Source organism: Nycticebus coucang, chromosome 18, assembly GCF_027406575.1.
Source record: "Nycticebus coucang isolate mNycCou1 chromosome 18, mNycCou1.pri, whole genome shotgun sequence".
Lineage (NCBI taxonomy): Eukaryota > Metazoa > Chordata > Mammalia > Primates > Lorisidae > Nycticebus > Nycticebus coucang.
The window spans coordinates 20,145,267-20,254,948 of record NC_069797.1 but is presented as its reverse complement, the minus strand read 5'-3'; the positions used below and the strand labels follow the sequence as shown (position 1 = coordinate 20,254,948).

At 46.1% G+C, this 109,682-nt stretch overlaps 1 protein-coding gene across 1 annotated transcript; it reads right to left on the bottom strand.

The window, feature by feature from the left end:
- Positions 1-7,563: 7,563 nt before the first annotated feature.
- Positions 7,564-106,175, bottom strand: PIK3R5 (phosphoinositide-3-kinase regulatory subunit 5). Its single transcript, XM_053569474.1, has 19 exons — positions 105,554-106,175; positions 43,274-43,389; positions 41,359-41,459; positions 39,023-39,091; positions 38,141-38,279; positions 21,417-21,486; positions 18,819-18,993; positions 18,119-18,272; positions 17,291-17,374; positions 16,364-17,072; positions 16,075-16,237; positions 15,628-15,753; positions 15,012-15,140; positions 14,718-14,811; positions 14,472-14,548; positions 11,992-12,085; positions 11,833-11,915; positions 11,161-11,273; positions 7,564-11,045 (listed from the first exon to the last, which is right to left on the bottom strand). The coding sequence occupies exons 2-19, from the start codon at positions 43,374-43,376 to the stop codon at positions 10,898-10,900; spliced, it is 2,631 nt and encodes an 876-aa protein (XP_053425449.1). The 5' UTR covers positions 43,377-43,389; positions 105,554-106,175; the 3' UTR covers positions 7,564-10,897.
- Positions 106,176-109,682: the final 3,507 nt, after the last annotated feature.

Sequence of the window (109,682 nt, the reverse complement as noted above, 5' to 3'; positions counted from 1 at the left end):
CACACAGTTGAAAGCTAGCCAGGAACAAAGAAGCCTACGGGAGGAGATGGAGCCAGGCAGGGCCACAGCCCCACCCCACCCTAGTGCCCGCTCCTGCCATTACCAAGGCAGGGTGACCTGACCCTTTGCCCAACCCCAGTGAAGTCGTTCCTCTCCAGATCATGCTCTTAGGGTATGTTTAATCTGGGTTTTCCAGGCTGTAACCAACCAGGTGTCTCATCTGCCCCAGTCTCCCAGGAGTAGCCTCTCTCCTCCTTCCAACAGGTAAATGATGGGTCAACATCAAAACTTCAAGTTAGGGTTCTCTGCTTTCATTACACTAGTCCCCAGATTACCTGGTTGGCTAATGGAAGCAAACCCACCCTCCCATGATGGATGCCCAAGATGCAGAAGCAGAAGGCTCATCATGCCCATTGCTACCCACCCTCCTCTGCCAAGACAGGCTCCCCCACGCCTAGCTGGCCCATCTGGGAGGGGCTTGTTCTCCAGTTCCTCACCTCAGCCCGGTTCTTTGGAAGTCTGTTTGCCCTGGGGCTGTGAAGTTACTGATCTTTTCTTCAAAGGATCTATTGGTTCTGTTTCATCCTCATTCCTCTTTCCAAGAGAACTTCACCCCCTTCTAGGCAGAACAAACACCTCTTATCTATGTTCCTATCCATTAAAAAGCAGCTAAGAGCTTTAAGCAAAAATTAAATCCTTTTGCGACTGTGAACAAAGCGGGCATCAGAGAGCTCTGGAGGACCAGGGTATTGGAGTCCGGCAAGAATTACTGGCTTTGGATATGACAAACCCAGGATCTACTGAACCCTTGCTCCAGCTCCACCTTCTGTGAGAGCTATCTCTAGAATCACTCAGTATCAGAGGCAGAACTTGCCATCTTGGTTTTCTAAGGAATCTGCTCACATAAAATACTAATAAGAAGTGTGGATTTTCAAGACATGATTGCAAGAGGGACTTTACCTAACAATTGCAATCAGTGTAACCTGGCTTATTGTACCCTCAATGAATCTCCAACAATAAAAAAAAAAAGAAAAAAAAAAAAAAGAAGTGTGGATTTTACTGCAGGTTACACCAAGAGAATGAAAGGAGTGTACATCACAATTCTCTTAGCAAACTATTCAAAAACCTTCCATGGATAGTTCTGTTGTTCAGATGCCCCTGTCCAGGTCAGGCCATTGGACTGCGTAGCCCAGATTGGGGTAGGCATCTGTGCTTTTTCCTTTCTCTCTTCACCTCTAGTCACCCAGACTCTCTAGCACCCAGTTCCTCCCTCCCAGATATTTTCACAGACATATCCAAGTTCACTTTGAGGTGCATTCAAAGCACTTCGATTCCACCCTAATCCTTAACCCCAGTTTTGTACTCGACTTGTTAACACCATCCATAACACAGATAGCTCTCTGTTTAGTAGGATCCATTCTTGGAAAACTCTGAGCAGTAATAAACCAGAAAAGGGTTGTTATAGAAACAATTTTTATGTCATTTAAACAATCACTTCATAAATTAGGTACAATCACAGAGCTGGGTAAACCCTAGAATTTAAAGGCTCATATCCCTGGCAGAGGTGAGACTCGAACCTAGGACCCCCTCCGTCCAGGGACTTCCTATCACCCACAGGAAGACCTGCAAGGTGAGCCAGCCTGAAGCCCAAATCTCTCGACCTCAGTCAAAAGAGTAGCACCAGTGGTGCCTGATGGGCACCTTTGCAGTCCTCCAGCCCTCACACCCACGGCCTGGGGCAGGAAGGACAATATCATGCTTTAAGCCAGTGGGCCCCAAAGTGTGGTCCTTGGATGAGCAACACCACCTGGAATTTGTTATCAACTAGTACTGTCTGCTGTGGCTGCAGAAAGGGAAGACGGGTGCACACACTGGGAATTTTCCGTCCTCTACTTGGCTGTGTTGTTCTAAGCCAGAGTGTGTGCAGAATCAGAACTAATGTGCTGAAAGTTAGAGGAAGCAGATCCACGAGAGGATTACTAAATTGTGGTATATGTACACCATGAAATATTATGCAGCCTTAAAGAAAGATGGAGACTTTACCTCCTTCATGTTTACATGGACGGAGCTGGAACATATTCTTCTTAGTAAAGTATCTCAAGAATGGAAGAAAAAGTATCCAATGTACTCAGCCCTACTATGAAACTAATTTATGGCTTTTATATGAAAGCTATAACCCAGTTATAACCTAAGAACATGGGGAAGGGGGAGAGGGAGGGGAGGGAGGGGGAAAGGATGAGCGGGGGGAGGGTGATTGGTGGGATTACACCTACGGTACATCTTACAAAGGTACATGTGAAACTTAGTAAATGTAGAATATAAATGTCTTAACACAATAACTAAGAAAATGCCAGGAAGGCTATGTTAACCAGTGTGATGAAAATACGTCAAATGGTCTATAACACCAGTGTATGGCGCCCTCTGATCGCATTAATGTACATAGTACACAGCTATGATTTAATAATCAATAAAAAAAAGAAAGTTAGAGGAAGCAGATTTACATGTAATATCACTTTTTCAAGCCAGTCTTATTTGTGTGTGTGTGGGGGGGGGGACTGATTCTACATATCATCAAGGTTCTTTTTTTTTTTTTTTTTTTACATTTTAATGTTTAAAGAATGACCCAAATAATTCATAAACACTCTATGAGTATATGCAGTAAAGAGAGTCTTCCCCCTTCCCAATTTTATTTACCCTCCTCACCCACTCAGTGGTAAAAAGGTTGGGCAGTTTATACACGAGCTTATGCCATACAGACAGTATGGAGATCATAATATATCAGTACGTAGAATCAACCACATTTTTTTAAAATTTAAATGCACATTTGGGGGGGGCTAGTGAAACACTTGCTTGTTCAGAATGGGGAGGATACTGAGGAAATTGGCTCCTCCCTCTCCCAAAAGCAGCCCTTCAGGGTGGGGAAGAAAACCTGCGACCTTCTCCCTCCTCTTGAGCAGGGCAACCATCCCTGCTCCCAAACTCTGCAGTTCTAGGAGGGGGTGAGACGGCAGAGCGAACCTGGGTCTCTGCGGATGGCAGAGTTGCTCTCCTCTTACTTCCCCTGTTCTCGTGGCCACCAAGCGGAGCCTCCTTCCCCTCCCATCCCCTCGCCCCGCAGCTTCCTGGGGCCAGGCATTTGCTGGAGGAGCTGAGCTGGGGCGGGTCTGCTCACGGCCCAGGACGCGGAGGAGGTGCTAGGATACCAAGGTCGCAGTTTTCCTCTCCCAACTGAATACACACCGGAAGAGGAACAGATCAAAAAGGCCAAGGTCAACTAGAAGACCTGTGAGAAAACTCAAAGACCCTAACCCCTTATTACCTATGCAAATTGCCTGCCCTCCCCCACACCCCCCCAAATGAGGCAAGCCTCCCGGCTGGGAGCTCTCCTGTAGTGTTTTTCTCGTTCTGTGTGACCCTGCGCAGTACCCTCCCCTTCTCCGGGTCTCAGTTTCCTCCTCTTTATGCAACCTGAGGGGCTGGACAGCCTGTTTTCAAAGCCCTCCTCAGCGTTCTCAGCTCCCAAACTATCTGGCCTCAAAGACGTGTGGTCACAGTGTTGCTCCAAGAGGGCCTCTGGTCCCTGCTGGGGAGCCCTTTTCCTTGGATGGGAGGGGACGGCTCTGCTCCCCTCCCTCTATCCGCCCAGTCCCCTCCCCCAACCTCTCCAGGGACCACCTCGACCAGCTCTTGGGGCTGGAGTACACTTGCCATCCCTGAGGCTTTCCCTCCTGACTGCTCCCTCAGCGGTGGATTCAGGGACTGGCTTGGAACTCTACCAACCCACTCCAGCCCCAGCTTCCCTCTCTTGCTTTAACCCTCCCACTTCTCTACCCTCAACTCCTCTTCCTCCATTCCCCAGGGCATGTAAGACCAGGGAGCTTCCATTTTGAAACTGTCAGAGCTTCTCGGGAATTCCATTAAAATGAAGCCATCCTTCTCAGATATATGTATGAACTTGACTTTTCTGAGCCTCACTTTACCCATTGCTCCCATGAAAGGGTGGCGGGCACAGCACAGCATAGTGGATAAGAGCAGGGGCTTTGGAGCCTGACTACCCGGGCTTGAATCCCAGCTTTCCCACTTTACTGTCCCTGTGACCTTGGACCCGTTGCCTGACTTCTGTCTCAGTTTTCCCACCTGTAAAATGGGGCAGGGTAGTACCTACCTTGTGGGGCTGGGGGAGGCACAAGTTCAACATAAGCATGTAAAGCACATAGCTGGCAGAGCCTGACGTGTGCTCAGAGTGTGTTGGCAAGTGTTTGCTAATAGCTCAGTTAACTCAGGCTTGGACCCTGATGATTCCCAGCTCAGGCTGTGATGACTGAGAGGCTGAGGCTTCCAGCTCTAAATTTCTGAGATCTCCCAAATGGGTACCAGCTTTTCTCATACCCCCTGTGCAGAGAGGGCCATACATGTGTGGCTGCTGGGGCCACAGTTGCCTTCCCAGGGATCACACCACCAGAGTCTCAGGGGCTGTGGTCTGAGCTGGGACAGAGGTACTCATGAGTATGGAACAGAGAGGAACAGCCTGGCTCACCTGGGGACAGTCTGCCACCTGCCTGACTTTGGCCTCAGGGGGGGCAGGGATGGCACCCTTCCCCCAGGAGCTTCCTTCACTTCGATTTTACCAGTAGGGTTGGGGGGAAGAAAGAGAGACGTTCAGAAACTTGGGAAAGGGAGAGAGTAACTTCTCGCCCAACCAAATGGGAAAGGTCTGTTCCCAGGGAAGCTATGAACACTTCCAGTGCTGGAGTGGGTGGTGGGAGTGACAGTGGGATGAAGTGATCTGAAGGCTCCAGGGCAGGTGCCGTGCAGGCTGGGTCCACATAGCATCTCCTGTGTGCCTGGAACTGCAAATGGTGGGACTGGAGAGCCCTTTTCCCTGGTGGAGACATGACATGGATGCCAGGGACCTCAAGGAAAGCTCTGAGGATCGTGACAGACACGACCTTCTGGCCCCTAGAGGAAGCTTCAAGCTGCCTGAGGAGAGCAAACAAGTCTCAGCCATTGTTTCTGGCTACTTGGATGACAGTGTCAGCAGCACCATTCCCTGTCACATAGCTTCCTGCCACAAATCCTACCAACTCCCTGGAAAGCAGAGACTTCGTGCCTTGTTGCAGGTGAGGAACCAAGGCTTGGAGACACTGTGAGGTGGCTGGGGCTGTTCCTTGAGGGATGTTTGCTTCTCCCCAGCCCTACTGTGACCAGAGGGCTAGTCTGAGAGAGCATTATGTCCAGCAGGGGAGCAGAGGAAATGCAAAGCCATGGGGATCTGCCAGGTGCAGGAAGAAATTACAGAAAGGGGGGTGGGCGAGGGGTGAGGGAGAGCTCCTTTATACTGGCCCACACCCTGAGATCCGCACTGCACTCCTTTACTTTTGGTCCCCCGAGATCTGCCCAGCCTTCTGGGCAGAAGCAGAAACTGGTGAAGGGAGACTTATCCTTCTTTTAAAATTAGAGAGTACAGGGATGACCGATGGGGACATTGATCTAGGGCAGGAGCAACTCCACTGTGAGTAGTGTGAAGTGAGAGTCTTCAAGTTTATTGTCAGATCCTCAGCCCATGGCGAAGTAGCCATGTGAAGGAGGGTCTAACTTGGGGGAGTAAATGGGAGGGCACTGGCAAATACAGCCCCCTCTTTTCCCTTCATCTGCCAATTGGATTCTAGTCCCAGTCTCCTGTCCCAGCCTCTTTTCTCAGTATTCTGCGACCCAGATTGCAAGAGCTCATGGAGTGGATGAGACATTCCTTCCTGCTCAGAACTGCTTTAGTCTGTGATAACTTGGCCCAGAGAGTGACCCATAGATTATGGTGGTTGTAGTCAGTGTGTGCATCTGACTTATAGAGGTCACATTCTTAGGCAGCCATGATTAGGAGCCACTGAATCAAGCCAATCACCCCGGCTATCTCCATTACAAGTGTAAAAACACATTATAATTTGCTTGTCTGGTAACTAAATCTTGGTTTTGGCCTTTTTTTATTTATTTTTATTTATTTATTATTATTTTTTTTGTGGTTTTTGGCCGGGGCTGGGTTTGAACCCGCCACCTCCGGCATATAGGACCAGCACCCTACTCCTTGAGCCACAGGCGCCGCCCGGTTTTGGCCTTTATTGATTATCTTTTTCCTTGAGAATAAGTCACATTGTTTCTGGATGTTGGATAATTTTGGATTGCATTCTAAACATAGTGAATGTTATGCTGTGGAGATTCTGGATTCTGTTATATTTCTCTGAAAAATATTTGTATTTTGTTTAAGTAGGCAATTAGCTTGGTTAAACTCAAACTACAAATTCTGTCCTATCTGCCGTGGGGAGTTGGTCAAATATCAACTCATTTCATTTAATCTTAGCTGCAAGATGCTTTGAGTCTGAACCAAGCATGTGCAACTGGTTCAGGGATCACTTAAAGACATGGGAAGAGTTTATACATAGAACTATGGATGCTATTTCTCTGGTTTTCCTTCAGGATTTTCCTCTCATTTTTCAGTAGCGTCACTAGATTCCATCCTGGTTCCCTAAGTCAGAAAGATGGTGGGCTTTCTATCGGAATTCAGCTGCTTGCATCATGCTGTGCCTTGAAATAAATGTGTATTCTGCAGTTATTGGGCGAGGTAGTCTATAAACACTAAATAGGTCAAATTGTCCCCTCACCTGGGTTTATATGATGTTTTATTCTCAGAATTAGACTGGGGTTATGGAAAATATGTCAGGGGTGAAGTGGCCTTCTCAGGCGATAACGTTCTTGTCCTGTGTAAATTTGCTGAGTTTAGTAAACCTGTAGGTTGATGTTCATCAATTTTGGGCAATTGAATATTGGCAGAAGGGATACTGCTGCAGTTCCAGGCCGCATCCCTAGGAGGCATCATGTCTCCACTTGCCCTCTGTGCCTGAGAGACCCATGGAACAGATTTGCACCCATCCTACGTCTTAGAGATAAGCCACTGGGAGCCCAACCCAGATCACGTGATTCCCCAGATGCACAAGAAAGAATAAACGATCAGAGTTTTAATTCACTGAGTTCCAGGTGTGTTCATCGTTTGCAATAGCCAGCTGATGCAGGCTAAAGCATCTTTGGTTCCTCCTCCCTCTATCCTGAGTGGTTGTTCTGGGAGCCTGGTGCTCCCCTCCCCAAGTCACAGGTATCCTCCACCATCCCTTTATAGCAGTGGGTCACCTAAATACATCCTGCATATCAGACATTTACATTACGATTCGTTAACAGTAGGAAAATTAGTTATGAAGTAGCAATGAAAATAATTTTATGGTTGGGGGTCACCACAACATGAGGAGCTGTATTAAAGGGTTAGGAAGGTTGAGAACCACTGCTTTATAGCCTCTTCTCTCCCTCCCAAGTCTACAAATGGCCCCAGACCCAAAAGGCCACAACTGAGCTCTTTTCCCTTCCTCTGAGCTGCATGGCAGGTCCAAAGCCAACTGTAGTCCCCATCAGTAACGACAGCCTCAGGCCCAATCCCTCCCTGGGGATTGGGGCACAGGGAGCAGCCGGATTTATGGCTATATTATATTTCTCAATTGATGCGCCACAGCAAACTTCATTGTCCTTAAGCATAGGATTTCTTGTTCTATGAGTTAGTACGATGAGGGGTATGATGAGGCTTAAAGGGAACAGTGCTGGCGGCAAGTTTTAGCCCAAACATATTTTCTATAGAGCAAAAAATGACAAAAATGTAAGCAAAACCAAGAATCTTATTTCTCCTGTATATGAAATGATTTATGTAAACAGCCCAACTAGCAGCTAATCGTCATGCAGCAAAATAACTATTGGTCATTAAATATGAGACAAATCAAGTTTTATTTGACAATAATATTAAATTGTATTAATTCTGGGATATCTGTTGTTTATGTAGTAAGATAACCTGCTCACACAGCAGAAAGGTGTTGAAGGTATGTGGCCCCCACTCCTGGAGCCTGGAGCAAGTCCTGATGGGGAGGACAGGGAGGAAAGGTACTGAGGACGGGAAGGAGGTGAGACAGGGTAGGGGCTGCCCCTGCCCACTTCTCTCAAGTCCTGAGCATCCCATGCTGGCAGTTCATGGACTCCAGTTAGCCCAGGACCTTCTGGGAGGGATGAATCAGGAAAAGAAGAGGGGCATTGTATGGAATACAGTTTCATGCTTCCTGGTTACTTTCTCCACCTCTATCAGTTCAAATCCTGGTCCTGCCCTGCACCCTGTCACCCTAGTCCACATTAGCTTCCAACTTTTCAAAACACCCAACCTTGCAGGTCTTTTGTTTGTTTGTTGCCTTTTTAAAAAACGATTTATTTTTTAGAGACAGATCTTGTTCTATCACCCAGGCTAGAGTGCAATAGTGTGATCACAGCTCACTGAAGCCTCAAACTTCTAGGCTTAAGTAAACCCCTCCCTTAGCCTCCTGAGTAGCTGGGACCGCAAGTGTGCCACTGTGCCTGGCTAATTTTTTTATTCTTTGTAGACAGGGGTTGGGTGTGTATGTGTGTGTGAGTCTCACACTGTTACTGAGGCTGGTCTCAAATTCCTGGCCTCAAGTAATCTTCCTGCTTCAGCTTCCCAAAGTTCTGGGATTACAGTCATGAGCCACTGCACCTGGCCCACTGTACTTGTCTGCTATTTCACTTAGCACAGCAGTTCTCAACCTGTGGGTCATGACCCCCTTGTACCAATGAAAATATATCCTGCATATCAGATACTTACATTACGACTCATAACAGTAGCAAAATTACAGTTATGAAGTAGCAATGAAAATAATTTTATGGTTGGGGGTCATCACCACAACACGAGAGCTGTATTAAAGGTCGTGGCATTGGGAGGCATTAGGAAGGCTGAGAACTGCTGACTTAGTATGATGTCCTCAAAGTTCATCCATCCAAATGTAGTATGTGACATTTTTTTCTTTTATAAGGCTGAATAGTATTCCACTGTATGTATGCACCACATTTTGTTTATCCATTCTTCTGTCAATGGACATTTAGGATGCTTCCACCTCTTGCCTATAGTGAATAGTACTGCTGTGAACATGGGTGTGCAAATATCTCTTCAAGATCCTGCTTCCAGTTTTTTGGGTATAAGTGGGACTGTCATATTATAGTTCTATTTTTAACATTTTGAGAAACCAACATACTATTTTCCATAGTGATTACACCATTTTCCAATCCCACCAGCAGCATGTTCCAATTTCAAAGTGGTGCGTTTTTATCTTGCATTTGTTTCACGACTCACGATGTTGAATACTTGTTCAGATGTTTCTGGTTCATTTAGAACCCCATTTTTATAAGGTGTCTTTTCTGGTCTTTTGTCAATTCTCCTAATAGCTTGTCTGGACGGGTTCTTTATACATACTAGACGTGAGCTCTTTATTGGTCATATTTGTTCCAAGTATCTTCTACTCTGTGGTTTCCTGACTTAGGATCACCAGGCTTTCCACTGGCCATGGGGGAGGGCCCAGAAGGCTGGGTGGCCCGAGGGGATGCCCATCCCTCATCTCCAGTCTCTTCCCTCTGGGGTAATGGGGGCTGGGGCGGCAACAGTAAGTGGTGCTGACTCTGCTTCTTTCATTTTGGCAACATGGCTGCAGCAGTGGCTGCCCTGGGAAATGGAGGGCAGTAAGGAAGAGGCACGCTGGGATTCTATTTCTCAGCCTAGCCGTTCTAAATTGAGGCTCTCATACGCCGTCATTTCCCAGGCCTCAGTCCCATCTCTCCCCCATCAGGCACTAAGCGACGCGAGGCCAGTCTCTTCTTCCTGTACTCTGGGATCTTGCCCAGGTGCTGGAACGGTGCCAAAGAACTCTGCACACAATGTGGGCCAGCCCAAAGAGTGTCAATGGGAGTTGGGAGTGGAGGCACTGGGGCCAACCTGACAGAGAAGGGGGTGGAGGATGAGGCATCTGAGCAGCCCCCTCTTACCCCGACAAAGGCAGTTCCTCCTTAGGAAGGTAGAATTGATGCTTCTCACCCCCTCAGTCTGGGTTGTGCCTCAGCTGGGGGAGGTGTGAGTGAGGAGCATTCTAGAGGCTGCAAGAATATCCCAAGGACTCCAAACAGGAGGAATCAGCGTTTAGAAAATGAGGCACTAATCCTGGCAGGGGGTTAAGGCTTTGCTGACAACTTCTCAATCCTTTAAGGATTCTCCTCAATTCCCTTCCACCTGTCCCCCCTATTTCAGAGCTGAATAAATGGAAGGTTAAATTTCATTCACTTCCTCTGGTTATTTAGCTAGAAGGAAACTGAGCTACTACTGAATTGAAGCCTGTTCTGTCTCCCAAGGATCTCAGATCCAGAAAGGGAGTCAAGAGAGCATTCTGTACCAGGTCTGACCATAGGTCAGTCATTAGTGCTGTTTCCAGAAGACCACGGGACTTGAGAGAGAGATACTGTGGGCCGGTGTGCTGGTGTGCCTGCGTCGGGGGGAGGGTGGTACCGAAGGAAAGAAAAGTCTCTTCTATGTTTCTACCACATGAGCCCCAGAGTGGAGGGGACTGAACCCCAGCCACAAAGCGTTCCCCAAGTCTTTGACAAAGTAAGGGGTAGGCACAGCCAAGGGTTGGGAGAGGCCCAAACCATACCCCAGCACATCGGAGCCTCAGATCTGCCTTCTAGAAAGGATTTCAGTCCGTGCTGGTGGTCAGGACTTTCAGAGGTCAACTCACCCATCCCTCTCCTTCTCCCGTGAGGAACCTGAGAGGCTCTGGGCTCATGCCTTCATCTCCCTAATGCCTGTTTCTTCCTCAGAGACCTGAGGCCCCAGAAACCATCCTGTTTCATCCTTTGCAAGACCCACAGGGGGATGGTGAATCAGCGTAGGGCCATTCCTTCCTGCACAGACTGCAAAGGTCTGGGAGCCGGGCTCAGAGGAGGCCGCCCAGGCCTTCCTGTCCAGTCTGGCACCAAGCCCACACTAGGGCAGAGCTCCGCTGAAAGTCATGATGGGCAGGCACAGGAGGGAGCAGAGGTCGGGTGCAGCCTGGGCTGGTGGGTCTGGGGCCCTCTGGGGTGGCGGGGAGAGGCCGCTCTTCTCTGGCTTGTAGCAGGGCGAGACCTCACACCTGGGGGGCACAATAGGTTCAGGGCTAAGGGCAGGGCCCATCCCTTCAGCTCCTTCTGGGCTTTGAGTGGAGAAGCAGAAATCGGCCCTCTCCCTGTCCTCCACTCCTTTCCCACCTGACCACACTCTGCAGGATCTTTCTCTCGTCCTGGTCCAGACACACAGCAAAGGGGCAGCTGTTGGAGCCGATAATCTGCACCTTGTCCACCTTGATCTGCAACGTGCTGATCTAGAAGGAAGGCCCGGTCAGCCCTGAAGCTCTGGCCACAAAGCTGCCAGCCCTCTGTAGTTCCTTCTCCCACAACTGCCCATTGGTCTGGGAGATGGGGCAGAGTTTAGCTGGCAGTTCTCCAGGCTTAGTGGCCAGGTCAGGGGAGGGGTTCAGAGGCCCCATCAGGCCCTGCCTTGCCTGTTCCTGAGTCTGAAAGAGGCAAAGACCTCACAGGTAGAGCCCCGGGTTCCCTGACACAAAGCCTGCTTGGCCTCAGACTTAGAGCTCTCCTAGTGCCCACCCCATAGCCCTTCCACATACTCATCCTGTCATGGGCATCCCTCCCTCCCTGACACTCCCAAAACTCCACACCTGTGTACCCCCCAAACCACACCTCTCACCCTGCTTCTCTCCCACCCACAGGCCCCACTGCAGACTCCCCTCCTTTCTCTCTTTCTCACACACACACGCGTGGAACTCTGCCTCACATACACAAACACACATATGCACACATGTGCACATGCACGCTCTAGTAAGTCTCCCGAGGGTGTGGCTGGAAGGAGAGGGAAGCCCTTACCTGGTTAAAGCCCTTCTTGGATTTCGGGTTCTGCCTTTTCACCACTTCTGTCAGGTTTAGCGTCAGGGCCTCCGTGCTGGAGTCTGAAGAACAATGGGGGCTCAGCCTAGGCTCAGAGAACCTCCCTGCCCAGTCCCCAAGCCTGCCTACCCTACTCACCCAGCTCCTCCGGCTTCTGGCAGGCCTTGCTGAGGTTGACAGAGGTGCAGACTTTCTCCAGGTTGCTCCAGCGACTCCGTCCACTGATGGCCCCCTGGAAACACGGCACAGCCAGATCCTCTCAGCACAGAAGCACCCAGGCCTACCGCCTTTTCTTTGAAGACCCACCAGTGCCAGGGTGCTGCCTACAGCCAGCACATCCCCCAGGAAGCTCCCTATCATTAACCAGAGCCCCTGTACCACCCTGAATAGACCTGGGTGACTCCAGGACACTGGTGTGGTCCAGGGGTCAGCTTCTATGACCAGGGCATGAGAGCTAGGAGCACCTGAAGGGGTCGTCTTGAGGGTCTCCTGCCAGGCCCGGATTGAGGAATGGTCAGCCCATAAGCATATCATTTCTGTACCAGCTATACCGGAGCCCCCTCTTTGAGACCTTATCTGAGTGCCTCCTTCATCAGGGACCTCCAGGTTGCAAAACACAAGAACATTTCTCAGTCCTTGCTTGACGTGGCAGACCTTGCTTGATGCTGTTCATCATCCTCCCTTGCTTGAGAAATTCTCCTGGGCTTTCTCGATGGTGTACATCTGGCTTCCCCACCCCCCACCCCCAGCTGGAGCCTCTCTACTTTGCGGATCATCTGTGTCTGCACACCATTACGCGATGAAGGCCCTCCAGACTCTCTCCTAGGTCTTCTGCTCTTTGTGACCCCTACTTTCTCACCCATGCTCTTTTTCCATTACCATCTATACACCCATCTACATATTTCATCTCTGGGTCAGCCTCATTCAATCAACTGCCTATTCTGACTTTCTCCTTTTACCTCTCAAACTCAATATGTCCCAAACCAAACTCATGAGCTTTCCCCACTGAACCTGGGCCTCTTCCCATGTTCCCCACCTGAGAGGATGGTACTGCCAGTCATGGAAGACTGGGACTCAGGACTTTGGGTCTCTCCTTTTTTAATCCATCCCTAAGCTCTGCTGGTCACCTAACTCACATCTACCTTCCATTTCTTTTCTCTGCCACCATGACCCTAGTGCAGGTAGCTGCCTCATTTCCCTTCTGGACCAATCACAATAGCTGCTACGTGGCCTTCTTGTATCACCTGTCGGCCCTTCCAATCTGTGCTCCCACAGAGCTTCCAGACCTCAAATCTGATCATATCTCATGCATTCCCAGCCCCACTGCAAACTTAAGCTCCTTTAATGAATACACATTGTTCTTAGGACAAGGACAAAATTCCTCTCATTGCAGTCAAGGCCTGTGGCATGCTGGCTTCCATATTTCTTTAGTTTTACCTCATCACCATGTACCCCCTCTCCCTCTCTGCTCCAGCCCCTCTAGTCTTTTCTTGGTGCCCTTTCATGGTCACATTCTTTCCTACCACAGGGCCTTTGCACATGCCATTCCTGCTGCCTGAAGAGTGCATCCTTCTCTTCTCAGCCTCAGTAACTCCTGCAATATTAACTCACTATCCCTTCTCAAGAAGCCTTCTCTAACTCTCCTGACTGGGTTGAATATGCCACTTAGGTACAGCGCCGTGCTTCCCCCCTTCATCTGTTTGTCATAGCTGTAACTGGAAATCTTGTGGGGTCATCTAACCAATGCCTACGACACCATGTAAATAGCACCCAATCTGTCCTTTGTTCACTCTTTTGAACATTCCAGTGCCTAGAATAGTGTTGGGGCCATAGAAGATGTTTAACACCTGGTACATAGCATTTGGTGAGGGTCAGTAGTTCCCTGCCCATCTCCTTGACCACCAGATGTAAAAGAGCCCCCAACATCATTACTCATCTGCCCCTTTATTGCCTTGTTATCACTCACCTCTCTGAAATTATTTTGGCTGTTTATTTGGCTCCTTGTTTCTTGTCTCTCTCCCTCCTCTAGGTTAAAGGAGAGCTGAGCTTTCCCTGATGAACTATTTTTCCTGCCCAGTACACAGATGGCATGAGGAGGTACTAAATAAATATCTCTGGAATGGCCCAAGGAAAGAAGGAAAGAAGGAGGACTCCCACCTGTAAGGCCAAGCCTTTCTCAGCCTGTACCCTGATGGGACCTGTTCAGAACCTTATGTCTCCTGGTGTCTCCTGGACATCCTTCCTCCTTCCTACAACCCTCCACACTCCCTTCTCACACGATCCCACCTTGCATGCGCCACCCAGACCACGAGCCCCACAGACCCTCACGGGCCTCTCGGAGGCCCCCTCCCTCTCCCCTGCAGGCCCAGCAGACTCCTGCTCCTGACTCTTCAGAGAAGCTGCTGAGTGCATTCAGGTAAGAACAGAAAACACATGGAGAGGGAGACTTCGGAGGGCAAGGGGCAGAGAGATGTCCACTCCCTCCATGCCCCTCTTCTCTCAGTACCCTGGGGAGCCTTCTGAGACTTTCTAGCTTAAAGACTGGGGCCCAGAAACACATGAGTCCAGCTCTGTGGAGGCCCAAGCTCTGGTGGAGGAAAGATTAGCGTTTGGTTTACCTTGCTGTAAATTATCTGTAGTGTTAGAGGGACGGCTTCCCGGTCGCCATCTATGCCGAGTCGCTTGCTGCCTGGACCTGTGCGGCACACGCAGACCATTCACTCCCTCCCACTTCCAGTGCACAGCACAGACCCCGGAGCCCCGCCTTCCCGGAGCCCCGCCCCAGGGCCCTGCCCACTCGAGTCGCCCCGCCTCCCAGGTCGCCCCGCCTCCCCGCCAATCTCCTGGGTTCGGGTAGGACCCACCGGAAGCTTTGATGGCGCGTGTGGCCGCAGAGTGACCCAGCTCCAAGGAGTGGATGAAGATCTCTGTCGTCTTCTCCCCCGTGATGAAGGTCAGCTGGAGAGGACAGGGGCGAGTGCGTCAGTGTGAACCTCCCCTCTGGCTTCTCCAGCAGAGGGCGGCAGGCTGCCAAGTGGTGGCGGGAGTGGGGAGTTGGGGGTGCTGCGAGCCCAGCAGGGCACGGGCTGGGACGCAGCCCTGGGTCTGCAGTAGGTCCGTGGGAAAGCACAGACGTGGGCGTGGGAGGTGGGTCTTACCTCCGTCTGGTAGACCTGCAGAAGCACCGGCCTGGCAGCGAAGCGACAGTAGTACAGCAGCATGTCCGCCAGGATGGGCAGCTGCGCCGGGGAGCCATCCAGGGGCCGGGCTTCCGCCTTCAGGGACTGCTGTGGAGGGTAGGGCAGCCAAGACCGAGGGTCAGATGGGTAGAGGGCAGAGAAGAAGAAAATAGGGGAGGAGGAGAGGCAGAGATGCGCACTCGCATGCAGAGGTGGAGAGAAGATAGGGGGGCAGATGGACCAGGGAGGCACGCTGAGATGGAAGCAGGAAACTGAGGAGGGGCCACAGCTGGCCAGTACCTTCCCCACCTGACCCATGGGCCTCCGGGGAGCCTTCTGACCCCGCTAGATGAGGCCAGGAACTGAGGAAGTGGCTGAAATCTGAGATCCCTTGCACCCTTTGCAGAGCCTCCTATAACACAGAGATTCCAGCACTTGCCCCCAGTGTCCTATGTTGAAACTAAGGCCTACTTCTCACCCATCCTCTCTGCTCTTGTCCAAGTGAACCCTGGTCCTCCATGAGGGTCTCAAATTAGATTGAGGCTGGATGACTGCAGCTAGCAGGCCCTTTCTGCCGACACTAGGGGCCACTTACCTGGCACAGGACTTCAGGGGGCAGGTGCATGAGGCCCAGCACATTGCGCTCGTACCAGGGGTCGAGCATACCGAGGTAGTGGGAGATGTCATTGGTGCTTTCCTCCCATGGGGCTGTGCCCAGCTCCTGGGGAAAAGATGAGGATCATTCCCAGCCACCTAGGAGGTCTGCCCATCCTAGCTCCAAGGCCCAGGACAGCACCTGCAGCCTCAAGCTGAGGTCCTTCCTGCCCTTGGATGACAACTTTCAGCCTTTGTCATGTGGCAAAATGTCATACCCAAATGCAGGGCAGGGACCTGAGAGTGAGAACCAGGCAGGAGGAGGTGTCCTGTGAACACAGGTAATTACTTTTGATGACTTCTGTCTGACCAGCTCCCTTGGGTAGCTAGAACTTGCTCATGCCCACTCTATTTTCCCACCCCATTTTGGCCCAGGCTGAGGACATACTGCAGGGCTGAGGTGCCTCGGGGAGTCTGTGTGGAGTGGGGGTGTCTGGTTCAGAGAGGCTGGATAGGCACCAGAGCTGGTCCCATGGCCTCGCTTCACAGGCACATAGAAGAACTGAAGCTTGAAGAACCGCGTGAGGAGTGGGTGATTGTTCTCTAGCCGCCTGGGAAAAAGAAGATGGTGAGATGGGAACCCTTGGTCCCTCTCAGACCTTAAGCCTCAGGTCCAGATAACACCAGCACAACCCCACTACACAGGGCAGAGTGATGCCACCCCCCATGGCTCTTACCGAAGTTTGCTATATGCCCGAGCTACCTTCCCTGAAATGCGATCAGAGCCAAAGACCACAACACGCAGCGTGGAAGCCTTGGGGTCCTCATCCCCACTCAGGAAGGGACGCCGGCGCTGGTGGCGTGAAGCAGGGGCCAGGAGCCAACTGGAGAGCTGGGTGCTGAGCTTGGGCTGGGGCAGGGAGTGGGAGCGCTGAGCCCGGGAGCGGAGTGGCTCCAGGCCATCCAGGGGGCTGCAGAGGCTCCCTGCCCGCCGCAGGGGCAGGGCCGTATCCGAGCTGCCCTCCAGGCTCCGAGAGTCCCTCCGCAGAACCAGCTGGCTAGTGCTCTTGAAGAGTTTATAGATCCTGTTGAACTTCTGCCCGGGCCTGTGGTAGCCCCGGCGTTCCTGGCTGCCAGGCCTTCCCAGCCACTCGGGGGGGCTCTCCTCACTGTCCTCCACGTAGCCACTGTCCATGCCATCTGAGAGGCCTGACAAAAAGGAGGTCAGCAACTGGCGGGAGAGGGCTGGCCCTGAGGCCTGGGAAGAGGCAAGGGACAGGGTGGAGTCCCGGGATGCCAGAGAGCTTGTGGAAAGCAGGGAGTCCCTCTCAGCACAATGTCCGTCGGTTTCCAAGTCCTCCTCCTCTTCTTCCTCCTCTTCATCATCCCCCAGGATCCCTGGCTGGAGCAGCTCCTGTTCCTTGAGCAGAATTTCCTGCAGGATGTCTGCGGGAAGCAAGGGGCAGCGCTGTCAGGATCCCCTTCTGTGTATCTTCACAGCAGGGACAGGCTTAGGCAGACTGGTCTCCAGGCAGAGCAGAAGTGGGCTCAGGGCAGCCAGGGACTCCCAGCACTGTGCCCTGCTGTGCTTAGCCTGGGGGGAAGCGGGCAGCTGTACAGAACTAGGAAGATAGCCAGGCAGTGGGGCCCCACCCGTTCCTTACCGAAGCTGTCCTGGTTCCAGCTGTAGGTGTAGCACCTGGCCACAGGGATGGGGATGGTGTGGAGCTTCCCAGGTTTTCCTGTGTCTGTAAGAACAGGAAAGGTGAGGCAAGGGGGCTGGGGAGGAGGCCTTGGAGATCGGCCAGCACAGTCCCCTTGTGTCAGAGAAGGCTCCAGTTGGAAAAGAACTTTTCAATGATACACAGCTGGGCAGGTGGAGGCTGAGCTAGGCCTGTACGCCTGGCTTCTAGCCAGAGGGCCCTTCCTCTAAGCACATCTCAGAAATGCCATGCCCTTTACAAGTTGCATGAATGTGGCCAAGTCACAACCTCTGAGCCTCATTTTACAGTATCCAAATGGGAAAATAATAGTATTAGCCCATAAGGTTTTGTAAATAATATTGTAACAGGGACTGATGATTGCTTCTCATGATCAGTGCTTCCTTCCATAGCAACAGAGCTGTAGAGAGGACATTTCCTGGGTGCCTTTAGGACAAGATTAGGCCATGTGACCAAGGTGGCTTCAAGGGGATATATGCAAAGTGATGTGGCAGCTTTGGCATTACCTCCAACAAGAAAGCCAAGCCCTTGTGCTCAGTGAGCACTCCTTTCCTCTTCCCACAAGCCTTCAACAGTGATGGCAACCCTGATCCTACACACAGGGACCATGCCCCAGGAGATGCTGGAGCGACAAGATGCTGAAGCCCCTGGGCCCGGAATGACTGTGGAGCACAGGAGCTGGGCCCAGCTGGCCTGCACACCTGCAGAGCTACAACAGGAGATGGGGAAAGTGGGCCAAGCCCCCACCCTCCCAAGAGCCAAGAGCCTCACCCAACACCCCAGCGAAGCCAGCCTTTTCTCCCACTGCCTGCAGCTTGGTCCTGAGCCACCGCCGGGCCTCTGCAGCATCCCCGATGCCAGACGCCAGCTCCTGCACCTCGGCAGTCTCAGTGAAGATGTCCTCAAGCTCTGCCAGGGTCTTGGCCTGAAAGCCCAGGAGGAGAGAAGGTTTGCTCCTGTACTGTGGTACAGAGAAGGTTTGTTCGCTGCCTGGTGCAGTTCCTAAGGTCTTGCTAAGAGCAGCAGTGACCAGACCCCTCCTGGCCTCGTCTCCTACCTCTTCCTGCAGCTGGTCAGGGAGTCAGCCCTCCCCTTTGACCACCATTCTCAAGAAAGGATCAGGAGAGACAGGCCCAGCCCCACACAGTTGGGAGGGATTCAGAGTGCCTCACTGCCCCTCCAAAGAGGGAAAGGGCTGTCCAGGGCAACACAGCTGACCTGTCACGGAGCCAGGACTAGATGCCAGGTCTTCAGTCCAAAGCTCATTCCTGTTTCCATGGCATGTGCCATCCTCTGAGGCACCCACTGCCCAGCGGACCATCTAGCTCTGGTCAGGGTCCAGCACTCCAGAAAACCCCTTGGGAAAGGCAATCCTCCAGCCACCCCCCTGCCGTGTCCCTCAGCATGAGGAGGACCAGTGTACCCCAGCAACTGTGGCCAAGATGGAGGAGATGAGGGCCCAGGTACATACCTGCAGCCTGCATTGCAGGCCTGGGAGGTCACAGTAGGCCCCAAAGGTGGCCTGGAAGGCATGCAGGAGCAGGGTGATGTAGGTGCTGTGGGGCGAGTGCCCCGGTGCACTCAGCTTGTCGGCCACGGCGAGGAACTCACCCTGTACCTCCACAGGGTTCAGCAGCAGCACAGTGCTGGGGGCACAGAGGACAGCTGTAGCACCTGGGAGTGGCCAGCACACCAGGGTGCAGCCACACATCACGCCCGCTGGCACTCAGGTCCACTGAGGTGGGCCTTCTCTCAGCCCAGGCGGGGCCTGAGGAAGGATAGCAGGAGGCCAGGACAGAGGTGGGCAGCTCCGGGCCCCAGTCCTGGGCAAGCTTGGGGTCTAAGTACTTTTCAACTGGTGTTTTCAACAACCTTTTCAAAAGTTGAACTTAATTTTTAAAAATAAATTTTACCTTAACTTTTACATTAACATTTTTTCCTACAGAACATCTGAATGGATGCAAACTTCCTCAAGGGAGGACCATATTTTAGGTGGGATGACATGAAGCCAGGAGACCATTTTTAAGGGGTCCAGGGAGCAAGGAAGCTACATGTTCTCATGCAGTGTGGCCTGGGGTGAGTGGGGCCTAAAATTCCTCAGAGCACAGGAGCTGCAACTGCCCAGAGGAAGGGATGCCAAGTCGGGGCTGCGTCTTATTCTGCCTAGAGGGGACATCTTTTCTAATTAGTCCAACGCCATCATGCTGGCTAGCATCGGGCTGGGGTTGTGTGGCCAGCTGCTCTTCCTCCCTTCTTGATGAATGCTGGGAGTCCCTCTTGGTGCCAGTAATTAAGTCTATTATGGAAACTTTTAAACGTCCTTCAAATAGAAAGAGAACCGTGAACCCTGAGGTGCTGATGGCTCAGCTAACAGTTAATAACAGCGCATAGTCATTCTCACTTCACCCATGCCAACCCCCACCATGACATCACAGTGCACATCACTGCACTGCTCTCTCACAGCCCCAAGCTGTGTTCAAACCCAGTGAGACACAGCAGCACCACGTAGACAGCACTCCCTCTGGGCATACTGAGCCTCTCTGCCTTGCTAAGCGAGTTCACTCCTTCCATGCACAGACATGCGCTAAACATGACTGTGTGCAGGGCGAGACCAGCCAAGCCCCTGCCTTCACCAGCTTGTGTGATTTCTCTGCCCCAAAAGTCAGGCCAGCCGTGGTGGCTCATGCCTGTAATTCTAGCATTCTGGGAGACCGAGGCAGAAGGATAGCTTGAGCTCAGGAAGTTGAGAGCAGCCTGAGCAAGTGTGAGACCTCATCTCTACTAAAAGTAGAAAAATTAGCCAGTCATTGTGGTGGGCACCTGTAATCCCAGCTACTCAAGAGGCTGAGGCTGAAGATTGCTTGAGCCCAAGAGTGAGGTTGCTGTGCACTAGGCTGAGGCCAGGGCATGCTAGCCTGGGCAACCGAGTGAGACCGTCTCAAAAAGAGAACTTAGCATCTTTCCTAATGTATAGATAAGGAAAGTGAGACCCTCTCTAGACCCTTGGTTCTTCTTACTAACCTCTCTGTGCCTCAGTCACCTAATCTGAAAAATCCCTTCCTCACTGGGATAACAGGAGGATTTAAATGAGGTTACCTAAAAGGGGTTAGTGATTGCTTACCAGCCTGCCTGCCTCAGCCCTGAGTATCCCTCAGATACTTTAGTGGGTGTCTGTCTCTCACTAAACTACAACACCTTCATGCCCTTTCTGTCTCTTTCCACACCTACCCACAGGCTTGCTAGTTTTTGTCTAGAAGGAACTCTGGAAGTGAGCCCTTGAGGCTGGCCCATGAAGTCTGGAGTTCTTGGGCTCCCGATATGTCAAGGCATGACATCACTGCCAGGCTCCAAGACTTCCAGAGGGTCCCCAGAATGGGCACCTCCTCTCTAGAGCTTTATAGACTGTAGGTCAGGACCCAGGAGTAGGCAATGAAATAAATGTGAGGAGGCACAACCAGAATTTGCATCTTAAATGAAATAGAATAGGACAGGGCTCATCCTATATAGTAGGCATAAGTTTCATTCCATGAAACTTGGTTCAGGGGTGTGTGCATGCAGATGTGTGTACTAGGCTGTCATATAAAATGTATTTGTAATTGTAGGTCCTGGTCAAAAAGTGTTTGGAAACACTGTTTTAGTAACAGGCAGAAAGACACTATGGAAAGAACATGGGCTTTTGAGTAAGACCAAGGTTCAAATCCTAGCTCAGACACTTACTACCCTGTTTGCCCGAAAATAAGACATCCTCCAAAAATAAGACCTACTTACAGGAAAGATAAGACGTCCCCTGAAAATAAGACCTAGCGCACCTTTGGGAGCACACCTTAAAATAAGACACTGTCTTATTTTGGGGGAAACAGGGTAGCTGTGTGACCTTGGAGAAGTTACCTGGCCTCTCTGACTTCCACTTTCTCATCTGAAAAGTTTGGATAAAGTGAGGTAATGTGTGCCTACCACCTGGCACAATTGATGCAGGCTCCTTTAAGAATCTAATGGAAAACCTTCAGCCTAAAACAGCACCTATACCTCCCCACTCCCGTTTATCACTCCCCCCCCACCCAGCACTCACACGGTGGAACTGCGGTGACTCCGGATGGGCAGGCCCTGCTCAGCCCTCACCAGTCGCTGATAGGAGATTCCTGTGGGCCAACAACAAAAAAGAATTCATGGGCTTCTCTGTCCCTTCAGCATCATATCCTCATGCCTCGGGACGAGCCAGACACTGGGTGATCAGGTTGGAAGTTTCTTCATGAGGCTCAGAAGAACGCTGGGCAGGAGAGCTGCTATTTAAACCCTCCAAGGGATGCAGGGTTAGAGCCCAGGCTAGATGCCTGAGCTCTAGTCTGGCTCTTCTGCGTGTCCTTGGGCAGGTCACGTATCTCTGGGCCTCAGTTTCTCCCATAACGGGCAGATTAGATTGTGGCCTCCGAGGCCATTAGCAGTCTGTGATTTCCAGGCCCTGTCTCAGCTGGACTGGCCAAGTTTTGCTCTTTAGAGACTGGGAGGCAGAGCACGGTGGGAGGGGACCCCAGGACCAGGAGGCTGCCAATCTGTTGTCACTGATTGCCTCTTGGGATCCTGGGTACCTTCCCCTAGTGGCTGTGCCAGGTGCCCTCAGCCCATCCACTCAGCCTCAGATCCAATCACTGGAAAGCTTCTAATCTCCTCTAGCACCTCTGCGTCTCTGTCTGGCATCCCGCACCCACTGGGGGCCTGTGGTTTTGTCATCACTGCTCAGAGGGAACTGTACCCCCAGACCCCCTCCCAGCCTGCATCCCCTTCCTCTCTGGCCTCTCCCCCTCTATGTCTCCTCTGAATTCAAAATGCTGAGAAGAAACAAATCAGAAGTTTTCCCTTTTTTCCTGCAACCTGACACAGTTCTGTAGCTGGAAAGCAGCCCACTTACGCATTCAGGTCTAAACAAGAATTCCCACTTCTCAGGCACCAGGGCAGACACGGTTTGGTGCAGCAGGCTGCCTTCTCTTCAGAGCCCAGAAATAGTCTCTTGGGGAGCAGGGCCACTGTGGACTGGGGTGAAGCTGGGAGCTAGAAGGATGTCCCCACAGAAATGCAAGCCCAGGCTGGGAGTTTATAGATAGCTAGATACACAAAGGCTGTGGTTTTTGTTTAATAAATGGAAGAAAATTACCAGATTATGCTGCTGTAACTTCGAACCTAATTGGTTTGATTTTTAGCCTTTTGTGTGACATTTTTGATGTCACCATAACAGTTTGGAAGTTAATATCACATCTATTTTGCTAGGAAATTGCCTGAAACATTGGCTGTTACTATCAGGGCTTGGGACACCATCTGGTGGCCACTGAGAGGCATTACAGAAAAAAGAGCCCTTAGCCTCATCCACCCTGCATACTAATACTGTAGCTACCTAGAGGACACAGTGGAAACCCCAGCCTACCTAACTCCAAACACACACGTGCAAGATCTCCTGACCTTATTTCTCTTTTCTTTAGCTATTTCTTGTTTTCTAATGGGTAACCCTCACCATGCCGACTCCATTTCTTCACTGCCGTTTGGGCTCTGTTGACCCTGGACATGCAGCGGGTCACACTCCAGGAGCAGAAGGCTGTGACGTCACTGTCCCTCTGCATCAAACACTCAGCAGTGGGCTTCCAACCCCACCGGCTTCTGAAACTCTTCTCCGGAAGTTTAACCAGTGTTTTCTTCCGTCTCAAATCCCAACAGCTCAACCTTACCATCAATCTTCTTGAATTTGTGTCTTAGAGTGTTTGATACTGTTGACAACTCTCTCCTTGAAGCTCACTCATCTCCTTTAGTCTCCACACAAGGAACAGTCTCTAGCACCTACCCCTGTGTGTCTTGGGATACCCCACCTGTCCCGTTTTGGGACTGCAGTACAGTTAGAGCTAGGGGACATTTAGGAGGACATCTGTGCCTCTTGGCACACCCTGACTGAGAGGGAGCTATTTTCAGAGTTGGTTGGCCAGCACTAAACATCCAAGATACGGAGCATACAATCATCAAATAAAACTGTCCATCCCAACCCTGAAGATACCATTAAAACCCCCTCCTTGGCCTCCCTTAGTAATGGACTCCACTACTTAGCATGGGCCATGGGGTTAGGGGGTAATGGACTGATGGGCAGGGGCCTGAGCTGGGAACAAATTAGAAAAGACTGTAATATAGATGGGGCTTTGAGCCTATAATTTTTTTTTTTTTTTTTTAGATAAGAGTCTCACTCCCGGGTAAAGTGCCGTAGTGTTGTCATAGCTCACAACCTCAAATTCTTGGGCTCAAGAGATCCTCTTGTCTCAGCTCCCCAGTAGCTGGGACTACAGGCACCTGCCACAGTACCAGGCTATTTTTAGAAATGGGGTCTCACTCTTGCTCAGGCTGGTTTCAAACTCTTGAGCTCAGCCCATCCATCTGCATTGGCCTCTCAGAGTGCTAGGATTACAGGCTTGAGCAACCTAACCCTGCTATGAGCCTATAAACTTTTGTACAGATTCCTTTGAACCAGGCTTAGAAATTGTCTGTTGAGACCTATTTGCTGGTGAACACTGTGAGTCTGGAAATGTCTCCCAGTACTCTACAAGCTGATGAGCCTTAGTTTTCATTACTTTACGTGGGGGTGCCAGGGAGGCCATGACTACTAAGTAGGGTGTGGTATTAGCCCCAGCACCACCCCTGTCTCCACACTACACTCCCAGCACAGGGACGAGGCAATCAGGGAACCTTGGGTCAACAGACCCCTCTCTCCCTTTGTGTTTAGATCACACTCTTTCTTGGTCACTTTAGCAGATGGGAACTGCTTTCTAGGATTGGCTTCTTAAACCGAGACTGGTTCAGGTGCTAAAGAAAAATCTTGTTCCTGTGCCAGGTTGTAGCAAGTAGAAAACCAAGAGAAGCCACCCACACGGGGCAAAGAAAAGGTATTATTGTACTGGTGGGATGGGGTGGGGAGCAAGCGGTCACAGTGAAGGTCACACTCCTTGCCTGGGCAGTCAAGACCCTTCACAGTCGAGCCTGTGTACCTATCTAAGCTTCTGCCCTTTTAAAAAGTTGCAAATAGATGGGCGTTCTGCACAGAACAGGCTACTTGGACTGATGAAGACCAAGGACACATGAAAACCACTACTTCTGCCATCAGTTTGATACCATCAAGCTCTGGTATTGAATTAACAGCACCCTTACAGATGTGCCCACACTGAGGATGCTGTGAGGTACGAGGCAGGCAGCAACCATGTTTTGGCTCAGTTTCCTTTTACAAGGCAAACACCAAGATTCTACGGAGTCTGGGGTGAAGCAGGGCTCAGTCCTACCTGTGCTGCTATCCTAAAATGAGACGATGTGGGGTCATCGCTCTGCGCCATCTGTGGGTACTGTCAACTCACGGGAGCCGGTTTGAGTCTGAGCCATGGGATGCCCTGACGTAGACACCAGCATCACCCTCCCAGCAGCTGTTTCTCTTGTGCTTTCCTCCCCACCAGCGCTCCCACGAGCAGCCCCTTCTGCTCCCTGTCTCTGGGGAGACTTGTGTCTTCTGGGTGGGAAGGTCAATCAACAGAGGAGGAGAGGACCTACCATGAAGGCTGGGAGTCTGGGACCAGAGAGGTTGCAGGGCAAGAAGGGATGAGGTGAGCAAGGCCAGAGGGCAGTACTGCTGGGGAGGAAAGACCTCCACGCAGGCAGAGTGGATTTCCGAGTTCTTGGAATCCACAGGCCAGTGATAACAAAAGACACACCGCTCTGAACAAGTGCAGTGACCCTGCAGAAATGCCCGTGGGATGAGATCGCCAGCTTTCCAGAGCCACCCATGAGGAGACCTGCCACACCAGCCCTCTTACCACCCTACCAGGCCCAATTCATGCTTCCCAGGTCACTCTGACAAGTAAGTTATGTATGGCAGAGACTTCTAGGCATCTACCAATACCCGTCCCCACTTCTTTTTTTTAATGAAACACTGGGCAATGTAGCCCTTGATAAGTTACATTTCACAGCCTCCCTGCAGAAGGTATTGGGCATGCAGCCCTCCTCATTTCCTTCTCTTTGCTAACAACGGCCAGAGCTCCAACAGTCATCTTAGACCATGGAGCGATTTTGAGGATGCTACCTCCTGCTAAGGATGGTGGGGTAGAAAGATGGGAACACTGGGCTAGGGTGTCATGGGGCCACCACGCCAGCGATGGACTATATTCTTCCAAGGTGTGTATGTGTGTGCAACAGAAAAATAAACCCCTATAAGTTTAAGCCACTGTTTTTTTTTGGGGGGGGGAGGCTTTCTGTTACAGGCAGCCAGATCTGTCATAACTAAACACACCCTGTGATTTCCTTAACACCTGCCCTCCACTCCTTCCCCTAAATGTCTCCCTCTCTAGTCAATGTTGTTTGACATTCTTTCAGGGGTTATAAATCTTTCATTCCATAATCAGAGACAAAAACTATAAAATGAAAATGTCTGATTGATAATTTCCCAAGAGAAATCTATTGCCACTGAAGAGTATTCAGAATTCACCCACTACCAGTTGATGGACAAAACTGACCTCACCCAGGTTTGTTTCTTATTTGACAGGAGGTTGAGGGTAGGAAGGTACCAAGACTCTGAAAGGGAAAGGGGCAGGAGCAAATCCCTCCTGCGGAAAAGTGCTTACAAAAAGACAGCCAGGACAGCCCAGGGTCCCCCAATCTGCACGGTCATCTGTCAGAGCCTCCTGGTAGGAACACAGCTTTATGCAAGTATGAAAAGAAGAGAAGAATATGGTTTTTAGAATTGAATGGACCTGCGTTCAGGTGGTAAGAGCTCTTGTTAGCCATGCGATTGAGGGCAAACTACTTAACTGTCTAGCCTTCAATTTAAGCATCTGAAAAATGGGAATAATAGTAACTACCCAGAGAGATGTTCTGAGGGACAGGTGGGACCAACCCTTGGCTGTGATTAATAAAGCACAAGCACACAATGAATGCAACCCTCACGTCACTGCCATCCTCATCCTCACCAATAATCACAACCTCCTTTGACAGGGAAGCTCAGGGAACTTAAGTAACTTACCCAAGGTCATCAGCTAATAAATGACAGAGTATAAGTCTTTGTCATATTAAAGCCCGTGTTCCTTCTCTCACACTTGACTTTATATCTTGAACAAGAAACACTGAACTTAGTTTCCTCATGTATGAAATGGGAATATTATTCCTTCTCCCTCTCACCCTACAGGTGAGATGCAATCCTGGAGGTCTGTGTGCTTCGAAATTACAAAGACTCACACATAAGATGCCCACTGTGGTTCCTCAGGATTATAGATAAATTATTTGCAGGAAGGTATTGTGGTCTTCACAGCCTTGCAGGTATAGAGTAAATATTCAAAAAACATGTGGGCTGAGCCCAAGAGAGCTGTAGCAGGCAGGACCCTGTGGCACTGATGTGAGGTTTCCTGCCACCCCCAGAGTAGAGGTGGTAGGCGACCCTATGGGGGGTGGAGTCAGGAAGCAGGGAGAGGCCCCTAGCCTTGATAACAGGCCCACTTCCCCTGCCACCCAGCCACATCAAAGCAAAATGAACTGTTTTATTTGTCTCCATGGCAACAGGGTCCCTAAGATTCCATGGGTGGAGGTCCCAGCTCTCTAAGTCCTTTGTCATCTTCTCCCTGTGACCTTGCCAGGACCCATCTTCTAAATTAACATCATCCCCACATCCTGTCCCTAGCAGTGTGAAATCAATGTAAGCCAGCATTAAGCCTCACAATGCTCAGAGTAGAAGGCATTACTAGACACCCATTTTACAGATGAGGAAACTGAGGCTTAAAAGTCACATGCCCTGCTGAAGGTCCCCCAGCCAATGAATAGCAGACTCAGGATTTGTAACCACAATGGTCTGGTTCCAAGTACTGGTAACCACTAAGGTAAGCAGCCTCTGTTCCAAGGGTTCAAGTTCCTGGGCCTCCATTCCAACCCTCCTCTCACTTTATTGGGGGTGGGTGAGAGGGACTCAAGAATAAGGCAAAAAGATAACTGTATGGTTGTTAAAAATCACACTAAAGACATTTTCTGACAATTCCACTTAGGGGTCATGTAGAAGAAAGTAACTTTGTTTAACATACCATTTATTATTGATTAGGATTCAGGTTCTGTGAAATTAGAGGTTAACTTGAGGATGTGAGATAAGTTGCAAGTGATTTTGTTCAGTAGAAAAGATAACCCCTACAGGATATCAACTATTTTGTATCTAACTTTGCCTGTCATTCTACCTTCTATGAGAACCTTATACGAGTTTCTCACACCCCCCTTAAAACAGGCTCTACTATGTTGCTGATTCCCTCAGTAATGAGTTGATATATCTCTAGCACAAGCTCATTCAATATTTGCATAAGTGTTTGAAAATGATTCTGTGACACCAGGGAGAGTTGATGGTTTCCTATTTCGGTTCTGCTTTCCCTGGAAGAGTAGTTTCCAGCTTGGGCAACTTGGCCTGGGCTTCCCTCTCCAGACACCTGCCTTCTCCCTGGTCACCAGGGCATCCCAGGCTTCACCTGGCCCTCAGTAGTGAGCAATGGTTTCCAAGGCCCCGCTCTGCTCTGAGGCCACAGGGCCTTCATTCCATCTTCACCTCCAGTTGCTGTTCTGCCTGGCCTGTGTGTCCCAGGCTTAGCATCCCATCATCCCAGGGCCTGGGGCTCCCCACTGCCCGTCCCTGCACCACATCTGCTTACTGGGTAGCCCAGAACAGAACTTTGTGTGCAGCCACCTAACTATACACAAAAATATCTTGAGGCATAGTGCGCATGCAGTTGAGGAGAAACAGCTGGCTGTACTTGACATCGGGCAGTGGTCTCCCCCAGGTGATCCTTTTCCCCAACTCAGCATCTTCCTTATCCATTTCAAAATAAGAAAAGAGTCATTTAGATCTTTGGTATAAACGAAGTACCAGATCTCACTTGGTAAGAAGGCCCTGTCGTGGCATTTGCATTTTAAATCCTTTCTTCCAAAATTGTAGAAGGTAAGAAAAGCGTTGCCTCCTGGCAAAGGAGCTCCAGTCACCAGCAAGAATCCTAGCAGAGATCTAGGTCTGTTTGTTTTGGGGGGAAATGGGGAGGGGTGAGAACAAAAAGAGTTTGACCTTAAACTGGTTTGTTCATTTGGGGTGCCTTGGAAAGTTAGGCTGGCAGGCTGTCTGTTCATGGTGTGTCCAAGGCCAATACGTTCTCCTCAAGGCCTTCCTGATTTCTTAACTCTCCACCCAAGTTTCTACCAAGAAGTGAGGACCATGTTACAGGGAGACATTGGGGTTGGCCAACCCTAGCCTGTCCCCTGCTGTGCTCATTTATAATAACAGAGGTTGGGGAAGGCAGTTACGAAACTTCCAAAAGAATTCACAAACAAAGCTTCAGTCCTGGGCTTTTAGGGTCCAGGAGTTGTTGGGGAACAAGATTTGGTACTTCTATCCCTTGTGTGTTTAATGTGTATGGTGAGAATTAAATACTGTCAATACAGAACAGGGCCTGGTACTTGTATACATTTGAATTTCTTTTAAATGAAGTTATACATAGTATTTTGGGACTTGCTTTTTCTTTCTCTTTTTTTTTTTGAGACAGTTTCATTTTGTTGCCCTCAGTAGAGTCCATGGCCTTGCAGCTCACAGCAACCTCCAACTCTTGGGTTTAAGTGATTCTCTTACCTCAGCCTCCCAGTAGCTGGGACTACAGGTGCCCACTACAATGCCCAGCTATTTTTAGAGATGGGATCTTGCTCTTGCTCAGCCTGGTATTGAACTCATGAGCTCAGGCAATCCACTCTCCTCAGCCTCCCAAGTACTGGGATTATAGGCGTGAGCTGATGCACCAGGCTGGGGCTTCCTTTTTAAATCAAGTTACTCAACACCTTTTGATCTCAGTAACTCTAATCCTACAATATCATTTTTGGCAGTAGAATAGCATTCCACCAAATGACTCTGCCATGATATACTCAACAATATTCAGTATTTAGGGTTTTTGGCATTGGCTGATTATTAGAAAGACAGAGCTGATGAACATCCTTGTAGCTAAATCTTTGCACATCCTAATATTTATCAGGATAAATTTTGAGAAATGGAATTGCCAGAAAGTGTATTCTTTCTGATTCTGTAGCAAACATAGCCCCTCTTCCCCTTGCGACACTGGTATTTTTGTTCTTTTTTTTATCTTCGTCAATTTAAGAAGGAGAAAAAAGAGCCACTATTTACTTTGGAGTTTTCTTTATTACTAGTGAGGGTGAATATTTTGGGAGGCACTGCTTAGCCGTTCAGGATTCTTTCTTGTACCCGAATCACATACTTATTCCTATTTCCATGATTACGTTTACCTACTGTTAAATTGACTTAAAAGACCTCTTCATGGGTTCGTTATATTAATTTTTTGTTGCAAATATTTTTCTTAGTTGGTCATTTACCTTTCCCTGATAGTGGGTGTGCCATATACAAGCTTTAAAGTTTATGCTGTCAACTCTGTTGGTCTTTTTCTTTATGAATTTTGCAATGGGGGGTGTGTTGGGCAACTCTGGTTCATGTAACCTGTTTTTCTTCTACTAATTTTATGATCTTGTTTTTCAAATATAAACCTTTAATCTACCTGAAAATTATTTTTTTTCACTTCTGCTCAGTCTTTACTTTTTTTTTATTGTTAAATCATAGCTATGTACATTAGTGCAATCAAGGGGCACAATGTGCTGGTTTCATATACAATCTGAAATATTCTCATCAAACTGTTCAATGTAGCCTTCATGGCATTTTCTTAGTTATTGTATGTAGACATTTGTATTCTGCCTTTAGTAAGTTTCGCCTGTACCCATTCTAAGATGCACTGTAGGTGTGGCACCACCCATTACTCTCCCTCCATCCTAACCTCCCCCCTCCCTTCCTCTTCCTTGGCCCTTTCCCCATAGTCTTGTGCTATAGTTGGGTTATAGACTTCATGTGAAAGCTATAATTTAGCTTCATAATAGGGCTGAGTACATTGGATACTTTTTCTTCCATTCCTGAGATACTTTGCTAAGAAGAATATGTTCCAGCTCCATCCATGTAAACATGAAAGAGGTAAAATCTCCATCTTTCTTTAAGGCTGCATAATATTCCATGGTATACATGTACCACAATTTGCTAGTCCATTCGTGGGTCAATGGGCACTTGGCCTCCTTCCATGACTTAGCAATTATGAATTAGGCTGCAATAAACATTCTGGTACAGATGTCTTTGTTATATTGTGATTCTTGGTCTTCTGGGTATAAACCTAGTAAAGGAATTACAGGATCGAATGGCAGGTCTATTTTTAGGTCTCTAAGTATTCTCCAAACATCCTTCCAGAAGGAACGTATTCGTGTGCATTCCCACCAGCAGTGTAGAAGTGTGCCCTTTTCTCCACATCCACGCCAACATCTCTGGTTTTGGGCTACTCTTACTGGGGTTAGGTGATATCTCAAAGTAGTTTTGATTTGCATTTCTCTGATGATTAAGGATGATGAGCTTTTTTTCATATGTTTGTAGATCGTGCATCTGTCTTCTTTAGAGAAGTTTCTCTTCAAGTCCCTTGCCCGCCCTGAGATGGGATCACGTGTTCTTTTCTTGCTAATACATTTGAGTTCTCTGTGGATTCTGGTTATTAGACCTTTATCAGAGGTATAACCTGCAAATATTTTCTCCCATTCTGAGGGCTGTCTGCTTGCTTTACTTACTATTTTCTTGGTTGTGCAGAAGTTTTGAGTTTGATCAGGTCCCAGTAGTGTATTTTTGATACTGCTTCAATTGCCTGGGGAGTCCTCCTCATAAAATATTCACCCAGGCCGATTCCTTCGAGAGTTTTCCCTGCACTTTCTTCAAGTATTTTTATAGTTTCATGTCTTAAGTTTAAATCTTTTATCCAGTGAGAGTCTATCTTAGTTAATGGTGAAAGGTGTGGGTCCAGTTTCAATCTTCTATAGGTTGCCAGCCAGTTCACCCAGCACCATTTGTTAAGTAGGGAATCTTTTCCCCACTGGATGTTTTTAATTGGCTTGTCAAAGATCAAATAACGGTCAGTATCTGGATTCATCTCTTGGTTCTCTATTCTGTTCCAGACATCTACTTCTCTGTTTTTGTGCCAATACCATGCTGTTTTGATCACTATCGATTTGATAGTACAGTCTCAGGTCTGGTAGCGTGATTCCTTCAGGTCTGGTAGTGTGATTCCTCCTGCTGTGTTTTTATTGCTGATTAATGTTTTGGCTATTTGAGGTTTTTTCTGATTCCAAAGTATTATTTTTTCAAGATCTTTAAAATATGACAATGGAGCTTTAATAGGAATTGCATTAAAATTATATATTGCTTTGGGTAGTATAGACATTTTAACAATGTTGATTCTTCCCAGCCATGAGCATGGTATGTTTTCCCATTTGTTAACATCTTCAGCTATTTCTTTTCTTAAAGTTTCATAGTTCTCTTTGTAGAGATCTTTCACATCCTTTATTAGGTATACTCCCAAATATTTCATCTTCTTTGGCACCACTGTGAAAGGAATAGAGTCCTTGACTGTTTTTTCAGCTTGGTTATTGTTGGTATATATAAAGGCTACAGAATTATGGGTGTTGATTTTGTAGCCTGAGACATTGCTCTATTCCTTGATCACTTCTAAAAGTTTTGTAGTAGAATCCCTAGTGTTTTCCGGATATATGATCATGTCATCTGCGAAGAGTGAAAGTTTGATCTCTTCTGACCCTACGTGGATACCCTTGATCGCCTTTTCTTCCCCAATTGCAATGGCTAAAACTTCCATTACAATGTTAAAGAGCAATGGAGACAATGGGCAACTTTGCTTGGTTCCTGATCTAAGTGGAAATGATTTCATTTTAACTCCATTCAATACGATATTGGCTGTGGGTTTGCTGTAGGTAGCCTCTATTAGTTTAAGAAATGTCCCTTCTATACCAATTTTCTTCCGTGTTCTGATCATGCAGGGATGCTGGATATTATCAAAAGCCTTTTCTGCATCAATTGAAAGAATCATATGGTCCTTATTTTTTAGTTTGTTTATGTACTGAATTACATTTATAGATTTATTATGAACCAGCCTTGAGACCCACTTGGTCATGGTGTATAATTTTTTTGATGTGTTGTTGGATTCTGTTTGTTAGGATCTTATTGAGTATTTTAGCATCTATATTCACTAGTGATATTGGTCCATAATTTTCTTTTCTTGTTGGGGCTTTCCCTGGTTTGGGGATCAAGGTGATGTTTGCTTCATAGAATGTGTTGGGTAATATTCCTTCTTTTTCTATATTTTGGAAGAGGTTTAGTAATATAGGTACTAGTTCTTCTTTAAAGGTTTGGTAGAATTCTGATGTAAAGACTTCTGGTCCTGGGCTTTTCTTTTTAGGGAGATTTTGTATAGCTGACGCTATTTCAGAACTTGATATAGGCCTGTTCAAAATTTTCCACTTCATTCTGGCTGAGTCTTGGTAGGTGGCATACTTCCAGGTATTGGTCGATTTCTTTCAGATTTTCATATTTCTGAGAGTAGAGTTTCTTGTAGTATTCGTTAAGGATTTTTTGAATTTCTGAGGGGTCTGTTGTTATTTCATCTTTACCATTTCTGATTGATGAAATTAGAAATTTTACTCTTTTTTTCCTGGTTAGGTTGGCCAAAGGTTTATCTATTTTATTGATCTTTTAAAAAAATCAACTTTTGGATTTATTGATCTGTCATATAATTCTTTTGTTCTCAATTTCATTTAATTCTGCTTGGATTTTGGTTATTTCTCTTCTGCTGGGTTTGGGGTTGGAGTGTTCTTCCTTCTCAAGTTGTTTGAGATGTCCCATTAAGTTATTAACTTCCTCTCTTTCCGTTTTCTTGAGGAAGGCTTGCCATGCTATAAATTTCCCTCTTAGGACTGCTTTTGCAGTATACCAGAGGTTCTGGTAATTCGTGTCTTGATTGTTGTTTTGTTCCAAAAATCTGGTGATTTCCTTCTTAATCTCGTCTATAACCCTCTATCCTTCAGCATAAGGTTGTTTAGCTTCCATGTTTTGGTATGGGTATGCAGGTTCCTGTTGTTATTGAGTTCAACTTTTATTCCATGATGGTCTGAGAAGATGCAAGGAATAATTTCTATTTTTTCAAATTTGCTGAGGTTAGATTTGTGACCTAGGATGTGGTCAATTTTGGAGTATGTTCTGTGGGCTGATGAGAAGAATGTGTATTCAGTTTTGTTGGGATGAAATGTTCTGTAGATGTCTGTTAATTCCAGATGTTGAATGGTTAAGTTTATATCTAAAATTTCTTTGCTTAGCTTCTTTTTGGAGATCTATTCAGCACTACTAAAGGGGTATTAAAATCTCCAACTACTAAGGAACTGGAATAAATCAAGTTGCTCATGTCTGTTAGAGTTTCTCTTATAAAATGAGGTGCGTTCATAATATTTATGCTCCTTGGGTGCATAAATATTAATATTCGAAATCTCATCATATTGAGTATTCCCTTTAACAAATATGAAGCGTCCATCTTTATCCTTCCTTATTTTGGTTGGTTTAAAGCCTATTGTGTCTGCGAATAGGATTGCAATGTCTGTTTTTTTCTGCTTTCCATTTGCCTGGAGTATACCCTGTTTCCCCGAAAATAAGACATCCTCTGAAAATAAGACCTACTTACAGGAAAGATAAGACGTCCCCTGAAAAAAAGACCTAGCTCATCTTTGGGAACACACCTTAAAATAAGATACTGTCTTATTTTCGGAGAAACAGGGTATATGACCATCCCTTCACCTTGAGTCTATATTTGGCTTTTAATGGAAGATGCGATTCTTGTCTGCAGCAGATATCTGGCTTGAGTTTTTGTATCCAGTCCGCCAACCTGCGCCTCTTTAGAGGACAAGTTAAACCATTCACATTAATTGAGAATATTGATATACCTTTCGAGATTCCAGTGGATATTTTTAATCCTTTTGCGACTGTGGAAGTTGGAATTTGATCAAAAATTTCTGGGTGGGTTTACTTTTGTGGTGGAGGATTACACTGGTCTTTATAGACGATAGGTCTGAGAATATCCCGGAGAGGTGGTTTAGTTACAGCAAATTTCTTCAACATGTGAATGTCATTGAAGTATTTAATTTCTCCATCATAAATGAAACTCAGTTTACCTGGGTACAGGATCCTGGGTTGAAAGTTATTTTGTTTTAGGAGATCAAAAGTCGATAACCATCCTCTTCTAGCTTGAAAGGTTTCAGCAGAGAGATCTGCAGTTATTCTAATATTCTTGCCCTTATAAGTGATGGTTTTCTTTTGTCTGGCTGCTTTCAGAATTTTCTCCTTCATATTAACTTTAGTGAAATTGATTATGATGTGTCTGGGGGATGTCTTATTTGGGTTGAGTTGTGCTGGAGTTCTGAAACTGTCTGCTATCTGAATTTCAGAATCTCTTGGCATGTCTACAACGTTTTCCTTCATAATCTCATGGAGAAGAGACTCTGTGCCTTGTGAAGCCACTTCATTGCTTTTGGGGATTCTTATAAGAGGAATATTGGTGTTCTTCGAATTATCCCAGAGCTCTCTGAGAGAGTGATCTGTTTTTGCCCTCCATTTCTCATCCTCTTTGAGAGTTTGGGATTGTCAAAAGCTTTGTCTTCAATGTCAGAAATCCTTTCTTCTGCTTGCTCCATTCTGTTACTGAGGAATTCTACTGTGTTTCTCAGATCTTTGAGGGATGCAACTTCTTGTCTCAATGTGTCAAAATCTTTGGTCATTTGGTCTTTGAATTCGTTGAATTCTTGAGATATATTTTGGGTTACTGCTTGGAATTCTAATTTGATCTTATTTTCTATCCAGGTTCTGAATTCGATTTCTGACATCTCAGCTATTTGTTTTTGCATGGGATCTTGTGCCGTATCTGCCCAATCGATCCTTGGCAGAGTTGATCTACTCTGATTATTCATATTGCCAGAGTTTTTCTGTTGATTTTGCCTCATGATTGTTTTTCACTATTGCCTCTGGCCGTCCTCAGAGTTGGGGAGGTGTCTCTCCAAGATTAGTCTCCAGCGGGATCACTCTATTGTTGCCTGATCTTTGTAGGGAGTGACCCTGTGTAGCTCCTCTGGGGCTGCCGCAGCTAGGGAGTTCCGGTTGTGGAAGCAGCTGCAGAGTGTGACACACCTGGATCTAGCAACAGGGTGGGAGGTGGTGCACACGGTTCTGGGAGTGCCTGGTGCCCAGTGACCTTGGCACAGAGAGCCCAAGGCTCCAGCAATCTCTGGCCAAGAGAAGGGCTCTGTGCAGAGGCAGGGAGGGCTCTAGCACGCGGGTACCAGAGTCCCTGGCCAGACGAGCAGGCCAGTGTGGAGGCAGGGAGGGTACAGGAGGGAGGATGCAGGGTTGTGCGGCTCCCGCAGTTCCTTGACAGGGCATGTGGAGACCTGGTGGGCGCGGGTCATGGGTCAGGGGTCGCGCCGCAGCTCTTATGGAGGTCTGGGCAGCCCCAAGCGCAGAAGTTTGAGGTTGCTATGAGCTGTGAGCCACAGCACTCTACCCAGGGCAACAGACCAAGGTTCCAGTGTGTCAAAACCGGTCTCACTCTGCTCCTGAGGGTTAAGGCTGTAAGGCAGCTCAGTCCCCGCTTTTAGGCTGCTCAGTCACTAGGTTACTAGCTCCCGCCTGATCCTTGCTCTGCGACCCTGAGGGTGGAGTTTGCCGGGGCAGTTCTCCTACAAGGGCTCCCTGTGGCCCACAGCCAAACACTATTAACTCCGTCCAGCTCAGCGGCTCAGTCTGGGGCCATAGACAATGCCCAAAGTTCTCCGCACTCCTGCTCAAGCTCTCCCCAAGGCAGTTCAACTGAGTGCCAAGTCCATAAACACCGAAACAGTTTACAGGTAAGGCCTTTCTGGTTTGCAGTCTCACTGTTGCTTGTAATTACGGCTGCCAGAGGGATTAGGTTGATCGAACACATGCAACCACTTGCCAGTTTTCCACTGTTTTTGTCCTCCTCCTCCAGAAGTCCCTTGCTGACTTCCCGTATCCTCGAAGGGGTGATTATAGGCAGATCCCACCAGCCAGAGATGCTTGGAGTCTTACCTTCCCAGACTCACCGTGCCCAGTTGCACGGAAGCTGTTACTCGGCAGCCATCTTGCTTATTTTTATGTTTGAGATAGAACTCTTAATTTTTGTTTTTGAGTAGAATTCTAACTCAGTTCTTTTTATGATCTGCTAATTATTTCAATACCATCTATTAGATGACTAATTTTCTTTATCACTTGTTTGAGGCTGCCTCTTTGTTAGATAGTAAATTTTTACAAATTTTTATACTGTTTCTAGCTGTTATATTTTGTTCCATTAATCTACCTATTCTTATATCAATGGTATACTATTTAAATAACTATAATTGGTATGATGAAAATGTGTCAAACGGTCTATGAAACTAGTGTATAGTGCTCCATGATCACATTAATGTACACAGCTATGATTTAATAAAGATAAATAAATACCTATAATTGTATAGTTATTAAAAATACATAAATAAATATAAATGCATAAATAAATGCTACTGTAGAGCATTTATTCTTTCAAATAGGATATTTTGTTACTTTTAAAAATATATTGCTGATATTATATTTTGACTGCAATTACATTTCTTTTCATAACACCTGATGGTATTATAATATTGATTTGATCCAACAATATCTCTTTTCAATTACTTATTCTTCAGGAAAATTTGTTTTCTCTATATTAGTTGTTAAATGTTCTTTTATTCATTTTTTATTTTTAATTGCTATTGTAATTTTTTCACTACGTTTTCTGGCTGATTAATGCTGGTTTATGGAAAAGCTCTTAACTACCTGTTTTCTTATTTTTGACAATTCTTCATTGAAGAGATTCTCTGTCTTGACAGGTAAACAATTGTTTAAGTTCTAAATAATTAAAATTTCCTCTTCTTGAGAAGAGAAAATATTCTTTATTTTTGTCTTTTTGCACATGCAAAATACCCATAAACAAAAAGAAGATTATCGACTTTAAAAGAAATGCCTCTAGCATTTCATTTTGGGCTGTTGCCATATTAAAAACACTTGCATAGTAATAGTTTCCACATATTGAGGGGTTTTGAATATCAAAACAGGTGTTAAATTTTTATCAAGTGTTTTAGAGGCATTTATTGAGATGCTTATGTAACTTTATTCCTTTGAGTGCTAATGTGATGTACCACCTCTCAGTAAGTCATACTTGATTCTGTTTTCTCTTGCTCTGTCACAGTTTCTTTAGATCTCATTTTCATGTCTATATCAGCATCTTCAATCTGTCAAGAACTCCTATTTTTCAGATCCCACATATAAAAACTGAGTTCCAAGTCCTTGTCCACACTTTTCACAGCAGCCGCCAAACCATCCATCCATTCCTGGCACCAGCCACTTTCCCTGACCAGAACTGAATTAACCAACACGTGCAATTCCTGGGGGCAAAGAGAACAAGCAAGGCCTCTTGTCAGTATTCTGGGGTTTCTCTGACCCAGGCAGCTTTGGGGACTCCTTGGCTAAGCAGAACAGAGGTGCAGGCCAAATAGCAAGGTCTCTTTGCCCTGAACGCCTGTTCCAGCTTCCCCTAAGAACTCCTCCTTGAGCTACCTTCAGTGTTACTGCTCTCAGCTTGTGCAAATTTTACCATCATGTGCTTCACAGGGCCATGAAGAGAAGATTCCAAAGTTTTAAACCAGGGAACCGACAGAGCTGAACCAAAGGCTGCAAGGTGAGAAGGGTCACAGCCAAAGGATGGGATCAGAATAGCTAGAAGTGTGCTGATCACGTGAGCTCTGCTTCAGAGGTCAGATGCCCCCACTTACCTGGGGCCTTGAGTTCAGCATCGATGAAGGTGAGCAGTTCCTGGCAGATGCTGCAGTAAGGGACAGGCCAGGTCAGGAAGCAGTGGTAAGTGCTGGCTGCCTTCAGAAGGAGATCTGAGTCTGGTGGGAAGTGTGGCGTCTAGGATGGGAGGTGGGCAGCAAGCAGAGGGGTCTGGGTGAGAAAAAGCTCACTGATACACCTGGACAGCCTCTGCTCCCTCCCTGGAATGTCCCACAGAAAGCCCATATTTCCTGGCAGCAGTGTGTCCCAGGACAAGACCAGGAAGAAGTGGACGTTACCTGCAGGGAGTGAGTCACTGAGGGACAAGATGGTACCCTGGGGTCTCTCCTGGAAGGGCCTCATGTTACCCAACAGACCAAAGCTCAGCCACCTTAGGAGAGCCCCTCTGGGAAGCTGTCACCTTGGGGGTCGTTCTAAATGGTGCCATTGCTGCCATTTGTTTGGGGGGAATGCCTAAACCACCTTTACTTAAATAACCTCACTAGAGGCAAATGTCACTTTTTTGAGGGTGGAATGAGTCAATGCACACTTTGGGTGCCGCTGGTCTGATAAATACAGGGGGTGACACACGGGGTGAAAATTACCACCGGGGTAAAAGCTGAGGTGGACACAGGGCCTCTCTGGTGGCTTGTGAACAGAAGGTGACAATGCTCCCTTCATGGAGCCCAGAGATGCCAGGCACAATGACGGCCACAGGGAGTTACCAGAGGCCTCTCTAGATGGTCGAAACCCATCTCACATGTCATTGCTTGACCCTTTCTCGGCCAGTCTTCATCCCCAGAGGTTGGAGGGCTGTGTCCCCCAAGGGAGGTCATGCTTCCCTCTCCTCCCTCGCCTCCCAGCCTCCCCCCTGGACTCACACAGAGGACAGTGGAGTAGAACAGCAAAGCCAGTGGGGCAAGCAGGTCGTAGGTGCCCTTCTCTTGGACCTGTGAAGAGGATGGGGAAGAAGGGTGAGGCTCTTGCAGGGGTGAGCCTGGGGCAGTGCACAGCAGCACTTTCTCATTCTGTTCTTTCAAGTGAAAAGCAGTGTGTCCACAAGACCAAAATGTAGGGAACAGAATTAAATAAAAAATAAATAAATAAACACTCACCGTTTCCCCTTCCAAACCCAAGTACAGCTATTGCTTCAATGCACTTTTCCTTATACCATTCCCTCCGCCCCGTGGAGCTTCCTCCACAGAGCTATACTCACAGTGAGTTTAGTTTTACTCTTAATGTCTTTACATATGGCATTGTAATTTCAGTTTTACTATATGGTCTCTGAGACCACCTCCTCCAACCCCCATTATCCATTTACTTGTTATTTGCATTGTAAATATGGTTTTCCAGTTGGTTGTCTTTTCATTTTCTAGATATTTTTGATGTACAGAAATTTTAAGTGTCAACTTTTCCTTTATGGATTTTTGCTTTTTTCTACAAGCAGCACGTAAATGTTCACATATATTTTCTTCTATTCTTGGAAGCTTTGTTTTCTGGAATTTAAATCACTGATCCAACTAGAATTTTATTTGCTGTACGTTGTGAATCACATCCTGGGAATCTTTACTCTGTATCTTTCCAAATGTTTATTCAGTACCCCTGAACCATTTAACACATCTTACTGATGCACTTGTGTTTAAGATTAACTTTTCTTTATACCATTAAATAACATGCATTATTTTTAGCTGCATCTTCTTCTGGAAGATCTCCATAATTTATTAGTTTCACTGTGGACGTTCAAGATTATATTCTCAGTATTTAACATGAACACCATAATGCACATTTCTTCTTCTGTAACTTGGATTATTTATCTAGAATAGGGTTCAAGAAGCGTAATCAACATATCAAAGCTATAAACATACCCATGATCATTGAGACATAGTGTCAATGAAAGTACCAGCTTTACCCACGCTTCATGTATTGGTTATTGTCTTTTTTTTTTTGGCCTATTTCCTAGCCAAAGTCTGTCTCATTATGGTTTCAATTTACCTTTATTTTATTATTACTGAGGCAACATTTTTCTTTTTCTATTTGTTTACAAGTTCTATTTGCTCTTTTGTGAACTGTCTCACTGACGGAGCCCACCGCAGCCCGTATCAGTCTGTGCACAGCATGCAATTTCGAACGCTTCGGTCAACACGCTAAAGGTTTCTCAGACCATTCTGGAACTTGTAGGTTTGGAGACAGAGAGAAAGCCCCTCCATGTTTTCTGTGCTGGGTGACCTCAGTGGGCACAAATTCAGAAATCTCCTTTTTATACTGAGCCTTTAGACTTGGGTTTACTTATACATTCAGTGGTCCAGAGGTAGTCTGACTCTTCTGAACTCTGGAATGTGCCTTTCTAAAGTCAGAGTCTAGGAGAAAATGCTGGACCAACACTCAACACGACCAGGTCCCACCAAAACATGATGACGAGTTTCCTGTCCTATACATTATGAGGCATGGATCTTTCTACAAAACCCTTTCCTATTGCTGTGCGGTGACTGAGCCTTTCTATCTGGGTTGACATATACGTTTAGCACTCCAGAGGCAGTTTGACTCTTCTGAGTTGGTTTGCTTAGGATGAGGGTGTGAAAGCATCGGGTGAATGGTGTGCCAAGATTGGAATCTTGGGTGTCTTGATAAAAAACTAAGAGTTCCTTCTTACAGGGATCGCTGAGGGAGAAAGTGACAAGTTTTCCAACTTAGTGATGTATTTATAAATAATTTTTTAAAAAAACTTAAAAGATAACTCTCTATACAAGAGCCTCAATCTTCTTTTGGGACTCACAGCTGTTCTGGAGCCCAAGCTCAGAGAGGCACTAAACACATTCCTTGCCTTCGTCAGAAAAGCCCAATTATGGAACTGTCAGAAGAGGCTTCAGTTCACCTTTCCCATCAGTTTTCTTTTTCCTGTCTTTGTTTTTATGGATGATTTTGAGGAAGGGAATTTAGCAAAGTGTTCTCTTCCTTTCTAGTCAATGTCTTGACTTACAACACAGCTTAAACACAGGACCCCGACACATGTGTTACGTGTTCTTACTGACAGGCACTCACCCCTTCTTGAAGGCACAGTGCACAGGCACGGCTGAGACACTAAACTTGTGGGTTGTTAGGGCCTTTGCCAAGCCCCTCCTGGGGGAGTCCAGGACCCCCAGGACTGACGTTCCCTGGGACCTGCTTCTTAACTCTGAGGCTCACCCAGCTCTGCCCTCCAGATCCCAGGTTGCCTCACCTCCCGGGTTTTCTGCAGGATCTGCTCAAGGAGGATGAGGAAGTGGCCTGGGTCTCTGCTGACCAGCTCCTGCAGGGTCCAGCAGTTTAGACACATCCCGGCTGAAAAGGGAGAGAGGTGGATAGTCAGGCAGTGGCCATAGAGAAGGTCAGAGGAGGTCTACACTGGAACCTTCCATTGTGGGATTGCACTGGAATATTCCTTTCTAAACTAAGAGAGTCTAAGAGAAAATGCTGGAACAACACTCAACATGACCACGTCCCACCAAAACATGATGACAAGTTTCCTATCCTGCGTAGATGACAGACACAGGGATTGGAGATTCAGACTGGGATCCCCTCTAGAGGCCAGCGAACTTGCCATGACTCTGCTGCCTGCACCCCTGGAGAGCACAGTTCTCCCAAACCTCCCCTGGCACAGTTTCCTACCATGGGGACTTGTACCTATCAGATGCACAGGGAAGTTAGAACAGAGGCAGAAACTGATGAATTGATGGAAAATAAAGAGAGTAACCACAGTGAGCTCCCACCAAGACATAGGACTGAGTCTGGGACAGCCATGGGACTTCCCAGGACTGCCTGGCAATGAAGTCAGGAAGGGGAAACTAAACCATTTGTATTTTAAAAACTACAATGAGCACTTTGTCACTCAGTAACTTCCCCAGACTTTCTTATTTTGTCAGTCTGTTTCCCCAAAGTCAGCAAGGGTAAACCCCTAAAAATTAAAGGGATGGTCAAGGGGGGGGGTGCTGTGTATATGTGAAGTGGGAAGTGACGGCAGCAGGGGTGGAAGCGGGTTGAACTTGAACTTCCTGGAGCTGAAGCTCCAGGCCTCGTCACATGCATAGGCTCCCACCAAAGCCCTGCAGGCCCCTAACAGTGGTCATAGGTTTGGTAAAATTAGCAAAAATCAGATATTTTTGTATTATTTTACCCAATGATGCCCTGGTTCCCAACTCTATAAACTTAGGCTCCATCAAGATCTGGGTAGGAGGCAAGAAGGAAAACTACTGTTTATTGGCCACCTACTATGTGCCAATATGGAGCTAGGCCTCTGCATACATTATCTCCATGGAGGCTCCCATCCTCCCTTCAGGAAGGTGGTTCCTGTTATTATTCCCATTTTGTAGACAGGAAAAGTGGGGTCACGGGAGGATAAGTGGATTGCACAAGGCAGCACAGCTGAAAGGAACTAGTTTTAATCCAGATCTAAGTTCAAAGGCCAGGGAAAGTCTCTCTGAGGAGGTAACATTTGGTCTAAAACCTGGATAAGAAGGAGCCAGCTGTGTGCAGCTCCCAGAAAAGAATTCCAGACAGCAGGTGTGGAGGTCCCACGGTAGGGAGGAACCAGGCATGTTCGAGGCACAGTGGGTGTCCATCTCATGGAGTAGTTAAGAGAGCAAGTGCAATGCGGGGTATGAGAGAGCTTTACAGGCATGAGGAATTATGGCAACTAGGCCTTCAGAGATGCAACTGCCCAGGCCTGTGTCTCTCAGTCCTGGGGAGTGGAGGACATAGAGGCCTCCTGCTCTCTGAAGCTCTGCTGAGATTCTCTCCTGTTCTACAGGGAAGAGAAGGTCGGGGCTGGGGAGGGGGTTAGAAATAAGTAAACATGAGAATTCTGGGGGAAGTTGCCCACGAATTCCCAGCTCTTCTTTCAGCATCAGCAGCTATAGTTTTCTAAGCATGTTTGATACTTTCCTCAAGAATCCAGATGCAGCCCTGAGTGGGATGAGGAAGATGTCACAGGGAGAGATGCTACCCACTGAGGACTGACGTCAGGTGCTGCGCCGCGCACCTCCCAGGCGAGGCCCGGGGACTTGCATCTTCCAGCTTCCATGCCTGGTCCAGCACCCACTACAGCCCTAGAGGCTTGTGTGGGCCCTCAGGACCCTCTCCAGCCTCCTCAGACCTACCTGACCAGGAGGTAGAGCGGCGGCCCAGGCTGAGTCCGTGCAGGCAGCGCTCCAGGGCATGCTGGATGCGGTCCTCTGTGCACGTCGTGGCCCCAGGCTGCATCCTGAGTCATTGCCTGCAAGGGGGACAGATGCTGATCAGCCTATTGTGCTCCTTTTCTAGCAAGGGCCAGGTTGGGCAGTGGCAAAAGTGCAGGCGCACACAGCCCAGTGCCGTGAGCCTGGCTGCACCGGGTATGCAGCTCCAGGGGCTACAGCTGCCTCCCAGGCAGGAACACCAGAGGAGGCATCTGAGCAGCAGGACAGGGCACCCCTGCGGGAGGAGTGGGCAAAGGTGCAGGAAGTCAGCGGTCAGCGATGGGAGCAGAGAAGCTGCCTACTCCTCTGGTCAGAGGGGAGTGTTGCCAATTGCCCAGGGAGTGGCCACACCTCACTGGGCTGGGCAGGAGGACCCTGAGGGGGTAGAGCAGGGAGCCTGTTTCTGAAGAAAAGGCCCAGGCTCTCCCCCGATGTGCTGAGGGTGGCTGTCCTCACGTCTCCTCCCTCACCTTGTCATACCCACTGCCTGTGTGCCTGGGTCACAGGTACCTGTTCCTTTTCTGCCTCAGCCCCGACTTTTGCCTTTTCCTTCCCCTTCTCTGAGACACGGCAATGCTAACAGTTATCCAAAGACCTGGCCTGGCCCCCTTCCATGTCCTACTGAGGCAAGACAGAGGGTGCTTGGCTTAGCTGGAAAGTTACCGGGGAGGGGACCTGAGAAAGGGTTTTAGCAGCAGACAGGGACTTAAGAGCTTCTCCAGCAAGACCAGCCCTGGTCCTCAGTTCATGTGAGAGTTCCCCAGGACCCCTGGGAAGCCACGAGAGGCAGTTGGGCACAGCAATTAGGCCCGGCTCTGGTGTCCAACAGACTTGGACTCCAATATGGGCAAATTCTTCAGCTTTTCCAAGCCTCCGTTTATTTATCTGTAAAGTAGGGACAATGATGATGCTAAACTCATCGGCATGTGGGGAAGATGAAATGCCACGGCAGAGGACCCAGGAGGCTTCCAGTGCACGTAGCTGCTATGCCTCTGCCTGTGCCTTGCTGCCCCTGTCCTTGGGCATGTCTCTGCATTGGCCCCTTCCGGGTAGACCTCTTCACTGGCCGGACAGGCCAGTTCACAGGGAAAGCGATGGTCCAGCTCTGTGGATGAACCAGGAAACCAGAAGAGGAAGCAGAGAGCTTAGAGCTGAGCCATGCAAACGACATGCAAAGGGATGAGAAATCCTCACCCGGGTCCAGCTGCCTGGCTGGAGCACTCAGCTCACAGAGGCCCCACATAGGCAAATCCTCCTGCTTCCCCAGCCTGGGAGGAACCATCTGCCAAGTGAAAACTAAGCCTTTTGCAAACTTCCCAGCATCCTTTCACTGATGTCTCAGGTGGGTCATACATTGTGAAGCAAGGTGGTGGCAGTGGCGGGCACACAGGAGGCCACGTGCGTGCCTCCACTCCACCATGTGCCAGGCACTAGGGGACAGCAGTGAACACGCAGGCATGGTCTTTGATGGGAGACAGCGACACTGAATGATTTAATAGACCAAGAAAGAGGTAATCCCAGAAGGCAAGACACTGCTATGAAGAAAGGATGGTACTGGGAGGGGGACAATAGAGTCCCCTCCACTCTTATCCGGTGGAGGAGCCAAGGAGGCCTCTCTGCAGAAGGGACATTGAAGCTGGATGAGGAAGCCAGGAGAAATGAGGGGGAGAGCATTCCAGAAAGAGCAGGCAGCAGGTGCCATGGTCTGGGTGCAAAAATTAGCTTGGCAAGGACCTAGAGCACAGGGCCAGTGTGCTGGACTGGCCTGGGACACAGACTGACCCTCCAGGTCCCACGCCCTCTGACTGTTGAGGTGGCCGGGTGAGTTCAGAAAATCTCTTATTTGTAATTCAGGACAGAGACTTGGATGTTTCCATTAGTGGCACCTGGATATCCAAAGACATCCTCAGGCCCTTCCATGGAACATTCCCAGTGGGCTTTGGTTCTTCTGTTTGCTGCTCCTCCACAGGTAGCCCAGGGAGTGAGTCCGCCAACCTAGGGCCAGAAGGGGCAGGTTCCCAGCTTCTAGGCCCTTCCCCCACCTCGGATTGTGCGGGGGCTGGCATGGGTGGGCATCATGGGACACGCCTTCTGCCTTCAGTGACAGCCCTGACACAGGTCGCTCTCCAGTTTGGTTCTGTTCAAGCTCAGGTCTGGCAGACCCTGCTGCGAGAGCTTCATATGGATGAGTGTGGCTGGCCCAGATGTCATGAAGCCGCCCTTTGTCCTCAGAGGCTGATTTCTCCCTCATTAACCCCAAGATAGGTTCTTGAAGAGAGCTCAGAGGTCTCCCACAAGTCCTTCATTTCTCCCACAAGAAAGAACACCAGAGGGAATGAGGGGCTTATTCAAGGCAGTCAGGGGTGGGGACAGAGCTGAGAAGAATGAATACTAGTATAAACAGAAAGTGTATCAAGTAGAACTTTTTCTGTATTCCCAAAATATGGCTGAGACCCAACTGTAAGGATAAAAGGTGCTGCATTCTAAAGTTCTAGGGGCCACCGTGAGCTGTCAGGGATGGGGCCTGCAGCCCCCCTGATGGGCTCACAGGGAGGTGTCAGTGCAGAACAGGCACGGTGACCTACTCACCCCATCATTATCACATTGGGAAGAGGAAAGAGGTTTCCACCATTCTGGAAGGCTCTTCTTTCTCTCTCCAAAGCCAAAGGCAGAGGTGCTTTCAGAGGCTCCCTTACACAGACTGGGATAACTGTGATGAGGGTGCTCCCATGGCACTCCTCAGTTCACTATCTACAAAGCCAGCAAACTTGCTCACCTGCTCCTGTGCTACCTGTGAGCCATGGCAGTGCTGAGAGAAGGGGCAGGAGGGGCAGCTTGAAGGCTCATGGTTGGTCATGCACTCCCTGTCAGGATGGGGGCTGGATCCGAGGTGGATGAAAGCTAGGCTTGAGCTGTTTTCATGATACTTCCCTAAAGGGCCACCAGCAGGGTGAGGGAAACTTAGTAGTAAGAGGCTGAATGAAGGCTGGAATACCTTTGTGGGAAGCTTCGGGGGGTTAGGATGAAGAGATGGGAAATTTGTGGCACAGACACAAAAGGGTAGACAACTTGCCCGAGGTCACACAGCTAGGAGGTGGGAAAACCAGGATATGAATGCAGGGAGTCTGGGTTTCTAACCGCTATATATACACTGCCCCTCAGCATAGCCAGATGCAGTTACTGGAAGAAAAATAAAACCAGTACATGTTTCTAACCCAACAAGTGAAGACTCAATTAACAAGATTTTGCTCTAAGAGGTTCGGAGGCTCGGGTGCTGGAGATCCTGAGCATCACCACGTCAGCCCATGCCAGCTGCCCAGCACACACGTGTGTCCTCCAAAGAGAGAGGACCGGGGCTCACAGGAGTGTATGTTGGAGAGGGGACACTGCACTGCCCTTTCAGGGGCTGTGCTGGTGATGACTGGGGTGGCTCACAAGACCCAGGCATTTCTAGCCTGGAGCAGAAGCTAACTGAGTGACCTGGGTTTTAAAACACCCATCTACCAGGGTGCACGGTGGCCAAGCTGGGTATGCCATAGGCCGGCTGAGTCACCCCACTGTAATAATGGATGCAACACAAGATGCAGGTGACATCCTCAGCCCTATCCTAGAAGGGGTCAGAACACAGTGTCCTGGGGCTGCTCCTCCACGGAAGGGTGGAATATCCTCAGGGCATTGGGCAGAGTTCTGGTGGGCCAGCCTTGCTGGCTCTCTGAGGTTGTCTAAAGCTCTTAGAGGCAGGATCACCTGAGGCACTGGGCCTCGGGAGGCTAGAGGCCAGGGAGACGAAGCCCAGCCAGGGACCCTGAGCCGTGTTGTCCTGGGGTTACCCAGCACACAGCAGTGCGCGCCTGACCCCCTGGCACACTCATTTCCAGCTGGTGAGTCAGTCTCCAGCCGTTTCTTGTGACTTGTCAGCAGAACCCCATGGCTTTGGGGCAGAGGTGCCAGGGGAAGACACTGACACCCTTTCTCCCCAGGATGATGTCTTCTTTCAAAAGCTTAGCAAGCAAAGCACCCCCTTCCCCATCTTGTTAAGAGGAGCTCCCATTGTGAAATTCCAGCTGCTGCCGGGAATGCTGCCCCCACCACTAATATGGGGTAGTGTTGAAACAGCCAACAGTGCCTGCCCCCACCTCCAAGTTCCTCTTCTGAGCCAGTGAAGAGGACTCATAGTCCTTATCCGGTGCTCGCACAGGACACAGAGGACTAGAGTTGGGGATGGGTCAGTGTGACCCAAAAGGGCACAGAGGGAGGCTGCCCTGCTCCCTCCTCTCCACATGCTGCTGTGACCCCTGATGCAGGTAGGGTCATCCTCCCTAAGGCTCAGGCTGATCAGAGGAGTGGTCTCTGCCTGGGGCCTGGCAGAGGTTCCCCCCGGCACAGGGTTCCCAAGGCAACCCCCAACCCCTGTGGGGCAGGAAGGAAGGCTGCTTTTCCTTTTTTTTTTTGTAGAGACAGAGTCTCACCCCATGGCCCTCGGTAGAGTGCCGTGGCCTCACACAGCAAACAGCAACCTCCAACTCCTGGGCTTAAACGATTCTCCTGCCTCAGCCTCTTGAGTAGCTGGGACCACAGGTGCCCGCCACAACGCCCAGCCACTTTTTGGTTGCAGTTTGGCAGGGGCTGGGTTTGAACCCGCCACCCTTGGCACATGGGGCCGGCGCCCCACCGACTGAGCCACAGGCACCGCCCCCTTTTTTTTTTTTTTTAAGGTTTTTTTTTTTTATTATTAAATCATAGCTGTGTACATTAATGCGATCATGGGGCACCACACACTGGTTTTATAGACCGTTTGACACATTTTCATCACACTGGTTAACATAGCCGAAGGCTGCTTTTCTTAGGGTGCTTTTCATACTGTACTGAAGGGCGGAATGAGAAGGTATCTCATGGGGAGAGGGATGGGCCTGCTTTCTTGGTGTTCTGGAATCTTCCAGGCCCATGCTTTGAAGCCCTGGTCCCACAGGTGAGAATAAAGAGAATCACCAAGGGAGGCAGTCCTGGGCTGACCCTGAGAGCTTCCATTCTGGGTCACTCCTTCATCTTTCCTGTCCAGGGAGGTTCCATTCTCCCTTCTCTGCACCACTCCCCTCCCCTGACTGCTTAGGACAGAATCTCCATGGTGATCTAAGTACAGAGATTCCCATTTCCAATACAGGAAGGATACACCAGAAACTCAAGAGGTTGGTTACCATGGGAGGTGGAGGTGGGAAAAGGGTAGATAGGATTGAGGAATGAAACAGGGACAGGGAAGGAGCGAACCTTCCCCAGGACCTCTGTATGCACAGCTTCGGCTGTGAGAACCACAGCAGTATTTTACACACCAAGAATTAAATAAATCATTCCGATCAACCAGGATACGGGGGCAGAGAAACAAAAGTGGGAAACAATAACAAATGAACCTAACTATTATAAATGATTAACATAACCACATAGAAGGGGAGGAGGAAAGGAAGAACTGACCTAAGTAACTTTTGAAAATAGCATTTTGGCCGGATACTGTAAGACTAAAGACAAAGTATTTTAGATAGAAATACTGTTTTCTAGTAATCAAATCTGTTAGGGATATGGATTGACAATTCCGAGCATTGTTTATATGAATACTAGGACTGAACAAATAAGTAAATATAGAAAATTAGAGCCTATTGAAGAAAGCAGGAAGGGAGCAGGCTGGGATGGACCCCATGGTATTGAACTAGAGGAATCAGGATAAATTCATGGTTTTCAATGTCTATATGGATAGACACATATAGAAAATTTTAAAAAGATGTATATGTGTGTGTGCGTGTACTTGGATCAATACACACACCTATATTTTTTAGGTCTGTCTGCAGAGACAACTATGTCCCTGCAGCAACAATCACACTCCAGTGCCCAGATCTTGGTTTCTAAATACCATTTTCCCATAAAAGGAATCAGGGCTACTTAGAGAAATAGCTGGTTCTAGGACGGGGCAGGAAATACACATGATAAAACTGGTACCTCTTGCAGTGGCAAAAAATAAGTCAACACTTAAAAAGGATGAGGCATGTTGATAAGACATAGGATGGAGGAGCGTCCTATGGCCACAGCTGGGACAATTCAAACAAGAAAGCAAACAATCACTGGATTATTATTCACAGAATAAAATAAACGCTCATGAGTCTAGAGAGATTTACAGGTAATTGAATGTTATAGAAAACTGAATAAAAACATAAATGGAGGAGAAAAGAGGAATGAATTCCAATTAATAAATGTGGGTAGAATCAGAGGAAATAGAAAATTCACCCCTAGGCAGACACCGCAATAATAACTGTTGCAGGCAAGATCTACCGATGGATGCTAAAATCCGTTGGTGAAAATCTGAAGAGAAACAGGGTATATGTGTGTAGACAGTACTTCCCCCATATATTACTACTTACAAAGGGGAAAATAATTTCACAGTGGAGAAACCCAGCAGGCCCCACCTTAACCACATGATCGAGGCGGACATCACCAGCAGTGGGTGTATATGTCAGCATCACATGTCCTTGTTATGGTGCACTGGGAAGGGAAGGACGCGACATCGCTCCTGTGTAGTTCTTGCTAAAAATGCAGGACTGCAACCTAATCATGAGAAAACATCATTCAAGACCTAATTGAACCAGGCCCGGTGGCTCACGACTGCAATCCTAGCACTTTGGCAGACTGAGGTGTGAGGAGTGCTTGAGGCCAGGAGTTCACCTTAGCAACTAAGTGAGACCCCTATCTGTACAAAAAAATAGAAAAAAAGTGAGCTAGGCATGGTGGTGTGCACCTATAGTCCCAGCTCCTCAGGAGGCTGAGGCAGGAGGATCGCTTGAGCCCAGGAGTTGGAAGTTGCACTGAGCTATGATCACTCCATTGCCCTCATGCCTGGGAAACAAAGCAAGACCCTATCTCAAACAAAATAGTACAACCTAATTGATGGGCAGTTTATAAAGCAAAGGGCAGATACTCACCAAAGTATCGAGGTCCTAAAAGGTAAGGGAGGACTGAGGAACTATCACTGGAAGAGATAAAGGAGACACAAAAGCTAAATGCAGGGTGGGATCCTGGACCAGATTCTAGAACAGAAAGGGAAGATTGGGGGAGAAAAATGCAAAATTCAAATGAGGTCAGTACTAGAGTTAATAGTATTGTGCCGGTGATCATTTCCTGGTTTGGTTAACTGTACCATGTTGGTGTGGGTTTTTAATTAGGGGAAGCTGTGAGAAGGGTAGCCGAGGCTCTGAGCCCCTTTATGTATATGCATAACCTCATGTACCCTCTCAGTATTTCCATGCAGCCACCCCATGCCTCACTGCCTGGTATAAACTTCGTCGAAGTTGCTGTTTCTTGTGTAGCCACAGAGGACAAGGGCCAGGCTGGCTGCCTCAAAATCTCCTAACCTAAATTCCTAAACTGGAGCTGAGAATCTGGGGCTTTGGGAGATCTGAGGGTTCTCTCTGATAATGTTTAAACCACGTTTTCATATTAAAGTCAGTCTAGACAAAGGTTAAGGTAACATATTCTGTAACAGCTACATGACCTCCTCATGACCAAATGTTACCAGAAGTCTCTGCCCAGTTGGCATTTGTGTGCAACTCCATGTTGGCGTCACCTAAAAGGACAGGACACACTTGGTGTGTGTTTTGGTCTGTAAGAGTTCAAGGTTGAGTTAATATGTGAGAAATATTCAGAATAATTCCTGGCACATAGTAAGCATTCAATAAATGCTCTGTGTTAGCTATCAGGGGATTTTTCAACACACACTTTTCTGCTGCCCAACTCCAGATGCCTTTGCATTAAGAAATAAAGCACTCGGCGATGCCTGTGGCTCAGTGAGCAGGGCGCCGGCCCCATATACCAAGGGTGGCAGGTTCAAACCCAGCCCCAGCCAAACTGCAACCAAAAAATAGCTGGGCGTTGTGGCGGGCGCCTGTAGTCCCAGCTACTCGGGAGGCTGAGGCAAGAGAATCGCCTAAGCCCAGGAGTTGGAGGTTGCTGTGAGCTGTGTGAGGCCATGGCACTCTACCGAGGGCCATAAAGTGAGACTCTGTCTCTACAAAAAAAAAAAAAAAAAAAGAAAAGAAATAAAGCACTCCTTGGAAGATTCTGGTGCACAGTGTGGCTTGGAAAGTAATGTGATCTATTTTACAGGCACACGACATACACACGCTTGACTCTGAGACTAGAAAGGCACCTTAGGGACAATCTGGTGGAACCATCCCATTCTAAAGATAGGAAAATGGAGGCTCTGAGCAGAGAAGGAACTTACCCAGATTTGAAAATGCCAAATCTAGAAGGAGACTCTGAACATGGAAGCCCAAGACAGTCATGGAATCCTCTTGCCTGGATGAGAATCACACTAAGCTCCTCTCCTTAAGGCTATTTTTGAAATCACTTTTAAAATTTCTTACAGAGTTATGGGTCTATTCAGGTATTCAACTTCACATGTCAATTTCCTAAATTCAGGATTTCTGACAATACCATTCATTTTAACCTAGATTTTAAAATTAGCAAGGATCAAGAATTTTCATATAATTTTCATTATTACTTCTGAATCTGTAATTTTAGTCCCTCTTGATGCAAAATCACCTTTTTCCAGTACAGATTCATATTTCTATCAAGTATTTTTACACTGTATCATAGCTCTTTAAATAATTAATTTTTACATTTACATTAAATGTAATAACTATGATAACAGCAGTAATTTTGGACAGTGGCTTGAGGTTTGATTTATTTCATTGCTCACTGGTTTGCTGGGTTTTGTGCCCTATCATTCCTATTTATGAATCCTTTATTTTAATTCATTTCTTGCTTGTTGGAGTATTTTGAGTAATTTCAGAATAGGTATGTGGTTGAGGTACTTTCTGAAAGTTTAAATGTCATATGTTTCAGAAAGTCATATTAAATATTGCCTGCAAATTATATACCTTTGCTAATTATAAAATTAGCACAATTCATAATTTTTCATCCTCACAATGTTTATAGAAATCCAAGAGAATCAACTGAAAAATGGGTATAACAAAGAACAGAATTAGGTAAAGTGGGTGAGTACAACTTAATATAGAAATTAATATTAACCAACTAAACAAATAAAACAAAAATTACATTTGGGGGAAAAGCAACAAAAATAATAAAATTTTAAAACTTTTGCAAGATTTTTATAAAGAAAATTTTTGAGGGACACCAGAGAAGGCAAAAGTAAATGAGATCCACGACCTGTTGTTAGAAAGACTCAATATCATAAAGAATTAATTCAAGAGGCTCAGCGCCTGTAGCTCAGCAGCTAGGGCGCCAGTCACATACATCAGAGGTGGTGGGTTCAAACCTGGCCCAGGCCTGCCAAACAACAAAGACAACTACAACCAAAAAATAGTCGGGCCTTGTGGTAGGCACCTGTAGTCCCAGCTACTTGGGAGGCTGAGGCAAGAGAATCGCTTAAGCCCAGGAGTTTGAAGTTGCTATGAGCTGTGACACCACAGCACTCTACCAAGGGCAACACAGTGAGACTCTGTCTCAAATAAAAAAAAATTCAAGACAGAAGATCAAAGACCTAAAGGTAAAAAGCAAAAACTATAAAACCCTTAGAAGAAAAATAGGGGAAAAGCTTAATCACATTGGATTTGTCAAAAACTTCTGTAGAACAATCCAAGATGGCAGCCGAGTAACAACTTCCCTGCAACAGGGCACCGTGAGTCTGGGAAGATAAGACTCAAGGCATCTCTGGCTGGTGGGATCTGCCTATAATCATCCTTTTGAGGATACAGGGAGTCAGCAAGGACTTCTGGACCTCAAGAGGAGGACAAAAACAGTGGAAAACTGGCAAGTGTTTGCATGTGTTCAAACGACCTAATGCCGCTGGCAGCCATAGGTAAAAGCAGCAGTGAGACTGCAAACCGGAAAGGCCTTACCTGTGAACTGTTTTGGTGATTTTGGACTTGGCACTCAGTTGAACTGCCTTGGGGAGAGCTTGAGCAGAAGTGCAGAGAACTTTGGGCATTATCTAGGGCCCCAGACAGAGCCGCTGAGCCTGACAGAGCTAATAGTGTTCATCTGTGGACTGAAGGGAGCCATTGTGAGAGAACTGCCCCAGCAAACTCAGCCCTCAGGGTCGCAGAGGAAGGATGAGGTGGGAGCTAGTAACCTAGTGACTGAGCAGCCTAAAGGCAGGGACTGAGCTGCCTTACAACCTTAACCCTCAGGGGCAGAGTGAGACCGCTTTTGGCATACTGGAGCCTCGGTCTATTGCCTTGGGTAGAGTGCCGTGGTGTCACAACTCATAGCAACCTCAAACTTCTGGGCTTGGAGCAGCCCAGACCTCCATAAAAGCTGTGCTGTGACGCCCGACCAGTGACCTGCACCAGCCGGGCCTCCGCATGCCCTGACCAGGAGGCACAACCCTGCGTCCTCCCTCCTGTACACTCCCTGCCTCCACACCAGCCCGCTCGTCTGGCTAGGGACTCTGGTAGCCGAGTGCCCACCAGAGTCCTCCCTGCCTCTGCACAGAGCCCTTCTCCGGGCCAGAGACTGCTGGAGCCTTCAGCTCTCTGTCCCAAAGTCACTGGGTGCCAGGCACTCCCAGAACCGTGCGCACCACCTCCTGCCCTGTTGCTGGATCCAGGTGTGTCACACTCCGGAGCTGCTTCCACAACCAGAACTCCCTGGCTGGGGCAGCCCCTGAGGAACCACACAGGGTCACTCCCTACAAAGATCCAGCAACAATAGGGTGATCCCGCTGGGGTCTAATCTTGGAGAGACACCTCCCCAACTCTGAGGACAGCCAGAGGCAACATTGAAAAACAACCATGAGGTGAAATCAACAGAAAAATTCTGGCAATACGAATAATCAGAGTAGATCAACTCCCCCAAGGATCGATTGGGGCAGACACAGCACAAGATCCCATGCAAAAACAAATAGCTGAGATGTCAGAAATTGAATTCAGAATCTGGATAGAAAATAAGATCAAATTAGAATTCCAAGCAGTAACCCAGAAGATACCTCAAGAATTCAACGAATTCAAAGACCAAATGACCAAAGATTTTGACACATTGAGACAAGAAGTTGCAGCCCTCAAAGATCTGAGAAACATAGTAGAATCCCTCAGTAACAGAATGGAGCAAGCAGAAGAAAGGATTTCTGACATTGAAGACAAAGCTTTCAATACTTCCAAACTCTCAAAGAGGAAGACAAATGGAGGGCAAAAACAGATCACTCTCTCAGAGAGCTCTGAGATAATTCGAAGAAAATCAATAATCGTCTTATAGGGATCCCCGAAAGCAATGAAGTGGCTTCACAAGGCACAATCCATGAGATTGTGAAGGAGAACATTGTAGACATGCCAAGAGATTCTGAAATTCAGATAGAAGACAGTTTCAGAACTCCAGCATGACTCAACCCAAATAAGACATCTCCCAGACACATCATAATCAATTTCACTAAAGTTAATATGAAGGAGAAAATTCTGAAAGCAGCCAGATGAAAGAAAACCAGCACCTACAAGGGCAAGAATATTAGAATAACTGCAGATCTCTCTGCTGAAACTTTTCAAGCTAGAAGAGGATGGTCATAGACTTTTAATCTCCTAAAACAAAATAACATTCAAGCCAGGATCCTGTACACAGCTAAACTGAGTTTCATTTATGACAGAGAAGTTAAATACTTCAATGACATTCACATATTGAAGAAATTTGTCATAACTAAACTAGCTCTCCAGGATATTCTCAGACCTATCCTCCATAAATGACCAGCGTAATCCTCCACCAGAAATTAAAAAAATCCTTAACGAATACTACAAGAAACTCTACTCTCAGATATATGAAAATCTGAAAGAAATCAACCAATACCTGGAAGTACGCCACCTACCAAGACTTAGCCAGAACGAAGTGGAAATGTTGAACAGGCCTATATCAAGTTCTGAAATAGCGTCAGCTATACAAAATCTCCCTAAAAAGAAAAGCCCAGGACCAGATGGCTTTACGTCAGAATTCTACCAAACATTTAAAGAAGAACTAGTACCTATATTACTAAACCTCTTCCAAAATATAGAAAAGGAAGGAATATTACCCAACACATTCTACAAAGCAAACATCACATTGATCCCCAAACCAGGGAAAGCCCCAACAAGAAAAGAATATTATAGACCAATATCACTAATGAATATAGATGCTAAAATACTCAATAAGATCCTAACAAACAGAATCCAACAACACATCAAAAAAATTATACACCACGACCAAGTGGTATTTATCCCAGGGTCTTAAGGCTGGTTCAATATACGTAAACACATAAATGTAATTGAGCACATAAACAAAGTAAAAAATAAAGACCATATGATTCTTTCAGTTGATGCAGAAAAAGCTTTTGAAATATCCAGCATCCCTTCATGATCAGAACACTGAAGAAAATTGGTTTAGAAGGGACATTTCTTAAACTAATAGAGGCCATCTACAGCAAACCCACAGCCAATATCGTATTGAATGGAGTTAAATTGAAATCATTTCCACTTAGATCAGGAACCAGGCAAGGTTGCCCATTGTCTCCATTGCTCTTTAACATTGTAATGGAAGTTTTAGCCATTGCAATTAGGGAAGAAAAGGCGATCAAGGGTACCCACATAGGGTCAGAAGAGATCAAACTTTCACTCTTCGCATTAGATATGATCGTATATTTGGAAAACACTAGGGATTCTACTACAAAACGTTTAGAAGTGATCAAGGAATAGAGCAATGTCTCAGGCTACAAAATCAACACCCATAAATCTGTAGCCTTTATATATACCAACAATAACCAAGCCGAAAAAACAGTCAAGGACGCTATTCCTTTCACAGTAGTGCCAAAGAAGATGAAATATTTGGGAGTATACCTAACAAAGGACGTGAAAGATCTCTACAAAGAGAACTATAAAACTTTAAGAAAAGAAATAGTTGAAGATGTTAACAAATGGAAAAACATACCACGCTCATGGCTAGGAAGAATCAACATTGTTAAAATGTCTATACTACCCAAAGCAATATATAATTTTAAGGCAATTCCTATTAAAGCTCCACTGTCATATTTTAAAGATCTTGAAAAAATAATACTTCGTTTTATATGGAATCAGAAAAAACCTCAAATAGCCAAAACATTAATCAGCAATAAAAACAAAGCAGGAGGAATCACGCTACCACACCTGAGACTGTACTATAAATTGATAGTGATCAAAACAGCACGGTATTGGCACTAAAACAGAGAAGTAGATGTCTGGAACAGAATAGAGAACCAAGAGATGAATCCAGATACTGACCATTATTTGATCTTTGACAAGCCAATTAAAAACATTCAGTGGGGAAAAGATTCCCTATTTAAGAAATGGTGCTAGGTGAACTGGCTGGCAACCTATAGAAGATTGAAACTGGACCCACACCTTTCACTATTAACTAAGATAGACTCTCACTGGATAAAAGATTTAAACTTAAGACATGAAACTATAAAAACACTTGTAGAAAATGCAGGGAAAACTCTTGAAGTAATTGGCCTGTGTGAATATTTTATGCGGAGGACTCCCCAGGCAATTGAAGCAGTATCAAAAATACACTACTGGGACCTGATCAAACTAAAAAGCTTCTGCACAGTCAAGAACATAGTAAGTAAAGCAAGCAGATAGCCCTCAGAATTGGAGAAAATATTTGCAGGTTATAGCTCCAATAAAGGTCTATAACCAGAATTCACAGAGAACTCAAATGTATTAGCAAGAAAAGAACACATGATCCCATCTCAGAGTGGGCAAGGGACTTGAAGAGAACCTTCTTTAAAGAAGACAGATGCACGATCTACAAACACATGAAAAAAAGCTCATCATCCTTAATCTTCAGAGAATTGCAAATCAAAACTACTTTGAGATATCACCTAACCCCAGGAAGAGTAGCCCACATGACAAAATCCCAAAACCAGATATGTTGGCATGGATGTGGAGAAAAGGGCACACTTCTACACTGCTGGTGGGAATGCACACTAATACGTTCCGTTTGGAAGGATGTTTGGAGAATATTTGGAGACCTAAAAATAGACCTGCCATTCGATCCTATAATTCCTTTACTAGGTTTATACCCAGAAGACCAAAAATCACAATATAACAAAGACATCTGTATGAGAATGTTTATTGCAGCCCAATTCATAATTGCTAAGTCATGAAAGGAGGCCAAGTGCCCATCGACCCATGAATGGACTAGCAAATTGTGGTACATGTATACCATGGAATATTATGCAGCCTTAAAGAAAGATGGAGACTTTACCTCTTTCATGCTTGTATGGATGGAGCTGGAACATATTCTTCTTAGCAAAGTATCTCAGGAATGGAAGAAAAAGTATCCAATGTACTCAGCCCTGCTATGAAGCTAAATTATAGCTTTCACATGAAGGCTATAACCCAACTATAGCACAAGACTATGGGGAAAGGGCCAAGGAAGGGGAAGGGAGGGGGGAGGTTTTGGTGGAGGGAGGGTAATGGGTGGGGCCACATCTATGGTGCATCTTAGAATGGGTACAGGCAAAACTTACTAAAGGCAGAATACAAATGTCTACATACAATAACTAGGAAAATGCCATGAAGGCTACGTTGAACAGTTTGATGAGAATATTTCAGATTGTATACGAAACCAGCACATTGTACCCCTTGATTGCACTAATGTACACAGCTATGATTTAACAATTAAAAAAAAAAAACTTCTTGGATATCATACTAAAAGCCCAGGAAACAAAAGATAAAATAGATAAATTGGACTACATCAAAATTTAAAGCTCTGTACATAAAAGGATACAATCACCAGAATGAAAAGAGGCAAGCTATAACATGGAAGAAAAATATTTGCAAAGCATATATCTGATTAAGGGTTAATATCCAGAATATATAAAGAACTCTTACAACTCAACAACAGCATAAAACAAATAACCTAATTTGTCAATTCTCCATAAGTTTCAGCCTGGAGAATGGGAAGAAGAAAGAAAGGAAGAGAGGGAAAAAGGGAGGCAATTATTGAGTGGTCAATTATGTCAGGTACTATGCAGGCACTTTCACTTGATTATTAATTTAATATCATAATCACCCCGTGTCATAATCATACTTATTCACATTTCCTACAGCTCAGGAAGGGTAAGCCATTTATTTGCCTAAGTTCCTGTGATCACAGTTTGTATGGCCTGATCTCAAAGCCTATCTGAAGTTGGCCTGACTCCCAAAGACCTTCTTTCCTACATCATGTTCATAGGACAACATTTCCACTATTTTCTAGACACTCTGAGTATGCCGTTTCACCTCCGTGTTATAATCTGTGGTTTCCCTGGTTTCCAGGGAAGACATCTTGCACAAAAATTTCCTGAATTTCCATTGTTAACAATTCATTCTCCATGGGTAAGGGCTGCTCACTTCCTCTGTCCTCACCTATTTTTTAAGATGTGAGATCCCGAGAGGGTCATTTAGCCAGCAAATGAGTCTGTGACAGCGGTGACACTGGCTAGGGAGCAGCAGAAGTATTACGGCCTCAGGAGCAGGAGGAAATGTGAAAAGGTAGGTGGCCATGGCTGAGGGTGAGGACAGGCTGGGGGATGAAACCTAAGTGTGCAAAAAGGGAGCAGGGACAAACCTTTGTCCACTTCCCAGCTTTGTTCAGGCCCTTCTTTACCGAGGAAAGGGTGCAGGAATACTCAGGAAGACCACAGTGGTGGTTAAAGCCAAGAAGAAATGGGGAGAGGATGGAGAAGGAGAAAGAGCTACCAGGCTGACACAGGCACGGCCCCGACTGTGGGCCAGACGCTGTGCTGACAGCTTGAAGCTCACAATCTCATTTATTCTGAACAACCCTATACTGCCATAAACATACAAAGATGGGGGAGTACAGCTCCAGGTGGCTAAAGGACTTTCTCAACGACACACAACCAGCAAGTGGCATAGGGAGAATAGAACCAGGTCTATCCTACTCCCCTCTAACCATAGAATACTGAAAAAAAATAAAAAGAACAGCCTTCATGAAGTTACCTTCCTGTATAATAATTATAATAATAGCAGCTAATGCTCATTGAGAGTTTACAATGTGCCAGGCATCGTTCTGGTGCTTTCTGTGTATTCATTCATTAAATCCGTGTGAGGCAGCCACTCCTTATCCCCCATTTTACAGGAGAGCAGATTGAGGCACAGACGTTCTCCCAGCTGGTAAGTGAGGTGTGCCCTAGACAAGTCAGCCTCTCTGTGCATGTAAAGGAAACAATAATGGAGCCAGAGGGGGACCAACTGAAGTTACTGCCAAGATGAGGAACCAGAGAAAGACTATAACAATTTGCTAAGAGTAAACTCCAGGCAGTAACCCAATTCTTTGGGCCTCTGGGGTAAACCATGTGTATCTGGCAATGGAGACTATTTAATCCAGCCGTTTTCAAATGCAGAGCCTTGTTTGTTAGCAAATGCTCACAGAGGAATAAAGTGACAAATGCATATAAATGTAAAAAACTCAAGAGCGGTTGATTCCGCATGTATTGGCAACTTGTTGGTTTTTCGGGATGTGGAAGAAGACCGTGCATTTATTATAGGCTCCTCACTTTCAACAGATAGAATCACTTCTAGTTGGCAAAACAGACATGAATAGTTCCTCATTTTGGGTAGAGCAAATTTTGCTCCTTCCAGAGCACTGTGAGTTCCAGATGCTTCACCATCAGGGCAAATTTGGCACAGGCTGGTCTAATCCATTCTCTCTCCCCTTGTATAGGTCTTCTCCCTCCCCAGGTGACAAACCCTTCACCACCCCGTCTTCTCTCCTTTAATCCAACAGCAAGCAATTGCTCTCCACCATCAGCTTACCTGTGGTTCTCCAGTCTCCTGCTTTTTACTCTTTAAACCCCTGCCCAGTTATATAAGATGAACCTTCTTGCCTTTTCTCTCTCCATCCTCTTCATAAATATGGTTTATTAGTGCCAAGCAAAACCTCCCTAACAAGAAAACAAATCATCAGGGCTTGTGGACAGAACTGAAATCAGACACTCCTCCTGATACTTGGCCAGGTGTGGTTTTTACAACTTTTTTATGAAATAAACACTTGTATTTTAAGAGTCCCATCCAGCATAATCTAGAACTCTCTAGAACTCTCAGGGACCATCTTCTCTGACATGAGGGCATCAGGCACTGATATAGTCTCTCTGGACTTCATTTGATATATGTAGAACCTCCATAGTTGACCACCTCCCTAAACTGACCACCTCCTTAGGTTGACCTAATTTTCACAGACCACATACGTGTCAGTTCAGAAGACCTGGTTCCTTGTGTTGATCACCTTTGTATGTTGACAAGTTGTTATAGTCCCTCAGCAGTCAACTGACAGAGTTTCTGCTGTATATGCATTTACACACACATGTTCATAGAGTCCAAACTGAAAACCAACCCTGACATTACAACTAAATCAGCTGGAAATGGAGTGAGGAAATCCAGGCTTCAGCTCAGAGTAAAAGTTCAGCAGCAGTTGAGTGGAGCTGGAGGTGCATTGTGCTGACTAAAGTTTGGCCCCCAAGTGGGTGTGCACTTTTTTTTTTGGACACTTGATCCCCTTTTTTCTTTTCCTTTAATGCAGGTTGGTGGGTCACATTCACTGAGATGGAAAAGTCTGGAGGAGGACAGTTTGGGAGAACAAGAGCCCTGCTATGTCTGAGTTATATCACCTTCTGGACTCCAGTGGAGAAGTCCATTTGGGAGCTCACAGAGTGCAGTGGTCACTGAGGCTATAAACTGTGTGGGGACAAAAGAGCAAGGAGCCCAGGACTCAGCCCCAGGGCATCCTATGTCAGGAGGTAGCACAAGACGAATCACCAGAAGGACATGGAGAAGATGCAGCTCAGGACAGCAGGGGACAGCAGGACAGCATGGAACCCAAATCGACTGCACCTCAGGGAGGGAGTGAACTGCACTGCAGGGGCTAAGATGCCATCTGGTGATGAGGAGGGTTGGGGCGACCATGGAAGAGCCAGTGTAGGGTGAGAAGACTCAATGGACCAGGCTGAGGCAAGAAGGGGAGATGACAGAAAGGCAACACCTTTGGGAAGTTTTGCTTAGAAGAGTTGAGTTTTATGAAATGCCCCAGGATCCTCCTGTCAAGTTCCCATTTGTTTTTCTTTACCTAGCACAAGTTCACTTACGGTCATCATGACCAAAGAACCCTACGATGCTTCCAATTAAAAAACAAAACAAAACTGTATGTACCAAAGAAAAACTATCCCATATGTTTACATGTCAAAGTGTAACAGTGATTATCTCCACGAGGCAAAATGTAATATAATTTATATTTGTTCTATATACACTTTTTATAAGAATACATATTTTATGCCTTATTTTTTATCACACAAATAATAGATGTGAGGAGGTATATAAAAATTAGAAAATGTTTCAGAATGTGGAGTAGATGTACCTTTCCTTATTGTTACTGAAGTACAACTACAAGACCTGGTCCTTATATATAAAAGTAACATCACAGAAAGGTAGAGAGAAGGCACTCAGGCTAGGGATCTTGGAGACAAGGAAAGACATGGTTGCAAGTTCCCTGGGTTCTCTCTTTGCCCGATGTGCCAGACTTTGAGCAAACTAAAAAAATCAATAGGTGCAGATAAAAAGAAATACCCCAACAAGAGCCTGCCTCTCTAACCAAAGCTTGAGGGGAAAGGCAGCTTAGCTAGACACAACTTTTAGATGATTGCTGTATTCCAGCCGAACTCCACAGAGAAAACTGTGATGCCACCTCTGCCAGCAAAGAACAAGAGGGAAGCCTAGATTTCCACCCTGGCCAGGCTGTAATGAGGTTCTTCAAACCTCCCTCCATGGGCAGTGTCTGAGAAAACTAAGTAGGGTGCCAGCCCTTCCATCCACACTGGTGGTAATGAGCCCCCTTGCACCACACCCCTCCACTTCTGCCAGATGGCAAAGAGACCTCCCACCCCACCATGGGATGGTGTCAGAGGAAGCCTAGAGGGGAGTCAGGTCTTTCACCACTGCCCAGAGTAATGAGATCGGCTCCTGCCCCTGCTGTAGTTACGAGAGAGCAGAAAGGACATACTCTTACCCCTTCTAGGCTGAGAGGTATCAGCGGGAGGCCTAATAGGAAGCTGGAGCCCCCACTCCGCCCATTATAATGAGAAACCCCTCTTCAATGGAGTAGAGGCTGAGTATGGAGCCTGGACTCCCATCCCCACCTGAGAGTAATAAAGCAATGACCCCCCCTCCCCACCCCCACCGCTTCCCCTGTTAGAAAAGAGTTAGAGAAAATCAGCTAAAACATGAGTAAGGTTTAAATAAGATTTAGAGCCTCCTAACTCATAAAACCCCAAACATCCAAATTTCAATCAAAAACAACTTGTCACGCCGAGAACAGGAAGATCTCAAACTCAATGAAAAAAATGACCAATAGATGCCAACACCTAGAGGACAGATTTTTAAAATTATCTGACAAAGATTTTAAAGGTGCCATCAGTCAAAATGCTTCCATGAGCAATTATGCTCTCTCTGAACACAACTAAAAAAATTTCAGCAACGAAATAGAAGATTAAAGTCCTAACTGGAAATTTTAGAACTGAGAAATGAAACAGCTGAAGTTAAAAACTCAGTGGATGGGCTTACCGGCAGAATGGAGGGAACAGAGGAAAGAATCAATGAACTTGAATACAGAACAGTAACATTACCTAATCTGAACAGAGAAAATGAAGAAGAACGAGCAGAGTCTCATGACCTATGGGACCAAAACAAAAGGTCTAACATCTGGGTCATTGGAGTCCCAGTGGGAAAGGAGAAAGCAGTAGGGCTTAAAAAGAACTCACAGACATAATGACTGGAAACTTCATAAATTTGGCAAAATATAAAAGACTGCATTTTCGAGAAGATGTGTGAACCATAAGCAGTAGAAAGCCAGGCAGTACACACCAGGACATCTCATAGTCAAACTTCTTTTTTTTTTTTTTTTTTGGCCGGGGCTGGGTTTGAACCCGCCACCTCCGGCATATGGGACCGGCGCCCTACCCGCTGAGCCACAGGCACCACCCCATAGTCAAACATCTAAAAGCTAAAGACAAAGAAAAAACCTTGAAAGCACAAGAGAGAAAAAACATCTTACCTTAGAGGAAATATAATTTGAATGACAGTGTATTTCTCATCAGAAATCATGAAGGCTAGAATGAAGTGCAATGACATTTTTCAAGTTCTGAAGGAAAAGAACTGTCAACCCAGAATCCAATGGCCAGTAAAAAGTACCTCCAGGAAAGATGAGGAAATCCAGACATTCTCAGATGAAGGAAAACTTAGAGAATCTGTTGCTGGTATCCCTACTTTATAAAAAAATGACTAAAGGCAACTCTCTCAGCAGAATAGAGATGATGAAAGAAAAATATCTTAGAACATCAGGAAGAAAGAATAGGTAGGCAAAAAGATTGGGGCAAATACAATAGACCTTTCTTCTCCTCTTAAGTTTTCTAAATTATGTTTGGTGGCTAGAAAAAGAGATGATAAAAGAAAAAAATCTTAGAACATCAGGAAGAAAAAATAGGTAGGCAAAAAGATCTGGGTAAATACAATAGACCTTCCTTCTCCTCTTCAGTTTTCTAAATTATGTTTGGTGGCTGAACCATCAAACATAGCAACATTTTCTGTCAATAAGAAACTCATTTCAAATATAATGACATAGGTGAGTTGAAAGTAAAAGGATGGGAAAATATGTATCATACAAACATTAATAGAAATAAAGCAGCAATGGTTAGTTGTATTAATATCAGATAAAGCGGATTTCAGAGCAAATAAAATTACTAGAAACAGAGAGACTCTAAATAATGTCAAGGGTCAATTCATTAAAAAGACACAGCAATCCAAACAGAGTTGCAAAATATATGAAGCAAAACTGAAAGAATGGAAGGAAAAAAATAGACAAATTCATAATTATACTGGAGACTTAAACATTTTTCCCTCTCAGCAACTGATAGAACAAAGCTATAAAGACAATCAGCATGAAGTCAACAACACCATCAACCAATAAGATCTAATCAACATTTGCACACACAGAACCCTCCACCCAGTAACAGCAGAACACACATTCTTCTTGAGTGCCCACGCATCACTTACAAAGATAGACCATATATGGAGCTTGAAAACCAACCACAATTTAATTTCTCTTAAAATAATTGAAATCCTAAAAGTGCATTCTATGACCACAGTAGAGTCAAATTAGAAATCAATAATAGAAAAGTCTCAGCTTGGCTCCTGTAGCTCAGCTGCTAGGGTGCCAGCCACATACACCAGAGCTGGCAGGTTCGAACCCAGCCTGGGCCTGCCAAACAACAATGACAACTGCAACTAAAAAATAGCCAGGCATTGCGGTGGGCACCTGTAGTCCCAGCTACTTGGGAGGCTGAGACAAAAGAATCGCTTAAACCCAAGACTTGGAAAGTTGGAGGTTGTTGTGAGCTGTGATGCCACAGCACTCTACCGGGCAACATAGTGAAACTCTGTCTCAAAAAAAAAAAAAAAAATAGAAAAGTCTCCAAACACTTGAAAAGTAAACACTCTTCTAAATAATCCACAAAAGAGAGAGGAATTCTCAAGGGAAATCCAAAAATTCACTGAAGGAATTAAAATGAATATGCAATGTATCAAAATATGTGGGACACAGAGCAGTTTTAGGACAGAAATGTATAGCACCTAATACATACATTAAAACTACCCTACAGCCCAGAAATTGCACTCCTGAGCATTTATCTCAAAAAAATAAGAACTTATGCTTACACAAAAACCTGTATTTAAATGTTTGTAGCTGCTGTATTCACAATAACTCAAAAGTGGAAACAACCAGTTATCTTTCAGTGGGTGAAGTTTCAACAAACCATGGCACATCGAGACCATGGAATACCACTCAGCAACAAAAAGGAATCTGTAGTGGTTCATTTGAGAGGCCAACATGGGAGGATCAGTTGAGCCCAGGAGTTCAAGGCTGCAATGAGCTATGATCACATCACTGCACTCCAGCCTGGGTGACAAAGCAAGATTCTGTCACCAAAAATAAAAAAAAAAAAAAGGAAAGAATTATTGATATACACGACAACCTGGATGGACCTCTAGAAAATGATGCTTAATGGAAAATAGCCAATACTAAAAGATTGTACACTCTATTATTTCATTTATGTAAAATTTTTGCAATGGCAAAATTATAGAAATGGAACATATTGGTGGTTGCCAGGGATTGAGGAGGTTGGGGCAATAGGGGCAGAAGGGAAGCGGGTATGACCATAAAAGGGCAAAATGAGGGATCCTTGTAGTGATGTAAAGAATCTCAACATTGACCATATAAGGGTGTGGACAGTTTTGCAAGATGCTACCATTAGAGTCAACAGGTTAAAGGGTATTGGGGTCTCTATTTCATATAACTACATATAAATATAATTATCTCAAAATTTAAAAGTCTAATTAAGAAATAAAAATTACAACCTTGAGCAGATAAGCTTAAGATGTTAAAAGATAAGCTTTAAAACCACCCAGAACAACCACTGCCAATATTCTGATGTCTATCCTTCTAAAACTTTACTTTTTAAAATTACACAGATCATGCTTAAATATACCTACCTCATAAAAGAGGTGAGATTCAAGAGTCTACCCAAATGAACAGGTGCTTTCACCACTAGATGTGAAGGAATATTTGACACTGGACTTGGCCTCCTTTCACAAACAAGTATAAGGCTAGCCAAAATATATGTATGAAGCAGCTGTTTAGACATACTGGACAACAGGAAGCATAGGACTGTGGTTCCTGAGCAAATGGAAACACATTGGGTGAGCATCTGTTTCCCTGGCTTTCTGCTGGAAGGCACTTCTCAGAGTGTGGAGCACAGAGGCAGGACTCAAGCAGAGCACAAAGGTCTTTCTGAGTTGAAGAGACAGAAACTGGAGTTTGGAGCTCCTGGGATGACTGGAATTTTCAGGGTAGGGAACCAGAAAAGAAGGAAATGTAAAAAAGAAAAGCTCAAGAAGTCTGTGTAAGGGGTCTTCTTAAGACTTTGGCTGTATACTAAACTGTACATGTGCAGGGCAGGACCTTATGAAGCCCGGAAGAAACTGCTGCCAGAGAGCCTTGTCAAACAGAGGCTCTAGACATTGCACAGTGCTGGGAGACACTGAGTTTCCAGTCATCGGCCAGAGTGGAGTAACATCACTGAATACCCCACGCATTCAGCTCAAACCCCGGCAGGCAATGCTTGAGCATAACTCCAGCTCTTGAGCACTCAGACACATACTAAACTTCAAGAAATACAACAAAGGATCTACTTGTACTATTTTAACTGCCTGCCAGAATAAAATTCAACATTCTTTAAAGGAATGCAATAAAATCCAGACTCTCAACAACATAGCATCTCCAATGTCCAGAATATAAGAAAAAAAAATATTAGACAGATGAAGAAAAATACAACTAATTACTAGGAAAATAATTGAAAAGAAATAAACCCAAAGATGGAAGATGTGTTAGAATTAAGAGACAAAGACTTCAAAATATCTATTGTAAATATTTTCAAAGAGTTCAAGGGAAACAATGCATCTAAGTTAGCAGATGGAGAAATATCAGTAGAAATTGGGGGGATCCCGGGAGCAAGATAGCAGCCGAGTAACAGCTTCCCTGCAACTGGGCATGGTGAGTCTGGGGAGGTAGACTCCAGACATCTCTGGCTAGTGGTATCTGCCTATAATCATCCCTTTGAGGATACAGGGAGTCAGCAAGGGACTTCTGAACCCCAAGAGGAGGACAAAAACAGTGCAAAACTGGTAAGTGGTTGAGAGTGTTTGATCGACCTAATCCCACTGGCAGTTGTAAGTACAAGCAGCAGTGAGACTGCAAACCGGAAAGGCCTTACCTGTGAACTATTTCGGTGTTTTTGGACTTGGCACTCAGTTGAACTGCCTTGGGGAGAGCTTGAGCAGAAGTGCAGAGAATTTTGGGCATTGTCTAGGGCCCCAGACTGAGCCGCTGAGCCAGATGGAGTTAATAGTGTTCAGGTGTGGGCTGCAGGGAGCCATTGTGAGAGAACTATGCTGGCAAGCTCCTCCCTCAGGGTCGCAGAGCAAGGATTGGGTGGGAACTAGTAACCTAGTGACTGAGCAGCCTAAAGGCAGGGACTAAGCTGCCTTACAGCCTTAACACTCAGGGGCAGAGTGAGACCGGTTTTGGGACACTGGAGCCTTGGGCTGTTGCCCTGGGTAGAGTGCCGTGGCGTCACAGCTCATGGCAACCTCAAAATCCAGGGCTTGGCGCCTCCCAGAATTCCATAAGAGCTGTGCCATGACCGACAACCAGGCCTCTGCATGCCCTGACCAGGAACTGTGGGAGCCACGCAACCCTACGTCCTCCTTCCTATACCCTCCCTGTCTCCACATCGGCCCTCTTGTCTGGCCAGGAATTCTGGTAGCTGCATGCCCACCGGAGCCCTCCCTGCCTCTGCGCAGAGTCCTTCTCCTGGCCAGAGACTGCTGGAGCCTTGGGATCTCTGTGCCAAAGTCACTGGGTGCCAGGCACTCCCAGAACCGTGTGCAACACCTCCCACCCTGTTGCTGGATCTGGGTGTGTCACACTCCGGAGCTGCTTCCACAACCAGAACTCCCTGGCTGGGGCAGCCCCAGAGGAACTACACAGGGTCACTCCCTACAAAGATCCAGCAATAATAGAGTGATCCTGCTGGGGTCTAATCTTGGAGAAACACTTCCCCAACTCTGAGGACAGCCAGAGGCAATGGTGAAAAACAATCATGAGGCAAAATCAACAGAAAAACTCTGGCAATATGAATAATCAGAGTAGATAAACTCCCCCAAAGATCAATGGGGCAGACACAGCACAAGATCCCATGCAAAAACAAATAGCTGAGATGTCAGAAATTGAATTCAGAATCTGGATAGAAAATAAGATCAAATTAGAATTCCAAACAGTAACCCAAAAGATATCTCAAGAATTCAATAAATTCAAAGACCAAATGACCAAAGATTTTGACACATTGAGACAAGAAGTTGCAGCCCCCAAAGATCTGAGAAACACAGTAGAATCCCTCAGTAACAGAATGGGCAAGCAGAAGAAAGGATTTCTGACATTGAAGACAAAGCTTTCGAATGCTCCCAAACTCTCAAAGAGGAAGAGAAATGGAGGGCAAAAACAGATCACTGTCTCAGAGAGCTCTGGGATAATTCGAAGAAAACCAATATTCGTCTGATAGGGATCCCTGAAAGCGACAAAGTGGCTTCACAAGGCACAGAGTCTCTTCTCCATGAGATTATGAAGGAGAACTTTCCAGACATGCCAAGAGATTCTGAAATTCCGATAGCAGACAGTTTCAGAACTCCAGCATGACTCAACCCAAATAAGACATCCCCCAGACACATCATAATCAATTTCATTAAAGTTAATATGAAGGAGAAAATTCTGAAAGCAGCCAGACAAAAGAAAACTATCACCTACAAGGGCAAGAATATTAGAATAACTGCAGATCTCTCTGGTGAAACCTTTCAAGCTAGAGGAGGATGGTCAACGACTTTTAATCTCCTAAAACAAAATAACATTCAACCCAGGATCCCGTATCCAGCTAAACTGAGTTTCATTTATGACGGAGAAATTAAATACTCCAATGACATTCACATGTTGAAGAAATTTGCCATAACTAAACCAGCTCTCCAGGGTATTCTCAGACCTATCCTCCATAAAGACCAGTGTAATCCTCCACCACAAAACTAAACCACCCAGAAATTTTTGATCAAATTCCAACTTCCACAGTCGCAAAAGGAGATTAAAAATGTCCACTGGACTCTCAAAAGGCTTATCAATATTCTCAATTAATGTGAATGGTTTAAATTGTCCTTTAAAGAGGCACAGGTTGGTGGACTGGATACAAAAACTCAAGCCAGATATCTGCTGCACACAAGAATCACATCTTACATTAAAAGACAAATATAGACTCAAGGTGAAGGGATGGTCATCTATACTCCTGGCAAATGGAAAGCAGAAAAAAGCAGGCGTTGCAATCCTATTCACAAATGCAATAGGCTTTAAACCAACCGAAATAAGGAAGGATAAGGATGGACACTTCATATTTGTTAAAGGGAATACTCAATACGATGAGATTTCAATTATTAATATTTATGCACCCAACCAGAATGCACCTCAATTTATAAGAGAAACTCTAACAGACAAGAGCAACTTGATTTCCTCCAGTTCCATAGTAGTTGGAGATTTTACCACCCCTTTAGCACTGCGGGATAGATCCTCCAAAAAGAAGCTAAGCAAAGAAATTTTAGATTTAAACTTAACCATTCAACATCTGGAATTAATAGACATCTACAGAACATTTCATCCCAACAAAACTGAATACACATTCTTCTCATCAGCCCACAGAACATACTCCAAAATCGCCCACATCCTAGGCCACAAATCTAACGTCAGCAAATTTGAAAAAATAAAAATTATTCCTTGCATCTTCTCAGACCATCATGGAATAAAAGTTGAACTCAATAACAACAGGAATTTGCATACCCATACAAAAACATGGAAGCTAAACAACCTTATGCTGAGGGTAGATGGGTTATAGACGAGATTAAGAAGGAAATCACCAGATTTTTGGAACAAAACAATCAAGACACGAATTACCAGAACCTCTGGGATACTGCAAAGGCAGTCCTAACAGGGAAATTTATAGCATGGCAAGCCTTCCTCAAGAAAATGGAAAGAGAGGAAGTTAATAACTTAATGGGACATCTCAAACAACTGGAGAAGGAAGAACAATCTAACCCCAAACCCAGCAGAAGAAAAGAAATAACCAAAATCAGAGCAGAATTAAATGAAATTGAAAACAAAAGAATTATACAACAGATCAATAAATCCAAAAGTTGGTTTTTTTGAAAAGATCAATAAAATAGATAAACCTTTGGCCAACCTACCCAGGAAAAATAGAGTAGAATCTCTAATTTCATCAATCAGATATGGTAACGATGAAATAACAACAGACCCCTCAGAAATTCAAAAAATCCTTAACGAATACTATAAGAAACTCTACTCTCAGAAATATGAAAATATGAAAGAAATTGACCAATACCTGGAAGTATGCCACCTACCAAGACTCAGCCAGAACGAAGTGGAAATGTTGAACAGGCCTATATCAAGTTCTGAAATAGCATCAGCTATACAAAATCTCCCTAAAAAGAAAAGCACAGGACCAGATGGCTTTACGTCAGAATTCTACCAAACCTTTAAAGAAGAACTAGTACCTATATTACTAACTCTTCCAAAATATAGAAAAAGAAGGAATATTACACAACACATTCTATGAAGCAAACATCACGTTGATCCCCAAACCGGGGAAAAACCCAACAAGAAAAGAAAATTATGGACCAATATCACTAATGAATATTGATGCTAAAAGACTCAATAAGATCCTAACAAACAGAATCCAACAACACATCAAAAAAATTATACACCATGACCAAGTGGGATTTATCCCAGGGTCTCAAGGCTGGTTCAATATATGTAAATCTATAAATGTAATTCAGCACATAAACAAACTAAAAACTAAGGACCATATGATTCTTTCAATTGCTTCAGAAAAAGCTTTTGATAATATCCAGCATCCCTTCATGATCAGAACACTGAAGAAAATTGGTATAGAAGGGACATTTCTTAAACTAATAGAGGCCACCTACAGCAAACCCACAGCTAATATTGTATTGAATGGAGTTAAATTGAAATCATTTCCACTTAGATCAGGAACCAGGCAAGGTTGCCCATTGTCTCCATTGCTCTTTAACATTGTAATGGAAGTTTTAGCCATTGCAATTAGGGAAGAAAAGGCGATCAAGGGTATCCACATAGGGTCAGAAGAGATCAAACTTTCACTCTTTGCAGATGATATGATTTTTTTTTCTTTTTTTTTTTTTTTCATTGTTGGGGATTCATTGAGGGTACAATAAGCCAGTTACACTGATTGCAATTGTTAGGTAAAGTCCCTCTTGCAATCATGTCTTGCCCCCATAAAGTGTGACACACACTAAGGCCCCACCCCTCTCCCTCCATCCCTCTTTCTGCTTCCCCCCCATAACCTTAATTGTCATTAATTGTCCTCATATCAAGATTGAGTACATAGGATTCATGCTTCTCCATTCTTGTGATGCTTTACTAAGAATAATGTCTTCCACTTCCATCCAGGTTAATACGAAGGATGTAAAGTCTCCATTTTTTTTAATGGCTGAATAGTATTCCATGGTATACATATACCACAGCTTGTTAATCCATTCCTGGGTTGGTGGGCATTTAGGCTGTTTCCACATTTTGGCGATTGTAAATTGAGCTGCAATAAACAGTCTAGTACAAGTGTCCTTATGATAAAAGGATTTCTTTCCTTCTGGGTAGATGCCCAGTAATGGGATTGCAGGATCGAATGGGAGGTCTAGGTTGAGTGCTTTGAGGTTTCTCCATACTTCCTTCCAGAAAGGTTGTACTAGTTTGCAGTCCCACCAGCAGTGTAAAAGGGTCCCCTTCTCTCCACATCCACGCCAGCATCTGCAGTTTTGAGATTTTGTGATGTGGGCCATTCTCACTGGGGTTAGATGATATCTCAGGGATGTTTTGATTTGCATTTCTCTAATATATAGAGATGATGAACATTTTTTCATGTGTTTGTTAGCCATTCCTCTGTCGTCTTTAGAGAAAGTTCTATTCATGTCTCTTGCCCATTGATATACGGGATTGTTGGCTTTTTTCATGTGGATTAATTTGAGTTCTCTATAGATCCTGGTTATCAAGCTTTTGTCTGATTGAAAATATGCAAATATCCCTTCCCATTGTGTGGGTTGTCTCTTTGCTTTGGTTATTGTCTCCTTAGCTGTACAGAAGCTTTTCAGTTTAATGAAGTCCCATTTGTTTACTTTTGTTGTTGTTGCAATTGCCATGGCAGTCTTCTTCATGAAGTCTTCCCCCAGGCCAATATCTTCCAGTGTTTTTCCTATGCTTTCCTTGAGGATTTTTATTGTTTCATGCCTTAAATTTAAGTCCTTTATCCATCTTGAGTCAATTTTTGTGAGTGGAAAAAGGTGTGGGTCCAGTTTCAGTCTTTTACATGTAGACATCCAGTTCTCCCAACACCATTTATTGAATAGGGAGTCTTTCCCCCAAGGCAAGTTCTTGTTTGGTTTATCGAAGATTAGGTGGTTGTAAGATGTTAGTTTCATTTCTTGGTGTTCAATTCGATTCCAAGTGTCTATGTCTCTGTTTTTGTGCCAGTACCATGCTGTCTTGAGCACTGTGGCTTTGTAGTACAGACTAAAATCTGGTATGCTGATGCCCCCACCTTTATTTTTGTTACTAAGAACTGCCTTAGCTATACGGGGTTTTTTCCGGTTCCATACAAAACGCAGAATCATTTTTTCCAAATCTTGAAAGTACGATGTAGGTACTTTGATAGGAATGGCATTGAATAGGTAGATTGCTTTGGGAAGTATAGACATTTTAACAATGTTGATTCTTCCAATCCATGAGCATGGTATGTTCTTCCATTTGTTAATATCCTCTGCTATTTCCTTTCTGAGGAGTTCATAGTTTTCTTTATAGAGGTCCTTCACCTCCTTCGTTAGGTATATTCCTAGGTATTTCATTTTCTTTGAAACTATGGTGAAGGGAGTTGTGTCCTTAATTAGCTTCTCATCTTGACTGTTATTGGTGTATACCAAGGGTACTGACTTGTGGACATTGATTTTATATCCTGAAACATTACTGTATTTTTTGATGACTTCTAGGAGTCTTGTGGTTGAGTTTTTGGGGTTCTCTAAGTATAAGATCATGTCGTCAGCAAAGAGGGAGAGTTTGACCTCCTCTGCTCCCATTTGGATTCCCTTTATTTCCTTGTCTTGCCTAATTGTATTGGCTAGAACTTCTAGCACTATGTTGAATAGTAAAGGTGACAGAGGACAACCTTGTCTGGTTCCAGTTCTAAGAGGAAAAGCTTTCAGTTTTACTCCATTCAGTAAAATATTGGCTGTGGGTTTGTCATAGATAGCTTCAATCAGTTTTAGAAATGTGCCACCTATGCCTATACTCTTCAGTGTTCTAATTAGAAAAGGATGCTGGATTTTATCAAATGCTTTTTCTGCATCTATTGAGAGGATCATGTGATCTTTATTTTTGCCTCTGTTAATATGGTGGATAACGTTTATGGACTTGCGTATGTTAAACCAGCCTTGCATCCCTGGGATGAGATGATATGATTGTACATCTGGAAAACACTAGGGATTCTACTACAAAACTTTTAGAAGTGATCAAGGAATAGAGCAATGTCTCAGGCTACAAAATCAACACCCATAAATCTGTAGCCTTTATATATACCAACAATGAACAAGCTGAAAAAACAGTCAAGGACTCTATTCTTTTCACAGTAGTGCCAAAGAAGATGAAATATTCGGGAGTATACCTAACAAAGGACGTGAAAGATCTCTACAAAGAGAACTATGAAACTTTAAGAAAAGAAATAGCTGAAGATGTTAACAAATGGAAAAACATACCATGCTCATGGCTAGGAAGAATCAACATTGTTAAAATGTCTATACTACCCAAAGCAATATATAATTTTAATGCAATTCCTATTAAAGCTCCATTGTCATATTTTAAAGATCTTGAAAAAATAATACTTTGTTTTATATGGAATCAGAAAAAACCTCAAATAGCCAAAACATTAATCAGCAATAAAAACAAAGCAGGAGGAATCACGCTACCACACCTGAGACTGTACTATAAATTGATAGTGATCAAAACAGCACGGTATTGGCACTAAAACAGAGAAGTAGATGTCTGGAACAGAATAGAGAACCAAGAGATGAATCCAGATACTTACCATTATTTGATCTTTGACAAGCCAATTAAAAACATTCAGTGGGGAAAAGATTCCCTATTTAATAAATGGTGCTGGGTGAACTGGCTGGCAACCTATAGAAGATTGAAACTGGACCCACACCTTTCACTATTAACTAAGATAGACTCTCACTGGATAAAAGATTTAAACTTAAGACATGAAACTATAAAAATACTTGAAGAAAGTGCAGGAAAAACTCTTGAAGTAATCGGCCAGCATGAATATTTTATGAGGAGGACTCCCCAGGCAATTGAAGCAGTATCAAAAATACACTACTGGGACCTGATCAAACTAAAAAGCTTCTGCACAGTCAAGAACATAGTAAGTAAAGCAAGCAGACAGCCCTCAGAATGGGAGAAAATATTTGCAGGTTATACCTCCGATAAAGGTGTAATAACCAGAATCCACAGAGAACTCAAATGTATTAGCAAGAAAAGAACATGTGATCCCATCTCAGGGTGGGCAAGGGACTTGAAGAGAAACTTCTTTAAAGAAGACAGATGAACGATCTACAAACACATGAAAAAAAGCTCATTATCCTTAATCCTCAGAGAAATACAAATTAAAACTACTTTGAGATATCACCTAACCCCAGTAAGAGTAGCCCACATAACAAAATCCCAAAACCAGAGATGTTGGCATGGATGTGGAGGAAAGGGCACACTTCTACACTGCTGGTGGGAATGCACACTAATACGTTCCTTCTGGAAGGACGTTTGGAGAATACTTAGAGACCTAAAAATAGACCTGCCATTTGATCCTATAATTCCTTTACTAGGTTTATACCCAGAAGACCAAAAATCACAATATAACAAAGACGTCTGTACCAGAATGTTTATTGCAGCCCAATTCATAATTGCTAAGTCATGGAAGGAGGCCAAGTGCCCATCGACCCATGAATGGACTAGCAAATTGTGGTACATGTATACCATGGAATATTATGCAGCCTTAAAGAAAGATGGAGACTTTACCTCTTTCATACTTACATGGATGGAGCTGGAACATATTCTTCTTAGCAAAGTATCTCAGGAATGGAAGAAAAAGTATCCAATGTACTCAGCCCTGCTATGAAGCTAAATTATAGCTTTCACATGAAGGCTATAACCCAACTATAGCACAAGACTATGAGGAAAGGGCCAGGGAAGGGGAAGGGATGGGGGAGGATATACTGGAGGGAGGGTAATGGGTGGGGCCACACCTACGGTGCATCTTAGAATGGGTACAGGCAAAACTTAGTAAAGGCAGAATACAAATGTCTACATACAATAACTAAGAAAATGCCATGAAGGCTACGTTGAACAGTTTGATGAGAATATCTCAGATTGTATATGAATCCAGCACATTGTATCCCTTGATTGCACTAATGTACACAGCTATGATTTAACAATTAAAAAAAAAAAGAAAAAAAAGAAATTTGGAAATTATTTTCAAAAGAACGAAATAGAAACTAGAACTGGGAAACACAGTCTCTGAAAAGAGAAGTGCATTGGATTGACTCAACAAAAGACTGGATACTGCAAAACAAAATCGGTAAACTTAAAGCAATAAAATCCATTCAAACTTCAGCATAGAAAATTGAAAAAAAATTAAATATGAACAGAGCCTCAGTAATCTCTGGGGATGATCCAAAGGCCTACTAGATATGTAACTGATGTGTCAAAAAGAAAGAAGAAAGAAAATGGAACAAAAAAATGTTTAAAGAAGTAATGGGCAAGGCATGGTGGCTCTTGCCTGTAATCCCAGTACTTTGGAAGATTGAGGCAGGAGGATTGCTTGAGTGCAGGAGCTCAAAATTGGCCTGGGCAAAAAGAAAGAAAGAAAGAAAAAAAACAGCTAACCAAGTGTAGTGCCATGTTCCTGTAGTCCCAGTTACTCAAGAGGCTGAAGTGGGAGGATTGCTGGAGCCCAGCATGGGTGACAGAGCTGGACCCTGTATCTAAAAAATTAATAAAAATTAAAATAATGGGCAATGTTCCCAACTTTACTGAAAAATATCAATCCATAGATCTAAGAAACTAAAAAAACCACAAGAAAGATGAGTGCATAGAAAATCACACATAAGCATCATAGTTAAATTACTGAAAATCAAAGATAATTGGAAAAACTTAAAAGCAGTGACAGAAAAAAAACATATTGTATATAGAAAATAACAATAATTACTGACTTGTCATTACAAACAATGCAAGTTAGAATACTGTAAAGTACTTAAAAATAAAACAAAAAAGCACTTTCAACCTAAAATTCTCTATCCAGTGAAAATATTCAAAAATGAAGGTTAAGGGCTGGGGACGGTGGCTCATGCCAGTAATCCTAGCACTCTGGAAGGCCAAGACTGGTGGATCACCTGAGCTCAGGAGTTTGAGACCAGCCTGAGCAAGAGTGAGACACTGTCTCTACTAAAAATGAAAAACTGAGGCAGGACGATCACTTGAGCCCAAGAGTTTGAGGTTGCTGTGAGCTATGATGCCATGGCTTTCTACTAAGGGCGACAAAGTAAGACTCTGTCTCAAAAAAAAAAGGAAAAAAAACTTTAAAAATGAAGGTTATGGAATTTAATGGTATAATAGAAATGTTTAATATGTTATTAGAACTGTGGGGGTACATGAATATATACATTTGTCAAAATTGTGCAGCTAAATTTTTTGCATTTTAATGGTCACAAATTTTTCATGAAAGTAACTATAAAATATTCAAAGGGGGTGGGAAATAGAAAAAGTTATAGGTAAAACAATATTTTTAAATAATACAGATAAATTAAAGACATTTTGAGACAAAACGAAGTTGAGAAAATTATGACCAGCAGATGTGCACTATTAAAAATGTTGAAGAAAGTTATTTTATTCAACATTTAAGAAAGAAATAATGCCAATTTTACTCAAACTCTTTCGTAAAATAGAGGAGGAAATCCTTCCCAATTCATTTATGAAGCCAGCATAACCCTGATATTAAAACCAAATAACAACACTACCAAAAAAAGAATATTCCAGATAAATATCTCTCATTTTCATCTCAAGATGTAAAAATCCTTAATGAAATAATTGCAAAGGATGATTTGCATTACAGAATTGAATAGACACAAAATACAGACATAGCAGGTCCTTGAATAAAGTCATTTCTTATAAGGCTGATGGGGGAAAAAGTCAGTTCTCAGCTAGCACCACTGTCTGTGCGGACACTGTAAGTTCTCCCCCATTTGCGTGTGTTTTCTTGGTTCTCCAGTCTCCTCCCTCACCCCAAAGCTGTGCATGTTAGAAGAACTGGCACGTCTACAACAGATGTGATTTCCCCATCGTCCTTTCTCCATCGTCCCCATCTGAGTGACTGTGTCCTGCAAGGGGATGGCATCCTCTCCAGGGTGGATCCCCACCTTGCATTCTGAGCTGCCAGGAGAGGCTCCAGCCACCAGCAAGCCTGACCTGGACTGAGTGGGTAAATCCTGATCTTATTTGTTTTTATTAACCTTTTTTTAAAAAAGCTTTCTTGAATATGTATATAGCTTACATTTACTTCAATGTTTAATATTAGAAATGCAGGGATCTTTATTTAGCAGTTTGGTGTTATGTTTGTGACCAGAAATAAGCCATAGGAACTTAACTTTTGTTTATATCAGTTAGCCTATGGGAAACGTGGTTTCATTTATGTCATTTTGCTTAAAGTTGCAGTTTCCCAGAACCTACTGACATTAAGTGGGGACTTACTGTACTTCACAAGTGGCCAATAAACACATGAAAATATGCTCATCACTGGTCATCAGGAAAAAGCAGACTGAAGGCCACAGTGAGGTGACCTTCCACCATTTCAGTAAGGAGACGGAGCAACAATGTATCACTGGCGGAGTCATAAAACGGTATAACTTTAAAAATTAGTTCGGCAGTTTCACAAAGTTAAACAATTACTCACATTTTTGACCCGATAATTCCACTCCCTTCCCCCAAATAAATGAAACTATATGTTGACCAAGACCTGTGCCATGATGTTCATACCATTAATATTCACAAGAGCCTCAAATTGGAACCCCCCTGATCTATCCATAGGAGACTGGGAAAGAGTATTTGGTATATTCAAACAAGGGATTACTATTTAGCAATATAAAGAATATAGAAGAACAAACTACTCATACAGGTAGCAGCAGGGACGAAAACCAAAAACATGTTGTGTGAGTGACACTGGCAAAACTAATCTATGGGGACATAAATCCAAATAGTTGTTGCCTCTGGAAGGGACAGAGAGAGCTGACCAGGAATGGGCATGAGGGATTTTTCTGGGCTGTTGGAAATATTCTTTTGTTTGTTTGTTTTTGAGACAAGGTCTCACTCTGTCACCAGGTTGGCGCTCAGTGGCGTGCTCAGATCTCACTGAAACCTGGAATTCCTGGGCTCAAGTGATCCTCCCAGCCAGCCTCCTGAGTGGCTGGGACTAAAAGCACTCACCACCATGCCCCACTAATTTTTGAAGTTTTTGTAGAGATGAGTGGGAGAGGTTTTGCTTTGTTGCCCAGGCTGATCTTGAACTTCTGGCCTCAAGTAATCCTCTCACTTTGGTTTCCCAAAGTGCTAGGATTACAGGCATGAGCCATCACACCTGGCCAGAAATATTCTATATCTTGATAGGAGTATAAGTTATATAGGTGCACAATATATATTTTTTATAACTCACTAAACTGTATGATAAATCTGTGCATTTCGCTGAATATAAATCATAGCTTAATAAAAATACTTTGTAAAGAGACTTTGCAATATACATAAGTGCATAGAATAAATCTTGAAAGTTTTTCTTAGCCTTACCATCTGCCTGTACCCCTTTCCCTTCACACACACACACACTCCCCCTCAGCTCAGTCTGCTACCCTTCCAGGCCTTTTGAATGCACGCATATACAGACATGTGCACTTGGACACGGTTTTTTTTTTTTTTACATAAATAGCATATGTGTATACAGTGTTTTATGCACAGTTTTCTTTACCAAAGCAGATCTGATTATACACATATGTCATTCCCTGGAAGCCCCCTTAAATCTTTCCAATGGTTTTCCATTGCCTTGGGACAAAGCTCAACCCCCCAACACAGCTCCCAGAGTCTGGGCCCTTCCTCCCCAGCCTGTCTCTTCTTTTGCCTTCCTGCTCCATAATACCCTTCTTCCTGTATATATTCCCTCTGCTTGAAACATTTCCCCCAGCTTTTCCTGCTTCTGATCTGGATCCTAACATGCATCCTTCGTTTTCCATTTACAGGTCACTTCAAAGAAGGCCTTCGGCCCCCCAGGCTGGACTGAGTGCCCCTCCAACCCTCTCAGTTCACAGACCCTCTCTGGCTCCCTTATACCTGGGTTATAAATGCCTGTTTCCTCTATGGACTTTGGCTCTGACGACAGTGGCCCATCTACCATGCTTACCCTTCTAACTAACCCCTCCAGTGCCTAGCATAGGGTTTGGCAGATTCTCCCTGGACAGTTCTGTAAGTGTGTAAACCAGAGTTCCACCCAAGTGTGTGCCCAACATGTTATGGCCCTTATGAGCAATAGGGGATATTACCCAGGCCTCAAGGGAAAATCACATCTATTGTAACTTCCCAGTGAGTCAGTCTTCAGAGGTGTTGAACGAGTTGTTCTTGGCCACCCACGGTATGGGCAGTTGCCTGGGAGATCTACCTCCTTCTGGATTTCCTCTCCCAGGGGCCAAAGGAAGATTCGGATCAGAACCTAAGCTGCCCAGGAGCTGATCCTAAGACCACAGGGTATAAATACAGGACAATTTGTGCTGCCATTAATTTCCTTCTTTCTCTACATCATGCTCACCTCCCACTCAGTCCTCGCGCTAAAGGCAACCTCTTGGGAGAGGTTTATGGCAGGAAAGTGAACAACTCTCAGCTCCTGGACAGCTCCTGGCAGATTGGGGCTCAGAACTGATTTCAGTTGACATAAAGAGATAAATGGTTCTCTCTCTCTCTTTTTTTTTCCTTTATAGGTTTTAATTCCTAAAACAGTTTTAGGTTTACAGAAATACTAAACAGAAAGTATAGAGAGTTCCCACAGTCTCCCTCCCCCTCCCACCCACGGTTTCCCCTATTATTAACATCTTCCATTAGTGTGGTACGTTTGTCAAAAATGATGAACCAGTACTGATACAGCACTATTAACCAAAGTCCACAGTTTACAGTAGGGCTCACTCTTTGTGTCCTACAGTTCTATGGGTTTTGCCAAATATGTCAGGTATACACTGTCGCAGAATCATACAGAACATCCTCACTGCCCCCCAAAACCTCTAAACTGCATCTATTCATTCTTCTTCCTCCAACCTCTGGCAGCCACTGTTCTTTGTCTAACTGTCTTCACAATTTTTTACCTTTTCTATAATGTCACATAGTTGGAATAATTACACCGTAATTATTATCAGACTGGCTTCTTTCATTTAGCATACGGATTCAAGGTTCTTTCTAGTTTTTTTCATGCTTTGATAGCTCGTTTCTTCTTCTTACTGAGGAATATTCCATTGGATGGATGTGCCTTTCTAGTAAATCTTGAAGTCAGTAGGGTCAGTCCTCTGACTGTTTTCCTCAATATTGTATTTTCTATTCTGGGTCTTTTCCTTTCCATGTTACTGTTAGAATAAGTGTGTCAATATTCACAAAGTAACGTGGGGTTTTGATAGGGATTGCATTGAATCTGTAGCTCAAGCTGGAACGAATTGACATCTTCACAATATTGAGTCTTCCTACCCATGAACACGTAACATCCTCCCACTTACTTGGGTTTTCTTAGATTTCATTCATCAGTTTTATTGTTTTCTCACATAAATCTCCTTAGATTTATACACAAATACTTAACTGTTTGATGTTAATGTAACAGTATTGTATTTTCCATTTCAAATTCCAACTGTTCTTTGCCGGTGCGTGGGAAAGTAATTGGCTTTTGCGTATTAATCTTGTATTTTGCCACAGTTGTGAATTAGTTGATACAAATTTTGTTATTGTTGCTGCTGATTATTTGGAAATGTATACAGAGACAAACATGTCATCTATGAACAAAAATAGTTTTGTGTCTTCCTTGCCAATCTATATACCTTTTATCTCCTTTCCTTGTCTTTTTGCCTCAGCTAGGACTTCCAGTATGACATTAAATATGCATAGTAAGAAAAGAATCCTTGCTTTGCTCTAGGTCTTAAGAGGAAAGCATCTAGTTTCTCACCATATTTATGTATGATGTTAGCTATAGATTTTTTTTGTGTACACGCTTTATCAAGTTGAGGACACTCCCCTCTATGCTTCGTTTGCTGAGAATTTTGATCAGAAATGGGTGTAGGATTTTTTTCAATTTTTTCCTGCATCGATTGATATGATAACCTAACTTTTCTTCTTTAGCCAGTTCATGTAATGGACTATTAGCTGACTTTCGAATATTGAATCGAGCTTGAATACCTGGAATAAATCCCTCTTGGGCATGGTCTAAAACTCTTTGTCCTCTAATTCCACTGTTGGATTCAATTTGCTGATATTTTGTTGAAGATTTTTACATCCACAGGCATGAGAGATATTGGGCTGTAGTTTCTCTTCTATTTTCTGGAATAAACTTTAGAGAATCAGTATCACTACGTGTATAACTATCACCGCTATGTAATTCCAGAACATTTCCATCACTCCAAAAAGAAACCCTGTACCTTTGAGAGGTCATTGCCCATTCTCCCTCGCTCCGTCCTCCATCAGGTGCTAATCTACTTTGGTCCCCATGTGCTTGCTTATTTGGGGCAATTTCATATAAATGAAATGAAAAGACATTTTCAGTCTTTTGCATCTAGCTTTTTTCACTTAGCAGGTGTTTTCTAGGTTCATCCACGTTGTAGCATGTGACAATAGTTATTCCTTTTTATGAATGAGTAATACACCGTTACGTGGACGTACCAACTACTTCTTAAATACTTGAGTTTATGAACCAAGACTCATGCTGAATCCACGGAGGCAACCTGCTCCCAGCCCAAAGCAAAAGAAAAAGATAAGAGAGACTATCATCCAGGTGTGACCTATGTTTATCATCCTACATGAGGGACAATAAAAAAATGAACCTAGCCTGCAGTTTCCTCTGTAATAAAAAAGAATCCTGCTTGGGTTTCATGAGATTAAATAAGCTGCTGCTACTGCCACCGGCTACTACCCACAAAGTGTTCCCACTTGCACACAGAAAAATCCTTCAAGCTGGAAATCCTCCATCTTCATTTTTACAAACAAGGAATCTGTAGCTCTGACAGATAAAGTCACAGGGACTGCAGACGTAAGAACAAGGATGCTAACTCGGGTGTGCCTGACACCAAAGCCCTCCCCAGCTGTCAGGTAACACCCAAATTCTTTACCCAAATGCTCCAGTGGCAGGAATTCCTACTATCTTTGGTGCCCAAGGCTCATCTACCAGTCTGGAGAAACCTATAGACCCCCTCATCAGAATAATGTTTTAAATGCACAAAATGAAATGTGCAGAGTTGCAAGGGAAATTCATCACACTGAAATATGTAAACTAAAATCTAAACTCTTTTTAGATGAGCAGACTGATGAAATAGCAATATGACATATAAGTCCTTCTCATTAACACATTAAACAACAAAACCCACCCATGATCTAATCACTAGTATCACTTGAAGTAGTAAAAAACATAAATGACATTTAAGGTACCTGCAACCCCTATGAGGTGATGTGAAAACATCTGGATTTCTGTTGGTGACAAAGTCACAGGTGCTACACATATGGCTGTGGTTTGTTGCCTACGTTTACAATGGAAGGAAACACTAAACTTCAGTTAGAGTTGAGTGACAATAATGAAGCTACCTGTATGTGCCTCATCCAACTTCATGCCCCCCGCCCCCCTCCCCGGGATGAGGATCTCCGTTTCCCCAAAGCTGAGTAACCCACAGGAATGTGAATGTGGCCCTGGCCTCTCTCTGCCGTTGCCTTTTAATGTTCACATTTTCAGCAGTCGTGGTGTGAGAAGAGGTCGCTTTCCTGCCCACTCCCTTCCACGGTTCAGAATCTCTGGGACTCTCCCTAAATGCAGTGTGTTTACACGGTTCTCATGCTGGCCCCCTGTTCAGCTTAGTCTTACACACCCTCTCTCTCTCTGGACAGTTTAATTCTTTTTTAAAAAAACAACACCCGCAGAGAGATGTGGGGAGTTTCTAATCTCTCATATCAGACTTCTTGTATGACTTCAGAAGGGCAGCCCCTAAGCCTGGTTCTCCTGCGAGAGGGGGGCTCCCGGCTGAAGGTGCAGTGCTAAGGTTCTAGTAATGAATGAAAACCCAGGGGCAGGGGCAGCAGGAAGTGGGTCCCCCGGAGTGAGCAGCTTGGGCAGAACCTCTTGTGCTGCGAGCCACCACGGTCCTCCTCGTCTCATAGAGGCCTGCCTGGAGGGTGGAGAGCAATGGGACTACAGCACATAACCTCTCTGGACTTCAGTTTCTTCATCCATAAAATGGGCTTCTCCCTAGTGGCACATTATGGGGGTGGGTTGCTGCAGCCACCTCAGAGATCCTCAAGGCTCACCTCTGACAAGATGAGACCCAGGAAAACTCACCACAGGATGCCAGGAAGCAGAGACCCAATACACAAAATGACCACAGGTCCCACCTCCTGCCTGTGGCTTTTCTGAGACACTTCCAGGGAGGGGCTGGTTTGGGACAAGGCCAGAGCGTGGACCCAGACCATGTCACCCCCTTCCTGCTCTTCCTCTTCATTCAAGGTATCCAGTCTGGGGCCCTTGTCCTCCTCTTTCAGCCTCAGTGTCCCCGTGGGTCGTATGGGACCCGAGGGCCCCTCCAGCTCCAGTCTGACCCAGCAGAGATGAAGGACTTCCCATCCTGGCCGCACACTCTTGTGTGTCAGCAGCAGGGCAGTGGGGGCCTCCAGTGGATGCCACCCGGTTACACCAGATCACTTTGCTGCCTGCTTAACCACCCCGAGTGAGGGGTGGGGAGTTTGTGGGGCTGGGGGGAAAGGAAGGAGGCAGGTGCAGGGAAACCAGCCTGCACAGAAGCACAAGCCCAGAGTGACATATGTCACCATGTTTCCATGGTTCCCCAGATCTTCCCCCCACCCTACAGCAGTGATTGGGGCTGGGGGGAGAAGGCAGCAGAAGACAAGGAGAGAGAGAAAAGAGGGGAGGAATAACCCAGGTGGCTCGAGGGTCAGGGTGGGACAGAAATACCCCAGAACACCCTGAGACTGACACGCGAAAGGAGTTCAAAAACAAAAAGTCAGAATGTACACCAACAGCCCCAATGTTTCCTGTTTTTCTAACAAATCACCGAGGATTTCCAAGAAAAGCAAGCTGTGCTTGGCCCTGGGCACAGCCGCAGAATTTGCACATCTGGCCTGTGCTTCGAGAGCAGCCCTTGCAGCAGCAGGGTACAGGATGTGGCAGAGGGGCTTGCCGGGTGTGCGCTGAGCGAGGAATGTGGAATGTGGCCAGAAGCCCTGGGGGACCACCTGCACGGACATGTCTGTTGCCTATGGCCGGTGGGTATGAGCCAGCCGGTTTATCGTGGCCTCCCAAACTCCCTAATCCCCTGCATCAATGCAGATATCAATGTGCAGGAACAGAAAGATCCCCTACTCAAAGGACCCTTTGGGAGAATTTACATGTATGAGCTTCCCCACGCCTGTCTGAATTCTCTGCGAATTTCTGGTCAGAAGGGCATGGGGTCTCTAGGAAGGTCTAAAGGGTCTGGTTTCCTTGGGGACAGGGCTGACAGCTCAGGTAGAGGCGAGGTCATCCTGCTAATTTCTCACAGAGGACCATCACACTCCACCTACCCTATCTCCAGCCTCAATCTCTCTCCTTGCAAAGGATCTCACAGGGTTCTGGGATCCCCCAGAAGCTCCTTGAGGGAACATCTATAATCCCCTTGGATTACAGGGATGATCTACCACAGTAAATCCCTGTAATCCCAGCTACACAGGAGGATCACTTGAAGCCTAGGGTTCAAGGCCAGTATGGGCCACATAGCAACATAGTGGGAACCTGGCTGTTAAAAAATTTTTCAAAACAAAAAATTTAGGGCAGCACCTGTGGCTCAAAGGAGTAGGGCGCCAGCCCCATATGCTGGAGGTGGTGGGTTCAAACCCAGCCCCGGCCAAAAAAAAAAAAAAATTTAGCCAGGGCATTTAGTGCACATCTGTAGTCCCAGCTACTTGAGAGGCTAAAATGGGAGAATCACCTGAGCCCAAGGAGTTCTGGGTGGCAGTGACAGCTCCTGGAGGGAGGGCAGACCCCAGAGCTGGGGCCAAAATCAATCTCGTGACCCCCAAGACATGCACCCCTTCTCAGTTTGTCCATCTCCTTATCTCCTTAGGAAACCACACCCTGCCTCTGCCTGCCCGACCCCATCCAGACATGAGGGCTGCCTCCCACAGCCCCCTTCCTGCCCCTGCCCTGGGTCCTTTTCTTTGCTCTGGCCACACCCAAACCTCATTTCAGCTCCTCCCCTCACACCTGCCACCCCACCCACAGCCTGAGAAGAGATGGCACCTGCCTGCCTGGCGTAGCCTAGTCTGAGCAGAGGCATCCTGCAGCCTCCCCACCCCTGCCAGCTCCCAGCACCCCCACAGGGACAGGGCTCTGGGGAGTCTTGGATGGAAGAATGGAAGACAGAGGGAAGCTCAGCAGCTTCCATCTCCCTCAGCCTTGTTCTTATCTGGCTGCTGCCCCTGCTGGGCAGACCCCCCACACACAGACAAACACACATATTCAGACACACACACTCACACACACAGACACACACACTCATACACACAGACGCTCACATACACACACACACACACACACACACACACACACACACAGGCTCTGCTGAACCATTTGAAAGCAAGATGCAAGTTGTAGACATCCCGACACATCACTCCTAAACATTGAGCCATATTAAACATGAGAAGATAGTAGCAATTTCATAGGGTTCAACCTAATACTTTACAGTGCATCTCTTAAGAACAAGGACATTCTCCCACCTGACCATATCATTATCACACCTAGCACAGTAACAACCGCATGATACCTACTGTTATCCCCGAGAGAACGTACTCTGAGCATCTGTTCTGTGCCCGACTCCCCATCACCTCCACTCCCCAGGAGGCTCCTCTGTAAAGGGGACAAGCTGGATTAGTTCATGAATAAAGTCCCTTCAGATGCTAATGTTCCATGATTTTACTTTGGAATGACAAGGTTGAACTTTTCCTTCTCTTGGGAGCAGGGGGGTTAGGAACACATTCTTTGGTGCTATGGGAACATGAGACCACTCCTGGGCCCACCTTTCTTCCCAGACCTGCCTCAAGGTTTCAAAGGCACTCAGCCAGGGCAAGAACAAGGGCGACCCTCAGAGAAATATCCAGCTGGGGAGCTCCTCCTCAAGTACAATCCCCAACACCCTCTGGTATCTGCAACCTGGGCCCAGGAGCCTTGTCCTAAGAGCACCCATTTAATTATTTCCAGGGACCTAAACCTGGGCAATGGGACACATGACTAGAGAAAAAGGGTCCATACTTATCTCCTTACACATTAGTTCCACATGTTCCTGCTCTGGAGTTAACAGATGAATGTCCAGCAAGTTAACGGTAAAGGAATGAGCCTGGGAAAGGCAGGAAGTAGAAAAGCTCTTCCTCTTCAGGACCCCCAGGAAGAGTGCGGTGCCTGGGGGTCCAGGCAGCCCTGCTGAGGGGCAGCAAGTGAGCCTGCAAAGCCGTGTCACTGCCTCTAGCAACGCCTCAGTCCTTCCCAGCTGTAGGAACACTCACTCCCAGGCAGGCCCTGGCTTCCCACTCACTCAGGAGGCACAGCAAGGACCCAGGAGATTTACCAGCCACTGGGGAGGGGCATTTGAGTGGCCACTAGCTCCAAGGGACTCTTCCTTCACAAGCCGACAGGTCTTTCTTCCCCTAACCCCAGACACACATGCACTTGCACCCCTCGGGGAGTGAGAAAGCGGCCCAGAGCTGTGTTCTCTCCACCTGGCTTCCTGGGTATTCCTCGTTCATAAGAGGGACTTCACTGCTGACCCAGAAAGAGCCTAGGACAATAATGCTCGCAGAGGTGCAAAGAGGAAGGCTGGCCAGCCCAACAACCATCTTACCCTGGGAGTTTATGCTACACAGGATGCAAAATAGACGTAAAAATTCACCAGGGCAGTGCCTGTGGCTCAAGGAGCAGGGCGCCGGCCCCATATACCAGAGGTGGTGGGTTCAAACCCAGCCTGGCTAAAACCTGCAACCAAAAAAAAAAAAAAATCACCACAGCCCAGTCACAAGAGAAAATAAGAATTCCTCCCTAGGGAAACAGAAGGCACATTATAAGGTTGTATTTCCCAGAGACGGTCACGACAGTGTCTCCCACCCCATATCTTCTTTACAACACAGCCTTGCCATTTCTCCATCAAGAAGTGGAATCTCATTCCCTTCCCCTTAACTTAGGTGGATTTGTGACTGCTTCACTCAACAGATTATAATGGAAGTGACTCTGTGTGGCTTCCACAACTAGGTTGTTAAAGATAGCGCAGCTACTGTCTCGTTTGCTACAAGATTTGCACCTGGCGCTCTGAGCCATCACATTAAGAAATCTGACCACTCATCTGGAGGTTTCCATGATGAGAGGAAGCCTAAGCCACACAGATAGGCCACCTGCAGCACTCTGGCTTACAGTTCCTGCCCCAGCTGTTTATGTCCTCCCAACTAAGGCTCAGACGTGGCTGAACACAAAGAAGCCATCCTCATTGTCCCCAGCCCAACCGACCCACAGAATCCATGAGCATAACAAAAAGGTTGCAATCTTACACCACTACATTTGGGGGTAGCTTGTTACACAACAGTAGTATCTGGAACATATGCATCTCGTGTAGGCCCCACACCCTGACCGAGACCAGGCCACATGCCCAGAAGCCACGGGGTTAGATGCTCAGAAAAGCCCCCAGGAAAAAGCTAGAGGCACTAGGAAGAAAACTACTCCACCAGCACTAATATAGTCACAGCAATTTAAAGATCAAAGGGCCCTTTAGACACTGTCCAATTGAAGTCTGCTTACACAAATAAAAACCTTTCTTATCAAGTGAATCTGACCGCAAGATGCTTTGCTGGATGCCGTGGTAGCTGCAAAGATGACTAATCTACTGTCCTTCATTTCAAACAACGAGTTTCACAGATGCCACCACATTCTGAGGACTCGGAAGATCCCAGCAGCACACCAGGCCCACCCTGCCTCAGGGCCTTTGCACTTGCTGTTTACTCCGCCTGGACTGCTCTTCTCACAGATGTCTGCCTGGCTCACTCCTTCATGTCTTTCCAGTATTATGTTCTCTCTTTTTTTTTTTTTTTGGCTGGGGCTGGGTTTGAACCCACCACGTCCGGCATATGGGACCGGCACCCTACTCCTTGAGCCACAGGCACCGCCCAGTCTTATGTTCTTAAGACCCACCTCTGGCACACTCTTGCTTTACTCTGTGCCACACCTTTATTGGCAATGGAGATGCTACATATTTTACTTTTATCATGCTAACTGTCTGTGCCTCACTCCAGCTCCATTATATGTGAGCTCTATTTTTAGAACGTCTGATGCATATGTACTGAATGAACAGATAAGTAAATTCTGAGTTCTGAAGGAAGGTGAAAGAAAAGCATCTGAGATCACACACCTGGCCTGAGCTGTTCTCACGTGAGTCATAAAACTGGCCCAAGGAGAGGGCCAGGGATGGCCAGGGGCTTTACCTGGACAGAGCTGGAAGGCTCATTAGGTTAGTTAAAAAACAGGCCCTTGCTCCTCTGGTCATCTTCTCTCTTGGAAGGTTGAGAAAGTGATGAGGAAAACTACTATTCTATCTTCTGTCTTTAATGCTGGCCAAGAACAACAAAAGTTCCCTAAAATTGGAGCGAGAGGAAAATGGGAAGAAAATGACCACAAGATCTCAGAGTTTGCAGTAAGTGTGGAAGAAAATGCTAGACATAGTCAGACCCAAGTCATAGACTTTATGAAAGCAGATTTCCAAGAGGCTGAGAATCAGAGAGGATGGCTTAACACGGAAAGAAAACTCTGAGAATTAAAAGTTGCAGGCATAGTCATAGAGTGTCCCGGAGAAGGAGAGGACAGGACTGAGAGGGGCCAATGTAGGAAGCAGATCCCCAAAGAGGAAGGACACACAAGAGTGAGAGTGTGTCACGCCAGCAAGGTGTGAGAATAACACTGCAGACATTGCAAAGGGCAGCTAAAGTTGTCTTCAGAGCCCAAACCAGGACAGATTTCGCTAACTGCTCAGGACAGTGACATTTGCTCCAGAGGAGCCAGGACTCTATTCCTGTTTTGCTTTTATCTTCTTTCTCCAGAATGGCTAGCCCACTGGAAAGAAGGGATCAAGGCTCGGTTATTTAGTCTATAGAAAATCCGTATTGAGGATCTTTTATTTTAGGGACTTCACAAAGCATGGAGAGTCCAGAAATCTCACAGAGCTCATGGTCACAGGGAAGGTGGACCTAGGAGCGATCACCACACAAGGTGGTAGGAGCAGCAGAAAAAAATATGGAAAAGAGAAACAACCCAACCGAAAAATGGGCAAAAGGCTTGAATAGACACCTCACAGAGGAGGGTGTTCAAATAGCCACTCCACGTGTGCAAATGCACTCAGTTTCATCAGTCATAAGAGAAATGCAAATGGAAACTACAAGGTGATACCACTGCAAACTAAGCAGAATGGCTAGGATGAAAAAGATGGAAAACTTCAGGTATCCAGGAGGAGGTGAACAACATGAATGCTCACAACTGCTGGTGGGGATGTAAGCTGGTGTGATCACTCCCCAAATGGAAAACCTTTAGCAATCTCTACAGAAGCTCAGCCTGTGTGTGCCCCATGACCTGGCAAGTCCACATCTAGATATACACCCAAAGTACCCACACTAAGAGTTCACAGCAGCACCATCCACAATAACCTTCAAACTAGAAGCTACCCAATGGGCGAGGTGGCCCATTGGAGATTAATACCGGACGGGAGTAACAGGAATTTGGAGGAATGAGAACATCGATTAACAAAGCTTCTCCAAGACTCCTAAGAAAATGGAAGGAAGAGCTGCCCTGAGTGAGAGTTGGATGTGGTGGTGGAAAAATAGACAAGAGGTAAGAGGTGGGAGATAGCATGGTTCTGTTAGCCCTACTGGAGGACAAAGCATGACCTGGTGCGCACAGGGAGATGAAGCCACGGGGGGGCTGCGTAGGGAAGCAGGAATGGCCTTATGTGCCAAGCTATGAGTCAGACAACTAAATTCGTGAGCTCATCCTAGAAGTGCTACATACCTCATTGCTGAGTATCCCTATAGTCACCTTCGAAGTACTCCCCTTGGCCATCTGGTGACCATAGTGATATTTAGCAATGAGGTATGTACCACTTTCTCTAGGGTGAGTTTGCAAACTTAACTGGCAGAACTCCTACGATGACACTCTGATGGCTATTCCAGAAAAGCAGTTCCAAAACTGCTTTGAAGGGTAGACTAGACACTGGCATCGGTGCACAGCTTCCCCAGGGGAAGTGCCTCAAAGGTAACTGTAGTGATATCCAGCAATGAGGTATGGAGCACTTTTTCTAGGATGAGTTCAAGAACTTAATTGTCCAACCTGGTAAGTGCGTAAGGGCTTACTCAAGGCCCAAGGGGAGCCATTTCTAAATTTCGAGTTGGCAATGACACATTGGCCTTGAGATTTAAAAGATAACACCACCCATGAGGTGACAGGTAGATTAGGGGACAAGGGCCTGATACAGAAGGATCTTAAGTCAAATAGGGAGGATTACTGCTTAAAATGAGCTCAAGACTGCAGATGAGAATAAATGCGTCTCAGAGTCATAAAGAAACTTGAGGTTGTGAAAGGGAACTGCTACCAGTTATCTCTGAAGAATCAGAGAAAATGAAAGATGTGTAAGAGAAAGACAGAGACATCAGAAAAGGCTGTCCTCATCTTGGGGAACAGAAAAAAAGTATTATAGAATCCTGGACTCTACAGGTGTGAGTCCACCAGCCTCTGGCCATTCTCTACACATCATTGTTTTTGTTTGTTTGTTTTTGAGACAGTCTCAGTATGTCGCCCTGGGTAGAATCTTGTGGCATCGCAGCTCACAGCAACCTCAAACTCTTGGGCTTAAGCGATTCTCTTGCCTCAGCTTCCAGAGTAGCTGGGACTACAGGTGCCCACCACAACACCCGGCTATTTTTTGATTGCAGTTGTCATTGTTGTTTAGCAGGCCCAGGCCGGGCTTGAACCCACCAGCTTTAGTGTATGTGGCCACCAGCCTACTCACTGAGCTATGGGCGCCGAACTATTCTCTACACATCATTAAGAGGCAGTTGTGGACACCAGGGAAAGGAATCAGGAGCCACCAACAGCTGTAAGATACTAATGGATTCACCATCTAATCAGGTAATGCAAGAAAATCCCACAAAAGCGGCATATCTGAATTTTAGCAAGTCTTGCTATAGTTTCATGACAATGCAAAAACATGAGCTGTATGTATGGTAACACAGACAGATGGCTTCATCACATCACCCAAAGGGGCTTGGGTAGCTTCACCTGTAGGGATAGCCCTCTTAAAATGCCAGAAAACTCCCTTTTAGTCCTATATAGCATGCCATTAAAAAAAAAAAATTGTGGTTAAAATATATACAATATAAAATTTGCCATTTTATTTATTTATTTATTATTATTTTGAGACAGAGTCTCAAGCTGTTGCCCTGGGTAGAGTGCCGTGGCTTCACAGCTCACTGCAACCTCAAACTCTTGGGCTTCAGCCATTCTCTTGCCTCAGCCTCCCAAGTAGCTGGAACTACAGGCTCCCACCATGACCAGCTATTTTTCTGTTGCAGTTGTCATTGTTGTTTTAGCTGGCCCGGGCCAGGTTTGAACCCGCCAGCCTCCGCATATGTGGTCAGTGCCCTAGCCACTGAGCTGTGGGCACCACCCCATTTAACCATGGTAAAATGCACAGTTCAGGGGTATTATAGACATTCACATTGTTGTGAACCATCCCCACTATCCAGTCCTTTTTATCTTCCAAAACTAGAACTCTGTTCTCAATAAACATGAACTCCCTCCTCTCCCCCCCAGCCTCTGGTAACCTATAATCTACCTTCTGTCTCTAGGAGTTTGACTACTCTAGGTATCGCATATAAGTGATATCACAGTATTTGTCCTTTTGTGTCTGGCTTATTTCACTTAGCATCATGTCTTCAAGGTTTATGTGCTTTATATGTGCCCAAATCTCCTACCTTTCTAAGAATGAATAATAGCCCATTGTATGGATATACATATTTTGTTTATCCATTCGTCCATTGAGGGACATTTAGGTTCATTCCACCTTTAGGTACAGCATGCTAATTTTTTTTTTTTTTTTTTTTTTTGCAGTTTTTGGCCAGGGCCAGGTTTGAACCCACCACCTCCAGTATATGGGGCTGGCACCCTACTCCTTTGAGCCACAGGCGCCGCCCACATGCTAATTTTTATTAACAGTTTTCAGTAAGGCTGAAAAGGCATGCTTACTCCACAACAAAAGGGATAAAGAACATTTATGTGACAGTGAAGATTTGCAAAAATCTCAAATCTTTGTTCAAATGTGGATGAGACTCATAATTCTTTCCATATCCACTCCCCTTTCTTCTACAGTAATATAACTCTTGGAAATTGTAGATTGCTTTTTCTAGACACTCTTGTAACTAAGTATGGCCATCTGACTACATTCTGGCTATTGGAATATAAATGATATTGGTAAGTACAATTCCAAATCATGCTTTTATTTATTTATTTATTTTTGAGACAGAGTCTTATTTTGTCACCCTTGGTAGAGTGCCATGGTGTCAAAGCTCACATCAATCTCCAACTCTTGGGCTCAAGTGATTCTCTTGCCTTGGCCTCCCAAGTAGCTGGGACTACCCAGCCCACCACAACATCCAGCTATTTTCAGGGTCTCACTCTGACTCAGGCTGGTCTCAAACTCCTGAGCTCAAGCAATCTGCCCACCCCGGCCTCCCAGTATGCTAGGATTACAGGCATGAGCCACAGCACCCAGAAAAAATCATGCTTTTAAAAGGAAGAGGCATCCCTCCCCCTCCTCTTTCCTCCTCATGCTAGCTGGAATGCAGTTGTGATGGAAATTGCTAGGGCAGCCATCATGGACCATGAGATGAAAGCAATATTAAGGAAGGCAAACCAACAAGACAGAAGGAAATTTGATTCTCAACCTGTAAAGCTATTGTGTAAAGTCTGGTTCATTTATGTTCAGACTGTTAATGAGAGAGAAATAAACCTTTCTCTTGTTTAAGCCACTGTTATTTTGGGTCTCTCCAATTTGACAGAGAAACCACTAGACCATCTATTAATAATATTTCGGTCAATGCTGAGTTATCCTGTAAGCAAAACTATGTTTTTGTCTGCTTGTTACTGTGTCATTTAGATACAGCTGGTGGATTTCCCCCAGATTTGTAGAGTATGTTCTTATGGTCTCAGATAAAGACCACATGATGTATCCAAAATTCCCTTGTAGGGGACACCCAAGAAAAGGTGATGTCATCACCTAGAGAAGCAGTACAGGTTTTCTGCATGGTGTGTCCACCTGTGTGTACCCCACTTTAGGAGGAGCAGCAGCAGACACTGAGTTATTTAAAGGCCAGACATTCTTTGGAGCAAACTGGGTTGGCCCAGCTACTATTGAAGCAATTCAAGTTGAAAGAGTAATCATTTAATAAACACATTATTTTTTTATTTTTATTTTTTTGTAGAGACAGAGTCTCACTTTATGGCCCTTGGTAGAGTGCCATGGCCTCACACGGCTCACAGCAACCTCCAACTCCTGGGCTTAAGGGATTCTCTTGCCTCAGCCTCCCGAGTAGCTGGGACTACAGGCGCCCGCCACAACGCCCAGCTATTTTTTGGTTGCAGTTCAGCCGGGGCTGGGTTTGAACCCGCCACCCTCGGTATATGGGGCTGGCGCCTTACCGACTGAGCCACAGGCGCCGATAACCTTTGACTAGTTAATAGAAGTTACCATAAGAACACATCATGCCCATTACAAAACTTTTCCTCCTTAAAAGAGATCTTAGGAGTAACACAGCCAATGAGAAATAATCCCCCATCTTCGAAAATGTGGATTGAATTATGGATTGGAGGAGCAGGGAAGATGGGACTCTCTGAAGGGACTGAGCTCTGGACCCAAGGTGAGAGTGTGGCCATGATCACATGATAACTGTGGGCCCAACCCGATCCCTTCAACATTCCCCGGATGGCAGCCTGGGTGGGAGCCCAGTAGAGTTGAGCCATGGCCCAAGAAGGGGCATTCTCAACCAGGTACATCCATCTCAGAGGGGAACGCTGGACTATGATAACATGGTACCCTGGGCCAAAGCTGGGAGAACCAGAGAATGGGAAGTTAGTGGAACCTCCTTTTCCATCTATTGCATCCAGCATCAAGGGCCTCTTTCTATCAAAGCCTATGTCCCCATCATCTTGTTGGTCTAAACAACTCAGGTACCTTCTGAACAACCTCCTGACCCAACTCCCAGGTATCTCACATGCCTTGGTCCTGAGCTCCTGAGCCTCAGTAGTTCATAAATGTGTTTTCCTGACATCTCCCCAAAGCCAGCCCCCTTCTCCTCTTACTCACCCACCCCACCCTCAGGCTAGCCTCTGTCTCTCTCAAGTAGGAGGTTTTTAACATCAGGTTCTTAAAAAGGCCACGCCCTTAAAAAATAAAAAATAAAAGGCCTCGCCCTTATTTTTCTCTCCCTTTGCACTTAATAGCAAACTTCTTCACACAAACCACTGTCAGGACGTTAATGACCCACAGGCCAAATGTGTTGATCTCCCAGCAGCCTTCACATCTTGGCCCTGCACTGGGCAGCTCACCCTCCACATCCTTTCTCTACTGGGTTTAGGAAAGGATTCACTGCAGAAAGCAACCTCGGGACTTCAGAAGTCAGGCAGTATGGTTGGGCCCCTTCTTTGGGTCACCCACTCTTGGATCACCCACTCATTAAAGAAGGAATATGGAGCACGTTCCCATTCCCGGGGCCAAGAGAGCCTCAGATACCTTCCCAGACCTTTACACATGTTTGTACCAGGGCCCAAGAGATGAGGGCCTCTGGACATAAGCTTGTGTTCTTGTGGGTGTCTTACCAATGCTTCCAGGCTGGCAGGTGGGTCCCCCAGGCCTGCCGCAGCCCTTCGTATCAGTCCCTCAGCCCATTTCTCAGGTATGCAGGGAGAGGACTATCATTCTCCACCATGGATAAACTCTGAGCTGAATGGGAGCATTCTCTGTCGTGGGGAGTCATTTCCGCTGCTCTCTCCTTCTCCCAGAAAACCCTCTTTCCTCTCCAAAGCATAACTCCCCTTTTAAAAGCAGGAAAGAGGGAGAAAAAAAAGAAACTTGTCCTTGCTTGCTCTGACCTATGTTCCCTGCTTGGGAGTAAGAAAAGGAAGTCTTTTTGCTCAAAGAGTTCCACATTAGACTAGGGAGGGCCAAATACAAAAATCCTTTATATTTTTGCAGGTTGTAAAGAACAATATGCAAATCAATAATAATTATTAGTAATACTTTATTTACTCCCAATTTTTGAACCTGAATCGTACATCTATCTCCCTTGCCCTCCTCCAGGGTCTAGGAGGCCAGACACCCCCTGGGGATGTTTGAAGAATCCCCAAAAGTCTCATCTGTGTTTCTTTGCCTCATTCCCCCTGAAAACACGGCTCCTGATTGCCCCACAGCCTGCGGGTAGGCGGGACAGGAAGCCCCGCCACCTTGTAAACACTATGTCACAAACAGACACTTCCCAGGGCTCCTATGCAGAAGCTGTCACCAGACTGGGAGTGGCTTGTCAGTGGGAGGTTCCCCAGGGCTTCCCCTGCTCTCAGACTTAGAAAACTGTTTATCTTAAACCTGACTAAACCCAGGGTGGTAAGAGGATTCCCAAGGAGAGGGGTCTCAGCATTGGGCTTTAGCAGGGGCTCATAGGATCTGAAGAAGCCCAGAGGCAGACTTCTGCCTTGTCCTGAGCTGGATGGCAAAGCTACCGGTGTCTGAAGCCCCTGTAGATGCTCATGGAAGGCCAGCAAGATGCCTGGAGGGTTCAGTCCTCAGGTGAAGCAGGACTGAACCCCACAAAGATCTCAGATAGGGGGCAGCTCAGGGTGCCATGTCATTGGTCACCTAAGGCAGCTCCACCACGTAACCATTCATTCGGCAAAGGCTGACTGAACACCACTCATGCTGGCCCCTGCTAGGCACTGAGGGCTCAGCATTGAACAAAATGGTTGGGAAGGTTTCCTCATCAGGAAAGGGAGGACAGAAGTGAGAACACAGTTAGGCCTTGGAGAAAATGAGTCAGGCAGTCTGGGGAGTGTGAGGATTGGTGGAGAAAAGAGTGACACTTGACTCTGACAGCTGAACGGAAGACTAAGGATGCTGAATTTTCCCTGTGCCTTGGGGGCTGGCAAAGGCTTCTGAATGTGGAGATGAAGTTTCCATTAGAAGAGTCTCCAGATGAAGCGAGGAAGAGCCTGAGGCCCAAAAGGTCCACCAGCAGAAGCATGGTGAGGAAAGCTGAATTGGGCAGCTGGGAGAATAATGGGGAAGTGAGAGAAACAAGAACCCTGGGGAAGGAAGCACCATCAACACCAGCTGGAGAGCAGAGAACAAGGAAGATGGAGGGAGGACTCAAAGATGACCCGAGGGGGCTAAGACTGGGAGACTGGTCTCAGCAGAGTCAGGCCCAGGGAAGTCTGCGGAGGAAGCCTGCTTGTGGATGCAGAGTCGGGCTCCGGACAGATGCTTAAGTTGAAACAAGGCATCTAACTGAAAACCACCAGCACACCCTTGGAGACAAGGGTTTGAATGAGGGAGACAAGCAGATCCAGGGACAGCAGAGGAATGGCTAGAGGCGTGAGTGGTCAGAGAGGAAGCTGCAGGTGAGTGCGCTAGACATTGAACACCATGGAAACCAAAAGAAGATGAAGGTTGGGAAGAGACCATTGCAATTTGCCAATAAAGGGCACCAGTGACCTTAGAGGAAGCCACCCAACAGAGCATGGGCTGGAGGGAGGAGCTGCTGTCACTGTAGTCTGAAGGGGGACTCACAGTCACTGCAAGCCCTGCCATAGGCAGCCCTGCAAGGGAAGAGGCATGTCCCCTCTCTGTTCAGCTCATCAGAGCAGCTCCTACAAGACCATGGGCAGAAAGCAGGATCTGAGAACTCACAGGCGGTAGGAGTCCATTAGGTCCAGGAGGAAACAGGCTGAGAGAGATGAGGAGGTAACGAGGTACCAGCACTGGACAGAGCCTCTTCTGGGCCATCCTGCAGGCTGCACATCATGCCACAGCTTCATTCTCCTAAGCACCAGCAGGCCAAGGGGAGCTCTGAGCACTTTATTTTCTCAAAATGAAACTCCCAAGATATCAGTACAGAAGTGAATGCAAAACGCAAGGGCCTGTGATATGTTGTCTCAAAAACCCTAAAAATAACAGACCATTAATCAACTCAAGCCAGAGGTTAGGAAGGTTGGCCCTGGGAGGCTATCTGGGACACCCACAGAGAAGGGTCATTCTGGAGTGGGGCTCAGATAGTTTATTCCATCAGGTTTCAGGACCAAGACACCTCAAGAAAAGTCCACGGTCCCAACACAGAACCAGGCAAGGATCCCGGAATCCAGTGTGGGCCCAGGTCTCTCACTGTGGAGGCCTATGGTCTTCTAACAGCCAACGTGTTCCTGCTCTGGGCAGACAGGCTGCGGAGCAGGGCTGCAGGATTTCTGAGGGAACGACCTAGCTTCAGGATTTGTTTATTCAAGGCCACTGAACTTCTTAAATTCAAATTTATGATTTAGAGAACTAGAGACTTTTAGAAATGGAGCTAGCTGTCTGGGTCTACATTCTCACAGCTATCATTTCCATAATATCTGACATGCATTTTCTGTGAATACCTCCCTCAGTGGGGAACTCACTACCCCAGGGCAACCCATCCCATTGTTGATCTGCTCTGAATTTCTCTAAGATCTTCCCTAAGGTGAGCTGGTGTCTATTTCCTTACAATTACCCCTCATGGATGGAGAATGGAGAATGACCCCCATGCAGCAGATCGTCTGTCTTCAAGTATCTGAAGACAGGTTCTAATCCTCCCATCTTCTCTTCTTACAGAAGGTCCACTTCTTTAATCATTTCCTATTACATCACCACCACCATAGTCACCTTCCTGTGGGTGTAAAATGGTTCGTTCAGCATCCCAGCTAAACGCAGCATCCGGAGTTGAACTGCGCTCCAGACAGATCTGCCACACTCCCTGTGGAAATGGGCCTTGCTATAAGTTGAAGGGATACAGGGTCAGACAATTAAGTTCTCAAACTTATCCTAGAAAAAGTGCTACATACCTCGTTGCTGAATATCACTACGGTCAACTTAGAAGTACCCCTCTTGGGAAGCTATGCACCAACACCAGCACCCAGTCCACCCTTCAAAGCAATTGGGGGACTGTTTTTCTGGAAGGGCCATCAGAGCTATCATAGTATAAGATTTGACAATTAAGTTTTCGAACACATCCTAGAAAAAGTGCTTTCAAAGGTGGACGAGGCGCTGGCATCGGTGCATAGCTTCCCAGGGGGAGTACTTCAAAGGTGGCCATAGTGTTTTTCAGCACTCAGGTATGTAGTACTTTTTCTAGGATGAGTTCATGAACTTTTTTATTTTTTTGAGACAGTCTCACTCTGTTGCCCCAGACTAGAGCGTCACAGCATCATAGCCAACAACAACCTCAAATTCTGAGCTCTAGTGATCCTCTTGCCTCAGCCTCTCTAATAGCTGGAACTACAGGCGCCTGCCACAACACCCAGCTAGTTTTTCCTATTTTTAGTAGAGACAGGGTCTCCCTTTTGCTCAGGCTGGTCTTGAACTCCTGAGCGCAGGTGATCCACCTGCCTTGACCTCCCAGAGTGGAGTTCATGACTTAGTTGTCCAACCTCATATACAATAAGGATTCCCAGGACCTAGTAGCTGACTGTTGGAAGCCAAGAATCAGAGATGACTGTCAGGCATCAGGGTGGCAACACTGAGGGGCCGATAAGTAGGTGTCTACCTGGGAGGCTGAGGAGGAGAGAAGAGACCAAAGTCTGGGGAGAGGAAGGCAAGAGCTGACACAGAAGACTTCAGGACCAGACTGTTCTTCCAACTTCCAAAGACCAGATCTTCCCCTGCTCTATAAGCAACCTCAGGGTACAAGAGAAGAAATACTTCCAAACTCATTTGCAAAGCCAGCATGTCAAAAACTGACAACAGCGGCAAAGAAAAGGAAAATAGACACCAAACTTACTTATGAGAAGAGACGCAAAAATCCTGAAGAAAATCATAGCAAATCAAACCTAGCACTGTATCAGAAGAATAAACCACCAAACTGTGCTTATTCCAGAAATGCATAGAGGGCTCACTGGAGGAAGTGAATGATAGAATGTGTCACCTTCTCTATCACGAGGTGAAAGAATGCAAGAATTTCCTAGTAAATGATTATTAAAGAAAAATTTGACAAACTTGATGTCCATTCATGCTTTTCAAAAGTCCTTACAAATGAGGAATTGAAGAAAACCTTCTTCATACACGGCACTTGACATCAAGGCACTGGTTCTAAAGAACAGTGACCACATCAGAGAACTAAAGCCCCACACTCACACCAGTCCCTGGGAACTCAGAAGCCTGCAAACTTCTGTCGTAAAGAAGCAGCAGCAGCTGCCTCCCCAATTCCTAGACTGTTTTGTACATACAAGTGGCCACAGACACACGTTTTCCTCTAAGTCCTGGCCTTAAATCTAGTTCCCTGGCTGTGGGGCAGAGCAGAAGGGCTTCTTGTCAGAGCTCTGCTGGCAAACATAATGCTCTTTAATCATCTTGGCGATGGGGTAAATCAAAACTTGGTGAGAAATCCAGAAAGTGCGCATGTGGTGGCAGCTCAGAGTGCAGTCAGGGAGCTGGGCCCCCAGCCCGCCTCCTGGGAGTCCTCACTAGTGAGTCACCCACAAGCAGCATTCACAGTCTAAGCAGTTTTCATTATCTGTCCTCACCCCCCAGCTTGCCTCTGACAAGAGGGTCCTCCATGGGGAGTCGAGTTGGGGGCTATCCAAAGAAATCAGCACAGAGAAAGGTGCGCTTTCCAGAACAGGGGTCATAAACCTGGGTTCCTGGCTCGGCACCCGTAGCACAGAGGTTACAGCGCCAGCCACCTATACCAAGCCTGGCGGGATAGAACCCGGCCTGGGCCTGCTAAACAATGACAACTGCAACAGAAAAAGAGCGGAGCATTGAGACAGGCGCCTGTAGTCCCAGCTACTAGGGAGGCTGAGGCAAGAGAATCGCTTAAGCCCAAGAGTTGGAGGTTGCTGTGAGCTGACACCACAGCACTGTACTGACGGCAACATAGTGAGACTCTGTCTCAATAAATAAGTAAACAAAGAAACAAACAAACAAACCTGGGTTCCTTGGTGGGCTGCAAAGGTCAAAGAAGACCTGGAATTTTATGCAAAACTTGGAGAGAGGGCGGGGGGCGGGGGGGAAATGCGAGTGAGAACACACACTCATTCTCCTGCACACGTGTTCACGGGCATGCGGGGTTGGGGGGAGATGACCTACCACTTTCATCAGATTTTCAAAGAAGCCCACTGTAGAGACAGAGTTTGAGACTTTCCCAAAAGAGCTGGAAGTGAAGATGTGATTTATCTCATGCAGAGACCACAAGGGGAAGGCTGGCTGCCTCAGCCAGGTTTGTGTGGATGTGGCTGGGTAGAGATTTGCCTGACAAGAGCCCAAACCGCCAAGCTATGCAGGAACCAACACATTCAGACCAAAAACCCAGGGAGACGTCTGCACGGACTTCAAGCTTCTAGGGAGACAGCTTTGGATGGAGAAGGGTGTGGGAGCTGAACAGGTGACTTCTTAGATAAGACGGAAAGCCAGGGTCTGGGTTTCTGACCCTTCCCAGACAGAATGAAGGCCCTGCAATCAGCATGGCGGAGTTTTCCGTGGCTGGGACCTCCCACAGCTGCTGATGGGGACACACAAATGGAGAGGGCACATTCTCCCTAGTGATGGACAGTGGAAAGGAAAAGGACCCCCATCATAGTGTTTATGCCCATGAGCTGGACCTTGGCATATGAGTAGAGGCAGCGGAGTATGGGAATGCACCCCTGGGCTATGCCAGACACAGGCCAGGTACTGGTCAGCACGATGACTGTTTTGTTCAGGTAAGTGGCCACAAACACACATTTTGTTTGTGTGAAGACGTGTTTATTTTCACATTTTGGCCGCTCTGAAATCGAAGTGAATCTTACTCTTCACGCAAACACACATGGCCCCAAACAGTGATGTGGTCACTGTTCTTTAGAACCAGCGCCTCAATGTAAAGTGTAAGCCCCCATGCCCTGCAGAGTGGCTGGAAAGAAGGCTTGAGAGGATGCACCCTCAGAGACTTTAGCAAGTATTTGCTAAATGATAGTCATTATCATCCTCCTCCTCATTATTTCCTAGCTCTCAAGTCTCACGCCAATTTGACTTCTTCAGGGAAGGCATCCCTTAGTGCTCAGACTCTTGTTAGGCTCCTTTTCCATAATCTCGCACTTGTATGTTGAGTGTCCTGCCCTCCAGCTTTGAGTTCCATGAGGGGAAGGGCACAGTCTGTCTTGCTTAATGTCCTCAGGGCCACGCACACGCCTGGCACACAGAAGGTATGATCCATACTAAAGTGTTTAGTGAAGGAGTGGAATATTTGAGGTTAGGGAGAGGCTGCAGAAGGCATCGTGTGCCCCACTTTCATCTTACAGATGGGGAAACCGCGCCCAGAGAGGCACAGGAGACTAAGCCAAGACCACGTGGCTAAGAGCAAAGGAGCCAGGCAGAAACAAGCCCTCTCCCCCAGCTCCAGGTGGGGCAGGACCCTAGAAGTCACCCTCAGCCTGCACACCTCAGCCCTGCCCCCTCAAGGAAACCACACCAGCTCATTTGTCTAAGTCAACAACAGCAACAAGAGAGACTGGGATCACTGGAAAATGGATAGCATGCCGCTCCCTCCTGACGCCAGCCCAGCCCCACACCTGGTCCTGGGTTCAAGTTCAACAGCTTTCCCTGTTGCCACGTGTGAACTTCTCATCCATGAGATTCCAGTTGGCAGCTTGATGCCACGCTGAGCATCAGGTGACTGCAGTGAGCAGTCCATAGCTAGGCCAAGTCACTGGTCAGATGCTGTAGGCCAGGGCCGCCAGTGCTATGGCAGGAGGACACAGAAAGCACGATGAGGCCAGAAGGAGGGGCCAGGTGGACATTGAAGGAGGAATTGGCAGTTCACCAAGCAGGAGGGGGAGGGAAGGGCAACCTGGGGACAAGGACCAGCGCTCCGTAGGTCTGTCTGAGCTTCAGAACACGAAGCAGGAGGGGAAGACCTAGGCTGGGAGGCCCTGCTGGCTGCGCCAAGGGCTAGGGGCCTTCTCTGGATGGCAGTGCAGCTCTGTGAGGTTCTCAGCTGAAAAGCAGCCTGCTCAGATATCCATCGTGTATCACCATGGCAGCAGGAGAGAGGCTGGAGGCAAGAGTCTCCTCCCAAAGTCAAACTCCCAGGCCCAAATTCTAGTACCCCAGTTGGCAGACTCAGAAGACTCAAGAAAGACCCAGTATCTGCTCTGTGCCTTGATAGTCACCAATTTCTTCCCATTCATAGGTCACCACCCTTCTCTTGGGAAGTCACTTAACTGATAACCTCAAATATCCAGAGCCTAGCAGCCAGCCTAGAAGCAAACAAACAAACAAACTAAAACACCTGTGTGGCCACAATTCATGCTCCCAAAGTCATGCCCTACATGGCAGGCAATCACAGGAACACGCAGGCTACCACTTGGGCTAAGTCATTTCCGATCTTGAACAGACACCAGAGTCAGCCCAGCTCCCGTACTTTCTAGTCATGTGGGCTTGGCCTGCAGTCTCCTCATCTGTATAATGGGTACAATAGTTGTAGCTACCTTAGAGTGTGGCTGTGAAGATTAAAAAGGATGTCCTTAGCACAGTGTTCAACACCATGAAATCAGAGCCAAAGGGTACAGTGGCAGGAAGGAGGATGGCAAAGCAAAGGGCCAGAAATGTGTCCTGAGCAGATAGACCCAAAAGAGAATGGCAGGCTAGAACCATCTGATAAAATTTTCAAGAAATTATTAAATCATCCCCAATGTGCTATGTTTATAAAGGTAAACAACACATTTTACAAAGATTCCCTTTAAAACTAGATACAATGAAAAGCTTTGGTGCTTAGGAGGTAGAGCTACGGGAAAAATCAAAGTATGCAAGTTATAAGAATGACATAATTCCTTGTGCACCTGTGTGTGCCCCAAACATACCCCAAATCTGTAAATACATCTCGTATTTAACAGACTATAAGATGCCATTCATTGAAAGATGCAACATTATTTTTTGTGCCACTAAGCAAGAAATATTGTGCCTATTATACTTGTAAGATGCCATAGACAGGAAGATTCACTCAATTTCAGAGATGCTAAAATGTGAAAAAAACACATCTTCAGATTGATGTACTAGCCTAATATATAATATATGTTTGCTGGGAGTTCCCTTTGGGCAAAAGTCAGATGTAGTCTTTCCTTGGTCCCCCCCATCTATGCCAGAGACTCAAAAACCAGAGTAAACACCTCTCCCTTGACTTGCATATAATCACTCTGAGTTTCCTCTCAAAAAAATTGATTCAGGCTTTCAGCCCACTAGCTGAGGCCAAATAGGCCTTCTGGTTCATAAAGTTCACATAGGGCCAGCCTGCTCAGCCCCTTGTGGATGAGCTGCTTAAAATGAAGATCAAGTCAGCACAGCTTAAATGTGCTGGGGCTTCTAAACTCCAGGCTGCGCAGGCACAAAGGCTCCTGGCTCCCATCCCCTCCCACTCTTCAGCCAGCAGGCCTCTGATCAATGACTGACCCAGAACTATGGGTCAGCCTGCACCCCTGCCTTCTCATCCTCATGCCACCATCAACCCCAAAGACCCCTGTCACCCGGTACCACCATTAGCTTCCACCCTCCTATACTTGAAAAAACAAAAGCAGTGCATGGGAGGGAGGAAAGGGAAGTAGGAGGCAGAGATGGTCTGCTTCCACTGCAGCATGGACGTTCTTAAAACCCCAAAATGATACCCACCACACAATGACCCCAGCGATCCCAACTGAGGCTGGGAGAGTAAAGATACTGAAGGTCACACAGCCAGGCCTGGCTGGAACTCAGATCTCTTTTCCACATCACACATGGTTCCCAAGCAATGGTTCAGCATCATCACGTAAGTAGCTCATGGAAATTTTTGCAAAATACAAAGTCCAGACCTCACCCCTGGAAAGCTGTGTTGTAGAGCTAGGGCCTGGAGAACACTCCAGGAGAGCCCCAGGTGTTGCAAGCTCTGGGAGCCAGTGCAGGGCAGGACGGAGGGAAGAGTGGGTAAGAAGACACAGCAGCCTACGGGAAGGAGGATGGTAATGGCACCCAGAGGGGACCTTCCAGGCAGACATGACTTACTCTAAGCCCTCATTTCTCCCAAACCCCTCTCTCCTTTCTGCTCCGAGGCTGGTTAACTCACTTTATACCACATCCTGCTGCCTTCATCTCATCTTCCTTTTCCCTCTGAACAATCTCCTTCCTCCTACTGACCTGAACTTCTTGTGTATTTACCCGGGGCCTAGGATAGGACAGCATGCGAGCATGCGCGCGCACACACGCACACACACAAACACACACACGCACACCCAGTCTCCAATGGACACCCAGTGTGTAAACAATCACGGATCCTCTGACAGCACAAAGTTAGAAATTCTCTAAATCAGCAGCTACTGCGTGGGGGCCCACGCTCCCTAACCAGAGCGGCAGGTCGAGACTCCACCGGCCGGCTAAGGTGTGCATTTCCACGACTGGCAAAGGCCACCTGACAACCCTCACTGACAGAGTTCCCAGCCGGAGAGGACAGAGGCAGGAGGCTGGCTGCGGGCACACTGGTGCACAGAGCGGTCCAGCAGTGCCTACCTAGATAACCACGCACGCACCCCAGGATTCCCCTTCTGTCTCCGGGATTATGTTAGGTGGGTTTGCAGACTCAACGCCCCCACGGTGCACCCTATCCAGGGAACCCGAAGACAGCAGCACATGTCCAGCCTACTCGGGGCAGCTGCTGCTCTCGGAGCCCACCGCTCCCCGACGGCCCCCAGAGCTCTCGGGCTCTGCCTGGAGCTCCCGCACGTGCCCTCCCCAGCAGCCCGGCCGACCCGCCACACACCTGCAGTCCCCGCCGGGCGCCGAGCCCCTCTCTAGCGGCGACTCCCTGCAATTCTAGTGGCCGTCGGGACCACCGCGCCCCAGCTGCAGCCGCGCGGCAGGACCCAGCATCTGCCCAGATTGGGCGACTCTCGCTGGGGGCGGGGCTTGATCCAGGGCGGGGCCTGGTGGCCGTGAGACGTCAGTCCAGTGCCCGCTGGGCAGCGCATCCCAGAAGTCACGCCCAGGAGCCCGCCTGGCATCTGAGCCTCAGCCCCCGAACCCCCACCACCACCCTGGTCCCGGCTCTGAGCGTCCTCGCTCCCGGAGGGAACAGATCCTGGGTAATGCACGGCGGTGGCCAGAGGGACGCCAGCGCCGAGCACCTGCAACCCCCAGGAATAAGGTGAAGCTGGCCAAGGGGGCGGAAGCGCGGCGCGGACCCTCCGGGGAGGTGGGCGGCGCGGGGAGACGGGCTTGGGGTGAGGGCTTCGGGGAAAGAGGAAGCTCCGACGAGCTGCTTCCTTCTCTTACTGCGACCCAGCGCCCCACTTCCTCCTCCTACTTCTATTTTCTTCGGGTGCTCTTAACCCTTAAAATACCTGCACCCCTACTGTGCAGACGGTGGGTATCTTGACAACCCCCCCCACCCTTCTGCAGGAACCTTCCAGAAATACCAGACAATCCCAACTTTCAGCACTGCTCTTCCAGCCTCTGTTTTGACTTCCCACTTTCCCTCTCCAGTGGGCCAGGGTCGCTGTCACTTCAGGAACTAGGTCACTTCAGCCTAGTCCCAGCGCCTGGGGGCGGAAATGGGGTAGGAATGGCGGGGCTCCTGTCTCCAGGGTCAAGACTCTCTTCTTGCCTAGCTTTTCTCCACCAAAGACAACATAGACGACGTTGTTACATCAACAGTTGGAAGGATTCCCCATAAAAACCCACAAGTCACTGCATTTCTCCGTGCCTCAGTTTCCCCATTTTGTAAACGGGGATAAGAAGGTTGGCTACTTCTCAGTTAGCACTTTAATTTAGAATTAACAAAAGGTAAAGCTGAAATCTCCGATTCCACTATTGAATGGGATTCTGCGTCTCGGGATCCATCTGCTAGAGGTGTGCAAACTCAGCCACCATGTCATCCCTTGTTGGTCAAAAGCAGCAGCCCTACCTGAGGCTTTGAGAGATGTGAACACCAATGACTTTTCTTTTCTTGACTCCATAAATACCAAGAAAATGCAACTTCCCCCAAAGGATAGAAACTGAAAGGACCCTCGGATGTATATAGGGGACTGGCTGCAGCCATCAGAGATGGGAAGGAACTCAGACCCATGGAGTACCAACCCTGCCCCCACACACCACCCTTTCACAGCCGTGGCACAACTTGATAAGGGTGGGCAGGGACTCTCATTGTCCCTCTTCCCAGTCCCGACTTGCCACCACAGAAATGTAGACATTTGGAGACAGCCCAGAGGGGGCCGGTGTAGGGAAAAGGGGGTAGAATGCTGTGGAATCAGGAATTCAGCACCAAGAATGACACAGCACGTGCCATTTCAAAACATTGGATTAGGAGAGCACTTTGAAAGGCAAAGAGCTGAGAAAAGTTATGTGATGCTTGAATTCTTCCATATCCTCAGTGTTCCTAAAACTGAAGATGGAGGAACGTTCCAACAGAAATGCTCATTAGAGCTCAGTCCCAGGGAGCTGAGCATCCCACCCAACCAGCTTGGTTTCCTCCTACATCCCTTCAGCAGTGGACATGCTCTTCTCCCCCAGCAGCTGTGACCCAGATGGTGAGCTTGCATGTTGTTCCTCCTTTGACACTGCCTGGTCTGTGTCCCCTTGCAGAGGGCGGGCCACTGACCATCTGATCAGCACCTGACACCTGCTCAACCTCCTTTATTTCTCACCTCCCCAGAAGAGCTGGAAAGACACTGGTGGTGTTTCCCTCACTCATTAATCAGGCGCTAATTATGTACCTCTTTGTAGAGCTCTTTAGTTGCTTTAAAATATATGCCTATTTGGGTGGGTGCTGCAGCTCACACCTGTAATCCCAGCACACTGGGAGGCTGAGGTGGGAGGATCGCTTGAGCTCAGGAGTTCAAGACCAGCCTGAGCAAGAGCAAGACCCTGTCTCTACTAAAAATAGAAAAATTAACTAGGTGTTGTGGCCAGCACCTGTAGTCCCAGCCACTTGAGAGGGTGAGGTAGAAGGATCACTTGAATCCAGGAGTTTCATTCCTCAATGCCATGAGCTAGGTTGACACCACGGCACTCTAGTCTGGGCAACAGAGTGAGACTCTGTCTCAAATAAATAAATAAATAAACAAACAAACAAATAAATAAAATATATACCTATTCGTAATCGCTCTACTTCCTTTCACTGCCTAATGTTTTCAAAGAGGAGTCTACCCCTGTCCCCACTTCCTCATCTTGCATACATTCATCAATGCTCTGAAGAAAGGTCGCCAGGGAAATTCCAAATGCAAATTCCAATGGTTTCATTTTCTTACCTCACTGCAGCATTTGACACCACCCATCCTTAAAAATCCCCCCACCCCCTGCCCGGCTTCCTCCTCCACCTCTGACCACTGTTTCTTTCTGTTTGCTTTTTCTAGTTTCACTCTCTTCATCATTCCTTAAATACTGCAGTGCTTAAGGTTTCAGGCTGCTCCCTGGGCCTCTCCTCCAGTCACGTCACACTGATCCCTCCCACATCTACAGCCCAGACTTCTCTCTTGAGCTCCAGATCTGTCAATACAATTCCAGTGCTTTCTGCACACCTATACCTGAATGATCAATCCAAAGGCACTCTAGTCCCTCAGTGCCCTAGAATGCGTTCCTCATCTTTCTCCCAAACACCTTTTCATGTTTATCTCAGTTGACGTGTTTGTTATTCACCCTGTTTCAAGGCTGGACTGTGCTGTGCAAGTAACTTATATCCAGAATAGGGAAAGAACCCCTACAACTCAAAAGTAACAAAGACAAACAATGCAGTTTTAAAATGGGCAGAAGATTTGAACAGACACTTCCCAAAAGAAGTTACACGAATAGCTATTAAACACACGAAAAAGTGCTCAAATGATTTGTCATTGGAGAAATGCAAGTTAAAGCCATGAGTTACCTCTTTACAGCCATTAGAATAGCTAAAATTAAGAGTGAAAACACCAAATGTTGGCAAGGATATGGAGCAACCAGAACATTTCATATATTGCTTGTAAGGTACAAGTGGCACAACAACTTTGGAAAACTGATGAGCAGTGTGTAATAAAGATAAATACGTATCAACCTATGACCCAGAAATTCCACTCTTAAGTACATATCCAAGGTAAATGAACTTGTAGGCGCTACACAAAAACATACATATGAATGGTTATAGCAGCTTTATTCATAATGGCCCCAAACTGGAAGAGCCCTCAATATTATTAATAGTAGAACACATTTAAAAGGTTGGGATGGTCTTTCTTCAGAGCATTCCATGTTCATACAATGGAATGCTACTCAGCAATACAAACAAATAAATTACTGATGTGTGTATCAACATGGATGACTCACACACATCATGTTGAGCAAAAGCAGCTAGACACAAGGGAAAATATATTGCATGATTATATGAAGTTCAAGAACCAGCAAACTAGTCTGTGGTGATTAGGAGTTAGAATGGTGGGTATCTTGGGGGAGAGGAGCAGTTTAACAGGAAACTGGGGACAAGTGAACTTTCCAGGGTGGTAGGTACGTTTATCTAGATAGTGGTTTAGGTGGTGTGTACATATGTTAAAGTGAGAGGTTCACTTAAAAGTTGCATGTTCTGCTCTTTGTAAATTATATCTCAGTGCATGCAATGTGGGAAAAGAAAAGTCTACTTTGAACTTTCATATCCCCATCCCTGCCCTCACTCTGACCCTTATTTACTTCACTGATTACTTATGGTGTATCCTGGTGATCAGCAGAACCACCTCAACTGCCATTTCTGGATAAATATAGACCCTTCTGGAAAGATGAGCAAACAGGGAAAAATCAAAGATAGGAAAACACAGAAAGATTCAGGCTTTCAAAAGAAAAGGACATGATCAGGTAAAATTACTATTCTTTGAAGCTAAATTTCTACAAACAGAAGGAGAATATTTCTCATTTATGTTTTCAATGATATTTGGGAG

Coding starts and splice junctions, on each gene's coding strand:
- PIK3R5 (XM_053569474.1), bottom strand. CDS start 43,376: ATGCAGCCTGGGGCCACGACGTGCACAGAGGACCGCATCCAGCATGCC. Junction 17,073..17,290: donor CTGGAACCAGGACAGCTTCG/GTAAGGAACGGG, acceptor TGCTTCCCGCAG/ACATCCTGCAGGAAATTCTG. Junction 16,238..16,363: donor CGGGCATATAGCAAACTTCG/GTAAGAGCCATG, acceptor TCTTTTTCCCAG/GCGGCTAGAGAACAATCACC.